This window comes from Pleurodeles waltl, chromosome 5 (assembly GCF_031143425.1).
Source record: "Pleurodeles waltl isolate 20211129_DDA chromosome 5, aPleWal1.hap1.20221129, whole genome shotgun sequence".
Taxonomy (NCBI): Eukaryota; Metazoa; Chordata; class Amphibia; order Caudata; family Salamandridae; genus Pleurodeles; species Pleurodeles waltl.
The window spans coordinates 916,108,137-916,252,315 of NC_090444.1; positions in this window are offsets into that span (position 1 = coordinate 916,108,137).

Here is a 144,179-nt window from a genome sequence, read left to right on the forward strand (position 1 = left end):
TGACTGTCAGACAAAAAGCCACACACTAGGATCCTAACATGAGAAAGGTGAATGATGGTGTTGTCGGCTAAAAACAACTCACTGAGTATTCTATATAAATATTGAATGGATATCCTTTGAAGTTGACATATGGCATGTATGGCTCTAAACCAAGTCAATGGTAATCTACCCAGATGGGAGTACCAGTACAACATTTTTGTGTGGTACAGGAGAAGCTAACCTTATCAGTGATGGGCACCTGTCAGGTCAGTGTAGTAAGATGCAGTTCCAAATTTGCCTGTTGCCAGATGTGCCACACTTGCCAACAAGGCAATTGCTGGACCCCACCAATGACTGGTGAAGTACCATACTTACCTGTCCAAGATAAAGTATTCATACACATTGTGAATGGCTGGAACACTGGATGGCAAATGTATGGAATAGTTGACAGTTTGTAGCAGCCAATCTGACAGCTCCTTGGTCATAGGGGATGCACATGGTAATCCTTGTAAATCAAGACAGTAAGCATACCCTAGGCAATTCCTCCAACTTGGCCAGTGCACTCATGAGAAACCCCAAACACTCAATCAACTTACAAAAAATGAGTCTAAGAAAAACAGGATTTATTGTAAAACCATATACCTACAACTAACCTAAAAACGACCCTATGCTAAACTAACCTATACTATTTTTAACTTAACCAGCAACTACACCTATGTAACCTATTCTAAAAGTATCTTACACACGTAACACCACACTCTAAGCATTGTCCCCCCCACTCCCCTTAAGAGACAAGATACAAATAGGACAACATAAACTATGACTACACATGTACTAACTTAACCTATGGCCCAAACAAATATATTTTTGGTAGTTTTTTTAACACACAAATATCCCAACATGGCCCACCACCCAACAAAAAAATAAAGAAAAACCCACCCCCCACTATATTTAAACTAACCTATTCCTACCCTGCACCAACCTAATACTACCCATCTAAAACCCGATCTTAAACTATGTACAACAGTAAAAGGGAGTGGAAGAAACTGGGAGGCTGTAGAACAAGATAAGTTATTTATTTCATTTTCTTGAGTTTCTTCTTCATGTGCAGCAACATCCTCCTGTTGTCTGCATTCTCCTCCAATTTGTCAAGACTGGCTACATTCTTGGCCATGTCCTGTCTCATGTCTTGTCCAAATTGGCTTAAACTACTGCAGCAGGTGGCTGAACAGGTGCATGGCTCCTGACAGGTGCAGCTGACGTGGAGGGGCTTGGACCTGCAAAGGCCCCCTGCACCCTTGATGTCTTCCCAACATTGTCCTTGTGTGGCTGTGACTGTTGTGGAGGTCCTCCTTGTGCAAACGCACACCATTCCCCAGTTGCCTTTTCCCTGTGGAACCTCCTTCCCATTCAGCGGTATCCTGCATCCACTTCCATCATGTGCCAGTAACGTTTGGCCCTCTTGTGAAATGCGTGCCTCTGGTCTGGTGTCAAATTGGCAGCTGAAATATGAGAAGAATCAAGCATCAGATCCAGCATTGGGTGGAGGTTGAACAGACATATTATGTATACTGCAACTGCATATAACACATACAGTCCACCACACATTCCTCTACAATGACTTACTCCTCTTCTATGACTATTTCCTACTAGCCATCGACGGAATCATGTACATGTCTGCATTCTCCTCCAATTTGTCAAGACTGGCTACATTCTTGGCCATGTCCTGTCTCATGTCTTGTTGGAATTGGCTTACAACTACTGCAGCAGGTGGCTGAACAGGTTCATGGCTCCTGACAGGTGCAGCTGACGTGGAGGGGCTTGGACCTGCAGAGGCCCCCTGCACCCCTGATGTCTTCCCAACATTGTCCTTGTGTGGCTGTGACTGTTGTGGAGGTCCTCCTTGTGCAAACACACACCATTCCCCAGTTGCCTTTTCCCTGCGGAACCTCCTTCCCATTCAGCGGTATCCTGCATCCACTTCCATCATGTGCCAGTAATGTTCGGCACTCTTGTGAAATGCGTGCCTCTGGTCTGGTGTCATATTGGCAGCTGAAATATGAGAAGAATCAAGCATCAGATCCAGCACTGGGTGGAGGTTGAACAGACATATTATGTATACTGCAACTGCATTTAACACATACAGTCCACCACACATTCCTCTACAATGACTTACTCCTCTTCTATGACTATTTCCTACTAGCCATCGACAGAATCATGTACATGTCAATGGGATGACAGCTATCCATTGTTAACCATCAGGACCCAAAGGTGCGTGGACTAAATTGTCCATGATCAACATTTGTGTTATCAAACTTGTGAGGATCACGTGTCCCAACAAGTCTGGATTTCCTGTGTCCCTGTGCATAAGGAGGGCCTTGCATGCAATCCACCACCTCAACACCCTGGCGAAACATCTAGACTTGCCCAGCCATCATGGATGCAAGGTGGGAGCCATATGATTGGGGCCTGGAAACTTCCCACCGGCTATTCTAAGGTCTGATAAATCATCATTCATGTGTCCTGGTGTGAGACCTGGCCTGAGCATATGTTACAAAGGGGCACACCATTGCCCATAATGTGCCCACATGTGCAACTGATGCAATGTCCTCAGAAAGTATGACCAAAGCCTGACCTGAACATCAAAGTTGTCCACACATTACAGAACTAAAGCCCCCTACACTGTGCTATGTTATGCTACATGTGTTAAAGGGCCCACCCATGGTGGCTGTATGGGTGCCCTTAGGCCCACAGTGAGTGTGACACTGCACTGGGTGATGCAACAGTATCCTGATACATTGTACATCATTTACACATGCATGTCAGATATCCTCAAAGTAACAGGTATGTGACCTACATCACTCACAAATATCATGGTGGCAGGACCATGTTGTGAAAACTGCTGAGATCTGGCATGGGAAACATCATAGACTATTCCTACAACCATCTAGAGTTGAGTTGTCTACTAATTGTGTACACTTCTGACTCTTGTCCAGGACAACATTGGTCCTTGTAGTACTACAGCCTCAATATATATATCTGTAGGGTAGTGAGGCACATGTGGTGCTTGTGTCTCCTACTGTAACACCACGCCTTGATGCGGCGTCTCTTTCTGCTTCCGCGATAGGAATGCGCTGCCGATATTCGGAGCGCCATTCCCCGCGGTTTTTGGTCTCCTTGACAACGCATCCTGAGAAGCGTGTATTGAGCTCCCGGTCGCGTTGCCCTTACCTGTAAGCATTTTTCATCTCCTCTGTCGGTGGTGGCCTTCTTCTGGTCTTTTTTCTTTCTTTTTCCTTGCCTTAGTCTTCTGCCTTTTTCATGTTCAGGTTGTATCCATCTTGTCTTCTTCCTGTTTGTATTTCCCAGCATGGTCTCTTCTCTTATATACTGCTTTCTTTTTCCTATTCTTGTCTATGGGCTTTTTCCCAAATCCAGATGGTGTTCTTTTCATTTCGTGTGATGTCCCTTCCCCTTTTTCACTATATAAGCCATTCAGTCTTGCTCTATCTTGTGTTGCAAACACTTCCCTTTGGTTGTGCTCTTCGCTCCTGTTCATCGTTCCTGCTTTTTGCCTTGATTTGTTCCTGTTGTCCAGTCCTGTTTTTCTTCATCTTTTTATAGGAGTTCCTATTTGAGGTTTTTCCCCAGTTCTTGGGGTTTTTTCCTCTGGGACTCCTTCTGGAGGGTACGGTCTGCTTTGCCGTTCCCTGTCAAGTGCACCGTGGCTACCAGAAAGGGTCGCCCCTATCTGGGATACTCCAGAACCTGTAGAAGACCGGGTGTGTTCTCCAATCCTGCACCCAGAGGTGAGAAGTCAAGTGCAGTTCGTGACACCTACATAAGCCCCCTAGAGACCTCTGAAGATATAACCCACATCTGTACCATCTTGTGAGTAAGTGTAAGCTATGTGTAGCACACAGTGCTGTCAATAGTGCTGTGACAAAGTGGTTGTCAACAGGCATGCTATGTACATACACAGCTGTCCTGACACCTATCATGGTAGACATCAATAAATATGTGGCCAGTCATTCCAATTCCTAAAACACACAATTCCATGCCAACACGTGTTGCCCCTTGTGCTACAAGCAAGCCATTCTCATTGCACAACATTCCAAAAGGCATGATGTCACAATCCATACTCCAATGATATCATATCATTGGTCAGGCAAACCATTATTCATAGCATTCCACACTTCAGACTGACTCACACCAACTATCGGACTGGCACATATGACGCAGAAGATAACACTTACTGGCTGCATCAGGGTCTTCAAACTGGGCTAACTCACCCTCACGGTGTAGGGCGGAGGTCCACCTGCAAGCCATGAATGGAAAGCATTGCTTAGTGTAATTTCTACATATCAGTTAATGGACAACATTGTTCACTATCAACTTGTTAGTCTAAGGTGGCGCAGGGGCTCATCATACAGGTAGCATACAACATGTCCAGATCCAAAACAATGAAATGCAGCACTCAATCGTATCTACAACTGTCATGCACATGCAAAAAATGGACTTTGTATAGAAATGGGATACTTACCAACTGCCCAGTGGTGCTTTAACTGGTGGTTGTTCCTTCCTGTCGCAAAAACTCTTGTCAGGTGGTGGAGCACCTTGACCCACAGAATCCTTCTGGCATCTGTGGGGTAGCTTTGTATGAGACGGACACCCAGTTCCAGCATCATGGGGAGGTAGTGCTGTAGCAACCATATGAAACCCCCAGGCTCATCTGCCGACATCCTGGCTATCCTCCCTTTCCCTGACATAATGGACTGCAAATGCCAAAAAGATTTCCCTATGACTACCCCAATTACCACAACTACCCCAACAACTACACTACCACAGAGAAACACCCCACAATACAGGCACAGAAACAGAAAAAGACAGGTTTAAAGACAAATAAAACACAACAGCTACAGGACACAGCACAATAAACACTCCAAACACTCTAAATCTCCAACAGCACCAGCTCCACACACCCTCTCGCAGTCACAGACAATAAGACTGTGAAGTGAAAGTGGACTCACTGCACCATGTTTGCAGGCAGGATGTCCTGTTTCGTCACTTCCTGGGCCTGTGCATCATGTTTCCAGTCATGCTTAATTTTTTTCGACACATGACGGTCATGCATCAATTTTTCCCCATTTTGCTTGAAAATGCCTGTGGACATGTGATAGACGTTCAGGGGCTAGTCATCTTTTAACTTAGGAGAATAGTATGGTATATGCGTATGCGCGTACATTTTTGACGCATGACGGTCATGCATTGTATTTTTCCACATTGTGCATGAAAAGGCCTGTGAACGTTCGATAGACGCTCAGGGTCCAGGCGTCTTTTACCTGTGGAGAAAAGTATGAGGTTTAGATGTTGTCCTTTTACTGACATTACAGAGTGTAGATTTGAGGCATTGCTGTAAAAAATGTTTACGCATTATGGGAATGCGTGAAATTTTGCAATGTATACATTGAGTGCCCCCACATTCATTTATCATGTTCCATGGGCTATGCAACAATGTTGTATATATGATATGGCTACATGTGTGTATCTATTCTGTCATGTCATAACGGTGACACTGGTATTTTGAATCCATAGGTTTGTGAATGAGTTTGCTGCATACAATTACTCATACCTTGTGTATATGTGCATGTGTAGCTACACTGTGTCCACATACATGTTGGCACATGTTGTACTATGAGTGTACATATGTGTTTGATTACTAATTTGTGGGAGTACTACATTGTTATGTCTGAGCTACAAATGAACACATACCAACAACACAATATGTAAAATGGCCTATGTCCAACACATGCTAAGGCATGTGACAACCATGACAATTTGTACTCAAAGTATGCAGTGGACTAGGACAGGGCTGGCATCACATTACCCCTGCCAATTTGCATGTGCATGTGTGTCTACTGTGTGGTGTGTTGTTGGTTTTTACTTCATGATGCTCTGCTACACGTTTGACATATGGTTCCCCGTGTATCTTAGTTGCAGGAGATGGTATGTACACATGTGTTACTGAAGGTTGCTATACGCCATGTGTGTAAGGACATGTGTAGTGTCATTTCTGTAACATATGACCACAGTGGTGTGTTCATGGGACATGAAACCTCACATTACTATCTTCCTGCATGGACATATGTTGGCATTTGACAAATGCATGTGTAGTCACATCAGTGCCACCTATGTTTCCGTTTGTCGGAACACATGTGAAGGTCAATTCTTACAGTAACTGATCTTGTGATACCTATGTTCTTACTTTTGTGATAGGTTGCCTTTTGTTCAGAATTCATACACATTACTATGCCTGAGGCCTTAAAGTGGTACATGTGTGCTGAGATATGTGACATATGTATGCATGCCACCAACTAGGCACTCACATTTGTCCACATCATTTTTGTTATGACTGTCACATACAATGGCATACCACTGTGTAGCAATGTTGCAGTCTGGCATAGATGGCAGCCTACTCATCATCACTACTGTGTGAGTTTGTATGGCAACACAAACCCATGGTTGCATGAGAAGGGGCAGGTTAATGGAGCTCCTGTTTACTCAGTCCACTGTGCACATGCATCCGGCCCCTGACAATGTCATACATTTATATAGCCAGAGCAGTGGTATTAGGGATTTGTTGAGCAGAGATCTAGCCTCCTCATGATTGCTACTCAGCAGAACAATGCACACGACCCTGCAATCAGACGCATGCACAATTGTGATCAAACAGACTGGGATATCAAAATATTCTCTGCGGTATTTGATGTCAGCCTTCCTCTTCCATGTACAGAGGACTGGGCACTTCCACATGTAGGACATGTCTCATCATTTGATGTCCTTGGATATTTCCATGGGCAGCTTGTTTAGGGGTTGTATGTCTGCTGTGACTCCTATTTTGGAACGTGCCAGGGTACAGATGGTGTTGTCTGTCTCTGCCTCTTGTCATGTTGGCATTCAATGGGAAATACCAGGTTATGGTAGTGGCAAACATGACTGGGTTATGTACTGACCTGGCTACCCTCTCTGTACATATGTTGAATGTTGACACATAGACATTGATGTGTTGCACAGTCAGTACTGGTCTATGTGTGTTCCTTCTCCATGTTTTCCCACATTATTGGTAGGGTATGTATTGTCTCCTACACTGCTCCCATTCTTTCAGCTGCTTACACTTTGTACACATCTTCTACAGCAACATTGTCTGGTCATACATGGACGGGATGCAACATATGACCTGTGTAATTTGTAGATGTACATATCTTCTACTACTGGCTAAATGATAGTTACCGTCCCATTGACGTGATTTGTGAGATGTAATGAGTGCCACGCACACATGACATTACACCTGCCACAGCACTTGTGTTGTCTCCAAGTGATCTTCCATGTTGTATTTGCAAGTATCTGTGGGTATCTCTCAGCTGTCCATCCACATCCTCTGTTGAACATGGGAATGCATTTCTTCCAACCTGCCACAACCTAGGTAACTCTAACCATGACTGAATGATGTTGAGGTCTGAAATCATCTCAGTGTTATTTTTTTCATCAGCCAAATGCAACATGTCTGGCTAGTCCTACTCCCATTCATTTTGTGATGGGTCTCTGACATTTTTTTAACATTGCTGGACATAGCTGCACATCTCACACCTGCTTGCGATGTTGGACCCCAAAACATGTATGATATAATTTGTTACTGTTGCTGCCTTGCACTTGTTTGTCATGTGAGTGACAATGAGTGGTTTGTATTGCTATGTGAAGTGTGATGTTGTTATATAGAACATACTAGGTAAACATGTTGGCACATGTCAAGCATTGTTGGTACTAGCAAACCTGTTGCTACCTAGGACATACACCTGTACGTCAGTCTTCACATGGTTATCGGGATTTACTGTAGGCATGTGTCAAGAGAGCAGATTTGTGTGATAAGTTGCCATCTTATGTACATAGGTGGTGTAACACACTCTGCCTACATTCTTCCCAGACAATTATTTGGTGGTGCATTGTCCCATTTTATTCTTACATCCTGACAATGGGTCATGTGTTTATGTGTTTAGATAGTGATTCTGCACCCATAGCTACTTAATTTGTCTGGCAACCTATTGCGCACTCCACAGCCAACGTGTGTGTGCCATGAGTGAGGTACAGTCCACAATGTGTCAGGGTTGGGCCCAATGGCAGTGCCAGGGCATAATCCCATGGATACACTGTGCAGGTTCTGCATCTAACATTGATTACAAACCTTGTACAACTGCTGATGGTCCATAGTTACCAATGATGGTCCCCTTTGTCACACATGCACCGTGCAGGCAAAGCAGCAATCATCCTGAGATGTGGCAGTGTTAGTTCTGACATTACTCAAACACCTTTTGATCACAGCCCCTACCTTATGTGTGACCCCCTTGCATATATCCTGATAGGCGTGGTGTTGTTGTACAGAATGGGCTAGAAATTTGCCCCTTGCCTACTTGATGGCACAATATATGTATTGGTGCATGGATCTAGGCATTCAGGAGCCACATGCCCAAGAATTGCGTGTCACTGATATGTGGGATGGAGGCAGTAGACCCTCTTACATCACAAACAATGTTGTTACCATACTTGTAACTATTGTGTTTCTTATCTGTTCCCTGACGTTTGAGTCACATTCCAATGGTATCTGTAGTGGAGAATGAGTAGAACAAGGAGAATCAGGTGCAAAGTAATTTATTTTTGTTATATACAATGTAATGTTGTTAGTCCAGTGTTGGAGGCTGGCCTGGTTTGTAGTGAGTACCTTGAGTACTCACACCTTATACCAGGTCCAGTTATCCCTTATTAGTGAAGTAGTAGTGTTCTTGCATCTTAGGCTGATAGAGGTAGCTATATCAGAGCAGCTTAGGCTGAACTAGGAGACATGCAAAGCTCGTGCAATACCACTTATTGTTACACAGTACTTATGCACAAGTAAAGACAATACTCAGTGTTACCAAAAATAAAGGTAGTTTATTTGGGTGACACAGTACCAAAAGTATCTTAGAAACAATACCCCTTCTGGAGGTAAGTACTATACACAATATATACTAGACACCAAAATAAGGCAAGTAATTAGACATAGGATAGGGCAAACAATAGGAAATGCTATAGAATGCAATTGGAGAAAATAGGTCTAGGGGCAACACAAACCATATACTAAGAAAGTGGAATGCGAATCACGAATTCCCCCCTAGACAAGTGTAGTGTGTGCAGAATCTCTGGGAGAGTAAGAATACAGTAAAGGTAAGTAAATTACCCCACCCCAGAGCCCAGAAAAGCAGGAGTAAAGTACTGCAAGTTTTCTTAGGACACACTACATCTCGTTATTGGGATTTTGCAAAGGGAGAGGGTGTACCACCCTTCTCTCAGAGGAAATGCTTTGTTCTGCCTTCCTTCCCTGAAAATGGCTGTGAAATAGTGTGTGCACTATTTCTCTCAGGCAGCAATGGCAGGCCTGTGAAAGGGTTTTTCTGAGCTCACTATGGGTGGCAAAAGAAATGCTGCAGCCCATATGGATCTCCTGGAACCCCAATGCCCTAGCTACCTAGGTACCATATACTAGGGACTTATAAGGGGGGTCCAGTGTGCCAATTGAAATTGGTAAATGAAGTCACTAGTGTACAGTGACAAATTTAAAAGCAGAGACAGTATAAGCACTTAGGGTCTGGTTAGCAGAGCCTCAGTGACACAGTCATGCACTACTGACAACACCTACATTAGGCCACAAACTATGAGCACTGGGGTCCTGGATAGCAGGATCCTAGTGAGACAGGCAAAACACAGTGACATACAGGTTTTTATCTATGAGCACTGGGGTCCTGGCTAGCAGGATCCCAGTGACACAGCAAAAACACACTGACACACACTCACAAACAGGCCAAAGGTGGGGGTAACCATGCTAGAAAGAGGCTACTTTCTCACATCCAGATACTTTGTTTAGACATTCCCTACTATGAGAAGTCTCCTGCGAACTCCTGCAGCCCTGTTCTGTTGTTCCCCCTCCAAATTAGCTGCTCCTTCATCATCCTCCTCCTTGTTGGGGACATCAACCTGTTCATCCTAGGGAGCATTAGTTCTGACACAGATGTTGTGGAGGATTGCACATGCCAGTATAATTTTGCATACAAGTGGTGGAACATTCAAGAGGCTTCCTCCTGTCAGGGCCAGGCACCTGAAACTGGACTTCAGAAGCCCAAATGCCCTCTCCACCACTTTGCGTGTTCTTCTGTGCCCTTCGTTGTATGCACTCTTCCACAGTTAAGGGATTGGCAAATTAAGTCATTACCCATGACGGTATGATGTAACCTTGATGATCTGCAAGGAATGAGATAAGATGTGTTGGTAAATTTTGATAGTGGTTTGGAATATACCATGGCAGTTGTTAGTTGTAGGTGGAGTGGTGACTCACACTTGGTTGTGGTACAGTGTATGTTCCTGTTCTTGTGAAATAGTTCCATTGGACTGTGTTGATGGACATGGCAACCTTGGGTAGTGGCTCAAGGACCTGGGAATATTCATATTGATTCCAAAATGATGGTCATACTTTTGCTAAAGTAGTCCATATTTGAGGCAGTGTCCTATTGATTGATGGAACCTACTACTTCCTTACACCATAGTAGTGTCAGATGTAGAGACACCATGGTAGCCCTACAAAGCCAATCTGTGCCGTCCATTTTACCATGGGGCACTACACATACAGTGCGACACTTAGTTACTCTTTGTGGCAGATGATGGCTGTGCCAGCCATCAAGTGTACGAGGGTGTGTATAACATTTGCAGGATGATATAATTTTGTGCAGTAGTATCTCCTAGCTTCCAATACATGATTTATCATGGGCACTTTCAACACATGCACAGTGCAGACTTCGGGAGGGGACACACCTATTTTTCACATGGGTCCCTTAGTACAGTGCTTGTAAGGTCTGATATGTCCTCTATACTCCTGCAAAGTCCTACTATGGCATTCATGATCTTTGCAGTTTTACACAAGCTCTGCACCATGGTGGACCTTTATAGTATATGGAACAGACATGGTGATGTTAGGGGGTGGTAAGGGGCGCATGTGAGGTGGCACTGGAGTAGGTGCTGCCCCCCTTCTCATGATTCTGCCTCATGGTCTTTCATGGCAGGTTAATTTGTATTTGTATGCATGCAACACAATGCAGCAGGCTGGTGTTAGTGCACACTACAGGTATGTGTAGATGATATGTTGTTGATAATGGTACTACTTTGGTGACATTTGATATGGGTGCTGCCAGAGGCTTGCACACCATGATTTACATGGGACTGTGCCTATGTGTGACTTTCTTTAAATGGTCATGGCCTATGCCATTGGCAAGGCTGAGCTATTCTTTGTTTGGTGTAGTGTGTGTGGGATCTGTATTTGGTTGTCAACCAGTGGACACTTGTAGCGGTTTTGAGAAGCTTCTATATGCAAAGGGGACATTGATCCACCTGGCAGTCAGGGTGTGGCTGTGTTATGTGCATGTGAGTGTATGTGTTTGTTATGTGCAATGATTGTGGTGTAGTGTGGCATGTTGCATATGTGTTGTTGCCTGTACATCTGTGTTCCCCTGCCCATGTGTATTTAATGTGGTGTTTGTCTTGTTTGTCCTACATGCTTGGTGTGTTGTGTGTGTGATGATTGGTATGGTGGCTTACCTATGAGTAGACCATTGCTATATTGCCCATCCTGGAACAGTTCGTTGATAATGGAATGGTGGAATATGTAGGCATCATGGATGCTGCCGGGATATTTGGCTAGGATGTTGGTGAAGAGTCCACTGTGGTCCACAATGGCCTGCATGTTGATTCAATGGATGTGCTTGCAGTTCCTATATAGGTGTTCCATTGCTGCAGGTGGTACCAGTTGCACATGGGTGCAGTCCAGTGCACCCAGCACAAATGGGAACCCATCAATTTGGTAGAAACCTTGCTTGGTCTCCTGCTGCAGATGCTGGTTGTTTTTGGAAGCAGGGGTGGTGGGGTGTGAAGTGTATGATAGCGTCCAGGACCTGACATTGGAAGACCAAGAAGGATGACTAGGAAATAGCAGCCACTTGTGCGCCAGTTATCTGAAAAGATACAGATGCCAGCATATGGAGGACAGTGAGGAGTTTTGTCATGGGTGGAATAGTAGTGGGAGTTTGCACCCTTGCTTTGATGTGTGGTGCAGCAGGCATACAATGGACTCCCGGTACAGTTGGTCTATCCTGATCACATCTTGTTCCCTGAGGCCAAGGATGGTTGTCTGCTTTCTGAAGATCCTCTCCCACCTTCTTCGCTGCCTTTGTGGCTGCTGTGGTGGTGTTTGGGGTTGCTGCGATGGTAGTGGAGGGATCTGCTGTCTTCGTTGACGTCTGTGGCGTGTGCCAACCTGGAGCAGTATCACTTCCATGTTGTCCTGGAGGTTGGAAATGCTCCTTTTGTGTGCTTTGCTGAGTGGTGGTGTGTGGGCCTCTTTTTAAAGCCTGGTCTGAACTGGCATTACATCTTGATGCTAATCAGACTTAGCACCATTATTGCGGTCCACTTCCTTGGTATGAGTTGTTTTTGCGTCAGGAAGTAACTATGGAGCTACAGGGCTAGCACCATTTTTAGGCAGGGAACCCCTACCTTGCATCTCATTGTCGCAATGAGATGCAAGGTGGGTTGGCGTAATTCTGTTATTTTGATGCTAGACAGGTCTAGCGTCAAAATGTAAATATAGAGTTAGGTTCGTGCCGCTTTAGCGTTAAAAAAAATGACACTAAGGCAGCACAAACATTTCATAAATACGAGCCATAGTTTTAGTATACCACTACTTGTCCTCAATCTGATCCCGGTTGCTCCAGTGTTGGAAAATAAGTTAACTGCCTGAAAAACAGCCCCACAAGGTGGGATCTAATGTAGAACTCGAGATTAGAACTTGTGTCTTGTGCTTCCAAAGCTGAACATTTCCATGTTCCTCCCTGGCAAAACAAGCCTCTAATCTGCAGAACTTCTGCTAGCTAGAGAGTAGAAATGTCCTGGAGGTATAGTTGAGAAGGTACTCTCTCTTCGTTCTGGTGAGTTATACCTGAACTGATTATATGTTGATTTGTCCAAAATGTTGACTGTACACAACCCTTACTGGAGTGTTACTCAGAATGAGGAGGTGCCTTACCCAACACAGAGGTGTCACCTTTTCCTATTTCTGGTCTGCGTTCCTTACGAAATCCTGTTTTTAAGGTCTAGCTTGTCTGTCATTAGTATCCTCCTCTCCCATGAAAGTATCTAAACTTGAACTTCACTTTACCCAGTACCCTTGTTCTCCTATCCTATTCTCACCCCTGAAATCTCCTGTACTGTCACAGACACATTAAAGCCATACTTATTGGCCTTGCCAATGCTTGTTAAGTTTGCCTTTATGGTGCAGCTGTCTGGAGGATCTATTGTTTCCAATTTATGGGCAATGGACTTTGGACAGCTCCCTTCAGATATTGGCCTGTTAGGATCAGCAGCAATGAGCCAGTGGCTTCAGACCCTGTCAATTACTTGTTTGGTCAGCCCAGAGGGTATTGGTTTATGTTAGAAATGGGGTTTCTGGTTGTCTAGGGTATGCACCTAAGCCAGGCAGAATCAAACCTAATTGTTTCCATAATGATAAGATTCTTATGGCCCGAAGAGTGAGGAGGGTAGGATATTCAAAGGTATTGGAGGAGGGAGACTATGTAGTTTTAAATTTTGCTAATCCTCGTTCAGTAGACCATTTTTTGACCAATTTGGACCACTGTAATATGTCAACTAACAAGATTCAAATACATCCCCTGTGTCATTTTTACGACCCTGTGCTCCTACTAAATCGTATTGTCATTAATTCAAGTATTCACAGACCAGACCCAGAAAGGCTTCATTTGCAGGTTAATGTACCCTCTAGCAACCGGTTCTCGACTCTTAGTCACCTTGATGAGAACGATTGACTATTGGTGATCCACCCCTGTTCTTCTAACATGGAGAGACCGAAGGCTGGGAACGTCCACGTTGAATGTACCTGGGACACAGGAAAGCCTGTAATGGATCTGAAAGTTCCTATAAATACCAAAGTTCTAATGTCATGTCCTATGTCTAGACCATTAACCCTGCTTAGCTGGAACATAGCAGGGCTGCGATCCAAAATTGACAATTCGGACTGGAAGAGCTTTATTTCCTCTTACGATATAATTTGCCTACAGGAGACTTGGTCCAAAGATACGTTCCTTCTGAACGGTTTCACCTCTCTGTGTCAGCCGGCATTAACCTCCCAAATGGGGAGAGCTAGCGTGGCCTTTTAGTTCTTGTTTCCGTACATCTTCCGCTTTTAAATGTGTCCTTAATCTGGTCTTCTCTTTATTTTATGGTTGTCTTGGTCTCTATTAGTGGTCAAAAGGATATCCTAATTTTACATTTTTACAATAAAATTCCTCGGGGCCTCCTTTGCAGAATAGTGATCTAATTATTCTATGGGTGGGCGATTTCAATACTCCTCTGTGTAGCAAAGAACACATGGACTTGTGTGCCTTTCCTGCAGAGGGCAGAGAGTCAGTAATTCATTTTAACCATACTTCTGAAGGAGATGCCTTAAACCTTTTTACTTGTAAATTTTATCTGGTTCATGTCACCGAGAAATTGGCCCCCGACGCCTGTAATACACCAACCTTTACAGGGAATTTGAGGGGGAGTATTATCGACTTCATACTTATCGGCTCCTCTGATTTTTATGTAATTCAAGAATTTAAGATTACGCCTCATTGTGCGAGCGATCATAACCCCCTTAGCATTATATTGGACCTAAAAATTATCCAGGCATCCAAGAATAAAAGCTTGAGCGCTGCTACTGTTTATAATCCAAATTGTGGAATACGTTTAAAATGGGACAAAATAGATCCAAAAAATTTTAACCAGGAAATTGTAAGAAGTAGGTCTGACTCGATTCATATGTGTTTGTCCCAGCAGTTAGATCCTGACCGCATAGTGCGTGAATTTGAATCTTTAAGCACTGACATTTCACGCGCCCTGGCAGTGGACAGGCCCGCGAAGGGGCCGGTGGCCCACAGATGGTTCGATTCTGCGTGCTCATCCGCCCATAAAAAACTCAAAGACGCACTTAAAGCAGTTCCTCTCTCCCGTCAATTAGTTAAAATAGCTAGAGCCGATTATAAGGCTACCCTTGACAAACGGAAATCAGAAATTAGGTCTAGGGCCTGGGATGAACTTTTGGCTGCATCTGAGCAGAAGGATACTTCTAAATTCTGGAAAGTGATAAATCACTCTTACTTTTCTGACAACAACTCTTTGGCCAATGACTGTCTTATTGCTGATGACGTCTGGTTAACTCATTTTAGGAAAGTCTTCTGTTCAGGAACTTATGAGAATTTGCATGTAAATCCTTCTGCACTTTTTATTTTAGACTCCACAACTAAGGCCCCAAATATTATTTTTGATCTCCATGAGGTCAAAAATGCTATTGATAGATCAAGACAGGGAAAGGCTCCTGGCCCCGATGGGGTTCCTGCTGAACTTTTTAAATCAGAAATTGATCTTTGGGGTCCGTTAGTTACAAATGTGTTGAATAGTGTGGTAAATAGTAACGTGCCCCTTTCATGGAAATCGGCTATTATTGTCCCCATCTTCAAAAAAGGAAATAGACAAGATCCTTCTTGTTACAGACCAATTTCTCTTATCGATTCGACAGCAAAGATTTTAGGTAGCGTGATCCTGTCCCGTTTAGAAGATTGGGTGTACGAGGCCCAGATTTTATCTCCTATTCAATTTGGTTTTAGACCCGGTGTAGGCACAGTTGAGCAAGTCTTAAACTTGCAGCTGATACTCAGTAAATATGTGATAGTCAAAAAAGAGTCTATTCATATGGCTTTCATTGATCTAACCAGTGCCTTTGATATGGTTAATAGGTCAAAGTTATGGCAAATTTTGGAAGTCTTAGGCTGCGATCCGGCTCTATTGGAGCTTATTAAACGCCTACACACAGACCTAACGATTTCTGTTCAGGCCGGCTCACATGGGCAGAGAACCTCCCCCATCCCGTCAACTAGGGGTGTAAGGCAGGGATGTATCTTAGCCCCTTTTCTTTTTCTGATATACATAAATGGGCTCTATGATTCACTGGTAAAACATGCAAAGGACGTACCGAAGATGGGCCAGAGACTACTTCCAGTTTTATTATATGCTGACGATGCAGTTTTAATCGCTCGTACTGCAAATGGTTTACAGGGACTACTGGATGCATTTTATAATTTTATGTTGAACCTTGATCTGAAAGTAAATTACCCCAAGACTTTCATTATGACTTGTGGCCCACGTAACACAAAGTCTAAACAATTTACTATGGGAGGGCACACTCTTAATAAGGCCAAAGAATTTTGTTATCTAGGTATGTACATGAGTTCTTCTTTGTCCTGGAAGACACACATTAATTTTAAGCTCCAACAGTTGATAAGGAATAATGAAGCAATCTTTCGCTTTTCAAATAAACTAGGTCATAGACCCCCTGCACAGATGAAAACTCTTTACAATTCTAAATGCACTGCATCAGTCCTTTATGGGGCAGGCGTCTGGGGCTATAATAAAATACCGTCTCTCCAGAGTGTTGAAAATAAATTCCTGCGCAGATTATTGTTGGTCCCAAAATGCATCGCAAACATAATCTGCCATGAAGAACTTGGTCAGTGCTTTTTGGAGGATAGGGTCTTTATGGCTCCCCTACTGCTCTGGATTAGATGTTCGTCAAACCCTATGGCAAGTTTGGTTCAAGACTGTATCTCTGATTGTCTACAATTGGAAAATTCAAATAGGATTCCCTGGCTTATATTTCTGCAAAACTCTTTTGAGAATCTAGGGCTTAGATACATGTTTGATGATCCCCATTTATTAACCACAAACTCTTGGTCTGTCTTGAAGTCTACTTACTCCGAGCATATATTAGAGCTGAGATTTTATAGTTCCCTGAAATTGAAATCTTTTGATTCCTACTCTCGGATTGTGACTGTTCCATGCCTTGAACCCTATTTGACTTGGTTTTCAAGTTTTAGAATAATTTCCTTTTTAACACTTTTTAGACTTAAACTAATTCATTTTAAGGTAGCTTTCACCGAACCATGTTTTTGGAAAAAGGACTTACCACTTTGTCTCTGTGACTCCAAATCAACTCAGAGCCCTTTGCACTTTTTTCTTTTTTGCCCTTTATATGCCGCTCCTAGAGGGGCTTTTATTTTACCCACGTTACGTCTTCTTAGACCCATTCACTATAAGGAAGCCCTACTATATCTTCAGAGATTGCCAGATATTCAAATTTGTCACCATGTATTAGACTTTGTTACAGCTTCTTTAAGTATTAGGAAAAGGCCTACTCCTTTTTTAATTTTTTTTTTTATGTACGTATAGTATATCATTTTAAGCTAATATTTGTACTTTTCTGATTTTGTGATTTTTAATCATGTCTAGTATATTTATCTGTTTATGTCAAGGGGTTTCAGATTGGATGCTCATGCGGTGTTTTTAGTAATGGTTTTAAGTTTTATTTTATTTTATATTATTTATAGATCGGTAAATGTGTCTTGATTTGCACTTTTATGGCAATTGCCGAATAAAGTTATTTGACTGACTGACCAGAGTCATAACGTCAGACAAAAAGGGTCAGAAAAATTAAGAGGAGAAGGCAAAAAGTTTGGGGAATGACCCTGTAGAAAGGGCCAGGTCCAACAGCTTGTCACTGCATTCCATTTGCTGTTTGGTATCTAATTCTGTTTACTAACGTGAGGCAATAGAATGAATGAGGGAATATTTTACATCTGAAATTTACAACGAATCATCAGACTTTTTGGCACAGTCAATCGTTTATCGCATTCATGCATTCTTTACACAATGTCATCTTTATTTTATATATATATATTTTTTTACTATGGCATGTGTCTTTTTTTAATGAATTTGACAGGACTCCTGTGTGAGCTCCCATAAAACATCCACTGTCTTCCCCCTCCCTTCCTACTGCCCCATCGCAAGCCACAGCCTTTATTCCCTCACTACAGGGTGGTTGTTTATAGCTCGGCCGGAGCTCTTTGTTGTTAATGGAAACCATGCTTCCTGATAAATGTTATGCATTTTTACATGCATTTTAGAAATATAGGGTCGACCATCTACAGGGGTGTGCTTATTCTCATACCCAATTCATTCCACAGTCACAACAATAATATTTTTTTTTATTAATCATTGCAATGCATATTTGTCACATGGTGGATTTGACACTCTCACACCAGGAAAAGGAAACCAAGACAATATGATTTTTCGCCTAGAAAGGCGTTGCTCTTGTTAGGTTCAGTGGTAAAGATCATCGGGAAAGCCTTTTGTTCCATCATTTTTTAATAAAATGCATGCACATTCTGAAAGTGCACCATATTTTTTACAAGTTTAACCAAGCAGTTGAGTGATTTGTGAAAGTAAGCATTAGAAATATAAAATTCACTAATGTTGGGGTTTGCGGCCCTAGCACACTTTTCATACATATTTTTAACAATTCGTATGCTATGGCAAGAGTAGGAAAATAATATGTACTTCTGGATCTCAGTTTCATGATCAGATGTACTGTAGAGTGAGGAAGAGGGACGGGAGATTTAGGCCCGTATTTATACTTTTTTTAGCGCCGTATTTGTGCCGCTTTTTGACGCAAAACGGCGCAAACCTACAAAATACAATGGTATTTTGCAAGTTTGCGCCGTTTTTGCGTCAAAAAACGATGCAAATGCGGCGCAAAAAAAGTATAAATACGGGCCTTAGTTTTTATGTGTGGTGATGTCAAGGCCTCATTCAGCGGCACCATGCTTTCATTTGACTCAGGGTATTCCATGTATGTTGTGTGATCCCTGGCTATCGAGATGACAGTTTCTACCACCTATCGCTTCATAACAGAGTCCAGCAGGACTTGGCTTGCTAATCTTGCTACTTAACTGGATTCTTCACCCTCTTCCACCTTCTCTTCATCCGATTGTATTCTTGTCTCCTGCAAGGTGAATTGTCTCCTCGGCCTGTGGTGTTGCCTGTTTCACAGTAACACTTGAATCTTAGGGGAAAATGAATACTGGCATGTTAGTGTTGTACTCGTGTTCTGGTATAGTCAATATTAAGAATGGCCATTCTCTGAACATACAAAAGTAAGTCATACTTGGAACGTTAGTAGCCTTTGTGAACCATCCTGCATTTATGTATACGTACTACCACCATCCAATACAGCACACACAATATTAACAAGAGTACTGTGCATTTAGTCATTTGATGGGGAATGCGCATGTTCTTGCGTGAGCATTATGCAATGTCAGACCCTTTTCAGGAGAGAGTTTCTTCTATTTTTGTAAATCACTACTACAGGGTTCCTTTTGCCAGGCACTGTACAAAGCCACCGTATGTACATAATCCATTCTGCAGTGCACAAGTAGGGATGGGTAAGATCCTGGGCCAATTAGGGCCACATGTGGAGTGGCACCGAGACCCACAGCCTTGTGGGCATTTTGAAACCCATATTTGTTGCATTTTACTACCCAAAGAGCAGTCAAAGGGGCCATCCTACTGCCGATGGCCTTTACCTTTTTAAAAAGTTTTGGTTCGGCACAGCCTTTGGACTTTGGCCACCTTGCACCCACCTTCCACATTGACATATCCCACTGTACACAACATACAGCCTTGTGCAGCCAAGATGAGGCTAAATGCATTGCTGCCCCCAACCTCTATGTGAGCATAGACCATTATTTTAGGCCATTAGAAGAGGGACTTGGTAAGAGGGCCAGGCATTCTGCCAAGCCCTGTGTAAAAACTGCATGTGGACATAAGCAACTGTACTCGGTCCCCGACCATCGCAGAAGGATAATATAGATAATAATGGATTTAAGGACTTAAAAAAATACCCCACAAGAAATAATGTTAAATTAAATAAAATTATTTAATACAGTTAAAAAATATAAATACATATAAATGACTGTAAAACAGTATGTATGTATTATTTCATTATAGAATGTTAATAACCTTTTTGACTTCAAAAATAAAGTAGCAATACATTTTATGAAACAAAACTGTTATACATTTTAGTTAATTGTATTAATTACATTTAATAATAACGCACAATAGAAATGTATTTGTTTTATATACATGCTTGGGAGAGTTTACTGTAGAAAATTAAGTGGTATGAAAACCCATAAGTCACAGGAAACTACGACAGATGAAAAATATTCCACAGAGTCCTATGAAATGTGGATTTCATTAGAATCAATAACAGCAACACTCTATAAAGCTTTACCATAGTCCAATCTTGCGGGATTATTTTGCATGATTATGTGGCAAGCCTATCTAGGTTATACAGAAAAAATGGCAAACAATTCGGGACGTTTTCTGGAATATTTTCATCCCTCAGAGCTAGAAATTATTTTTATGAAATCTGAAAATCATGCAAATTATGTGACAAATGATGTGGCAATTGTGGTAAATACTGCTGCCACAGAATAACTCAAATATATATTCATGAAAGATAAACAAAACCTAAACATTCTAGTTCCAATCAGTGCCAATCGCTAGTCATGCCTTGAAGATAACATCTATCTATCTATCTATCTATCTATCTATCTATCTATCTATCTATCTATCTATCTATCTATCTATCTATAAATATGTATATTTATATTTAGGGTTATGTTTTGGGATGCCTTTAGTATGACCATGTCTTTAGTTTTGAAAAACATATATACAATACCTTTCCAAAATATTCTTGTAAAGCAGATAGACATATTTTACTAACCCATCCTAGATACTTGGAAACAGTAGATAAATAATTTATGAACAGTTAGTTTAAATCATGCTAATAAACACAATACCAATCAACTACTGGAACATATATCAACAAGATAAAAGTAAGATCTACCATTTCACTTCAAAGATTTGCAAACATGTATCCTTGGTTTCACAACAACAAATACATTTTTTTTAAAATAGCAGTCATTAACTTGATGAACCGCCTTTTTTCTTATAACCTGGAAAGCAGAAAGCAGAAAATGAAAGATCACTGTTTTCATCTAAAGTAAAGTGCTTTTAATTTAGGTCAATTTAACCTGGTACTTTGAGTGTACTTGCGAACTTTAGTCATAATATTTACCAATTATGTTACCAGGCTTACCTTCTGTACATGGGCAAAGAGAGCTGAATTGTGTATTTCTAGATAACTGGAACATTTTAATCGACTATGACCTTTTTAGCTCCACATGTGCTATATCAGAACTTCATTCAGAAAGGAAAAATACTTTGAAATCATTTTAAGTGCGACCACACTGAAATTTAAATAAAACCATCTTAATGTTTTCTTGTTTGACCCTTTGCCTAAAAAACATAGGTGGTAAGGTTTATGATTTATTTCTAGTCTATGTGGAAGAAATCTGCCCAACATTTTCAGTAAGCATTAGTGTGGAATATCCCAAATGACACAGAGAGTGATGTTCTAATCACGGTTAAGCTGTATACTAATCCAATATATATCTTGGCAAGAGGGGGTGATATTGAATCAGAGATCAAGATGGCTATTTTGTAAACGTCTCCAATGGCCTGACATAATGTACCGAAACAGTTATCTGCCTGTGATAAATTAACTATGGGCTGGGCTAAACAAGAGCTAGCCATGCCGAAGTAGTCATTTCGATCTCCTGTGCTCCAAATAGTGATTATTTAACCGATTGGAGATGCCTGCAAAGTTTGTACCTGGCTCACAGACTGGCAGGCAGTTCCCTTCTGGTCCTTGCTGAGTGAAGTTGTAGTGTAGCCATTTTTAATGTAGCTTTCTGCGTGTTTGCTTAATGTATGAGGCCTCTGTGCACTTTGCCCTAGATGCATTTTATTTAGCCTCGCTCTGTTATTTTACAATAAACAGTTTCACTGTCTTGTTTTATTTTCTTCTATCACACTGTTTAGCTTACTTCAGCACTGAAGTTCTCAAACAATACATTCTTGCTCTCTCTGTGCTTCAGTCAAGGATACAGTCTGGTACATTGCCGATAGACGTGGTAGAACTTTAGTCTTTAGGGTTCGTAGAAAGTACTCATTCTTACGTAGGGACGTTTCTTAGAACACTGGCGTGTTAGTTATAAAAACACTTCCTAGTCCTGGTACACGTAAGAGGGAGATTCCGACCAGGAACCCACAACTAGATGCTGACTGCCCTGTTGCAGATGCTGATCCCGATCACAGGCCTTTGCTCAGGTATGAGGGTCGATGTCCTCCCGGGGGAACCTGAAAGGCAGGCTTAGAGCTTAACATGCTGTGCTCAAAATATAACTTAGAGAGAGAACGTAATCTACTTGCACTATGATAGCATTATTCTTATGTTTCATTCTCCTCGTTACTATTTCAATCCTACTGTGTTGTATGGTTCTGGTTATTGTGGATCACGCCTTGTTAGCTAAAATGCAGTCATTTATCAAACCAATCTTTAAAACTCAAACTGCCTTTGTCATTTATATATGAGACCACACTGTGTATGAGAGAACTGGTTGGGACATGAGTGACCACGACTTCCCTGGGAAGCACTAAGATGTCATGCGCTCGGCTGCCCAATTTGTCTCTTCCGTTTGGGAGAGATAAGGCACTGCTTGTTAACCGGAGCTCAACCCGGATTTGGGGTGACAAGGGTCCTTCGCCGTGGGTCAGACTTAGTCCCCCACACTGTGAACGATCTTGCTGCCCAAATCCAGTAGTCTCATTAGGATAATGAGAGCCTACGTGACAAAGTGAGTGCTGCTCAAAAGTCAGCTGAAAAAGGAAACAAGCTGGGACAAGGCGAATGGAACGTGCCCTCAACTGAAACGCTGTGCAGTGTTCTTGTAGGTTCACTGGTGTCATCAGGACTCTTGCAAAGGAACAGGACTGCTGGATTTGGGGTGGCAGCACCTTTGTGTTGTAGGCAACTGAGTCACTGCCACACCAGTTGATAGCTGTCGGCCCAAACCTCCTGGCTCACTAGCAGTAACTCACAAAAACCGAACCGGTAACAGTGATTTGTGGCAGCCTTGCATGGACTCTGAAAATCCCTCAGGGAAATTGTGGTGGAAACAAGTCCTACCTTTTTCCCTCCACATAAAAATTTCTTACACACATATAGGCAAGAAAAGAGATGCAGGACAGTTTTCAATACATTCATTGAAAATACTGCAATCTACGAAAAAATGCATGAGCTGCAGTGATTAGGATAATGAGGAGTAACAACATTAGGATTGTGAAAATCAGAGATGTGAATATAAACAAGCCCATCATGAAAACAGAAGTCCTACCTAAAAGCCTAATCTCTAGCCCCTAAGGGAGAGCATGGCGATGTAAGCCAAATCTGTCCATACAGTGTCTATGAGAAGCACACCCCACCCCTGTTACCTTGGTACAAGGTCAGGCCGCCAGTCTCCAGATGAGCATCCATGGAGACACAAAGGCTGAGGTTGGGTGGAAAACTGGCATGCAGCGTAGATGTCAATTCTGGCTGGATCCCCCTCTATGCCCTTTGTCCTACAAGGTGTTTTTATAGAGGACATGTTTATGTTCATGCACAGAAGTCTGATGTGGGTATGTACCTAAGCGCTAAACTGTTCACGCAGGCTTGGGGGCCAGCAATACAAAATATTATTCTGTGTGCCTTGCATTCACTTTTTGGGATTCCGAGGAAAAGAAAATTATGCAAAGCATGTCACCCATAGCACGGATAATGACACATTTGCGGAATAGCAGCTGACACTGGAATTAAAATAATATCACTAAAAGTTTTAAGAAAAATAAAATGAATAAAGCCAACAGAGCATAATAACTGAGTAAATGGGCACAGGCCACAAGCCGAGGCTAAGCTATCACTATGCCCAAGCAACTAACTAAAATGGACCCACGACACTGGTTAAAGCAAAAAGAAGCAGGAAGACATGACAGTGGAGGAGGGACACAAGGGGGAAAGCTCTGATGAATTGGAGGAGCATTTCAGCCTTGGAAGTGCTCTCAGTGTGAGAGGAATACAGACTGGGGCTCAAATTATGACAGGACATGGTCACAGGGAATCAGATGCACTGGTGGCATGAGCCCACAGAGAAAATGGCAATGTGAAAACTTCCAGCCATTGATAGGAGGTGGAGTGCAGATGCCAGAAAAAAGTGAACAGTCCATTGAGCAGAGTTGTTGAGACTTGGGGCCTGTGGCAAGACCTAGGGAAGGGCCGCCATTCATCACCAATCCGTAGAGGGCTGAATCATAGAGACACGAACATCACACAGAAGTGGACTAACAGAGGCATAATGTGGTTACCTTGCCTCCAAAAGTTTAAAGAGTTAAGGTGTGAACATGAATGACTTGTGCTTATTCTTAGCAAAACTGAATAAATAAAAGTAGGGTCTTGGACAGGGTCCTCTTTGCAGGGTCACCATTAAATTGTTTTGCGTTCACACCTCCTATTTTTGCTGAATTTGTATTTGTGGCCTTAGAACTCTATACACCTTACTGCTGCCAACCAGTGCTAAACTCCTTGTACTCACTCCCTAAAGCAGGGTAGAATTGGCTTACATTTGTATGGCATATTTAATTTACTTGTGAGTCTCTTGTAGAGTGTCATACCATATACCACAGCCTGTAAATTAAATGCCACTAGTAGACCTGCAGCACTCATTGTGACACACACTTAAGTAGCCCCTTAAAACTTGTCCCACTGCTGCCATTGCAGGCTGAATGCTGTTTAAAGTAGAGGTGCATGAAAAATTCCACTCCGCTGACAGAGTTTGCTGAGTTTGCTTGGAGTGTGGAGTTCTGGCAAAATGCTGCCAACCACTGCATGGTGAAGTTTTTTTTCTCATGTGCAGCTTACCAATGCTAAGTTGGCAAGCACGCTCAATAATCTTCAGGCGCTAGAACACCTCCTTGTGAGATTTTTCAATGCAGGTGGTCTCCACAGGTCTCAACTGTTCCCGTTGAGAAATCTGGTGTTTAAGTAGAAACTCTACTCAAGCTGAAGAAAGAAGCAGCACCCTCTGGTGAGCCACTTGGTGCAGTTTGCGCTGATTTTACAGCACCGAAGAAGCTCCCTTCGCAAAATAACAGCACAAGCAGCATGACATGCAGGATTCCGTCCATTTGTGTAACTCTGCAGAATCGGAGTTTTTTTGTAACTCCGCTGAATTTCGCAGAGTGAAATTCTGCGAGTTCCATTCAGGCCTAGTTGAAACCACCTGTGCAACTTAGCAATCTAACCCCCTTGCCAAAGCTTAAACTCCCTTTTTGTTGCATAATCATTACTCCTAAGGTAGACCCATATGTAGCAGAGAGGGCAGGGTTCATTGTAATTAAAAGTTTGAGCATGTACTTTTAGGTTTTACATGTCCTGGTAGTAAAAACCTCCTAAGATCATTTTTCTCTACTGTGATGCATGCCTATACCATGATTGGGAGCAGGTGATTATTTCATGTTTGGTATGTATGAACTTGTAATTAAACAAATCCCATTTAATGGTAATGTTGGATTTTGAATAGCAATTTTGAAAATGCTAAATTTAGATAGTTGGCATTTTCAGAGCGATTGTTATTTTTTGCCTGCAGCCTGTCCTAGGTCATATGACTTGATGTAGTTGGCAGCTGGACTTTGTTAATTCCTCGCAGACAGTCACAGACAGTCACACAGTAGAGGGATTTGGATTGGCTGAATTAGCCATCAACTGGCAGGATGGGGGAGCAGAGCTGGGCACAGCCCCACTTGCAACAGAATATGCTATGCTCTGCCTTTTCACAACAGACTTGTCACTGCTGCATTGTCCCTACTGCAAGCTTGGAGCCAGGGCAAGGCAGACAGCAAATTCCACGCAACTTGAAGGAAGAATTCTAGAAACTTCTCCTACTTCAAAGTGCACCAGGTATAAAAGGGGGACCCTCAGATCCACTTCAGCTCACTTTCTGGACCTGTGAAAGGACTATCAGAGGACTGTCTGCTGCTGTGGCCTAATCTGTACTTCACAATACTGCTTTGCTGCACCTGGAAGTATTGCTTTGCTGCCTGGAACATGCCATGAACAATTGGAGGCCTTCCTTGCTTCTTGAGCCCTTCTTCAGCACTTGAACCTAGGACTTCTAGAGTGACTCCAACAGCTAGTTTCCTGGCCCCCTGATTAAAGCCTCATGGACATAAAAGGCTCTCACCATCTTGAACCCATACCTGGACCCAGCCTGATTGAGTCCTGAACCCCTAAGTGGTGGCCCTCTAATCCTGGGCCCTTGGTTATGATGTTAAAGGTGCCCAAATAGCTAAAATCCAAACTTTGGGACTTTTACCTAAGAACTGCTCTGAGAACCGAGCAAAAATTGGGACCAGCCTGCTTGCTTATCTGCCCAACATGCATCACCAGTCAACCTGACTTTGCAGTAGCTACTGCAACTTTCTTCACCACAGGAGAAACCCTTTTCAGCTGTCCTTCACCAAAGGGGTATCAGGCCTCATGGAATTCTCATCAGCTACAGCCTCCTGCTTCGTCCTGATGAAGATTTGTAATTTCCAAAAAAGAAGACTAAGGGCCTGATTCTAACTTTGGAGGACGGTGTTAAACCGTCCCAAAAGTGGCGGATATACCACCTACCGTATTACGAGTCCATTATATCCTATGGAACTCGTAATACGGTAGGTGGTATATCCGCCACTTTTGGGACGGTTTAACACCGTCCTCCAAAGTTAGAATCAGGCCCTAAGTCCGAACTTAGAAACCTTCACTGCCACTTCATCCAGGGACTCTCCAAATGACGATCCTCCTCTTTGGACACCACCTCCAGTATTGCTTAACTGAATTTTACCTGCTCAGAATTTCTTTTAAGTCCAAAGGTAAGCACAGACCGGGTCAAGTCCACTTCTTGTATCAGAACAGCACTCCATCGTGGTCAGCCATATTTTTTGACTTTGACTCTGTCTCATGTAGCTAGATGCCCACGGATGGTGCTTAGATCTTTTAACGCTATTTTTACTTTAAACTTTAAAAATTCATAACTCTGGTTATACTAATTGGATTTTTGTCAGTTTGGTCAAAATTAAGTTATTAAAATGTACTCTATTTTTCCAAAATGGTGTGGGACTTCTCTTGTGACTTTTGTGGTTCACCCTGACTGGGACAGTAGCTGTTTCTTGACCATGGAAGACACCCCAGTCACCCAACAACCCACTTATTCATACAGGGCACGTTGTTTCAATGGACAAGCACAACCCAAGCCAGCAGCCATAAACTAGATCAACTGTCTTTTTTTAACCTTGAATGCAGCAGATAGCTCACTGTGTAAATTGAAAAGTGCATATGCTATGCTAAATATATCTTGAGTCAAGAGCGGGAACCAAGCAAAAGAGGTGATCTATATCAGCACACAGAGGGTGTTATATAAAATAAAAGCCTGTACAGACATGGGGAAAAATCATGAGTGACAACCAAGACCTCCTTTGAACCCAAGAAAGCACACAAAATGGAAGATAAAGGCTTGAAACAACACATCCCTGGATCAGCTGAGCACAACTCAGATGTTGAGGCTTTTCTTTTAGAGATGCAGGAACATCTGTGAACAGTTGAAAGGAAAAATGGCATCTTGATCACCCACTTGGATCCATGTAAGAATAAGCTGGACAAAGAACCAGCTTAAATTGATCCAGCCAAAAGAGGAACTCCAGTTTTTGACTTGGTCCACATGAGAAACATTAAATATTGGAGCATGTACCGGGGGTGATGTGAGCTGAAAATAAAGATTTTGACAAAAAATGGGACTCCAGTATTAACAAATATTGCCAAAATGGAGATGGTTGCAGAAAAGATGCTTCTAAAATGTTTAAGGAATCACAACTTCTGGAATATTTGTGGTACAGTAGTCATACCACTCCTTCGCCCTGCCACTACTTTCCATGGGATCAATTCTGGAGGTGCCTTCCAGACAAATCTTAGCTTGATTATTAAACTATAGGGACCGTGATTTTGTCTAGCAGGATACAGCAGGGAGATACAATATAGAGGTACATCGCTATCCATCTTTCTTGACTTCACTATTGCAGTCTAAGAGGCATGGAGGTTTTTATTCAGCTGAAGGATGCCATGTTATACCCAGTTAGATTGGGAAGTCTCTGAATGGTTAAGACAGAACTTTAAGACCTGATAAATAGATGATGCAAGCTCAGCAGGGGAGGGTGGTGCAGTTGTGGGATATGTAAACCATTGTCATCCTTGATGCTGACTGTATAAAGTGTGGGGGACACCACATATGTTATAGATTTGAAAGGTAGATAATAATGTGCTTGTAATGGGCAGGCACACTGCACTCCCCTACTGTTAAAGTGCTACGTGCAGGAAATGTATGGTCAATATCTGAGATATGCACCTTACTTCTAAATATGAGGTAGGAATGAAAGTTCTTTTTCTGAATAATAAGGGAGATTAGCTGATCCAAAACAGAGCCTACAATCAGACCAGCCTTTGATTAAATGAGAGATTGGCATTTCAGGAGAAAGCCGACAGCCAGGTCAAATACTTACACAAATACGTATGGTCTAGATGGTATACAGGAGAAAAGCCCTAACTGGGTTGTTGAAACTGCCTGGGGAGTCTAAACAAATATTTGAAATTTAGTCTGAAATCAGAATCATATATTGGAACATGCCGGATATATTATAAGCCATTGATAAATGCTGTGCTCAATTATATTAAACTTGTAATACCTCAGACATGGCCTTGCAAAATGGCCAAATGGCTGAAGACCTAGAGTGTTCCATTACTCTATTTTGAAATTCTTCATCTGACAAAAAGTATATGCACCAACACATTTTGATAAATCACCCTCCCCAATACACAAAAGGCCCCGAAGATCATGGATTACCAAGAGACACCAAGAAGTGCCAAGTCATAGGGGGCCGGCATCTGGCAGATCGTAAGCTGGCCCTGAGAAGGCCCTGAGACAAGTCGATAGCCCAAATTTCCACCAGAGATTGACCCTTGTGAAAGCAGAGTGATGGATGTGGGCACTGGAGAGTGGAGGTGGTGGCGGCCATCATGGATCAGGCATCCGCCTGAGGGCTGCAGGCCGATAGTGTAGGCCTGGCCTCACAGAAGACCAGGAGGCAGCATTTAGGGCAACACCACAGTACCAACAAGAGGTGTTCTTGGGGCTCCCCGCCCTCTGGGCCCAGGAGATCCCACAGTCAATGATGCAGCAACATCCTGCCTATGGAGTCAGAGTTGGGGGACAATGAGTAGGGGGGCTCCAGGTGGAAAATGGAGGAATGAGACCTTCAATTGGCGGGGAGCAATGCCCCTTGATGGAACTGGGCCCAAGATGTGGCATGGAAGGGGAAATCAACCTCTACTCAGGTGGCACCACAGCCCTGTGAGCAGCACTGTGAGAAGAAAGTGGCAAGGGGCTGGATCTGAATAGGGGGACCCTAAGTGTTATGGTGAGCCTTAGTGCTGTCGAAGTAAGCCTCAGCAAGGCCTACTAGTGCAAGGGGTTCGCCCTTCTCTGCACAAAGTCCTCAGACCATATAGGAAGAAGTTGGCACAGAAACTGAAATAAAAGACAAAGTATATTAAACCTCATGAGGTGGTACTACAGTTCAAACAGCACCCTTCGGTAACGTTTGAAGTAGCACACTGAACTAAGAGAGCATGGTCCTTTTATACCCACGTAGGGGCTAAAAAGAAGGTGGTAAAATTATAGAAGCAAGACTTCTATTCATATAAGGTCATATGGAAATGCACAATCGACAGGTAGGAGGGGTTAACAGTTTTCAAGGACTAGTAGACACATTACTGTTGGTTACTAATTACTAACAGCTGCAGACCTTACTGGGCATGTGCAAAGTAGGAGATGCTAAATATAACTTGTCACTAGACAGATTTTCAAGAGTAGTTAACAGGAAGGTAGGAGAGAGCACATGGTGAGCACATGGCAGCATGTGGCAGAGAAAATGGCTGCCATGAATACAAATGGATTCCGCGAAATGTTCACAATAGTTGCTAAATACAAGATGTCTTCTGCTAATGCTTAATCTAATCGCTACTAAATTACAAAAGACACGACCCGTTCAGCATTAGCTGAAGACATTCGTTTTTCTGGGATAATCTAAATATTCATCTTGTTTATTTATGCTCATCATTTCAGCTATTTCCTTATCTAACATGTGTTGTGCTTTCATTTCTGTAATATCTCTTTTGGTAGGCATACAAGCAGTAATACACATGGAGCAGAACATTGGACCACATTGAATACAGATACAGCATGTGAAAAATATTGCAATCATTACACACAGGATAGTCAGTAGTTTCCAGCCCCAAGCGGAAACAAGAGCCCAAAACCATCCAGAAAAAGTCCAAGTACCAGTCTCTGTGTGGATTTCTGCAGCAATTTTATGCAATTTAGATATTGCATCATATACTGAAGGTGAGTGATCTGGAATGAAAACGCAGCAACTACTACAGATGATGTGCCATACACCACCTCGATCAGCTAATATCACATCCAGTACCATACGATTTTGGAGCGCTAAAATCCTCGCAATTTGGAGCTCCTCAGTAATATTCCCAAGTGCCAGAGCTGCCTGATTGGTAACAGCTTCCACAACCCTAGTCAATCGTCTCACTTTCCTACTGTTTAACACAGCACCCACAAAGGAGAACAACCCTAAATTAAAATCAACATATTGTTGCAGGTTAGTGTCCATTTGGTCTACCTCATTTGTACTTATTGTCCTTTTATATCTATTTTTAATGATGTTATGGAACAGTTTAAAATCTCGGTGATATGATGCAGGTGCCAAAAACACAGGGGGTAGTAGAAAAGATACAAAACACACACCTGACCACCCAACAGGTAGTTGGTAATATCCATAGTTACCACAAACAAAAAATATGTATTATGTGAAGCTGTAAAACTACTGCTATTTACCTCCTCAATAGTTAAAATCAAGGTACAATCGCTTATCCCCACTGGAATTCGCCCAATGCTACGTATACGTAAATCTGCTTTAGTTTTTGTAACAGAAATCACAAAGGGGGTCATTCTGACCCCGGCGGTCTAAGACCGCCGGGGCCAGGGTCGGCGGGAGCACCGCCGACAGGCCGGCGGTGCCCCGCAGGGCATTCTGACCGCGGCGGTTCGGCCGCGGTCAGAAGAGGCAAACCGGCGGTCTCCCGCCGGTTTACCGCTGCCCTTAGAATCCCCCATGGCGGCGCAGCTTGCTGCGCCGCCATGGGGGATTCTGACACCCCCTACCGCCATCCTGTTCCTGGCGGTTCGCCCGCCAGGAACAGGATGGCGGTAGGGGGTGCCGCGGGGCCCCCGTAAGAGGGCCCCGAAAAGTATTTCAGTGTCTGCTAGGCAGACACTGAAATACGCGACGGGTGCAACTGCACCCGTCGCACCCCTGCAACTACGCCGGCTCAATTCTGAGCCGGCGTCCTCGTTGCAGGGGCATTTCCTCTGGGCCGGCGGGCGCTCTTTTGGAGAGCGCCCGCCGGCCCAGAGGAAATGTCTGAATGGCCGCCGCGGTCTTTTGACCGCGGTGCGGTCATTCAGCAGCGGTACCCTGGCGGACGGCCTCCGCCGTCCGCCAGGGTCAGAATGAGGCCCAAATTGTTCTTTCTTGTCAGAGTCTCTTATATTTGTGAAGACATATGGGGGGTCATTCTGACCCCCGCGGGCGGCGGTCGCCGCCCGCCTGGAGGGAGCCGCCATATGGCCGCTCCGCGGTCGAGAGACCGCGGAGGCCATTCTGGCTTTCCCGCTGGGCTGGCGGGCGACTGCCAGAAGGCCGCCCGCCAGCCCAGCAGGAAACCCCTCCCCACGAGGAAGCCGGCTCCGAATGGAGCCGGCGGAGTGGGTATGTGCGACGGGTGCAGTGGCACCCGTCGCGTATTTCAGTGTCTGCAGTGTCTTACGGGGGCCCCACAACACCCCATACCGCCATCCTGTTCCTGGCGGGCGACCCGCCAGGAACAGGATGGCGGTATGGGGTGTCAGAATCCCCATGGCGGCGCATGGAGGATTCTGCAGGACAGCGGAAAACCGGCGGGAGACCGCCGGTTTTCCTGTTCTGACCGCGGCTGAACCGCCGCGGTCAGAATGTCCTGAGGAGCACCGCCAGCCTGTTGGCGGTGCTCCCGCACCCCCGGCCCCGGCGGTCCTTGACCGCCGGGGTCGGAATGACCCCCATGGTATTGAAACATTGTCCGGTTGATACTCTTCCCATTCCCATTTAGTTCCTTTGGCTTGGGGATACCCATCTTTGCCTTGGTTGCATACTTTATTAAGGCGAAAAAGAAGTCCGCCCTCTGTACGTTTTCCAGATGCAAACAAAAGCGTATACCAAGCTTGACAAGAACCATTGTGTGAAAAAGGAAGAGGAATGAAAGGTGTTCCTCCTTTCTTTTGATGCACAGGTATCATTCCACATACCCAACAGTTAGTAGTATTTGTAGCATTATGAGTATGATGCAACATCTGAATGAAAGTAATATTGAAGTACGATTGACTGTGCTTCTGCTTATGATAGGGAAGCGTAAAGTAATAGTGATCCTCTGGTACTGCAGTAGTGGCAACAAACGAGCAGGAGCCATCTTTTCAACAAACCAGGTGATTATTGCCATAACCACCAAAACAACAACAAACCCCATAGTACTAATGATCACTTTGTTATTCATTTTAACAACAGTGATAATCGACCCTTCCAGAAATTAATTAAAAACAATAGTTGGAGCTCTTATCCCTGGGCAGCCGCTGATTTCTTCACCATGGGCCAAGACAGGTGTCTCTACTCTAATGCATGGCTGATCCCCCCCCCTTGCCACATTGGCTCTCCGTTTCACTAACTCAGGGCGGTAGCTCAACCAGTTTTCTCCAGCACTACAGATTCTTTCCTCAGTCTCAAATTATATTGCGATACTCCAGAAATCGTATGGTCCGGGAAGAACTCCGCAGATTCGTCAGGTGATATAGCACGGCCTTTCTCCGTAGTCAAGATCTCTCGATGATCGGTCAGCACAGCAGGTTCCACCAAGGTAGGTAGCACCGCATGGAACTTCTGTTTGATCCCTAATCCTTTCAGGACATACTTAATAACTTCCCCAACAAAATAAGGTCCGTTATCATTCCATAAAAGTCTGCAAACACCAAAACTAGGGAAAAATTCTTTCAAAAGCACCTTCGCTGTGGTAATGGCAGTATTATCCTTTGTGGGGTATGCCTCTATCCATTTACTGAAGGCACATACACCACCAAGACATGCTTTAAATTGTTGCAGCGTTCAAGCTGAATCTGATCCATTTGTAGAACTTCGAAAGGTGCGGTTGGTGTAGCAAACCCTCCCCCAGGAGTTTGTGTCCCTTTTCCAGGATTGTATTGTAAACAGATCAAACAAGACTGTACTACTCTCTTAGCAGTACTGGAAATTTCTGGATGCTCCCAAACTTGCGTAAGCAACTTCGTTATTGTTGAAGCTCCAACATGTGCCAGCCCATGTGCCATCTGAACCATAGGTTGTACAAAAGCTATAGGCAATTTCCATTTATCCATCTGCTTATTCCGCCAACAGCCCTCATCATCCAATTCTCCTTCTTCAGACCATTGCTCACGTTCTTTCACAGAAGCAGATTTCTGTATATCTAATACGTCTTGTCTAGCATTATGCCAACGTTCAGCTTGTGACTTCACTACATACATAGAAGTAGTGCTTCGCTGCATCGCAGTCTCACGTGCTACGCGGTCCGCAAGGGCATTACCTTGCCCTATCTTATTGGTCACTCTCTTGTGTGCACTACATTTCACAATAGCTATTTTCTTTGGATATGTCAATGCAGTCAAGAGGTTATGCACTAATTCTCCATGCATTATCTGTATCCTGTGGGATGTGAGAAAGCCTCTCTCCTTCCAAAGCAAACTAAAATCATGAGCCATTCCAAAATCATAGAGGCTGTCTGTATAAATGTTCACACATAAGTCAGTACTAAGCTCACATGCTCGTGTCAAAGCTATTAGTTCAGCTGCTTGAGCTGACTTCTGTGGTATACGAGCTGTCTCCACTACCGTGTGTATTGTGGTGATTGCATATGCAGCTGAGGTCGTACAGTCTGGCAACTTCAAACAAGACCCATCAACCCACAATTCCCCGTCTACATCTGCAAGGGGCGTATCTTGCAAATCAATACGACCCTTTGTTTGTTCTTCGGTAAGGAATATACAATCATGTGTTTCTTGTGACTAAGGCTGAGCCACCGGATATGGCAACAAAGTGGCTGGAATTAGTGATGCACATCTCTTCAGTGTAATGTGAGGAGCCAGCAATGTCAATTCATATCCTGTCAGGCGAGCGCTAGTTAAATGTTGCATCTTTGTTTGATTTAAAAGAGCATCAACCGCATGGGGTACTAACACCAGCAGCTTATGTGACAAAATTATCCCTTCACTCTGACGTATTGACACAGCTGTTGCCGCAACTGAACGAAAACACCCAGGCAACGCTCGAGCGACAGGATCAATTACTGCTGAAAAATATGCACAGGTGTCTGTACTAAAACTGACAATGCACATCCATCTTTCTCATGTACGTAAAGTGCAAAAGGCTTTGTGTAATCTGGAGTACCTAACACTGGTGCTGAACAAAGGGCTTGTCGTAGCTGCCGGAAAGCAGTCTCACATTCATCTGTCCATGGGAGGGGCATTGGAGTATCTTTAGTCAAATGTGCTAGCAAAGGTTTGACAATGTGTGAAAACCCTAATATCCATTGCCTACAAAAAGAAGTAAGACCAAGGAATGCACGAACATCTTTCTGAGTAGAGGGTACTGGTGTGTCAAAAATTGCTTGAATACGATGTGATGTAAGTGCACGGCCCTCCTTAGACAAAAGGTGACCTAAATAGGTTACCTTTGGTCTACAATATTGCAATTTCTTTCGTGACACTTTATGATGGTGTGAAGCAAGAAAAGAAAGTAAGGACAAAGTGCACTTTTCACATTGCTCAGGGGTATCAGCTGCCAACAAAATATCATTAACATATTGTATGAGAGCCACACCTTCAGGCAAAACAAAAGAATCAAGTTGTCGTTTTAACGCTTGACTATAAATACTAGGACTCTCAGTATAGCCTTGAGGAACTCTGCAAAATCTATATGATTGTTTATTCAAAGTAAAACCAAACAAATATCGGCTGTCAGGATGAATAGAGATCGAAAAGAAAGCATTCTTCAAGTCTATCACAGAGAACGTAATTGCTGTCGGGGGAACCAAAGTAAGAAGTGTCGTGATGTCAGATACCACAGGATATTGTGGTACTACAATCTTATTCACTTCTCGTAAATCAATAATGAATCGGTGAATCCTAGTATCAGTATCCTTTTTCAGAATAGGAAGAATCGGACTGTTACAAACAATATACGGAACTTCCTCAACAACTCCAACTGCAATAAGATCATGCACAATTCGTGTGAGTGCTTCTTCGCCCTCCTGTGAAATTTTGTATTGAGGCAAACGTGGCAATGCAGCTCCCTCCTTGACATTAATATGTACCAGTGGAATAATCATTTGTCCCACATCAGTATTTGAAGTAGCCCACAAGGTACTAGGGAGTAAAGCTAATGCAATATCCTCTTTAACAAGACAAACTCTTTATATCACAGGATGATTATCATTCAAAATAACACGCACCCCTTCAGGAGAGCATCGTATTGTAGCCCTGAAATATTTGAGCATATCAAGACCCACAATATTGTCTGGTGTATTTGGAGAAAGCAAAAATGCACATGGAACAGTGCATTTATCAATATGGAATGCAAGTGGTTGTGACAATGGGCTAGGGGAAGGTGTTCCATCGAAACCTATTGATGTAGTGGTTAAGCCAGACAGGGGAGCCCTTGGAATCAATTGTTTAGACAAGGCGCTACGAGTAGCTCCTGTATCAACCAGAAACTGATCAGTAGAACCCAAAACATGTGCTGTAACTGATTCCTTACCCCATCCTAGGCAATCCTATGCATAAGCAGAATCTTGGAAATCAGGCTGCACATAGTTAGACATCTGGTATTGGTTCCATCTATCAAAACTGTTAAACCCATCCTGCCCTCGTACATTAGCATCAACCCTAGCATGATCATTCGTGCTTCTTCTAGGCCCTGAATATCCTGAGCGATTTCTCATTTGTCCCCGACCACCTGAACACTGCTGAACACGTAGTGCTGGACAATCGGCAGCCCAATGCCCAAATTTCTTACAATACGCACACTGATCAACAGACAAATTCGAAAAAGTGTAAGAAGAACCAGAAGATCCACGTCCACCTCTATCACTACCTCTAAAATGCGGACCATAAGCTTGAGCCAACATAACCTTCGTCTTTAATTCTTTAATCTTTTTATCCTCGCTACCTTTTGCTTCTAATTCCTGACGTTCATAATACTGAGCCATAGTCAAAAGAGAAACCAGAGTAGAGGTAGTCCATGAACTTTCACTAGCTTTTAGGAGACTAGCTATTCCTGGTAACAGATTTGCGACATATTTATCGACGAACAAATGTCTGCCCGTATCATCTGACAATAACTGGCCGCTAAAATCATGAAATGCTTCTTCAAAGCGTATAAAGAAATCAGAGACCGATTCATCTGCCTTGTGCTTACAAGACGCTAAAACAGTCCATTCTATCTTTTTCGGGGGAATAATCGTTTTTAACTTAACTAATATGGCTGCAGGAAGATCTAGAATCAACTGATACGGCTTTTTCGCAGGTTCCCTATCCCTGTCCATCTGTTCTAATTCTTTCCATGATGCCCCAAAAACTACACGATCATCAACTTTACAAACAGTTCTCCACATATCTGGCAGTAATATCTATCCGAAAAATAAATCAATGTCAGCCAAAGTCATAGTACAAGAACTAATTGCTCCCCCAACTTCCTCATAAAAGGCGGCTGGATTTTTCCACGGGTCAGGTAATGCTGTTTTAAGTGCCATTACATCTGCCCTATTCCAAGGAGTATACACCCAATTATAAATAAAATAACCCTTAGCATCATAGATAGAAGTTTTATCATCACTTGTACCCGATCCTTTAGGAGGAACATACAAAGGCGCGGCCTCCCGCATTGGTTTCGCGTGAACTATCATAGTCTTATCTGTTCCGAAGATGGAAGCTTGCACCCGCCGGTCTGAGATGTCTGTGCAACTACGTCCACGGCCCTTTTCTCCTCTTGCAAACGGACTGCCGCAACACATAATTTCACCAAACGCCTGATTGCATCAGCTACCTGGGAAAAAACAAAAAGACCATCACGCATTTGCTTATGATCAGCTGCTACATCATCAGGCTCTAACTCATCAGAATATTTCCGAAATAGTACAATAACTTCTGTGCCAAATGCCTCAGTAAAATATAGCTGCTCCCTTTCCGTCCACCCTTTCATGTTGTCTAAAAGTTCAGAAGCAGAGACAATGCTACGAATTGCTTTATGAGCAATAGATCAAAGCTCAGACGCACGGTCAGCAGGCAACATAGAGCGACTGTCTCGTATCTTCTGTTGCTCCGAACCGGAGGCCTCAGGTAACTCATGAGGGTCAGAAAGAACGACATACGGAGGTGGAGGGCGATTTAGTAACAAAAAATCATCGTGCGGTTTATTAAGGATAGGATAGAGAGGTTGCCGAACAGTGTTTTGGCCAGTTACCTGCAATTTACGTTCTTTCTCTTCTATCTGTTTTAAGCCATTTCTTTCTTTCTTTCTCATTTCCAATGCTTTCACATATACATTCTTCCGCTGCTCTTTCTCAAGCAAGGCTTGCTCACACTTCACTCGTCCACACACTTCTTTATCCCACATTCGTACACAGTCAAACATATCTTCCCTAGACCTTCGCTTACACATACATTGTTCCACATACTCAATCTTTCGCAAATCAAATGACCCATGCATAGGCCAGCGTAACTTAGGATCCGCACAAGTGTATTTATTCCATAATGTGCTGTACATTATAGAAGAAAGACCATGTTTAACATACATATCTCTATTGGGCGTCCCCTCTGGGGGTGCCGGTTGCGATTCTTCCAGTCTCAAATTGGTACCATTACAAAAGCAACACATCCTACGAAGTGCGCGAAAAACAGGCATGCCAAAAATAGTGCAGAATATGCAGTATTATAATAAAAGTAGCACTTAAGGTACCTTTAGTACGATGTGCCGTTCAAATCAAAATTAAATTGGAGAAAATTCTCCTCATTACCTGCCTATATAAATTGCAATTTATATATCAATTCAAAGGACACAAATTGACTAGTCACACAAAACACGAGAGCCACAGTAAGTGGTGCTAAACTTCATTACCAAACAAAGGCATCAGAACCCACAGCAAGTGCCGTAAAACGGCTCTTACCAATCACAGGGCGTCCATGTTCCAACTGCCAAGTTCTAAAATCGACCAAATGGTCACTGCACGACGAATGAACAAAAAGGATCTCAGTCGAGGACCGGCGCCACCTGGATGGTCGAATCAGAAAGAAGGGAAAAACGGCGTGGTTTCCAAGACTCAGGTCTCCTCAGGCATTGATCGTTCGCAGCGAGATCCCAATCCTTCGTCGCGACCAATCCGTCGGGCGACCGAGTCGCCGATGTGTCCCTGTTCGGGCGCCAATTTGTCAAAGTAAGCCTCAGCAAGGCCTACTAGTGCAAGGGGTTCACCCTTCTCTGCACAAAGTCCTCAGACCATATAGGAAGAAGTTGGCACAGAAACTGAAATAAAAGACAAAGGGGGTCATTACGACCCTGGCGGAACAAGTCCGCCAGGGCCGTGGGATGCGGTGGCACTGCCGACAGGCCGGCGGTGCCCCGCGGGGCATTCTGACCGCGGCGGCTCAGCCGCGGTCAGAGAAGGGAAACCGGCGGTCTCCCGCCGGTTTCCCGCTGCCCCAAAGGAATCCTCCAAGCCGGCGCAGCATGCTGCGCCGGCATGGGGATTCCGACTCCCCCTCCCGCCATCCAGTTCCTGGCGGTTCTCCCGCCGGGAACCGGATGGCGGGAGGGGGAGTCGCGGGGCCCCTGGGGGCCCCTGCCGTGCCCATGCCTTTGGCATGGCACGGCAGGGGCCCCCGTAAGAGGGCCCCTAAAAGTATTTCAGTGTCTGCAAAGCAGACACTGAAATACGCGACGGGTGCAACTGCACCCGTCGCACCTTCCCACTCCGCCGGCTCTATTACGAGCCGGCGTCATCGTGGGAAGGGAGTTTTCCCCTGGGCTGGCGGGCGGTCTTGTGAAGACCGCCCGCCAGCCCAGGGGAAAACTCGGAATACCCTCCGCGGTCTTACGACCGCGGAGCGGTATTTCGGAGGGGGGAAGCCTGGCGGGCGGCCTCCGCCGCCCGCCAGGCTCGGAATGAGGGCCAAAGTATATTAAACCTCATGAGGTGGTACTACAGTTCAAACAGCACCCTTCGGTAATGTTTGAAGTAGCACACTGAACTAAGAGAGCATGGTCCTTTTATACCCACGCAGGGGCTAAAAAGAATGTGGTACAATTATAGAAGCAAGACTTACATGCATATAAGTTCATATGGAAATGCACAGTCGACAGGTAGGAGGGGCTAACAGTTTTCAAGGACTAGTAGACACATTACTGTCGGTTACTAATTACTAACAGCTGCAGACCTTACTGGGCATGTGCAAAGTAGGAGATGCTAAATATAACTTGTCACTAGACAGATTTTCAAGAGTAGTTAACAGGAAGGTAGGACAGAGCACATGGCGAGCACATGGCAGCATGTGGCAGAGAAAATGGCTGCCATGAATACAAATGGATTCCGCGAAATGTTCACAATAGTTGCTAAATACAAGATGTCTTCTGCTAATGCTTAATCTAATCGCTACTAAATTACAACAGTGCATCGACCAGGGAAGGAGCTGCTGGTGTGGCCCCCCCAGTGGTGACACAACAGACCCAGTAAAACTCCTGCTGCCCACTGAAGGAAAGACCTGATACAGTTTATCCCTCAGTACGCAGACCAGAATCAGCTAGTGAGGAGGATAGCAGGGGCTCTGAGGACAGCAACAAGACACTGCAGGGTTGGCAACCACCCTAGTAGTCGCGCCATGGGGAAGAACAAAATGACCCACACAACACAGAGAACCAGCATACATTACACACAGGACACTGCTCTTCGCAACATTCGTCAAGACAGTGCAAGACAGCCAGGGAGCTGGTGAGATCCAAAGGCGGAGCCCACAAGAGAGGAAGTAATGGCAGCCATTCAGGGATCCCAGACAATCTTAGAACGTAAGATAGATGCTGCCTCTATTGAAGTTAACCTGCTGTGCACCAACTTGCACAGAATAGTGGAAAACGTGAAAACTGCAGAGCACTCAATAGGAGGGTTACCGACAGAAGTAAAAGCTCTCAAAGACCATGGGGGTTATTCTAACTTTGGAGGAGTGTTAATCCGTCCCAAAAGTGACGGTAAAGTGACGGATATACCACCAGCCGTATTACGAGTTCCATAGGATATAATGGACTTGTAATACGGCTGGTGGTAAATCCATCACTTTTCCGTCACTTTTGGGACGGATTAACACCTCCTCCAAAGTTAGAATAACCCCCCATATGTCAAAGATATGGAGTCACTCTATTTCCGGGTTGGAGAGATTCAGATCCAGACCTGCGCACTATAAGGCAGGGATAGCAGCAGGCAGCAGGACAGCCAGCGCAGGAGAGCAGGTGTCCAGGAGAGTCCAGAAGAATGACATTAAGGGCCATATTTATACTTTTCGACGCACAACTGCGCCAACGCAGTTGTGCGCCAAAAAATCTAACGCCGGCTAACGCCATTCTGAAGCGCCATGCGGGCGCCGTATTTATTCAATGACGTTAGCCGGCGTTAGCCGGCGGAGCTGCCTGATGTGCGTGAAAAAAAATGACTCAACCCGATTTGCGCCATTTTATTTGACTCCCAACCCCCATTGAAATGACTCCTGTCTTAGCAAAGACAGGAGTCATGCCCCCTTGCCCAATGGCCATGCCCAGGGGACTTCTGTCCCCTGGGCATGGTCATTCGGCATAGTGGCATGTAGGGGGGCACAAATCAGGCCCCCCTATACCACAAAAAAAAAAAAATTACTTACCTGAACTTACCTTAAGTTCCCTGGGATGGGTCCCTCCATCCTTAGGCATCCTCCTGGGGTGGGCAAGGGTGACAGGGGGGGTCCCTGGGGGCATGGGAGGGCACCTCTGGGCTCCTTCCGAGCCCACAGGTCCCTTAACGCCTGCCCTGACCAGGCTCTAAAAAACGACGCTAAAACGGCTGGACGTAAATTTTTTTGACCCGCCCACTCCCGGGCGTCAGTTTTGCCCGGGAGTGTAAATACGGCGCACATGCCTCGGAGTCAATTTTTTAGACGGGAATGCCTACCTTGCATATCATTAACGCAAAGTAGGTGTCCACGCAAAAAAATGATGCAAACTCCATGGACTTTGGCGCTAGACGCGTCTAACGCCAGAGTATAAATATGGAGTTCGTTTTGCGTCGAATTTGCGTAAAAAAAACGACGCAAATCCGGCGCAAACGGAGTATAAATATGCCCCTAAATTCCTTTGAGCAGCACAGCAGTCATTCTTCCTGGGAGGATATCCACGAGTCCAGAAGTATACTGATTTGGTAGGGTCAGAAGTCCAGTTCTTATGCAAGTGGTGCCTATGTTGTGGAGGAAGCTTCAAAGAGAGGCTTTTGAAGTGCACAGAGTCCCTTCCCTTGCTCCATAATCACTACAGGGGATTATGCAGCCCTTTGTGTGGGATCAGGACACAGCCCATTTAGGTGTAAGTACCAGCTTCTCCCTCTCATCCTTGCCAATATTGACCATCAGGATGTTGATGGTCCATTAGTCACACCTAAGCTCCCTTTGTGTGTGGCTATCTGGAGGGAATGCAAAAGAGTCCAGCTGTCACCCACTCAAATGTATATTCAGAGATAGGCAGAAGGCACTAAGGCCCTCATTACAACCCTGGCAGTCGGTGACAAAAGCAGCGGTAATACCGCCAACAGGCTGGCGGTAACAAAAATGGAATCATGACCACGGCGGAAACCACTCAGACAGACAGCCACTTAAACACACCTACCGCCAGGGCGGAATTAACAAGCACCACAGCGGTAACCGCCAACAGCCAGACAGAAAACAATGTACTGCCCACTCTATAATGACCCGCCTATCTGCCACCTTTTCCGGGGCGGTACCAACAACATCAAAAGCCTGGTGGAAACAGAACTCAGAAGTCAAAGGACTCACCTGTGGAGACTCAAGGAACAACCACGGCACCATGGAGCCCGAGCTGCAAGTTTTCTCCATGCTCATCTACTTTCTGCTTCATTATGAACACCAACGCTGGCAAAGATGACCACGGTGAGTACTTCCGCCTAGCACACAAGGGAGGGGGAGGAAAAAGAGAGTGACTCACACGCAACACGCAACACCCCCAACACCATACACACAACCAGATGCAGCAACATAACATATTTACCCCACACCCCTCAGGAATAATGCAAGGACAAAATGATTTCAAGAAAGTGAATGTAATACGATAAAATACTATGAATAAGTGCACCAAAATCCAAACTTATATACATATTTACAAATGTAGGGACACTGCCCAGTCCTCAATGTCTGTGGGCCATAGGGCCACAACACATAGGCCAAAGCCCCACCTCACTCCTGCCACAACACAGAGAGAACACTGCAGGGGTATCAGGTCAAAAATAGACAAGCACCTCAGGGGGACGGGGAATGGGGGGACACCTCAACCGGAACATGGTACAACACCACTGTTCCTGGAGGGGTCAACATGCCCTGTGCGCTGTCTTAGGGAATGCAGGGCCACAGTCTCACTAGTGGGTGGTTTGCCCACTGCTTGGTCCTGGGGAGTGCAAGGCCACAGTCTCTCCAGTGGGTGGTTTGCCCACTGCTTGGTCCTGGGGAGTGCAAGGCCACAGTCTCTCTAATGGGTGGTTTGCCCACTGCTTGGTCCTGGGAAGTGCAAGGCCACAGGCTCTCCAGTGGGTGGTTTGCCTACTGCTTGGTCCTGGGGAGTGCAAGGCCACAGTCTCTCTAGTGGATGGCTTCTTCCACTGGTTCTGGAGGGGGCATTGTGCCCAGTGTGCTTCATCCTGGGAAGGATGGGGTGAATGGATGGCTTCTCCACTGGTTCTGGAGGGGGCATTGTGCCCAGTGTGCTTCATCCTGGGAAGGATGGGGTGAGTGGATGGCTTCTCCACTGGTTCTGGAGGGGGCATTGTGCACTGTGATGCAGATCTTGGGGAGTGCAAGGTCACAGTCTCTCACCTGGGTGTCAGATCCACTGGATTTGCAGGGCCCAGGCCGCACAACAGCCCATGGATACAGGACTACACACTGTCCGCCGGCGGTAATGGCTTCTCAGTGGTGACAGTGGCGGTGCTGGTGTTGGGGGGAGGCTCCAGCCCATCCCCTGCAGCCTCGGACGACTGCCCACTGGGGCTGCTGCTGCTGTCAGTGGTGCTGGTGTCGGTGCTGGCAGTGGTGGGGGGAGGCTCCAGCCCATCCCCTGCAGCCTCGAACGGCTGCCCACTGGGGCTGCTGCTGCTGGCAGTGGTGCTGGTGGCGGTGCTAGCAGTGGTGGGGGAGGCTCCAGTCCATCCCCTGCAGCCTCGGATGACTGAACCCCCATGGTTAGTGGTGGGGGCTCTGAATGAGTCCCAGCACCAGGCCTCCTGTCCTTCCTGCCTGCTGGTGCAGGCCCATTGCCCTTCCTGTCAGCAGCCGGGTATTGCCCCTTGCCCTTCCCTGTAGCAGCTGGGGGTGCCTGCTTGCCCTTCCTTGACGCAGCTGGTGGTGCCTCCTTGCCCTTCCTTGAAGCAGCTGGTGGTGCCTCCTTGCCCTTCCTTGCAGCACCTGGTGCAGGCACTGTTTCAGTGTGGCTGCCTGATGCCTGGGATCCTCTCCCACCTGGAGTGCCTGTCGACACTACTGTGGCAGTGAACTGAGTGGCTGAGGTGCTCGCCTTGGTTCTGACCACCCTGGCCTGATGTGAAGGACGAGGGGAGTGGTAGGGAAGAGGTCAACAGTGGAGAGGAAAAGCTTCTTAGGGATATTGGGGGGGGAAGAGGGTGAAGGTTTGGGAGCGGAGGAAGAGGAAGTGGTTGTAGGAGATGTCTGTCTGCTGATTTTGGGTGCAGGTGCATGGGCTGGATGCTGTTGTGAGGTGAATGGCTGTTGGGTGTCTGAGTGCTTGCATTTGTGTACTTTGGGAGGAGGGGGCACAGACACAGTGGGAGAGGACATAGGGGATGTGTGACTGGATGTGGGGGTGGTGACTGCCAGTGAGGGCTGTGTACTGATAGGTGTGCTGGTGATGGTAGTAATGGATGAGGATGTGGTGCATGCAGGTGTGAGTGTAGACACAACTGGGAGGGAGGTGGAGGATGAGGAGAAGGGGGACACAGTGGAGGCAGTGGATGTTGGTATGTCTACATCTGGATGGTGTTTGTGTGAGTGCCTGTGGGATAATGTGTGGTGCTTGTGTTTGCCTCAACCACTCCTGTGTGTTGTCTTGTATGCATGCTCATCTGCCTGTGTGCAGAGGAAGTTGGAGGGGGGAGTTTGAAACAGGGACAATGGCTGCCATCAGAGAGGAGGCCAGAGCATGGATAGATCTCTGTTGGACTGCCATGTCAGTGTGAATGCCCTCCAGGAATGCATTTGTCTGTTGCAATTGGGCTGCTAGCCCCTGGATGGCATTCACAATGGTTGACTGCCCAACAGAGATGGATCGCAGGAGGTCAATAGTCTCCTCACTCAGGGCAGCAGGGCTAACTGGGGCAGGGCCTGAGGTGCCTGGGGCAAAGGAGATGCCCACCTTTCTGGATGAGGGTGCACGGGAAATACTCTGAGGGCCTGCTGTGAGGGCAGTGCTGGTACGGGGGGTGTTGGCTATACCTGTAGTCGGGGTGGGCACAGAGGTGTCCGCCACCACCAGGCAGCTTCGATCGAAAGAGGTATCACGGTCCGAACTGTCCCCTCCCGTCTCTGCCGTGGTGCTCCCCTCCGTCCCACTGGTGCCCTCGCCGTCGCTGGATTTGGCCTCATGGGCCCTGTGAGATGCAGCTCTCTCCGTCGCCAGTGCCTCTGCTCCTCTGCCAGATTATGCTAATGTACATAAGGACAGGGTGACAAAACAAAAAGGGGGGAAGAGATAAAGGATACACTTGGTCAATGGTGGCAAGAACACCACCGTTGGCGTAAATCACACACACACACAGGGAACAGTCCTACGCACCTAGGCAATGCACTACCAGTCACAATGCTAGTCACCAGCCCATGGACAGGGATGCCTAATGCCAATTGCAGCATACCTGAGACCCACAGACCACTGCCCAGTAGTGGATGCCTACTAGCTTGGTTGGAGGAAGTTTACATCAGACCCTGCCCAACATGGGACCTAACCTGTAATGTCTGGTCTGGCCTAAGGGCACCCACAGGCTCACATCCCCCACCCGGATACCACCCCACCACATGCAAGTAGTATATTGGGGCACTGTACTCTGTGGCTGCTGTGAGGCCCCCAAGTGCCCATCCAGCTCCAGATAGGCCACCGCCAGTATGCGGGCCATCAGGGGGGTCAGGGTTCGATGAGCACCCCTTCCTCATTGGGAGGCCATCCCCAGCTGTGCTGAGGTCCTCTCACCGCTTCCGATAGTGGGTGCTCCGCCTGCCATAGACCCCCAGGGTCTGCATGTCCTAGGCGATGGCATGCCATACACCCTTATTCTGATGGGCGCTGACCTGCAGAGAAATACACATAGGAAAAGGTATCAGTCAGATCGTCCTGCTTGTTACACTCATGGCCCACCATAGCCCTTCACATCCCCTTACACACAGTAATGGTCCACCATACATGCAGCACGGTGCCCAGGGCCCTTCCACCAACCCCCCTACACGAGGTCTTCACACACACCACTCCATGCATTGATGCCCCATGCATCGTGCTTACAGTGTGCTCACCTGTTGGTCTAGAGGCCCATACAGCATTCGGCACTGGGATAGGACCCCATCCACCAGTCTCTCCAACACAGCAGCGGTGAAGGCAGGGGCCCTTTCCCCAGTGACATGAGCCATGGTTGGTTCCAGACACAGGTCACAGCAGCTCATGCAGTGTAGGTCCACTCCTGTTGAAGGTCAGGTAGCAAGTGAGTGAACAGATAGAAAATGGCGGTCACATCCTTGGCGGTGCGTACCGTCACCACCAGCGTACATCACCATTGGCCACTGTAAATTAATAGGGCGCAATGGTAACCAATGAGGAGTTGCACGGCGGTTAACTCATTTCCACATGTCCCTCCATACAGGACAGGAGGATGCCATTTCAGGGGGGGGCAGGCCATGGCACCTAACTGCATCACAGTACACATAAGCACCATTTGGACCTATCCAACAATATACTGTTACAATCACAACATGCAATGAAGTGTAGTGTTTGGAAATATGGGATACTGACCAGCTGCTCACCATTTTGCCCCATAGATTGCAACCGCTGCAGATAAATAGGAGATGGAGAAACCCCCCAGTGTACAGACCCCTGGTGAACTTGGCAACAATGGAGAACAGGCACATTATCCTCACCGATAGACTGTACAGGGCCACAATCATAGAGCTGTGTGCCCAATTGGATCCTGACCTGATATCTGCTATCCGTCACCCCACCGGGATCCCCCCTCTTGTGCAAGTCCTACCTGTGCTCCATTTCGTGGCAACTGGCTCCTTCCAAGTGACAGTGGGCTTGGCAGCAGGAATATCACAGCAAATGTTCTCTACAGTTCTCCCCCTAATTAAACACATGTGCAGCTACTTTGTTTTCCCCCAGGTGGATGACTTGGCCACCGTGAAAGCTGATTTCTATGCAATGGGACATATTCCCAACATAATTGGGGCAATTGCTGGTACACATTGCATTTGCCCTTCCCCCGGAGAAATGAACAGGTGTTCAGAAATCAAAAGAGCTTTCACTCAATGAATGTGAAGATAGTGTGCCTAGCGGACCAGTACATCTCCCACGTCAATGCAAAGTATCCCGGGTCTGTGCATGATGCCTTTATCCTGAGGAATAGCAGCATCCCATATGTGATGGCTCAACTCCAGAGGCACCGGGTGTGGCTAATAGGTGAGACCTGGTTCCCACACAGTGGATACTGGTGTATGGGTATGGTGTGGGCCCTAAGGGTTAGTGTGTGTCTAACAGGTGTCCCTTGATTTTTGCAGGTGACTGTGGTTACCCCAACCTCTCATGGCTACTGACACCTGTGAGGAATCCCAGGACAAGGGTAGAGGAACATTACAATGAGGCGCATGGGCGAACAAGAAGAATTGTAGAGAGGACATTCGGCCTACTGAAGGCTAGGTTTTGTTGGCTCCATATGACGGGTGGTTCCCTGTGCTACTCACCCAAGAAGGTCTGCCAGATCATTGTGGCATGCTGTATGTTGCACAACCTTGCCTTATGTTGCCAGGTGCCTTTTCTGCAGGAGGATGAGGCTGGAGATGGGAGTGTGGCAGCAGTGGACCCTGTGGACAGTGAAGATGAGGAGGCAGAGGATGAGGATGAGGACAACAGAAGTGCAATAATTTGTCGATACTTCCAATGACACACAGGTAAGACAGTGTAACTTCACTTTAAATTGACAGTTTTGTGTTTGACATTGTCACTGGCAGGCTGATTTTCCCACTTCTATGGTCACTCACTGTACCTTTAGGCACCTCTATTTGAGGATTTTTGTGCCCCACTATCACTCCTGGGGTGTTGACTGCAGCCAACAACAGGTCATTCCTATGTATACATTACTGTACAGTTGTATTGCAGTGTTCAAACCTTGTTCAATCATTTGACATCCTCCATACTTGTATTTTTTCAAAGGGTGTTTATTTAAGTACTAATAGGTAGAGGGGGATGTGGAATGGGCTGGGGTGGTGTTGGAGGAAAGTCCAGGATAGAGTCCAGTCTTTGTGGATCACAGGTGCATTGTCCAAGGGGGCATAGGAAGGGGAGCAATGGCAGTTCAAGGTGTACAGGGTGGGACACAAGGGTGACATTCAGGAGAGTCTTATTTCCGGGCGGGGGTCTTGGCAATAATCTCTGGCTTCTGCCTGGATCACAGGGAACGGTTGCGGGGTGGTTTCCCTTCTGCAGGGGGAGGGGTGCTGGTGGCCCGTTGATTCTGTGGCAGAGCCTCCTGTCCACTAGCGGCAGCAGAGGTGGAGGGCTGTTTATTGGTTTGGCTGGTAGTTGGGGCCCGGTGGTGTGCCACTGCCTCCCTCATAGTGTTGGCCATGTCTGCCAGCACCCTTGCAATGGTGACCAGGGTGGTGTTGATGTCCTTCAAGTCCTCCCTGATCCCCACGTACTGTCCCTCCTGCAGCCACAGGTTGTCCTGCATCTTGTCCAGTATCTGGCCCATCGTCTCCTGAGAATGGAGGTATGCTCCCAGGATCACAGTGTGTGCCTCCTGGAGAGTCGGTTTCCTGGGCCTGTCCTCCCCCTGTCGCACAGCAGTCCTCCCAGCTTCCCTGTTGTCCTGTGCCTCTGTACTCTGAACCGTGTGCCCACTGCCACTGACCCTAGGTCCCTGATCGTCCTGTGTTTGTGGTGTGCCCTAGGGTCCCTGTAGTGGTGGATACACTGCTGATTGACGTGTCCTGGGGACAGAGGTATGGGCCCGCTGGGTGGGTACTGTGCTGGTGTTTTCTGAGGGGGGAGGCTCTGTTGTGGTATGGGATTGTGCCTGGGTAACTGACTGTCCGGAGATCCCTGATGGGCCAGGTTGGTCATCCAGATCCAGGCGAGCAGAGCTGCTGTCATCACTGTGGGCCTCATCTGGCGGGGGACTGGATGTTTCTGGCACCTCTTCTCCAGTGACGATGTCTGGGGGACCTGTGGGGATATAAATGCAGTGTTATTGTGTCTGTGTGTGTGTCATCTTGTGCATGGGTGTATTGCCCTCTATGGTTGTTATTGCCCTGGCAGCTTTGCCTCGTGTGAGTTGTTATGTGGTGGGCTGGCTGTTTCCCTCTAGTGTGCATGCTTTAGTGATAGGTGTCCATGCAGGTCTGTGAGTGGTGTCCATGCATTCGTGTTGCATGCAGGGCTTGGTATTGGGAGGGGTGGGTTGTGATGGGGGAGTGTGGGAGGTGGTGGAGTGATGGGAGTGAGGGTGAGGTGGGGGTATGTGATAGTATGCAGGTAGGGTGGGTGAAAGTAGTAAAGAGTTGACTTACCAGAGTCCAGTCCTCCTCCTACTCCTGCTAGGCTCTCAGGATGCATGATTGTGAAGGCTTGCTACTCCCATGTTGTTAGTTGTGGGGGAGAAGGTGGGGGTCCACCGCCATTCCTCTGTACAGCTATTTGTTATCTTGCTGCTGTGGAAGGCACCTTTCCCGTAGGTCGTTCCACCTCTTCCTGATGTCATCCCTTGTACTTGGGTGCTGTCCCATGGCCTTGACCCTGTCCACGATTCTCCACCATAGCTCCATCTTCCTAGCAATGGATGTCTTCTGCACATATGATCCGAATAGCTGTGGCTCTACCCGGATGATTTCCTCCACCATGACCTTTAGCTCCTCCTCTGAGAACCTGGGGTGTCATTATGGTACCATGGGTGTTGTGTGAGTGGTGTGGGTGAGGGTGTGTAGGGTGATGTGTTGGGGTGCGTGATGTAAGGTGCATGGATGGTGTATAGGTGATGGTGGTGTGTGGCTGTGGTCTTGTCTGTGGTCTTGCTATCTCTCTTGTGGCACTTGTTTGTAGTCACAAAGGGTTGTGGGTATTGTGGGTGTGTGTTTTATAGTGGTGTGGGTGTGTGGGTGTGGTGTGTGAATGTGTGTTAGGTGTGTTTAGTTTGAATTGTCCAATGTAGTGTTGTTTTGTATGTGTGTGTGTATTTTGAGCGTGGCGGTATGTAGCGCCAATAGTTTACCAGCACTGAATGTCCGCTGTGGTGATTCGTGGGACATAATGTTGTAGATGTAGTTCTGTTGGCGTAACTGCGTGGGTTTGGATAACGCCAGTTTATCACCGACATTTGGGCTGGCAGACTTGTGTGTGTGGCTGTATATTGAAGGATTGCTTTGTGTGTGTCATAATATGGGTAGCGGTAATCCGCCACGGCGGCGGTATGTTGGCGGCAGTCAGCATGGCGGTAAGTGGTACTTACTGCCAATGTCACAATGAGGGCCAAAATGATTTAAAGTAAGAAAATAGTAACTTTCTAAAAGTGGCATTTTCAGAATTGCAATTTAAAATCCAACTTTATCATGAGTTGTGATTTTAAATTGCGATTCCAGAGACACCAAACTTGAGGGCCCAATCTCTTCCCATTTGGAAATTACACGTATAAAATGTAATAAGGCAATCCTCAAGTTAACCTATGGGAGAGCCAGTCCTTGCAGTAGTGAACACAAATTCAAATGTTTTTCGCTACCTAGACATGTAAAACTTAAAAGTACATGCCCAACGTTTTAAATACACTGCACCCTGACCTTGGGGCTGTCCAGGGCCTACCCTAGGGCTGTATTATGTATTAAAAAGGAAGGTTTAGGCCTTATGTTAGACCTTGTGTTACTGTACCATCAAGCCAGAAAGCAGTCCTTCTTGGAAAGCAGTCCAGCAGTGTGGCACTCCTTGTAGCACAGCGGTCCTTACTACTGGCAGACTTCTTCACAGGTCCAGTAATGTACTGGATTTGTGGATCAGAGGCATAGTTCTTCTCCCAAATGTGCCTTTGAAATGAGGGTGACTTCAAAGAAGCATCTTTGAAATGCACAGAGGTATTTCCTAGCCCTGGCTCCAGACTACCAGTAGGGGGTAATAAGCTCTTTGTGTGGGGACAGGGACTCCCTATTGAAGTGTGTCATTTGCCCTCCACCCTTTCTGTCCAGGAAGACCCATCATAATGCAGTTAAAAGCAAATGAGTACTCAGACACACCAAAACGTCCTGTATTTGTGGCTGTCTAGAGAGACTGCACAAAGTGGAGCTGTCACCCACCCAAGAAATGTATTGGCGACAGTCTGCAAGGTATACATAGCGGTAAGAGCAGAGAAATGTCCACTTTCTAAAAGTGGCATTTCTAACATAGTATGGTTAAATCCAACTTTACCAGGAAAGAGGATTTTTCATCACCATTCAAATGATATGAAACATGATATATCTACTCTTTTCTGGTGAGGAATTACAGCTTAAAAGTATAATAAGGAATTCCCAATGCTGGCCTCTGAGAGGAGTAGGCCTCATAGTAGTAAAAAACGACTTTAGTGCATTTCACTGCTAGGACAAGTAAAACTTAAAAAGTACATGTCCTGCCATTTGCTTACATAGCACCCTGACCTATGGCCTACCTTACGGGTGAAATATATGCAATAAAAGGGGAGTTTAAGGCTTGCGATAGGTTTTAAATGCCAAATCTAAGTGTCAGCAAAACTGCACACACAGGCTCTGCAGAGGCAAGCTTGAGGCATGTTTAAAGGGCTACTTAAGTGGGTGGCAAAACCAGTGCTGCAGGCCCACTAGTAGTGTTTAATTTACAGGCTTGGGATATATGATACACCACTTTACAAGGGACTTATGATTAAATGTAAAATGCCAGTTGTGGATGTACCAATGTTACCCTGTTTAAGTGAGAAGCAAATGCACTTTAGCACTGGTCAGCAGTCCTAAAGCCAACAGAAAAATGCAGCAAAAATGTGAAGCAAACAGGAAAAAAAGTTTGGGAGAAGACCACCATAAGGGTCTAAACCTGGCAAGTTAACCCTCTTGCCAGGTGTTAGACGTGTCAGCTTTAGGGTGGTTTTGACATGACAGGTTTAAACTGTACACACAGGCTCTGCAATAGCAGGCCTCAGTCATGTTTAAAGGGCTACTAAAGTGGGTGGTACAATCAATACTGCAGACCCACCAGTAGTATTTAATTTACAGGCCGTGGGCAACACATGTAGTAGCTGTACTGGGAACTTATAAGTAAATTAAATATGCCAATTGTGGATGAGCCAAATGTTACCATGTTTTAATCAGAGAATACATGCACTTTAGCATGCATTTCAGCATGGGTTAGCAGGTTTAAATTGCCAGAGTCCTAAACCCTGCAAAAATGAGGTCAGCAAACAGGCAGTCATAAGGCAAAAAGGTTAGGGATACCACAACAGCTCCTTACCTGAAATGCCTAAGGACCGGGTATATATGTGCAAAGTCACAGATCCGGACCTTTCTCTGTCAACACAAAACTCACATAGCCGGTCTCCAGGAGACACATCTATTTGACTCAGAGGCGAGGAAAAAGTGAAGAAAAAGTGGAGGGGGCAACTGTAATCATCCACATACTTGACATAAACTGGGAGTGTCTGTATGGGTGGCCCCTGGGGTACTCGACATACACACCTACCTGGAAGCCGATGTGGAATGGAGGTATATTCCATTGTAGGGGATATTAGATGGGAAAAAGATAGGCATTCTTACTCTGTACTCATCAAATACAGATGATGGAGAATTACATTTTTTTGTGAAACCTCTGGATATACTCATGGGAAGTGTAGACATCCCAATCCTGTGGGTGGGGGACATCAACTGTGTACTTGACGCGGTACTTCCTCCACAGCACAGAATGAAACCTCACATGGAGATAGCACTGTGCCAAGTAATGTCCAACACGGGCAGGGTGGATGTGTGGAGAGAGCTGTACCCAATGGTTAAAGAATATTCATGTCAGTCTCCAACCCATCAAACCTACAGCAGGTTCATTGCGCTCTCACCTCAGGAGGTTTCCAATGATATGGGAGGCTGACTAACAGGCGAGAAACTTGTCAGACCCCTCCCCTCAGAAGATAAGCATTGACTGGTGTGATACAAGGGTAAATTACTACTCTTGGAGAATGCCACCGGGGGCTGTGACAGACTGGGAATGCTGTGAAGGCCTGAATATAATATTAAGCTACTATTAGAGCGGTATTACCTCTACCTACATTTGGCAGCGTGGCTATTGTCAAACTGGTGTTTCTCCCCAGGTGTTTGTATGTGTTACAGAACTCTGCATCCCATCCTGAGGGCCACATTTGGGCACTGAACAATCTCTAGGTAACACATGTTTGGGCTAGATGGAGAAGCAGAGTAGCCCTTGAAACTTTTAAACTGGATCATGAGGAGTGACGCCAAGGATACCTGATATGGAGCTGTATTACTATCTGGTGCAAATTCTAAATGGATAGCAGAAACGGACAATAACGAGAAATACATGCTATGAGGGATGCATCATGGGACATCAATAATGAATGTTCTGATAAGGGGCTCAAGCCTGGGAGAGGAGCTTCAATACCTGGTTCGGCACACTGCCTGGATCTGGGAGCGGGTGGTGACAGCGTTACTCAGAAAGTCGCCCTTCTCCAGGGACCTGGAGGTATAGGATTTGAAGTCTTTTAAAGACATAAGCTCTTCCATGTCGGTTATACAATGGATGGAGGAAGGGTGCTTCAAGTTGAGAATCTGTACCTGGGTGATCATTTTATCACTTTTGAAAGGGCACAGGAGGCCTTCTTCCTGGGGCAAGGACAATATTTACAATATTGGAAAACCACACAAATAGCAAGAAAAATTTGGAGGGATTTCCCAGACATGCCCACCTGGTTGGACACCCTACAGACCATCCAGGACAAGGGGGATGGTGGGAATCTGGTGCCCTGTACTTACAAGGCCTTAAACTCTGAAGACCCAGAAAACCACTAAGGGCTAGAGTGGTCTGGAATGAAGACACAAGAGGAGCTTTCACAGTTAGTGATTGGAGATAGGCATGCTCTCTGATAAGGGGGATCCCAAGGGAAGCTGATACATTTTAACTAAGAAGACGGCACATATCTCATGCCCATTAAAGTGACCAGAATGTTTGTGGGCCTCTCTGATGCATGTTCCTGATGTGGAGGTCATCATTCATACTCCTGGCATAGTGCTGTGAGAAAGCCTAGACATACTCGGAGGGGGTAGTCAAAAGTATTCGCTGATACAAACTTGACCCTAGACCCCTCTCTCATACAGTGCTTGCTGGGGACAGGGGGTGGCCCAAACAATGAAAAATGTGCTACAAATTCCTATAGTTGACCCTCCTTTTGGCATAGAGATGGATTGTAAAGGGATAGCTGGGAAATAGAGGACCAGTAGCAGACAGGTAGGTGCAGGTTACAGTGGAGTGGACAGTGGCAAAGGAGACCCATATCAGATTTTCAAGCAGGGCGAGAAGGTGACCAAGGTCCTGGAAGCAAAGGAGAACATACAGGAACCCAGGGGCAGAACATGAGACTAACCCATGATTTGACTATGAGAGGCCTCAAAGATGACTGGGGAGTGGCACAGATGAAAGGGAACACATATAGATATAGATCCCAGGTATATACACTGACTAAGGGCAAAATGCAGATGGAACTTAGTTGCTTGGGGGTTGGCAACCAAGTGGAGCATTCCAGCATTATGGTGGTGCATATGAGAGAGTCAGGTATTACTTCAAGAATAATCTCTTACAATTGGTCACTAAACTGTTACAGTTGGGTTGATTTTTGTTTGTAATGCAATGCTGCTACTGGATAAAAGCAAAAATAAAGAATTAAAACTAACCATTGTACCTCTTCAGAGAGTGATAGACAGACATATATAGAAAGGTTGACATTCAACCATTTTCTGCAATCCTTAAAAGGCTGGAAGATATCGTAATTGGCTCTACTAAACTCCTATAATCTACACTCAAAGCCCAGGTGAAAGAGAATGGCCTTTGTCCTTGTACTTTGAGGTGATGAGGGTCACCTGTCAGGGTACTTATTATGGCTGTTATTGTTTGCAATTGTCCTGGAGCCCCTTGCCGGTGCCCACAGAGAGCACCGTAAAAATAGAGGCATAAAATTAAGAGACCACAGATATCTGGTATCCCTCTATGCCGACACCATTTTGTTATATACCACACATCCAAAGCAGAATATAGAACCAATCCTCAGAAACAATGTGGGATTTAGGGTGATATCTTGTTTGCATATCAATTTGAATAAGTTGGAGATGCTTACTGGTACATTATTAGGGCAGAGCCGGTCTTTGAATTCCCTTGCAGTGTAGGGAAGACTTAGGGCCTGATTTAGAACTCGGAGGATAGGTTACTCCATCACAATGGTGAAAGATATCCTCTCCACTTAAATCTAAATCCCATAGGACATAATGGAATTTAGATTTTGGTGGACACGATTTGCGTCACCTTTGTGATGGAGTAACCCATCTGCTGAAGTTTAAATCAGGCCCTTAGTAAGCTACCCAGTGAATGAAGGCCAGACACACTGTTTACAGTTTGCAAATTGTATTGTATTTTATTAGACATTTATAGAGCGCATAGCTCCCCTAGGGCATTCCAGCGCTATAGTGTACTACACATTACACAGTGGTAACGATGTTAAACATCTGCCATCAGAGCCAGGCGATCAACAAGATTGTGCAAACAGCCAAGTCTTTAGTTGTTTGCGTAATATCAATTCCAATTCAGCAGTATGCAAGGTAGTAAGCATAGAATTCCACAGCCTGGAAACATTGTACCGGAAATTTCAGGCACCTCTTCTTACTCTCTGGATCGGTGGAACCATAGCTAGGCAGGCATTGGAAGAACACAAGCTTCTTGTAGGGATATAAGGAGTGATCCATGCATTCCCAATCTTTGGACCCATCTCAGTGTGTTATCTGCAAGCAATGTACAGGGTTTTAAATGTAATTCTTTGAGCAATCGGCAGCCAGTGTAGTGACTTTCGAGCTTATCGGGCGGAGTGAAATTTAGAGATGTTACACTGAAGATGGGCAGCAGCATTCTGCACCACTTGTAATATGTCAACTCTTGATTTGGGATCGTCCAAATATAGCACATTTACATAGGCCAGTTATGCCAGAATGAGTACTTGGACTGCTAGTCTTTTGAACGGGGACAGGAGAAGGTATAACATTTTCCTAAGAGCTCTCAGCATCCCAAAGAAGGTAACAGCCACTTTTGTTGCTTGGGTGTTCACGGTCAAGTCTTTGTCCAGCCAAACGCCTAGACTTTTTACCTCCGTCTTTGGTGTTGGCATGGCACTTAAGTCATCAGGCCATCCCAGATTTATCATATTTAAGGAGGGGCTGCTTATAATCAAGAGCTCTGTTTTCTCCCCATTGAGTTTCAGTGCTGAACAGCTCATCCAACTACCTGCATCTGTAATGCAGGAGCAAAGAGAGGGAGGTCGATGCTCCTTTACATGGCTCACTGAAAAAATAACTTGGGTATTGTCAGCATACAATACTAATGAGATACTATGTGCAAGGACGACCTCAGCCAAAGGGAGCATATAAACATTAAAAAGGGTGGGGGCTCAGCGAGGATCCTTGAGGAACCCCACAGTTGAGCGGCATAGGATCTGATCTGTGTTCACCATGGAATACTTGGAATGCTCTCTGATTGAGGACTGATTTAAGCCAGAGTAGAGTCTGTCCAGTCACTCTGACATTTTGGAGCCTATCCAAGAGGATCACATGCTTTACTACTCACAATCAGATCAATAAATCATTTTAGGAACTGACCTATGAACTAATTGGTCATTTCTGAAAATTACGAATCGTGCTGGGCTGCAATTCGATCTACCTCATGACTATTAATGAAGTAGGTTGAAAATTGTGACTCACTGTGATTGGAGGGCATCACAGGGATGGGGCGCTGTTGTTGCCAGTAAACCACCATGTCTGTGATTGCCTTTCAAACTTTTTTTAAATGCATCCCCCTTTAAAGGAATTGGGTTGCATTTAAAAACAAAAGTTTACTTCTTTTTAGGCTTGTTTGAGAGTTCTTCTCCAAAACAAGCTGACTTAACATTCACACATGTGTATGTCTGTAGTTTTTTAATGGTTTACAACTGATATTTCAGGACAAAACCATTAATACATATGAATAGGGATTGTATTTTGGAAAGGGACACCTACAACATGCCCATTCCAAATAGCAATTCCTTATCCATTTCTAAACTTATTTTAGTAGTTGTTATAATGTCACTGACTCCTGCAATATTTTTAATATATTGCTAAAACAGTTTTTCAGTCACAACATATTTGAAAAAAGCAATTGGAAGAAGGAAGAAATGAATCCAAAAATAGTCTTAAAGCATGTCAATTAGTCAGATCAAATTGCCTTGAAAACATTGACTGTGCCCATTGTATTTGATGCATGGATGATTGTGTGCAATAGGTTAACTGAATGTGTGTGGACATTGCATTTGATAACAATGAATACATGAAGAAGGTGTTGCAAAAAGTAGGCCAGGTTTCAATGGGTTACCAGTTCTTCGTGCAATGATACAATTACAGAATAATGAATGTACTTTGGTGCATGCATGGTGCCCGTAGGATTGCATTTTGTCAAACAATGGAACTGAAAAGGGATATTCCAGGCATTACAAAGTAAGGCATTTTGAATTTTTTCATACCACCCTAAGCATGTGTGTCCTTGACAATCATAGAAATGAAAGGCTCCTTGTAAGAGCCATATAAGATGAGGGTCTTCTGCAATATGAAATAGTGCACTTTCTATCTCTTTTATCAATAAAGGAATGTAAAATGATTCTTTTTTCTGTCTTTATTTGACCATATTGGGGCAAAATTATGAAGATTTAACAAAACAGATTGGTTTATGAGCTGCAGGGCACTTTATTTGTTTTCAAAGTTTATAAAGCCCAATTTAAGTGTGCTATTACACACATTTGAACCATAATTGAGAAGATTCAAATAATATTTGAAAAGAATAAGGGCAGAAGAAATAATGGTGAAAAATATGTTTAGCCCTTTTGAGATTGAATGAAAACCATTGTCAATAACCTTAAAAGTAGTTTGTATTATTTTTCCATCAGTTAATTTCATTATTTCTGCAGCTTCTTTTCCAGAATATGCTTGTATATCTTTGATGATAGCATATATTAAGGTAGATATGGGTGTAGACCCACAAGGGAATTACTCAAACCCATGTCTTGTCTATACTTTGGCAGGAGTTCTTTCACAGCACTTACATTTGAATGAGTTAACCATCATTGTCATAGCTTACCAACACTTTGGGCCTTATTATGACCTTGGCAGATGAGATAGCATATAATGGAATTTGTAATATGGTGAAAGGGATATCCGTCACATTTGTGACAGAGTATCCCATCCGCCAAGTTCATAATCAGGCCCTATATGTGGTTACTCTCTTAGACGTATTATGTTGAGGGTCTGGTCTGTTTGCTAGTGGATCCACAATTTGGAAAGAAACCTGCTTGTGCATACAACAGTATTTACTGTCCATAGGGCTATTCCATGCAAGTTGACAAAGTTAAAATGTAGGTGCCACTCTGCACTGTTTTACTCAATTCACTATCCATTTCCAGCCTGAGAAGGTGAATTAATGTAACATTTGTAATAACTGCACATTTAATTCTCTAAAAGATGGAAAGCTCATACATTTTGTCTGCTAAATTGTTTTGTTTCAAAACATAATTATTATGGAAATAATGCATGCTGTAAACAGAGTGCTATGCCTTTAACCTACCAAAACCTAGCTACCCGTGTTGTTTTCATTTCTATTTTCTTTCCAATTTGGGTAACTTTGGATTGCAAGTGAATCAATAAATTGTGCAGAATAAATATGAGAATCTTTTTTTGAGGCTTCTAGGACTATTGATATGCGGGACCTGACAATGCTACCATTGTGTATAATTAAATATTTCTTGGGAGGTGTTGTATCTATCAATGTAATAGTTTGCATATTGATGCAAACAAATCAGCTCCTGATGAACTTCTGCATCTACATAAGGTTCTTTATTTTCTAGGGAGGCATATTAACTTAGATGTATCATTGCCTGTTTGACAGCATTTATGTCCGATTAATTTGTTATAGGGCCAGGAATTATAATGCCATATAGGACAGTGGTTCCTAACCTTTTGACTTCAATGGACCCCCACTTTATCATTACTCGAACCCTTGGGCCCCCACTGAATCAGTATTGGATTCTGGGGACCCCCCACTGAGTCATTTCTGAAAGCTGGGGACCTAATCTGTTAATTATTTTTAATTTTCTAAGAAGTCTGGCCCCCTGCGAAGGCTTCGCTGACCCCTAAGGGTCCCCAGACCAAAGGTTGGGAACCACTGACCTAGGATATTTGCATACTCTAGGAAATATGAATCATTTCATTTGCACCCATAATTAAACAAGTAACTTTTTCCACAACAACACCATCCAGCACAACTTACATAGTGATGGTCACTGCATAATAATCTTGTTGGGTTCTGTGCTAAGTAGTATGAGGATGTAATTTCTGAATAACAGGAAATTGCACTTTCTTGCTAGTACCAATCCCATGTAAACAATGCAAAATTATAATCAACATTGTATCCCATACTGAAAATTTTAAAACTCTAGTTGCAATTCAGATGTATGATCATGGTGCAAAAACATTATATTGCGGCAAGCAAGAATCCATCTACAGCATTGATTCACTGGAGGACGAATGATTATTTGTTTTCTTTCAAAATCTGTATCGGAGTCATTTTCACATAGCACAATTTCTTGTAGTGGTATCATTTCAATTTATGGGGGTTCTGTTGTTGGTTTGTAACAACCCACTGTTGTGTGGGCCACAACTGTTGACATTGCAGCATTAGGTTCACTGGTTGAAAACATCACCTAGTGTAAAGCTGGAGACACAGTAGGGTTGTCAGCCTCAGGAGTGGGGCTGAAAATGTCAGCATGGCAGTAGTCTTCTTGGCATAGTTCCTCCAGAGTAGGGACATGATGTATTAATCTATTCCAAAGGCACCTTTGGGCAGATGGGGCAGTCTGCTGAACAGAATCAGCCACATAACGCTTTGTAATGTGATCAATCAACACCTTCCTGTTCTCCTTTGCACTAGAAAGTGGTGGCAAAAGTACTGCCTTTGTGCCTTCTGTCACAAAAACTGGAACAGGTTTCAAAAAGGCAGTCAAAAGACTTCCTTGTCAGGGATTCTTTCCACCTTGTGGAGTCTCCCGTCATCAGCTTTAGCAATTCTATCTTCATTGGTGGCAGAGTCAGAGTCCTTTATTTTGGTCAGTTTAGTTCTATTTTTTCTAACAGTCTGTAACTGATTGAAGAGGGACACAGCATCACATGTTCTCAACTCTCCTAACTTTCCAGGGACATTATGATCAGGCAGATAGAATGGTACTCAGAAGAGTAGTTTGTATGGGTTGTGACTGCTTGATACTCGTCTAAACAAATTAGTTAGTGCTTTCTGAAACCCATGAAGTTTATGTAGCAAGGTCAATCCTGAATCCAATATCCTAGTATTGAAGGCTTGTTTAAGCAGCCTTGTAGCTTGTTCTACTCTGCCATTTCATTCCAGACAGAATGGGTGCAAATATAGCAGTCATAATCCCAGAGCAGACATTGCATCCATATACATTTGAGCCTTGAATGTAGGATCATTGTCTGAATGAAATGTTATTGCTGCTCCCATTGCTATTAGGCACTGCAAGTCTTTTATGACTGCTCCAGTAGTAGTAGTTTTTGTGGTCAAACCTAAAGGAATCTAGAGCACTAATTGACTGCAACAAATATGTATTATATTAAATAAAACTCAGGAGTAGCTCGACATGGTTGAGGGAAATTACTCTGAAGTGTTTATCGGAGATAGTAAGAGGGGGGGTGCTTGTCGTTGAACAGTTTAGTGTTTTCATTGCTGACAAATAAGAAATTGCTGCACATTTCTTGTAAACTGATAAATACAGCAACCAATAATGATGTTGTAGCATTGATACAGTAGTACTGGTGCCAGCAGGAGCTGAAATTATTCCCTTTCGAGCTGCCTTAATTAGATCTAGTCCTGCTCCTTCATTAGTAGTATATCTCTCTACTAACCCGGGTTTAACACATATAGGAGCATTATCTTTTGTGAGAGTGTAAGAGTAGGGGGGAAACTTACTTATAATCATGTATGGGTAAAACATATGAGTTTGTGGCATGAGTGTGAAATGTAGGGTTATTTTTAAATGTTGCATCAGAAGCATTTAAAGAAGTGACCCATTGCTCCAATCAAAGGTGTAGAGTGTGTGCAATTAGAAAACTAGTCTTTGTTGCTTTTTGCAGTGTAGGTATGGTGGAAACTATATTGATAGTCCCAGTGCTAGAAGACACTCCTTCAGTGTAGCTTTCTGTACTGAAGTGAGTATTTTCTCAGTAGGAGTGAAATGTTACTTAATAGAGGAATACAGATTGGTTCTGTGTGCCCCTGGATTTGTCAGTCCCTCATTTTATACTACATCTGTGTAACCTGAAGTGAAAGGAACAACCCTAATTACTAGGGTGATCTTGTTGTCCTATGTCTGTAAGCAATTGGGGTTCGATTTAAACGTTGATGGAGAGGGTACATCATTGCAATGGTAGCAGGGTACACTCTCTGCCAAAGCAAAGTTCCACGCACCTCATTTAGAGTCAGGCATACCTTGAGTATGTAGATAGTGGTGGTTGCCCTGTCTCCACAGCCTACATACAGCCTGGCAGAGTAAGGGCTGTTGGAGATTTGGGCACGTGTTTGGCAGCCTTGTTTAGAGTGGGCAAACACATGGCCTGATTTCACTGCCCATCATCATCATAAGTTGAATGCTTCACCTATGGCTCTGTCATGTTGACAAAGCCAATGTCCGGAATAAGTCTGTACGTGGTCCAGGTCCCGCCCGAAACTCCACTGCACAGATTTGCGGCGCTTTATGCGCACCACTTGTCATCCCCTCTTGTTCCAAAAGTGGCCATCAGCGTTGTCCGCCCTGTGGTAAAGCTCATGTAGCTGCAGGGTCAGGACATTGGTGGACAATATGCATTTATCAGTGCTATTCTATGAAGGGACTACAATTCCCATGTTTTTAGAGGCAGCAGCTATCTTGGGGTGTGGCAGGCCTATAAAGCTCAGCCACACCCAAGCATGTTGCTCACTCTTTTGAAGACTTCGATGCAGTCAGACCTCGTGGGGGTTCCTCTGAAGAAGAGCAGATTTCCTGCATGGCAGATTGACGGCAAATCAGAGTATCCTTATTTCCATGGTGAATTCAGATACGAGTATGTCGTACTCGTAGCGGTAAGGTCTTGTTGAGCCCAATCTTGAAGGAAGTTGTTACTTCCAAAAGGTAAAGCGCCCATTAGCACAACGAGCAAAGAGTTTTCAGTTTTCAGAGTAAAGCAATCAAAGTGCTTCGGAGCACAGAAGTAAAGCGCCCCTTAGCACAACGAGCAAAGCGCTTCAGGATACACTTGTAAAGCGCCTTTTGGCACGCTAATCAAAGAGCTTCAGTCGACATAAGTAAAGCATCCTTGGCACAGCAATCAAAGCGCTTCAGTCCACATAAGTAAAGCGCCCTTGGCACGACAATCAAAGCGCTTCAGTGCACATGAGGAAAGCACCCTTGGCAAGTCAATCGAAGCGCTTCAGTCCACATAAGTAAAGCGCCCTTGCCACAGCAATCAAAGCGCTTCAGTCCGCATGAGTAAAGCTCCCTTGGCACGGCAATCAAAGTGCTTCAGTCCGCATGAGTAAAGCGCCCTTGGCACGGCAATCAAAGCGCTTCAGTCCGCTGTGCCCTTGGCACAGCAATCAAAGCGCTTCAGTCCACATGAGTAAAGCCCCTTTGGTACGGCAATCAAAGCGCTTCAGTCCACATGAGGAAAGCGCCCTTGTCACAACAATCAAAGCGCTTCAGTCCACGTGCATAAAACGCCCTTTGCACAACAATCAAAGTGATCCAGGACACATGAGTAAAGCGCCCATTAGCATAATGAGCATAGCACTTCAAATAAGACAAGTGAAAGCGCTTTCTGGCATAAGGAACAAAGCCCTTCATGTATAATAATCAAAACGCTTCATGAACAATAAACAAGGCGCTTCTGCCCAACGAATAAAGTGCTTCAAGTTCAATGAGTAAAACTTTCAGGCCTATAGTTGTAAATGTGAAAGCATTTTTGGAGATAAGCAAATTATAGTTTCATTGTTTTCTGGAAAGCATAATATGTGAAAAGCATATTTAAGTATTTAAGAATTTCTAGGCTATGATCAAACGTTTATGTTATGAATGCATAGTTGTTACAGGATTGATATTCAGAGTATGACCATAGTTCAAAGGTCTTGCCATCTCTTGGTTCTGAGGTTGTAGTTTGTTCTTGTTCCATGATTCAAAGAGGGGGCTTTGCCCTCACTTCAAAAGAGGTCTCAATCTGATATCATGGAGACGCCTTTAGTCAAGAGTCTATTGATGAGTTATACTGCAATGAATGAGTATATGCATATTTGTTCTAACCTTTTCTTTTCAGATCTCTCTCCCTGCAGTTCCCTACCCTAATTCCCTTCCCCCCGCCTGGCTTCATCATAACTCTGTGCTATAATAGCTTTCTGAGTTGGTGACGCTGAGCGGTGGGCCTTTTGTTCAGGTACGTGCAGATCCTGAGGAAAGGACACTGTGGCAGCCGTCCATCAAACTTACAAACAATAATAGATACTGCAGCTATGGTGGATCGTGTAAATGCAAGAAATGTCCACTAGGCTAGAGTATATCTAACAATTTGATGGAGTGGTACTCCCACACAGCAATTGAGTATTTTACTTCACCACATGGACTGATTCAATTCCCATCTGACAAACCCCAACTCAGGTCCTTAGACTCTAAGATGTTTGTTTGCAGTCCACATAGATTAGCTGTGTGTGTTTTTGCTTATTTCTTTTCAGGTAAAATAGTAATAATTCATAATAATTCATGCAAGGGCTTAAACTATTCAGCATAATGTGGCAAGTAAGTTCTGCCAAAGGTAATAAACCTCATTAGGGCTGTAGGAAGTTTGGTGCCAATCTGTTACTGGATAATTCATATGAAAGAAAATCACATTAAGCTATGTAATGTTAAATTTCTTTTAAAAAATTATAATCAGTTTGGGCTAAAAGTGTAACTGTCGCATACACCCTAATGGACAGGATATAATGCTAATGAACCTAAGAATCAACAGATGCAGATATGTGGGCAAATATAAATGGCTTATGATGCACAGTGGAGGATGGCTGTATTGGTACTATTCAGATAGTTGCATTGTACATGTTGGTACCAAAAAAAGAAAAGAAAATTAATGTCTTTGAAAAAAAACTATCCCGTACAACCTACCCAGGTGTCCGTCAAGTCATCATCTATACTATGGTTGTCATCAGTGTATCATAGCACCTCATGAGCCTCATTCAAAGTCTCCCCCAGCCTTGCTGAAAATAGCTTAATAACATTCCTATACCCTGTGGCAATCTTGCATAAGCATAATAAAACATGAAGGCCTTATTTAACTAAAGAACCCATTAGAAATATCTAACTGTTTTATATTTTTTGCCTGGTTAGATTAGTTATTAATCCAGTATTGTGAGCATTTTGTACAGCATGTGTGTGAGCATGTGCATTTGATTTTCCATTATCTAGGGCTATTCTGTATGAGTTATCAGGTTTTACTTGGAAAAGAGTACTTATGTTGTAATGGCAAGGTACTATGAAAACCCATTTTGTAGCCAACCTAAATACCTTTTGTATTGCAATTAGCTTCTGGCTTCAAACAATAATGAGTAGCTTGGGCAAATTAATTTTGCTCTGCTGGTGGAGTCAATAAAGGTTTGGCCACTCCACATTATGTGTAACAAGGAATTCCAGACACATTCCACCAACTCCCACATGGTGGAGTTTTTTCTTGCGTGTGCCTCGCCAGCGTTAGGCTGGCGAGCAAGATTTGGCGTTTCCTAGTTTGATTGTCGGTCTCTAGGCACCTGGTGAGATTTCGCCAGTGCTGGCGGTCACGGACCGTTGACGTTTAGAAAGGTGCTGCTCGAGTGAAAAATCTACTCAGGTGCAGCGTAACTAACTCGAGAAGGAGCACACTCCGGGGCACTGCATGGTGCCAATAATACTAAATTTTTGTAACAAAACGAGCTCCCGGCAGTAAAAATCAGCATGATCAGAGCAACATGCCAAATTCCACCCATTTGCAGAACTCCACTGAATTTCGCTGAGTTTTCATGTAACTCCGTAGAAGTCCACAGAGTGAGTTCCATCCACACCCAATATTGAGCCTCAATTTCATTCTTGCTTCTTGAGGGCATCACATGTGGAATTAACTCTTTGTCCCACATGGCTTGGTTTCTATTCAATGTAGAACCTTGCTTCAAAGCCCATTGTTGCACATATTTTCCTTGAATTTTTCAGCTACAAGGGAGGAAAATGCATGCATCTTTACGTTCTCACCTTGAGGTGCATTACGTCCGAAAACCAGAGGCCAGTCATCCTCTGCAAGAATGATGTAATAAGCACCTAACAAATAAGACCAGAATATAGCTTTAATTTTGTGCAAGCAACAGTAGTTTATGCTTCTCCTTCATAAGTCCTATCTGAAGGGTTTGCATGTCCATCCAGTGTTCAACCTGTATATATTCTTTAGTTAGAGTTACCACCTGATGGTCTCTGAGAGTCTTTCAAACGATTGCCACTTCTGCTGCACTGTTCAGAAACACTACTGCCCCAGCCCTTTTCCACAGAAGTATCAGTAGCTTGTAGGGCATGCGTCTGTACCAAACCAGCTACTCTCTTTTTCTTAAAGGTAGCATTTGGGTGTAAATCTTTCTCTTCCCTTTTTATACTTACTTCCTGCGTCAGATCAGTTTTCTGTGTTCATCACTCATTTTTTCTGCAATACTCAGGCTATCCACTTCTTTCTGTCCTACTGTCTCCAGAGTGCTATAAAAATCGGTAGAACAGCTTTCATACCAATCTGGCTTCTACATATTCTGAAGGTATTTTATCAATGTCCCTCGAGTTATATCTACTCCTACTGGGCTTATGCATTAGAGGAGATCAATCTCTGTTTTTTTGTTTTGCCTTCTGCTTTTTCTATGGAGCAGCTTTTTCCTTACCGGACCCCTCATTCTCATTTTTACTTTTAGTTGCCATTTTATGGACTAAGAACCTAAGGTATTATGACCCAGAGATGTGCAAACTTCTAAAATAATCTTTGAAAGTTCTCATTCATGATCTAGAAGAGGACTTTCTGCCAACCTCTAGCACACTGCTAGACCAGTGGCATCTTCTCAAATGTTTCTTAGAAGAATTGAGAAAACTGTCTCCAAACTATCTATCAATTTAAATCCTAAATCTAGAGAGGTGCTGCTCCCTACCTGTTTTCTTTTTGTTTTAACACCTCCGGTAGCACCATTAATGTAATTATGAATTGGGGGAGACAAAGTTGGTTGGCCCACATTGAGCTCCTGTGAAACCCACCGGCATTGTTAACTATCCTGCATGCGTGCAAGCTTGCAAGGACTGTAATCTAACCCCTTTCACTCCCTGGCTGGCATTGACTCTGGGGTGTTATTGGATTGTCAAATTTGTGACCTTTGAGTTGTACTGGCATGAGCCTGCAGTGGGCCTAATCCGCAAAATGGTGGCTGCTAAGACACAACAGCTGATTGTCTGAGTGTGGTGAGAAGCTGGGAGGGTGGCAGAACTATGGGACTGGCATGGTCCCCTGGGGCATGGACATCTACAAAATCAACACAGCAGGAGCCCAGTGGTGGAGAAATCTGTAGGTTTGGACGGGAGTGGTGGACCTCTAGGGCGGCCTTAGCTTGATGAAGCAGCCAACAAGTTGAGCTGAGGAGGCATTGGAGTGCCTGAGGGTGCTAAAGCAATGAACCCACCACGTTAGAATGAAGGGCTTTGCCAGATGATGGGAGTGGCTGTACCCCATGACTGGTTGCCACAGTGGGTAACATTGAGATTTAAGGGTGTCTCCCAAGACTTTGGGGAGGCTCACACCCAGGGTAGGGACTAGTGGCACACACCATTGTGCCCTCTGTTGCTTGACTGTGGCCTGGGTGATGGGACTTTAGACCTATGGGATCAATGTGACTGTTGCTGGGACCACATCACCAAAGAACCTGACACTGTAGGACAATAGTGCTGGTGAGAGGGGAAGGGGTGTGGAGAACTTGTTGACGCAATGTGTGGGCCTTTCGGGACAAGCAACACCTGTTAAGCAGTAAGTGCAAAGGCACTTGTCTGAACTCTGTAAATTAGCCACTAACTAAGCTACTAATCCACTGGGAAAGCACAAAAGGGCTCTGCAAATATGATGTCATGGTGATTCATAGGGTGGTGTACTGAGTACAGATCGTGTTGGGTCCCAGGACTTTGCCCATGGTATAGGGTTGCAATGTGCAGAGGGCTGGATGAAGTATAAATGGACACATAACCATCAAAACATGCAATGTGATTAATGCTTGGGGGCACAAGCAGGTGAATGGCAGACATGAACAGTGGGATTCCTACTAGATCCTGGCAGTGCCTCCATCCCCCTGAAGGCTTTGAAGGATTCTGAAAATACCCACTGCCCTGAGGACTGAACATTAGGACTTAGTGGGAGCTCCCACTAATATGCTTACTTTATGGGGAGTACTTGATTACTGAACGACCTGGGTAAGGAGGTGCACTCTAGTGCAGACTGCAAACCTCTACACACTGTGGAATGGTATGAGCAGACAGGATTCAGCGAGCACAAAAAAACTCCCAAAGATGATATTAGACGGATAGTGGAGGCATTACCACTCCCATGAAAATACTTAAAACTAAAATAGATAAAGTAGTCATTGATCTGGGTATATTGCATGATTGCTATCAGTGGCTAGCTGACAAAGTCAAAATGAATGAGTAGGTCTTCAGTAAAGTACACCCAGCAGCAGATAAACTCCAAAAACAATTGACAGCTCTCTTAGCCCCCTTTGGATAAAAGGACTGAGGACACTGAAGGCTCTAATCATTGCAATACCATGAAAGTAACTTGACTGCCTAAAAGCAGTGAAGGTCAAGATATTGTAACGTGTATAGAAAAAATGAGAAGTGGTACTACAGGGCTTATCCTTGTTTTTCTCGCTAATGAGGGCACACTGAGAGCTGGCAATGCAACATTCTCCGGATGCACAGCCCTGAACAGTGGTTGCCGTCTACATCTGCAAGGGGCGTATCTTGCAAATCAATACGACCCTTTGTTTGTTCTTCGGTAAGGAATATACAATCATGTGTTTCTTGTGACTAAGGCTGAGCCACCGGATATGGCAACAAAGTGGCTGGAATTAGTGTTGCACATCTCTTCAGTGTAATGTGAGGAGCCAGCAATGTCAATTCATATCCTGTCAGGCGAGCGCTAGTTAAATGTTGCATCTTTGTTTGATTTAAAAGAGCATCAACCGCATGGGGTACTAACACCAGCAGCTTATGTGACAAAATTATCCCTTCACTCTGACGTATTGACACAGCTGTTGCCGCAACTGAACGAAAACACCCAGGCAACGCTCGAGCGACAGGATCAATTACTGCTGAAAAATATGCACAGGTGTCTGTACTAAAACTGACAATGCACATCCATCTTTCTCATGTACGTAAAGTGCAAAAGGCTTTGTGTAATCTGGAGTACCTAACACTGGTGCTGAACAAAGGGCTTGTCGTAGCTGCCGGAAAGCAGTCTCACATTCATCTGTCCATGGGAGGGGCATTGGAGTATCTTTAGTCAATGCCCCTTGATGGAACTGGGCCCAAGATGTGGCATGGAAGGGGAAATCAACCTCTACTCAGGTGGCACCACAGCCCTGTGAGCAGCACTGTGAGAAGAAAGTGGCAAGGGGCTGGATCTGAATAGGGGGACCCTAAGTGTTATGGTGAGCCTTAGTGCTGTCGAAGTAAGCCTCAGCAAGGCCTACTAGTGCAAGGGGTTCGCCCTTCTCTGCACAAAGTCCTCAGACCATATAGGAAGAAGTTGGCACAGAAACTGAAATAAAAGACAAAGTATATTAAACCTCATGAGGTGGTACTACAGTTCAAACAGCACCCTTCGGTAACGTTTGAAGTAGCACACTGAACTAAGAGAGCATGGTCCTTTTATACCCACGCAGGGGCTAAAAAGAATGTGGTACAATTATAGAAGCAAGACTTACATGCATATAAGTTCATATGGAAATGCACAGTAGACAGGTAGGAGGGGCTAACAGTTTTCAAGGACTAGTAGACACATTACTGTTGGTTACTAATTACTAACAGCTGCAGACCTTACTGGGCATGTGCAAAGTAGGAGATGCTAAATATAACTTGTCACTAGACAGATTTTCAAGAGTAGTTAACAGGAAGGTAGGACAGAGCACATGGCGAGCACATGGCAGCATGTGGCAGAGAAAATGGCTGCCATGAATACAAATTAATTCCGCGAAATGTTCACAATAGTTGCTAAATACAAGATGTCTTCTGCTAATGCTTAATCTAATCGCTACTAAATTACAACAGTGCATCGACCAGGGAAGGAGCTGCTGGTGTGGCCCCCCCAGTGGTGACACAACAGACCCAGTAAAACTCCTGCTGCCCACTGAAGGAAACACCTGATACAGTTTATCCCTCAGTACGCAGACCAGAATCAGCTAGTGAGGAGGATAGCAGGGGCTCTGAGGACAGCAACAAGACACTGCAGGGTTGGCAACCACCCTAGTAGTCGCGCCATGGGGAAGAACAAAATGACCCACACAACACAGAGAACCAGCATACATTACACACAGGACACTGCTCTTCGCAACATTCGTCAAGACAGTGCAAGACAGCCAGGGAGCTGGTGAGATCCAAAGGCGGAGCCCACAAGAGAGGAAGTAATGGCAGCCATTCAGCGATCCCAGACAATCTTAGAACGTAAGCTAGATGCTGCCTCTATTGAAGTTAACCTGCTGTGCACCAACTTGCACAGAATAGTGGAAAACGTGAAAACTGCAGAGCACTCAATAGGAGGGTTACCGACAGAAGTAAAAGCTCTCAAAGACCATGGGGGTTATTCTAACTTTGGAGGCGTGTTAATCCGTCCCAAAAGTGACGGTAAAGTGACGGATATACCACCAGCCGTTTTACGAGTTCCATAGGATATAATGGACTTGTAATACGGCTGGTGGTAAATCCATCACTTTTCCGTCACTTTTGGGACGGATTAACACCTCCTCCAAAGTTAGAATAACCCCCCATATGTCAAAGATATGGAGTCACTCTATTTCCGGGTTGGAGAGATTCAGATCCAGACCTGCGCACTATAAGGCAGGGATAGCAGCAGGCAGCAGGACAGCCAGCGCAGCAGAGCAGGTGTCCAGGAGAGTCCAGAAGAATGACATTAAGGGCCATATTTATACTTTTCGACGCACAACTGCGCCAACGCAGTTGTGCGTCAAAAAATCTAACACCGGCTAACGCCATTCTGAAGCGCCATGCGGGCGGCGTATTTATTCAATGACGTTAGCCGGCGTCAGCCGGCGGAGCTGCCTGATGTGCGTGAAAAAAAATGACTCAACCCGATTTGCGCCATTTTATTTGACTCCCAACCCCCATTGAAATGACTCCTGTCTTAGCAAAGACAGGAGTCATGCCCCCTTGCCCAATGGCCATGCCCAGGGGACTTCTGTCCCCTGGGCATGGTCATTCGGCATAGTGGCATGTAGGGGGGGCACAAATCAGGACCCCTATGCCACAAAAAAAAAAAAATTACTTACCTGAACTTACCTTAAGTTCCCTGGGATGGGTCCCTCCATCCTTAGGCGTCCTCCTGGGGTGGGCAAGGGTGACAGGGGGGGTCCCTGGGGGCATGGGAGGGCACCTCTGGGCTCCTTCCGAGCCCACAGGTCCCTTAACGCCTGCCCTGACCAGGCTCTAAAAAACGACGCTAAAACGGCTGGACGTCATTTTTTTTGACCCGCCCACTCCCGGGCGTCAGTTTTGCCCGGGAGTGTAAATACGGCGCACATGCCTCGGAGTCAATTTTTTAGACGGGAATGCCTACCTTGCATATCATTAACGCAAAGTAGGTGTCCACGCAAAAAAATGATGCAAACTCCATGGACTTTGGCGCTAGACGCGTCTAACGCCAGAGTATAAATATGGAGTTCGTTTTGCGTCGAATTTGCGTAAAAAAAACGACGCAAATCCGGCGCAAACGGAGTATAAATATGCCCCTAAATTCCTTTGAGCAGCACAGAAGTCATTCTTCCTGGGAGGATATCCACGAGTCCAGAAGTATACTGATTTGGTAGGGTCAGAAGTCCAGTTCTTATGCAAGTGGTGCCTATGTTGTGGAGGAAGCTTCAAAGAGAGGGTTTTGAAGTGCACAGAGTCCCTTCCCTTGCGCCATACTCACTACAGGGGATTATGCAGCCCTTTGTGTGGGATCAGGACACAGCCCATTTAGGTGTAAGTACCAGCTTCTCCCTCTCATCCTTGCCAATATTGACCATCAGGATGTTGATGGTCCATTAGTCACACCTAAGCTCCCTTTGTGTGTGGCTATCTGGAGGGAATGCAAAAGAGTCCAGCTGTCACCCACTCAAATGTATATTCAGAGAGAGGCAGAAGGCACTAAGGCCCTCATTACAACCCTGGCAGTCGGTGACAAAAGCAGCGGTAATACCGCCAACAGGCTGGCGGTAACAAAAATGGAATCATGACCACGGCGGAAACCACTCAGACAGACAGCCACTTAAACACACCTACCGCCAGGGCGGAATTAACAAGCACCACAGCGGTAACCACCAACAGCCAGACAGAAAACAATGTACTGCCCACTCTATAATGACCCGCCAATCTGCCACCTTTTCCGGGGCGGTACCAACAACATCAAAAGCCTGGCGGAAACAGAACTCAGAAGTCAAATGACTCCCCTGTGGAGACTCAAGGAACAACCACGGCACCATGGAGCAGGAGCTGCAAGTTTTCTCCATGCTCATCTACTTTCTGCTTCATTATGAACACCAACGCTGGCAAAGATGACCACGGTGAGTACTTCCGCCTAGCACACAAGGGAGGGGGAGGAAAAAGAGAGTGACTCACACGCAACACGCAACACCCCCAACACCATACACACAACCAGATGCAGCAACATAACATATTTACCCCACACCCCTCAGGAATAATGCAAGGACAAAATGATTTGAAGAAAGTGAATGTAATACAATAAAATACTATGAATAAGTGCACCAAAATCCAAACTTATATACATATTTACAAATGTAGGGACACTGCCCAGTCCTCAATGTCTGTGGGCCATAGGGCCACAACACATAGGCCAAAGCCCCACCTCACTCCTGCCACAACACAGAGAGAACACTGCAGGGGTATCAGGTCAAAAATAGACAAGCACCTCAGGGGGACGGGGAATGGGGGGACACCTCAACCGGAACATAGTACAACACCACTCTTCCTGGAGGGGTCAACATGCCCTGTGCGCTGTCTTAGGGAATGCAGGGCCACAGTCTCACTAGTGGGTGGTTTGCCCACTGCTTGGTCCTGGGGAGTGCAAGGCCACAGTCTCTCCAGTGGGTGGTTTGCCCACTTCTTGGTCCTGGGGAGTGCAAGGCCACAGTCTCTCTAATGGGTGGTTTGCCCACTGCTTGGTCCTGGGAAGTGCAAGGCCACAGGCTCTCCAGTGGGTGGTTTGCCTACTGCTTGGTCCTGGGGAGTGCAAGGCCACAGTCTCTCTAGTGGATGGCTTCTTCCACTGGTTCTGGAGGGGGCATTGTGCCCAGTGTGCTTCATCTTGGGAAGGATGGGGTGAATGGATGGCTTCTCCACTGGTTCTGGAGGGGGCATTGTGCCCAGTGTGCTTCATCCTGGGAAGGATGGGGTGAGTGGATGGCTTCTCCACTGGTTCTGGAGGGGGCATTGTGCACTGTGATGCAGATCTTGGGGAGTGCAAGGTCACAGTCTCTCACCTGGGTGTCAGGTCCACAGGATTTGCAGGGCCCAGGCCGCACAACAGCCCATGGATACAGGACTACACACTGTCCGCCGGCGGTAATGGCTTCTCAGTGGTGACAGTGGCGGTGCTGGTGTTGGGGGGAGGCTCCAGCCCATCCCCTGCAGCCTCGGACGACTGCCCACTGGGGCTGCTGCTGCTGTCAGTGGTGCTGGTGTCGGTGCTGGCAGTGGTGGGGGGAGGCTCCAGCCCATCCCCTGCAGCCTCGAACGGCTGCCCACTGGGGCTGCTGCTGCTGGCAGTGGTGCTGGTGGCGGTGCTGGCAGTGGTGGGGGAGGCTCCAGTCCATCCCCTGCAGCCTCGGATGACTGAACCCCCATGGTTAGTGGTGGGGGCTCTGAATGAGTCCCAGCACCAGGCCTCCTGTCCTTCCTGCCTGCTGGTGCAGGCCCATTGCCCTTCCTGTCAGCAGCCGGGTATTGCCCCTTGCCCTTCCCTGTAGCAGCTGGGGGTGCCTGCTTGCCCTTCCTTGACGCAGCTGGTGGTGCCTCCTTGCCCTTCCTTGAAGCAGCTGGTGGTGCCTCCTTGCCCTTCCTTGCAGCACCTGGTGCAGGCACTGTTTCAGTGTGGCTGCCTGATGCCTGGGATCCTCTCCCACCTGGAGTGCCTGTCGACACTACTGTGGCAGTGAACTGAGTGGCTGAGGTGCTCGCCTTGGTTCTGACCACCCTGGCCTGATGTGAAGGACGAGGGGAGTGGTAGGGAAGAGGTCAACAGTGGAGAGGAAAAGCTTCTTAGGGACATGGGGGGGGAAGAGGGTGAAGGTTTGGGAGCGGAGGAAGAGGAAGTGGTTGTAGGAGATGTCTGTCTGCTGATTTTGGGTGCAGGTGCATGGGCTGGATGCTGTTGTGAGGTGAATGGCTGTTGGGTGTCTGAGTGCTTGCATTTGTGTACTTTGGGAGGAGGGGGCACAGACACAGTGGGAGAGGACATAGGGGACGTGTGACTGGATGTGGGGGTGGTGACTGCCAGTGAGGGCTGTGTACTGATAGGTGTGCTGGTGATGGTAGTAATGGATGAGGATGTGGTGCATGCAGGTGTGAGTGTAGACACAACTGGGAGGGAGGTGGAGGATGAGGAGGAGGGGGACACAGTGGAGGCAGTGGATGTTGGTATGTCTACATCTGGATGGTGTTTGTGTGAGTGCCTGTGGGATAATGTGTGGTGCTTGTGTTTGCCTCAACCACTCCTGTGTGTTGTCTTGTGTGCATGCTCGTCTGCCTGTGTGCAGAGGAAGTGGAAGGGGGGAGTTTGAAACAGGGACAATGGCTGCCATCAGAGAGGAGGCCAGAGCATGGATTGATCTCTGTTGGACTGCCATGTCAGTGTGAATGCCCTCCAGGAATGCATTTGTCTGTTGCAATTGGGCTGCTAGCCCCTGGATGGCATTCACAATGGTTGACTGCCCAACAGAGATGGATCGCAGGAGGTCAATAGTCTCCTCACTCAGGGCAGCAGGGCTAACTGGGGCAGGGCCTGAGGTGCCTGGGGCAAAGGAGATGCCCACCTTTCTGGATGAGGGTGCACGGGAAATACTCTGAGGGCCTGCTGGGAGGGCGGTGCTGGTACGGGGGGTGTTGGCTATACCTGTAGTCGGGGTGGGCACAGAGGTGTCCGCCACCACCAGGCAGCTTCGATCGAAAGAGGTATCACGGTCCGAACTGTCCCCTCCCGTCTGCCGTGGTGCTCCCCTCCGTCCCACTGGTGCCCTCGCCGTCGCTGGATTTGGCCTCATGGGCCCTGTGAGATGCAGCTCTCTCCGTCGCCAGTGCCTCTGCTCCTCTGCCAGATTATGCTAATGTACATAAGGACAGGGTGACAAAACAAAAAGGGGGGAAGAGATAAAGGATACACTTGGTCAATGGTGGCAAGAACACCACCGTTGGCGTAAATCACACACACACACAGGGAACAGTCCTACGCACCTAGGCAATGCACTACCAGTCACAATGCTAGTCACCAGCCCATGGACAGGGATGCCTAATGCCAATTGCAGCATACCTGGGACCCACAGACCCCTGCCCAGTAGTGGATGCCTACTAGCTTGGTTGGAGGAAGTTTACATCAGACCCTGCCCAACATGGGACCTAACCTGTAATGTCTGGTCTGGCCTAAGGGCACCCACAGGCTCACATCCCCCACCCGGATACCACCCCACCACATGCAAGTAGTATATTGGGGCACTGTACTCTGTGGCTGCTGTGAGGCCCCCAAGTGCCCATCCAGCTCCAGATAGGCCACCGCGAGTATGCGGGCCATCAGGGGGGTCAGGGTTCGATGAGCACCCCTTCCTCATTGGGAGGCCATCCCCAGCTGTGCTGAGGTCCTCTCACCGCTTCTGATAGTGGGTGCTCCGCCTGCCATAGACCCCCAGGGTCTGCATGTCCTAGGCGATGGCACGCCATATACCCTTATTCTGATGGGCGCTGACCCGCAGAGAAATACACATAGGAAAAGGTATCAGTCAGATCGTCCTGCTTGTTACACTCATGGCCCACCATAGCCCTTCACATCCCCTTACACACAGTAATGGTCCACCATACATGCAGCACGGTGCCCAGGGCCCTTCCACCAACCCCCCTACACGAGGCCTTCACACACACCACTCCATGCATTGATGCCCCATGCATCGTGCTTACAGTGTGCTCACCTGTTGGTCTAGAGGCCCATACAGCATTCGGTACTGGGATAGGACCCCATCCACCAGTCTCTCCAACACTGCAGCGATGAAGGCAGGGGCCCTTTCCCCAGTGACATGAGCCATGGTTGGTTCCAGACACAGGTCACAGCAGCTCATGCAGTGTAGGTCCACTCCTGTTGAAGGTCAGGTAGCAAGTGAGTGAACAGATAGAAAATGGCGGTCACATCCTTGGCGGTGCGTACCGTCACCGCCAGCGTACATCACCATTGGCCACTGTAACTCATAGGGCGCAATGGTAACCAATGAGGAGTTGCACGGCGGTTAACTCATTTCCACATGTCCCTCCATACAGAACAGGAGGATGCCATTTCAGGGGGGGGGGCAGGCCATGGCACCTAACTGCATCACAGTACACATAAGCACCATTTGGACCTATCCAACAATATACTGTTACAATCACAACATGCAATGAAGTGTAGTGTTTGGAAATATGGGATACTGACCAGCTGCTCACCATTTTGCCCCATAGATTGCAACCGCTGCAGATAAATAGGAGATGGAGAAACCCCCCAGTGTACAGACCCCTGGTGAACTTGGCAACAATGGAGAACAGGCACATTATCCTCACTGATAGACTGTACAGGGCCACAATCATAGAGCTGTGTGCCCAATTGGATCCTGACCTGATATCTGCTATCCGTCACCCCACCGGGATCCCCCCTCTTGTGCAAGTCCTACCTGTGCTCCATTTCGTGGCAACTGGCTCCTTCCAAGTGACAGTGGGCTTGGCAGCAGGAATATCACAGCAAATGTTCTCTACAGTTCTCCCCCTAATTAAACACATGTGCAGCTACTTTGTTTTCCCCCAGGTGGATGACTTGGCCACCGTGAAAGCTGATTTCTATGCAATGGGACATATTCCCAACATAATTGGGGCAATTGCTGGTACACATTGCATTTGCCCTTCCCCCGGAGAAATGAACAGGTGTTCAGAAATCAAAAGAGCTTTCACTCAATGAATGTGAAGATAGTGTGCCTAGCGGACCAGTACATCTCCCACGTCAATGCAAAGTATCCCGGGTCTGTGCATGATGCCTTTATCCTGAGGAATAGCAGCATCCCATATGTGATGGCTCAACTCCAGAGGCACCGGGTGTGGCTAATAGGTGAGACCTGGTTCCCACACAGTGGATACTGGTGTATGGGTATGGTGTGGGCCCTAAGGGTTAGTGTGTGTCTAACAGGTGTCCCTTGATTTTTGCAGGTGACTGTGGTTACCCCAACATCTCATGGCTACTGACCCCTGTGAGGAATCCCAGGACAAGGGTAGAGGAACATTACAATGAGGCGCATGGGCGAACAAGAACAATTGTAGAGAGGACATTCGGCCTACTGAAGGCTAGGTTTTGTTGGCTCCATATGACGGGTGGTTCCCTGTGCTACTCGCCCAAGAAGGTCTGCCAGATCATTGTGGCATGCTGTATGTTGCACAACCTTGCCTTATGTTGCCAGGTGCCTTTTCTGCAGGAGGATGAGGCTGGAGATGGGAGTGTGGCAGCAGTGGACCCTGTGGACAGTGAAGATGAGGAGGCAGAGGATGAGGATGAGGACAACAGAAGTGCAATAATTTGTCGATACTTCCAATGACACACAGGTAAGACAGTGTAACTGCACTTTAAATTGACAGTTTTGTGTTTGACATTGTCACTGGCAGGCTGATTTTCCCACTTCTATGGTCACTCACTGTACCTTTAGGCACCTCTATTTGAGGATTTTTGTGCCCCACTATCACTCCTGGGGTGTTGACTGCAGCCAACAACAGGTCATTCCTATGTATACATTACTGTACAGTTGTATTGCAGTGTTCAAACCTTGTTCAATCATTTGACATCCTCCATACTTGTATTTTTTCAAAGGGTGTTTATTTAAGTACTAATAAGTAGAGGGGGATGTGGAATGGGCTGGGGTGGTGTTGGAGGAAAGTCCAGGATAGAGTCCAGTCTTTGTGGATCACAGGTGCATTGTCCAAGGGGGCATAGGAAGGGGAGCAATGGCAGTTCAAGGTGTACAGGGTGGGACACAAGGGTGACATTCAGGAGAGTCTTATTTCCGGGCGGGGGTCTTGGCAATAATCTCTGGCTTCTGCCTAGATCACAGGGAACGGTTGCGGGGTGGTTTCCCTTCTGCAGGGGGAGGGGTGCTGGTGGCCTGTTGATTCTGTGGCAGAGCCTCCTGTCCACTAGCGGCAGCAGAGGTGGAGGGCTGTTTATTGGTTTGGCTGGTAGTTGGGGCCCGGTGGTGTGCCACTGCCTCCCTCATAGTGTTGGCCATGTCTGCCAGCACCCTTGCAATGGTGACCAGGGTGGTGTTGATGTCCTTCAAGTCCTCCCTGATCCCCACGTACTGTCCCTCCTACAGCCACAGGTTGTCCTGCATCTTGTCCAGTATCTGGCCCATCGTCTCCTGAGAATGGAGGTATGCTCCCAGGATCGCAGTGTGTGCCTCCTGGAGAGTCGGTTTCCTGGGCCTGTCCTCCCCCTGTCGCACAGCAGTCCTCCCAGCTTCCCTGTTGTCCTGTGCCTCTGTACTCTGAACCGTGTGCCCACTGCCACTGACCCTAGGTCCCTGATCGTCCTGTGTTTGTGGTGTGCCCTAGGGTCCCTGTAGTGGTGGATACACTGCTGATTGACGTGTCCTGGGGACAGAGGTATGGGCCCGCTGGGTGGGTACTGTGCTGGTGTTTTCTGAGGGGGGAGGCTCTGTTGTGGTATGGGATTGTGCCTGGGTAACTGACTGTCCGGAGATCCCTGATGGGCCAGGTTGGTCATCCAGATCCAGGCGAGCAGAGCTGCTGTCATCACTGTGGGCCTCATCTGGCGGGGGACTGGATGTTTCTGGCACCTCTTCTCCAGTGACGATGTCTGGGGGACCTGTGGGGATATAAATGCAGTGTTATTGTGTCTGTGTGTGTGTCATCTTGTGTATGGGTGTATTGCCCTCTATGGTTGTTATTGCCCTGGCAGCTTTGCCTCGGGTGAGTTGTTATGTGGTGGGCTGGCTGTTTCCCTCTAGTGTGCATGCTTTAGAGATAGGTGTCCATGCAGGTCTGTGAGTGGTGTCCATGCATTCGTGTTGCATGCAGGGCTTGGTATTGGGAGGGGTGGGTTGTGATGGGGGAGTGTGGGAGGTGGTGGAGTGATGGGAGTGAGGGTGAGGTGGGGGTATGTGATAGTATGCAGGTAGGGTGGGTGAAAGTAGCAAAGAGTTGACTTACCAGAGTCCAGTCCTCCTCCTACTCCTGCTAGGCTCTCAGGATGCATGATTGTGAAGGCTTGCCACTCCCATGTTGTTAGTTGTGGGGGAGAAGGTGGGGGTCCACCGCCATTCCTCTGTACAGCTATTTGTTATCTTGCTGCTGTGGAAGGCACCTTTCCCGTAGGTCGTTCCACCATTTCCTGATGTCATCCCTTGTACTTGGGTGCTGTCCCATGGCCTTGACCCTGTCCACGATTCTCCACCATAGCTCCATCTTCCTAGCAATGGATGTCTGCTGCACATATGATCCGAATAGCTGTGGCTCTACCCGGATGATTTCCTCCACCATGACCTTTAGCTCCTCCTCTGAGAACCTGGGGTGTCATTGTGGTACCATGGGTGTTGTGTGAGTGGTGTGGGTGAGGGTGTGTAGGGTGATGTGTTGGGGTGCGTGATGTAAGGTGCATGGATGGTGTATAGGTGATGGTGGTGTGTGGCTGTGGTCTTGTCTGTGGTCTTGCTATCTCTCTTGTGGCACTTGTTTGTAGTCACAAAGGGTTGTGGGTATTGTGGGTGTGTGTTTTATAGTGGTGTGGGTGTGGTGTGTGAATGTGTGTTAGGTGTGTTTAGTTTGAATTGTCCAATGTAGTGTTGTTTTGTATGTGTGCGTGTATTTTGAGCGTGGCGGTATGTAGCGCCAATGGTTTACCAGCACTGAATGTCCGCTGTGGTGATTCGTGGGACATAATGTTGTAGATGTAGTTCTGTTGGCGTAACTGCGTGGGTTTGGATAACGCCAGTTTATCGCCGACATTTGGGCTGGCAGACTTGTGTGCGTGGCTGTATATTGAAGGATTGCTATGTGTGTGTCATAATATGGGTAGCGGTAATCCGCCACGGCGGCGGTATGTTGGCGGCAGTCAGCATGGCGGTAAGTGGTACTTACTGCCAATGTCACAATGAGGGCCAAAATGATTTAAAGTAAGAAAATAGTAACTTTCTAAAAGTGGCATTTTCAGAATTGCAATTTAAAATCCAACTTTATCATGAGTTGTGATTTTAAATTGCGATTCCAGAGACACCAAACTTGAGGGCCCAATCTCTTCCCATTTGGAAATTACACGTCTAAAATGTAATAAGGCAATCCTCAAGTTAACCTATGGGAGAGCCAGTCCTTGCAGTAGTGAACACAAATTCAAATGTTTTTTGCTACCTAGACATGTAAAACTTAAAAGTACATGCCCAACGTTTTAAATACACTGCACCCTGACCTTGGGGCTGTCCAGGGCCTACCCTAGGGCTGTATTATGTATTAAAAAGGAAGGTTTAGGCCTTATGTTAGACCTTGTGTTACTGTACCATCAAGCCAGAAAGCAGTCCTTCTTGGAAAGCAGTCCAGCAGTGTGGCACTCCTTGTAGCACAGCGGTCCTTACTACTGGAAGACTTCTTCACAGGTCCAGTAATGTACTGGATATGTGGATCAGAGGCATAGTTCTTCTCCCAAATGTGCCTTTGAAATGAGGGTGACTTCAAAGAAGCATCTTTGAAATGCACAGAGGTATTTCCTAGCCCTGGCTCCAGACTACCAGTAGGGGGTAATAAGCTCTTTGTGTGGGGACAGGGACTCCCTATTGAAGTGTGTCATTTGCCCTCCACCCTTTCTGTCCAGGAAGACCCATCATAATGCAGTTAAAAGCAAATGAGTACTCAGACACACCAAAACGTCCTGTATTTGTGGCTGTCTAGAGAGACTGCACAAAGTGGAGCTGTCACCCACCCAAGAAATGTATTGGCGACAGTCTGCAAGGTATACATAGCGGTAAGAGCAGAGAAATGTCCACTTTCTAAAAGTGGCATTTCTAACATAGTATGGTTAAATCCAACTTTACCAGGAAAGAGGATTTTTCATCACCATTCCAATGATATATCTACTCTTTTCTGGTGAGGAATTACAGCTTAAAAGTATAATAAGGAATTCCCAATGCTGGCCTCTGAGAGGAGTAGGCCTCATAGTAGTAAAAAACGACTTTAGTGCATTTCACTGCTAGGACAAGTAAAACTTAAAAAGTACATGTCCTGCCATTTGCTTACATAGCACCCTGACCTATGGCCTACCTTACGGGTGAAATATATGCAATAAAAGGGGAGTTTAAGGCTTGCGATAGGTTTTAAATGCCAAATCTAAGTGTCAGCAAAACTGCACACACAGGCTCTGCAGAGGCAAGCTTGAGGCATGTTTAAAGGGCTACTTAAGTGGGTGGCAAAACCAGTGCTGCAGGCCCACTAGTAGTGTTTAATTTACAGGCTTGGGATATATGATACACCACTTTACAAGGGACTTATGATTAAATGTAAAATGCCAGTTGTGGATGTACCAATGTTACCCTGTTTAAGTGAGAAGCAAATGCACTTTAGCACTGGTCAGCAGTCCTAAAGCCAACAGAAAAATGCAGCAAAAATGTGAAGCAAACAGGAAAAAAAGTTTGGGAGAAGACCACCATAAGGGTCTAAACCTGGCAAGTTAACCCTCTTGCCAGGTGTTAGACGTGTCAGCTTTAGGGTGGTTTTGACATGACAGGTTTAAACTGTACACACAGGCTCTGCAATAGCAGGCCTCAGTCATGTTTAAAGGGCTACTAAAGTGGGTGGTACAATCAATACTGCAGACCCACCAGTAGTATTTAATTTACAGGCCGTGGGCAACACATGTAGTAGCTGTACTGGGAACTTATAAGTAAATTAAATATGCCAATTGTGGATGAGCCAAATGTTACCATGTTTTAATCAGAGAATACATGCACTTTAGCATGCATTTCAGCATGGGTTAGCAGGTTTAAATTGCCAGAGTCCTAAACCCTGCAAAAATGAGGTCAGCAAACAGGCAGTCATAAGGCAAAAAGGTTAGGGATACCACAACAGCTCCTTACCTGAAATGCCTAAGGACCGGGTATATATGTGCAAAGTCACAGATCCGGACCTTTCTCTGTCAACACAAAACTCACATAGCCGGTCTCCAGGAGACACATCTATTTGACTCAGAGGCGAGGAAAAAGTGAAGAAAAAGTGGAGGGGGCAACTGTAATCATCCACATACTTGACATAAACTGGGAGTGTCTGTATGGGTGGCCCCTGGGGTACTCGACATACACACCTACCTGGAAGCCGATGTGGAATGGAGGTATATTCCATTGTAGGGGATATTAGATGGGAAAAAGATAGGCATTCTTACTCTGTACTCATCAAATACAGATGATGGAGAATTACATTTTTTTGTGAAACCTCTGGATATACTCATGGGAAGTGTAGACATCCCAATCCTGTGGGTGGGGGACATCAACTGTGTACTTGACGCGGTACTTCCTCCACAGCACAGAATGAAACCTCACATGGAGATAGCACTGTGCCAAGTAATGTCCAACACGGGCAGGGTGGATGTGTGGAGAGAGCTGTACCCAATGGTTAAAGAATATTCATGTCAGTCTCCAACCCATCAAACCTACAGCAGGTTCATTGCGCTCTCACCTCAGGAGGTTTCCAATGATATGGGAGGCTGACTAACAGGCGAGAAACTTGTCAGACCCCTCCCCTCAGAAGATAAGCATTGACTGGTGTGATACAAGGGTAAATTACTACTCTTGGAGAATGCCACCGGGGGCTGTGACAGACTGGGAATGCTGTGAAGGCCTGAATATAATATTAAGCTACTATTAGAGCGGTATTACCTCTACCTACATTTGGCAGCGTGGCTATTGTCAAACTGGTGTTTCTCCCCAGGTGTTTGTATGTGTTACAGAACTCTGCATCCCATCCTGAGGGCCACATTTGGGCACTGAACAATCTCTTGGTAACACATGTTTGGGCTAGATGGAGAAGCAGAGTAGCCCTTGAAACTTTTAAACTGGATCATGAGGAGTGACGCCAAGGATACCTGATATGGAGCTGTATTACTATCTGGTGCAAATTCTAAATGGATAGCAGAAACGGACAATAACGAGAAATACATGCTATGAGGGATGCATCATGGGACATCAATAATGAATGTTCTGATAAGGGGCTCAAGCCTGGGAGAGGAGCTTCAATACCTGGTTCGGCACACTGCCTGGATCTGGGAGCGGGTGGTGACAGCGTTACTCAGAAAGTCGCCCTTCTCCAGGGACCTGGAGGTATAGGATTTGAAGTCTTTTAAAGACATAAGCTCTTCCATGTCGGTTATACAATGGATGGAGGAAGGGTGCTTCAAGTTGAGAATCTGTACCTGGGTGATCATTTTATCACTTTTGAAAGGGCACAGGAGGCCTTCTTCCTGGGGCAAGGACAATATTTACAATATTGGAAAACCACACAAATAGCAAGAAAAATTTGGAGGGATTTCCCAGACATGCCCACCTGGTTGGACACCCTACAGACCATCCAGGACAAGGGGGATGGTGGGAATCTGGTGCCCTGTACTTACAAGGCCTTAAACTCTGAAGACCCAGAAAACCACTAAGGGCTAGAGTGGTCTGGAATGAAGACACAAGAGGAGCTTTCACAGTTAGTGATTGGAGATAGGCATGCTCTCTGATAAGGGGGATCCCAAGGGAAGCTGATACATTTTAACTAAGAAGACGGCACATATCTCATGCCCATTAAAGTGACCAGAATGTTTGTGGGCCTCTCTGATGCATGTTCCTGATGTGGAGGTCATCATTCATACTCCTGGCATAGTGCTGTGAGAAAGCCTAGACATACTCGGAGGGGGTAGTCAAAAGTATTCGCTGATACAAACTTGACCCTAGACCCCTCTCTCATACAGTGCTTGCTGGGGACAGGGGGTGGCCCAAACAATGAAAAATGTGCTACAAATTCCTATAGTTGACCCTCCTTTTGGCATAGAGATGGATTGTAAAGGGATAGCTGGGAAATAGAGGACCAGTAGCAGACAGGTAGGTGCAGGTTACAGTGGAGTGGACAGTGGCAAAGGAGACCCATATCAGATTTTCAAGCAGGGCGAGAAGGTGACCAAGGTCCTGGAAGCAAAGGAGAACATACAGGAACCCAGGGGCAGAACATGAGACTAACCCATGATTTGACTATGAGAGGCCTCAAAGATGACTGGGGAGTGGCACAGATGAAAGGGAACACATATAGATATAGATCCCAGGTATATACACTGACTAAGGGCAAAATGCAGATGGAACTTAGTTGCTTGGGGGTTGGCAACCAAGTGGAGCATTCCAGCATTATGGTGGTGAATATGAGAGAGTCAGGTATTACTTCAAGAATAATCTCTTACAATTGGTCACTAAACTGTTACAGTTGGGTTGATTTTTGTTTGTAATGCAATGCTGCTACTGGATAAAAGCAAAAATAAAGAATTCAAACTAACCATTGTACCTCTTCAGAGAGTGATAGACAGACATATATAGAAAGGTTGACATTAAACCATTTTCTGCAATCCTTAAAAGGCTGGAAGATATCGTAATTGGCTCTACTAAACTCCTATAATCTACACTCAAAGCCCAGGTGAAAGAGAATGGCCTTTGTCCTTGTACTTTGAGGTGATGAGGGTCACCTGTCAGGGTACTCATTGTGGCTGTTATTGTTTGCAATTGTCCTGGAGCCCCTTGCCGGTGCCCACAGAGAGCACCGTAAAAATAGAGGCATAAAATTAAGAGACCACAGATATCTGGTATCCCTCTATGCCGACACCATTTTGTTATATACCACACATCCAAAGCAGAATATAGAACCAATCCTCAGAAACAATGTGGGATTTAGGGTGATATCTTGTTTGCATATCAATTTGAATAAGTTGGAGATGCTTACTGGTACATTATTAGGGCAGAGCCGGTCTTTGAATTCCCTTGCAGTGTAGGGAAGACTTAGGGCCTGATTTAGAACTCGGAGGATAGGTTACTCCATCACAATGGTGAAAGATATCCTCTCCACTTAAATCTAAATCCCATAGGACATAATGGAATTTAGATTTTGGTGGACACGATTTGCGTCACCTTTGTGATGGAGTAACCCATCTGCTGATGTTTAAATCAGGCCCTTAGTAAGCTACCCAGTGAATGAAGGCCAGGCACACTGTTTACAGTTTGCAAATTGTATTGTATTTTATTAGACATTTATAGAGCGCATAGCTCCCCTAGGGCATTCCAGCGCTATAGTGTACTACACATTACACAGTGGTAACGATGTTAAACATCTGCCATCAGAGCCAGGCGATCAACAAGATTGTGCAAACAGCCAAGTCTTTAGTTGTTTGCGTAATATCAATTCCAATTCAGCAGTATGCAAGGTAGTAAGCATAGAATTCCACAGCCTGGAAACATTGTACCGGAAATTTCAGGCACCTCTTCTTACTCTCTGGATCGGTGGAACCATAGCTAGGCAGGCATTGGAAGAACACAAGCTTCTTGTAGGAATATAAGGAGTGATCCATGCATTCCCAATCTTTGGACCCATCTCAGTGTGTTATCTGCAAGCAATGTACAGGGTTTTAAATGTAATTCTTTGAGCAATCGGCAGCCAGTGTAGTGACTTTCGAGCTTATCGGGCGGAGTGAAATTTAGAGATGTTACACTGAAGATGGGCAGCAGCATTCTGCACCACTTGTAATATGTCAACTCTTGATTTGGGATCGTCCAAATATAGCACATTTACATAGTCCAGTTGTGCCAGAATGAGTACTTGGACTGCTAGTCTTTTGGACGGGGACAGGAGAAGGTATAACATTTTCCTAAGAGCTCTCAGCATCCCAAAGAAGGTAACAGCCACTTTTGTTGCTTGGGTGTTCACGGTCAAGTCTTTGTCCAGCCAAACGCCTAGACTTTTTACCTCCGTCTTTGGTGTTGGCATGGCACTTAAGTCATTAGGCCATCCCAGATTTATCATATTTAAGGAGGGGCTGCTTATAATCAAGAGCTCTGTTTTCTCCCCATTGAGTTTCAGTGCTGAACAGCTCATCCAACTACCTGCATCTGTAATGCAGGAGCAAAGAGAGGGAGGTCGATGCTCCTTTACATGGCTCACTGAAAAAATAACTTGGGTATTGTCAGCATACAATACTAATGAGATACTATGTGCAAGGACGACCTCAGCCAAAGGGAGCATATAAACATTAAAAAGGGTGGGGGCTCAGCGAGGATCCTTGAGGAACCCCACAGTTGAGCGGCATAGGATCTGATCTGTGTTCACCATGGAATACTTGGAATGCTCTCTGATTGAGGACTGATTTAAGCCAGAGTAGAGTCTGTCCAGTCACTCTGACATTTTGGCGCCTATCCAAGAGGATCACATGCTTTACTACTCACAATCAGATCAATAAATAATTTTAGGAACTGACCTATGAACTAATTGGTCATTTCTGAAAATTACGAATCGTGCTGGGCTGCAATTTGATCTACCTCATGACTATTAATGAAGTAGGTTGAAAATTGTGACTCACTGTGATTGGAGGGCATCACAGGGATGGGGCGCTGTTGTTGCCAGTAAACCACCATGTCTGTGATTGCCTTTCAAACTTTTTTTAAATGCATCCCCCTTTAAAGGAATTGGGTTGCATTTAAAAACAAAAGTTTACTTCTTTTTTGGCTTGTTTGAGAGTTCTTCTCCAAAACAAGCTGACTTAACATTCACACATGTGTATGTCTGTAGTTTTTTAATGGTTTACAACTGATATTTCAGGACAAAACCATTAATACATATGAATAGGGATTGTATTTTGGAAAGGGACACCTACAACATGCCCATTCCAAATAGCAATTCCTTATCCATTCCTAAACTCATTTTAGTAGTTGGTATAATGTCATTGACTCCTGCAATATTTTTAATATATTGCTAAAACAGTTTTTCAGTCACAACATATTTGAAAAAAGCAATTGGAAGAAGGAAGAAATGAATCCAAAAATAGTCTTAAAGCCTGTCAATTAGTCAGATCAAATTGCCTTGAAAACATTGACTGTGCCCATTGTATTTGATGCATGGATGATTGTGTGCAATAGGTTAACTGAATGTGTGTGGACATTGCATTTGATAACAATGAATACATGAAGAAGGTGTTGCAAAAAGTAGGCCAGGATTCAATGGGTTACCAGTTCTTCGTGCAATGATACAATTACAGAATAATGAATGTACTTTGGTGCATGCATGGTGCCCGTAGGATTGCATTTTGTCAAACAATGGAACTGAAAAGGGATATTCCAGGCATTACAAAGTAAGGCATTTTGAATTTTTTCATACCACCCTAAGCATGTGTGTCCTTGACAATCATAGAAATGAAAGGCTCCTTGTAAGAGCCATATAAGATGAGGGTCTTCTGCAATATGAAATAGTGCACTTTCTATCTCTTTTATCAATAAAGGAATGTAAAATGATTATTTTTTCTGTCTTTATTTGACCATATTGGGGCAAAATTATGAAGATTTAACAAAACAGATTGGTTTATGAGCTGCAGGGCACTTTGTTTGTTTTCAAAGTTTATAAAGCCCAATTTAAGTGTGCTATTACACACATTTGAACCATAATTGAGAAGATTCAAATAATATTTGAAAAGAATAAGGGCAGAAGAAATAATGGTGAAAAATATGTTTAGCCCTTTTGAGATTGAAAGAAAACCATTGTCAATAACCTTAAAAGTAGTTTGTATTATTTTTCCATCAGTTAATTTCATTATTTCTGCAGCTTCTTTTCCAGAATATGCTTGTATATCTTTGATGATAGCATATATTAAGGTAGATATGGGTGTAGACCCACAAGGGAATCACTCAAACCCATGTCTTGTCTATACTTTGGCAGGAGTTCTTTCACAGCACTTACATTTGAATGAGTTAACCATCATTGTCATAGCTTACCAACACTTTGGGCCTTATTATGACCTTGGCAGATGAGATAGCATATAATGGAATTTGTAATATGGCGAAAGGGATATCCGTCACATTTGTGACAGAGTATCCCATCCGCCAAGTTCATAATCAGGCCCTATATGTGGTTACTCTCTTAGACGTATTATGTTGAGGGTCTGGTCTGTTTGCTAGTGGATCCACAATTTGGAAAGAAACCTGCTTGTGCATACAACAGTATTTACTGTCCATAGGGCTATTCCATGCAAGTTGACAAATTTAAAATGTAGGTGCCACTCTGCACTGTTTCACTCAATTCACTATCCATTTCCAGCCTGAGAAGGTGAATTAATGTAATATTTGTAATAACTGCACATTTAATTCTCTAAAAGATGGAAAGCTCATACATTTTGTCTGCTAAATTGTTTTGTTTCAAAACATAATTATTATGGAAATAATGCATGCTGTAAACAGAGTGCTATGCCTTTAACCTACCAAAACCTAGCTACCCGTGTTGTTTTCATTTCTATTTTCTTTCCAATTTGGGTAACTTTGGATTGCAAGTGAATCAATAAATTGTGCAGAATAAATATGAGAATCTTTTTTTGAGGCTTCTAGGACTATTGATATGCGGGACCTGACAATGCTACCATTGTGTATAATTAAATATTTCTTGGGAGGTGTTGTATCTATCAATGTAATAGTTTGCATATTGATGCAAACAAATCAGCTCCTGATGAACTTCTGCATCTACATAAGGTTCTTTATTTTCTAGGGAGGCATATTAACTTAGATGTATCATTGCCTGTTTGACAGCATTTATGTCCGATTAATTTGTTATAGGGCCAAGAATTATAATGCCACATAGGACAGTGGTTCCTAACCTTTTGACTTCAATGGACCCCCACTTTATCATTACTCGAACCCTTGGGCCCCCACTGAATCAGTATTGGATTCTGGGGACCCCCCACTGAGTCATTTCTGAAAGCTGGGGACCTAATCTGTTAATTATTTTTAATTTTCTAAGAAGTCTGGCCCCCTGCGAAGGCTTCGCTGACCCCTAAGGGTCCCCAGACCAAAGGTTGGGAACCACTGACCTAGGATATTTGCATACTCTAGGAAATATGAATCATTTCATTTGCACCCATATTAAACAAGTAACTTTTTCCACAACAACACCATCCAGCACAACTTACATAGTGATGGTCACTGCATAATAATCTTGTTGGGTTCTGTGCGAAGTAGTATGAGGATGTAATTTCTGAATAACAGGAAATTGCACTTTCTTGCTAGTACCAATCCCATGTAAACAATGCAAAATTATAATCAACATTGTATCCCATATTGAAAATTTTAAAACTCTAGTTGCAATTCAGATGTATGATCATGGTGGAAAAACATTATATTGCGGCAAGCAAGAATCCATCTACAGCATTGATTCACTGGAGGACGAATGATTATTTGTTTTCTTTCAAAATCTGTATCGGAGTCATTTTCACATAGCACAATTTCTTGTAGTGGTATCATTTCAATTTATGGGGGTTCTGTTGTTGGTTTGTAATAACCCACTGTTGTGTGGGCCACAACTGTTGACATTGCAGCATTAGGTTCACTGGTTGAAAACATCACCTAGTGTAAAGCTGGAGACACAGTAGGGTTATCAGCCTCAGGAGTGGGGCTGAAAATGTCAGCATGGCAGTAGTCTTCTTGGCATAGTTCCTCCAGAGTAGGGATATGATGTATTAATCTATTCCAAAGGCACCTTTGGGCAGATGGGGCAGTCTGCTGAACAGAATCAGCCACATAACGCTTTGTAATGTGATCAATCAACACCTTCCTGTTCTTCTTTGCACTAGAAAGTGGTGGCAAAAGTACTGCCTTTGTGCCTTCTGTCACAAAAACTGGAACAGGTTTCAAAAAGGCAGTCAAAAGACTTCCTTGTCAGGGATTCTTTCCACCTTGTGGAGTCTCCCGTCATCAGCTTTAGCAATTCTATCTTCATTGGTGGCAGAGTCAGAGTCCTTTATTTTGGTCAGTTTAGTTCTATTTTTTCTAACAGTCTGTAACTGATTGAAGAGGGACACAGCATCACATGTTCTCAACTCTCCTAACTTTCCAGGGACATTATGATCAGGCAGATAGAATGGTACTCAGAAGAGTAGTTTGTATGGGTTGTGACTGCTTGATACTCGTCTAAACAAATTAGTTAGTGCTTTCTGAAACCCATGAAGTTTATGTAGCAAGGTCAATCCTGAATCCAATATCCTAGTATTGAAGGCTTGTTTAAGCAGCCTTGTAGCTTGTTCTACTCTGCCATTTCATTCCAGACAGAATGGGTGCAAATATAGCAGTCATAATCCCAGAGCAGACATTGCATCCATATACATTTGAGCCCTGAATGTAGGATCATTGTCTGAATGAAATGTTATTGCTGCTCCCATTGCTATTAGGCACTGCAAGTCTTTTATGACTGCTCCAGTAGTAGTAGTTTTTGTGGTCAAACCTAAAGGAATCTAGATCACTAATTGACTGCAACAAATATGTATTATATTAAATAAAACTCAGGAGTAGCTCGACATGGTTGAGGGAAATTACTCTGAAGTGTTTATCGGAGATAGTAAGAGGGGGGGTGCTTGTCGTTGAACAGTTTAGTGTTTTCATTGCTGACAAATAAGAAATTGCTGCACATTTCTTGTAAACTGATAAATACAGCAACCAATAATGATGTTGTAGCATTGATACAGTAGTACTGGTGCCAGCAGGAGCTGAAATTATTCCCTTTCGAGCTGCCTTAATTAGATCTAGTCCTGCTCCTTCATTAGTAGTATATCTCTCTACTAACCCGGGTTTAACACATATAGGAGCATTATCTTTTGTGAGAGTGTAAGAGTAGGGGGGAAACTTACTTATAATCATGTATGGGTAAAACATATGAGTTTGTGGCATGAGTGTGAAATGTAGGGTTATTTTTAAATTTTGCATCAGAAGCATTTAAAGAAGTGACCCATTGCTCCAATCAAAGGTGTAGAGTGTGTGCAATTAGAAAACTAGTCTTTGTTGCTTTTTGCAGTGTAGGTATGGTGGAAACTATATTGATAGTCCCAGTGCTAGAAGACACTCCTTCAGTGTAGCTTTCTGTACTGAAGTGAGTATTTTCTCAGTAGGAGTGAAATGTTACTTAATAGAGGAATACAGATTGGTTCTGTGTGCCCCTGGATTTGTCAGTCCCTCATTTTATACTACATCTGTGTAACCTGAAGTGAAAGGAACAACCCTAATTACTAGGGTGATCTTGTTGTCCTATGTCTGTAAGCAATTGGGGTTCGATTTAAACGTTGATGGAGAGGGTACATCATTGCAATGGAAGCAGGGTACACTCTCTGCCAAAGCAAAGTTACACGCACCTCATTTAGAGTCAGGCATACCTTGAGTATGTAGATAGTGGTGGTTGCCCTGTCTCCACAGCCTACATACAGCCTGGCAGAGTAAGGGCTGTTGGAGATTTGGGCACGTGTTTGGCAGCCTTGTTTAGAGTGGGCAAACACATGGCCTGATTTCACTGCCCATCATCATCAAAAGTTGAATGCTTCACCTATGGCTCTGTCATGTTGACAAAGCCAATGTCAGGAATAAGTCTGTACGTGGTCCAGGTCCCGCCCAAAACTCCACTGCACAGATTTGCGGCGCTTTATGCGCACCACTTGTCATCCCCTCTTGTTCCAAAAGTGGCCATCAGCGTTGTCCGCCCTGTGGTAAAGCTCATGTAGCTGCAGGGTCAGGACATTGGTGGACAAGATGCATTTATCAGTGCTATTCTATGAAGGGACTACAATTCCTATGTTTTTAGAGGCAGCAGCTATCTTGGGGTGTGGCAGGCCAATAAAGCTCAGCCACACCCAAGCATGTTGCTCACTCTTTTGAAGACTTCGATGCAGTCAGACCTCGTGGGGGTTCCTCTGAAGAAGAGCAGATTTCCTGCATGGCAGATTGACGGCAAATCAGAGTATCCTTATTTCCATGGTGAATTCAGATACGAGTAGGTCGTACTCGTAGCGGTAAGGTCTTGTTGAGCCCAATCTTGAAGGAAGTTGTTACTTCCAAAAGGTAAAGCGCCCATTAGCACAACGAGCAAAGAGTTTTCAGTTTTCAGAGTAAAGCAATCAAAGTGCTTCGGAGCACAGAAGTAAAGCGCCCCTTAGCACAACGAGCAAAGCGCTTCAGGATACACATGTAAAGCGCCTTTTGGCACGCTAATCAAAGCGCTTCAGTCGACATAAGTAAAGCATCCTTGGCACAGCAATCAAAGCGCTTCAGTCCACATAAGTAAAGCGCCCTTGGCACGACAATCAAAGCGCTTCAGTCCACATGAGGAAAGCACCCTTGGCAAGTCAATCGAAGCGCTTCAGTCCACATAAGTAAAGCGCCCTTGCCACAGCAATCAAAGCGCTTCAGTCCGCATGAGTAAAGCTCGCTTGGCACGGCAATCAAAGTGCTTCAGTCCGCATTAGTAAAGCGCCCTTGGCACGGCAATCAAAGCGCTTCAGTCCGCTGTGCCCTTGGCACAGCAATCAAAGCGCTTCAGTCCACATGAGTAAAGCCCCTTTGGTACGGCAATCAAAGCGCTTCAGTCCACATGAGGAAAGCGCCCTTGTCACAACAATCAAAGCACTTCAGTCCACGTGCATAAAACGCCCTTTGCACAACAATCAAAGTGATCCAGGACACATGAGTAAAGCGCCCATTAGCATAATGAGCATAGCACTTCAAATAAGACAAGTGAAAGCGCTTTCTGGCATAAGGAACAAAGCCCTTCATGTATAATAATCAAAACGCTTCATGAACAATAAACAAGGCGCTTCTGCCCAACGAATAAAGTGCTTCAAGTTCAATGAGTAAAACTTTCAGGCCTATAGTTGTAAATGTGAAAGCATTTTTGGAGATAAGCAAATTATAGTTTCATTGTTTTCTGGAAAGCATAATATGTGAAAAGCATATTTAAGTATTTGAGAATTTCTAGGCTATGATCAAACGTTTATGTTATGAATGCATAGTTGTTACAGGATTGATATTCAGAGTATGACCATAGTTCAAAGGTCTTGCCATCTCTTGGTTCTGAGGTTGTAGTTTGTTCTTGTTCCATGATTCAAAGAGGGGGCTTTGCCCTCACTTCAAAAGAGGTCTCAATCTGATATCATGGAGACGCCTTTAGTCAAGAGTCTATTGATGAGTTATACTGCAATGAATGAGTATATGCATATTTGTTCTAACCTTTTCTTTTCAGATCTCTCTCCCTGCAGTTCCCTACCCTAATTCCCTTCCCCCCGCCTGGCTTCATCATAACTCTGTGCTATAATAGCTTTCTGAGTTGGTGACAAACCTCATTAGGGCTGTAGGAAGTTTGGTGCCAATCTGTTACTGGATAATTCATATGAAAGAAAATCACATTAAGCTATGTAATGTTAAATTTCTTTAAAAAAATTATAATCAGTTTGGGCTAAAAGTGTAACTGTCGCATACACCCTAATGAACAGGATATAATGCTAATGAACCTAAGAATCAACAGATGCAGATATGTGGGCAAATATAAATGGCTTATGATGCACAGTGGAGGATGGCTGTATTGGTACTATTCAGATAGTTGCATTGTACATGTTGGTACCAAAAAAAGAAAAGAAAATTAATGTCTTTGAAAAAAAACTATCCCGTACAACCTACCCAAGTCATCATCTATACTATGGTTGTCATCAGTGTATCATAGCACCTCATGAGCCTCATTCAAAGTCTCCCCCAGCCTTGCTGAAAATAGCTTAATAACATTCCTATACCCTGTGGCAATCTTGCATAAGCATAATAAAACATGCAGGCCTTATTTAACTAAAGAACCCATTAGAAATATCTAACTGTTTTATATTTTTTGCCTGGTTAGATTAGTTATTAATCCAGTATTGTGAGCATTTTGTACAGCATGTGTGTGAGCATGTGCATTTGATTTTCCATTATCTAGGGCTATTCTGTATGAGTTATCAGGTTTTACTTGGAAAAGAGTACTTATGTTGTAATGGCAAGGTACTATGAAAACCCATTTTGTAGCCAACCTAAATACCTTTTGTATTGCAATTAGCTTCTGGCTTCAAACAATAATGAGTAGCTTGGGCAAATTAATTTTGCTCTGCTGGTGGAGTCAATAAAGGTTTGGCCACTCCACGTTATGTGTAACAAGGAATTCCAGACACATTCCACCAACTCCCACATGGTGGAGTTTTTTCTTGCGTGTGCCTCGCCAGCGTTAGGCTGGCGAGCAAGATTTGGCGTTTCCTAGTTTGATTGTCGGTCTCTAGGCACCTGGTGAGATTTCGCCAGTGCTGGCGGTCACGGACCGTTGACGTTTAGAAAGGTGCTGCTCGAGTGAAAAATCTACTCAGGTGCAGCGTAACTAACTCAAGAAGGAGCACACTCCGGGGCACTGCATGGTGCCAATCATACTAAATTTTTGTAACAAAACGAGCTCCCGGCAGTAAAAATCAGCATGATCAGAGCAACATGCCAAATTCCACCCATTTGCAGAACTCCACTGAATTTCGCTGAGTTTTCATGTAACTCCGTAAAAGTCCACAGAGTGAGTTCCATCCACACCCAATATTGAGCCTCAATTTCATTCTTGCTTCTTGAGGGCATCACATGTGGAATTAACTCTTTGTCCCACATGGCTTGGTTTCTATTCAATGTAGAACCTTGCTTCAAAGCCCATTGTTGCACATATTTTCCTTGAATTTTTCAGCTACAAGGGAGGAAAATGCATGCATCTTTACGTTCTCACCTTGAGGTGCATTACGTCCGAAAACCAGAGGCCAGTCATCCTCTGCAAGAATGATGTAATAAGCACCTAACAAATAAGACCAGAATATAGCTTTAATTTTGTGCAAGCAACAGTAGTTTATGCTTCTCCTTCATAAGTCCTATCTGAAGGGTTTGCATGTCCATCCAGTGTTCAACCTGTATATATTCTTTAGTTAGAGTTACCACCTGATGGTCTCTGAGAGTCTTTCAAACGATTGCTACTTCTGCTGCACTGTTCAGAAACACTACTGCCCCAGCCCTTTTCCACAGAAGTATCAGTAGCTTGTAGGGCATGCGTCTGTACCAAACCAGCTACTCTCTTTTTCTTAAAGGTAGCATTTGGGTGTAAATCTTTCTCTTCCCTTTTTATACTTACTTCCTGCGTCAGATCAGTTTTCTGTGTTCATCACTCATTTTTTCTGCAATACTCAGGCTATCCACTTCTTTCTGTCCTACGGTCTCCAGAGTGCTATAAAAATCGGTAGAACAGCTTTCATACCAATCTGGCTTCTACATATTCTGAAGGTATTTTATCAAGGTCCCTCGAGTTATATCTACTCCTACTGGGCTCATGCATTAGAGGAGATCAATCTCTGTTTTTTTGTTTTGCCTTCTGCTTTTTCTATGGAGCAGCTTTTTCCTTACCGGACCCCTCATTCTCATTTTTACTTTTAGTTGCCATTTTATGGACTAAGAACCTAAGGTATTATGACCCAGAGATGTGCAAACTTCTAAAATAATCTTTGAAAGTTCTCATTCATGATCTAGAAGAGGACTTTCTGCCAACCTCTAGCACACTGCTAGACCAGTGGCATCTTCTCAAATGTTTCTTAGAAGAATTGAGAAAACTGTCTCAAAACTATCTATCAATTTAAATCCTAAATCTAGAGAGGTGCTGCTCCCTACCTGTTTTCTTTTTGTTTTAACTGTAGGAAAGTACCATCTTGCCTGGCATGTTACCCCCATTTTTCACTGTATATATGTTGTTTTAGTTGTATGTGTCACTGGGACCCTGGTAACCCAGGGCCCCAGTGCTCATAGGTGGGCCTGAATGTGTTACCTGGGTAGTGACTAACTGTCTCACTGAGGCTCTGCTAATCAGAACCTCAGTGGTTATGCTCTCTCATTTCTTTCCAAATTGTCACTAACAGGCTAGTGACCATTTTTACCAATTTACATTGGCTTACTGGAACACCCTTATAATTCCCTAGTATATGGTACTGAGGTACCCAGGGTATTGGGGTTCCAGGAGATCCCTATGGGCTGCAGCATTTCTTTTGCCACCCATAGGGAGCTCTGACAATTCTTACACAGGCCTGCCACTGCAGCCTGAGTGAAATTAAGTCCACATTATTTCACAGCCATATTACACTGCACTTAAGTAACTTATAAGTCACCTATATGTCTAACCTTTACCTGGTAAAGGTTAGGTGCAAAGTTACTTAGTGTGAGGGAACCCTGGCACTAGCCAAGGTGCCCCCACATTGTTCAGAGCCAATTCACTGAACTTTGTGAGTGCGGGGACACCATTACACGCGTGCACTACATATAGGTCACTACCTATATGTAGCTTCACCATGGTAACTCCGAATATGGCCATGTAACATGTCTATGATCATGGAATTGCCCCCTCTATGCCATCCTGGCATTGTTGGTACAATTCCATGATCCCAGTGGTCTGTAGCACAGACCCTGGTACTGCCAGACTGCCCTTCCTGGGGTTTCACTGCAGCTGCTGCTGCTGCCAACCCCTCAGACAGGCAGCTGCCCTCCTGGGGTCCAGCCAGGCCTGGCCCAGGATGGCAGAACAAAGAACTTCCTCTGAGAGAGGGTGTGACACCCTCTCCCTTTGGAAAATGGTGTGAAGGCAGGGGAGGAGTAGCCTCCCCCAGCCTCTGGAAATGCTTTGTTGGGCACAGATGTGCCCAATTCTGCATAAGCCAGTCTACACCGGTTCAGGGACCCCTTAGCCCCTGCTCTGGCGCGAAACTGGACAAAAAAAAGGGGAGTGACCTGGGAGGTGTCCAGAGCTCCTCCAGTGTGCTCCAGACCTCTGCCATCTTGGAAACAGAGGTGCTGCTGGCACACTGGACTGCTCTGAGTGGCCAGTGCCACCAGGTGACGTCAGAGACTCCTGCTGATAGGCTCCTTCAGGTGTTAGTAGCCTTTCCTCTCTCCTAGGTAGCCAAACCCTCTTTTCTGGCTATTTAGGGTCTCTGTCTCTGGGGAAACTTTAGATAACGAATGCATGAGCTCAGCCGAGTTCCTCTGCATCTCCCTCTTCACCTTCTGATAAGGAATAGACCGCTGACCGCGCTGGAAGCCTGCAAACCTGCAACATAGTAGCAAAGACGACTACTGCAACTCTGTAACGCTGATCCTGCCGCCTTCTCGACTGTTTTCCTGCTTGTGCATGCTGTGGGGGTAGCCTGCCTCCTCTCTGCACCAGAAGCTCCGAAGAAATCTCCCGTGGGTCGACGGAATCTTCCCCCTGCAACCGCAGGCACCAAAAAGCTGCATTACCGGTCCCTTGGGTCTCCTCTCAGCACGACGAGCGAGGTCCCTCGAATCCAGCGACACTGTCCAAGTGACCCCCACAGTCCAGTGACTCTTCAGCCCAAGTTTGGTGGAGGTAAGTCCTTGCCTCACCTCGCTGGGCTGCACTGCTGGGAACCGCGACTTTGCAGCTACTCCGGCCCCTGTGCACTTCCGGCGGAAATCCTTTGTGCACAGCCAAGCCTGGGTCCACGGCACTCTAACCTGCATTGCACGACTTTCTAAGTTGGTCTCCGGCGACTCCTTTGTGCAACTTCGGCGAGCACCGTTTCACGCATCCTCGTAGTGCCTGTTTCTGGCACTTCTCCGGGTGCTACCTGCTTCAGTGAGGGCTCTTTGTCTTGCTCCACGTCCCCTCTCTCTGCAGGTGCAATTTGCGACATCCTGGTCCCTCCTGGGCCCCAGCAGCGTCCAAAAACGCCAAACGCACGATTTGCGTGTAGCAAGGCTTGTTGGCGTCCTTCCGGCGGGAAAACACTTCTGGACGACTCTCCAAGGCGAGAGGGATCCGTCCACCAAAGGGAAAGTCTCTAGCCTTTTCGTTCCTGCAGAAACCTCAGCTTCTTCTGTCCAGTCGAAGCTTCTTTGCACCCGCCGCTGGCATTTCCTGGGCATCTGCCCACCTCCGACTTGCTTGTGACTTTTGGACTTGGTCCCCTTGTTCCACAGGTACCCTAGATTGGAAATCCACAGTTGTTGCATTGCTGGTTTGTGTCTTTCCTGCATTATTCCTCTAACACGACTCCTTTGTCCTTAGGGGAACTTTAGTGCACTTTGCACTCACTTTTCAGGGTCTTGGGGAGGGTTATTTTGCTAACTCTCACTATTTTCTAATAGTCCCAGCAACCCTCTACAAGGTCACATAGGTTTGGGGTCCATTCGTGGTTCGCATTCCACTTTTGGAGTATATGGTTTGTGTTGCCCCTATCCCTATGTTTCCCCATTGCATCCTATTGTAACTATACATTGTTTGCACTGTTTTCTAAGACTATACTGCATATTTTTGCTATTGTGTATATATATCTTGTGTATATTTCCTATCCTCTCACTGAGGGTACACTCTAAGATACTTTGGCATATTGTCATAAAAATAAAGTACCTTTATTTTTAGTATAACTGTGTATTGTGTTTTCTTATGATATTGTGCATATGACACTAAGTGGTACTGTAGTAGCTTCACACGTCTCCTAGTTCAGCCTAAGCTGCTCTGCTAAGCTACCATTATCTATCAGCCTAAGCTGCTAGACACCCTATACACTAATAAGGGATAACTGGGCCTGGTGCAAGGTGCAAGTACACCTTGGTACTCACTACAAGCCAGTCCAGCCTCCTACATTAACACCTCCGGTAGCACCATTAATGTAATTATGAATTGGGGGAGACAAAGTTGGTTGGCCCACATTGAGCTCCTGTGAAACCCACCGGCATTGTTAACTATCCTGCATGCGTGCAAGCTTGCAAGGACTGTAATCTAACCCCTTTCACTCCCTGGCTGGCAGTGACTCTGGGGTGTTATTGGATTGTCAAATTTGTGACCTTTGAGTTGTACTGGCATGAGCCTGCAGTGGGCCTAATCCGCAAAATGGTGGCTGCTAAGACACAACAGCTGATTGTCTGAGTGTGGTGAGAAGCTGGGAGGGTGGCAGAACTATGGGACTGGCATGGTCCCCTGGGGCATGGACATCTACAAAATCAACACAGCAGGAGCCCAGTGGTGGAGAAATCTGTAGGTTTGGACGGGAGTGGTGGACCTCTAGGGTGGCCTTAGCTTGATGAAGCAGCCAACAAGTTGAGCTGAGGAGGCATTGGAGTGCCTGAGGGTGCTAAAGCAATGAACCCACCACGTTAGAATGAAGGGCTTTGCCAGATGATGGGAGTGGCTGTACCCCATGACTGGTTGCCACAGTGGGTAACATTGAGATTTAAGGGTGTCTCCCAAGACTTTGGGGAGGCTCACACCCAGGGTAGGGACTAGTGGCACACACCATTGTGCCCTCTGTTGCTTGACTGTGGCCTGGGTGTTGGGACTTTAGACCTATGGGATCAATGTGACTGTTGCTGGGACCACATCACCAAAGAACCTGACACTGTAGGACAATAGTGCTGGTGAGAGGGGAAGGGGTGTGGAGAACTTGTTGACGCAATGTGTGGGCCTTTCGGGACAAGCAACACCTGTTAAGCAGTAAGTGCAAAGGCACTTGTCTGAACTCTGTAAATTAGCCACTAACTAAGCTACTAATCCACTGGGAAAGCACAAAAGGGCTCTGCAAATATGCAGGATTATGATGTGCTGACTGATGTCATGGTGATTCATAGGGTGGTGTACTGAATACAGATCGTGTTGGGTCCCAGGAGTTTGCCCATGGTATAGGGTTGCAATGTGCAGAGGGCTGGATGAAGTATAAATGGACACATAACCATCAAAACATGCAATGTGATTAATGCTTGGGGGCACAAGCAGGTGAATGGCAGACATGAACAGTGGGATTCCTACTAGAACCTGGCAGTGCCTCCATCCCCCTGAAGGCTTTGAAGGATTCTGAAAATACCCACTGCCCTGAGGACTGAACATTAGGACTTAGTGGGAGCTCCCACTAATATGCTTACTTTATGGGGAGTACTTGATTACTGAACGACCTGGGTAAGGAGGTGCACTCTAGTGCAGACTGCAAACCTCTACACACTGTGGAATGGTATGAGCAGACAGGATTCAGCGAGCACAAAAAAACTCCCAAAGATGATATTAGACGGATAGTGGAGGCATTACCACTCCCATGAAAATACTTTAAACTAAAATAGATAAAGTAGTCATTGATCTGGGTATATTGCATGATTGCTATCAGTGGCTAGCTGACAAAGTCAAAATGAATGAGTAGGTCTTCAGTAAAGTACACCCAGCAGCAGATAAACTCCAAAAACAATTGACAGCTCTCTTAGCCCCCTTTGGATAAAAGGACTGAGGACACTGAAGGCTCTAATCATTGCAATACCATGAAAGTAACTTGACTGCCTAAAAGCAGTGAAGGACAAGATATTGTAACGTGTATAGAAAAAATGAGAAGTGGTACTACAGGGCTTATCCTTGTTTTTCTCGCTAATGAGGGCACACTGAGAGCTGGCAATGCAACATTCTCCGGATGCACAGCCCTGAACAGTGGTTGCCCGTATCCTCCATTATGAAGATAGAGACCTGATTTTGCAAAATGCCTGCAGCATTATCCATTTGCAAGTTAGAAACAGCACAGTGGCCATCTTATCAAACTACACGGTGGCAGTACAATGCCAGTGAGCAACCTTCCTGGAAGTCAAATAAGAATTGAGTGAAGCTGGCCTCACACAAATGTTGCTCTTCCTGGAGTGATTGAAGATCATGCTGGGCGGCACACTTTTTCTTTGATACACCTGCTGAAGCATGGTAATGGCTGGTGAAATATAAAGCTGGCATAAATAATGCAATCTGGTACTGGACTCCTCAAGTGCAAATGGAGACTCTGCAATAAAGAAACGTTACGATGACCCAATAGAGAAGAGTGGCATGGGTTCAAGAGGAAATAGTGATGACGTATTGCACACTATCATCACAAGAAAAAGTGATACAATGGCAGGTTCACCGCAGGAGATCTTGGACCCGGAGGTGACTAATAAAAAAGGACGAGATCGACCTTTGCTGATGCAGAGAATGGCAGATCATATTTTACTGCTGCTTTTGAGGGAGACACAGTAAATGACTGCCACAATTGATGTGCTGCAGTTAAGTGTGTGCATTCAATGCAGGACCTTGGTTGCACTCCCCAATAGCTACATTTTCAAAAGACACAATGGTAGGCGAAAGGCTATGTGAATTTTGTGTCGACAGATAAAGGTCCTAACCCTATGTCTTTTCACATATGTACCCACTTGTCAAACATTCCAAGTAAGGACCTATTAGACTTGGCACCCTTGGCATGGTTTCCCCCAACCTTTTTACTTTCTGACCTCCTGTTTTGCTGACCTAGTTTTTGCTAGCTTTAGGACTCTGGCACTTTGCCCCCTGCTAACCAGTCCTTAAGTGCATGTGGTTTCTGTTTAAAACGTTGTAACGTTGGGTTATCCACAATTGTCATATTTAATTTACTAATAAGTCCCTAGTAAAGTCAATACATGTGCCCAGGGTCTGTAAATTAAAGGCCTCAGTTACAAGGCCTTTGCGCCTCCATTGCGTCATTTTTTCTGCAAAGGTGTCATAAGCATGCTCTACACTGCTCCACTTTTACAAACTGATGCATTGGGCCCAATGTATTCGTTTGGAAAGCCCTGTAACACATTATACCTGTGCCAGGTATAATATATGCAAGGTAGGCGTTCCCATGGGAAAAGCCACATTTCACTGCATCATTCTGCGACTTCACTGTGTCCGAATTTTACTGCCTGCTCAGAGCAGGCATAAAACTGACACAGGGTATTTCTCAAAAGGGGCCTCCTGGCATTGCTAGAGCGTCATATTTTTGAGCTAGTCCGGCATTGCATGGGTTTAGTGCCACAGATTGGTCAGAATTTCTGACTATTGTCTATTCTGTATTGTTAATACACTGCATCCATGATGCTGTTAGGGGGTTGTATGGCAGCACAAGAAATCTGAAGCATCAGGACCTGATGCGTAAGGTTCTTGTAAATGAGGCCCTAAATGTGGAAGTGTAGATGGGAGCTCATACTTACACTTCAATAGGGAAGTGCCTGTCACCGCACAAACGGCTAATTACCCCCTACTGATATTTTGGAACCAGGGCTGGGATCAATGCGAGACCTCTGCACTTCAAGGAGCAGCTTTGAAGTCACCCCCACTCCAAAGGTATTGTTTGATATACGTACTGGGGCTCAGACCCTAGCAACTCAGATCACTACTGGACATGGGAAGAACTCTGCTGGAGTAAAGACTGCTGTGCTATAAGGATTGCCACTCTGCCTGAACTGACTGTTCAAAGGAACTACTTCTCTGCATTGCTTGGCTGCCCTGCTGTCTGCTGATCTCTTTCCTGTTCAGGACAAGGACTGGTCCCATTCTCCTGAACCAGGTTGTCTCCAAGGGCTTGCTGGATTGCCCCCCATTGTTCTGCAGTCTCACTGACATGAAAGACTGCTTGCAATTCTCCTAGTGCTGCTGGACTCTTCATCTGTGAGTCCTGCCCTTGCCTGAGGTGCCCCTCTCCAGTCCTGGGCCTTAGAAGTGGGTCCAGCAGCTGATCCCTGCCAAACCGACACATTGCCTTGGTGTGTGAAAAGGTTTGCAGCATTGCTCTTTCAATGCTGACGCAGAGACTGCTCAACGAGAACCGGATCCACAGCCTGCATGGCTCGATGATGACACATTGCATTTATCTCTAAGGAGCCCATCGATGTGACTTGACTGCATGGGAAATACAAACACATTGTGCCCTAGTTGTCAACGCTTTGCTCCATACAAGGTGCTTTCTCAGAGGATCCTGCATGGGTTCTGTAGCCGGCCTACCCTCCATCGCAGTTGGCCTGAAATTTTGATTTGCACTAGCCCCTTGCAACCTCAAGGAACCTTTTGACTGCTGGTGACTTCCCAGCACTATTTTAGATTCCATCTTGGCTTTTAACGATTGAATGCTTGTTGTTTTGGTCTTGTTTTACTCACATAATATTTTCTATTTTTCTGAACTGGTGTGGAGTTCTTTTGTGGTGTTTTCATCATGTTACTGTGTGTGTGTTGCACAAATACTTTACACATTGCCGCTTAAGTTAAGCCTGCCTGCTCTGTGCCAAGCTACCAGAGGATGAGCACAGGTTAATTTAGGGAATGTAAATAACTTACCCTAACTAGGAGTGTGGTTCCTACTTGGACAGGATGCAAACCCAATTCCTAACAATATGCTTTTTTATCTTAGAGATGTGAAAAACGGAGTGGCATGTAGTGTGCAGATATAGAAGGAGTTTAGCGCTGTCTCATGGCTATATGCTAATTGGGATAAAACATGTGTGTTCCTGATTAAACCAAATCTAAAGGAAAAACCGCAGGTGGTAAATAGCCGCTGGCTTAAATGGGAACCAGTGATGCTACTATACTTTAGCATCATTCTCTATCATTTAAGTAAAGACATTATGGAAAGAAATCTGGGGAATGCCCTGAAGTCCCTGTATTCTGGTATTCGCTGAGCCATATTATTATTGCGACAGTGTCACTGACAAAGATGGTGATGCTGCCTGTGTAATATATTTCCTGACAAATCTCCAGATCTGTATGCCCCAATCCTGCTTCAAAGCTATGAAAATGCATCTAAGGTATTTTTAAATGGGATGAAGGAAGGCAGAGAACCTTCCTTCACATGTTACAACCCTCCTCTAGAGTGTGTAGAATGGGAGTCCCGGAACAGTTCTGGCACAATTGCACCAGTTGTGCCAAATGGTTAGAGGGTATGAAAAGGAAAGAGCCGAGGTGGGGTATATTGGGGAAGCTATAAATGAAAGTGTGCTGGTAGCAATCCTGTTGAAGAATAAGTTAAAATCTAAAAGTACCCTAGACTCCTCATTATAACACCTTGCAAATGGGAAAGAATAAATAAGAAGACTCAACAGACACCACCCTATGCCCCTACTTCACCATTAGTTGGTTTGCCATCACCTAATGAAGGGTAGTTCATGACCCTGAGAATGGAGAAATGGCCAAATGCAAGACTACTCATAATAGGGCACTGTTTTACTAGCAAAGAGCTATGCAGCTTTGTCAATCTGATGGAGGAAGAGGATTTATCAGACTCAAAGTTCTTGACTTTGGGTGGGAATAAACTGCTTCTAGCTTGTTAGTTTTGAGAACAATCCAAAACAAAATCTTGTCTTATTCTGTGGGTGCCTTGCCCTTAATGGCATTAGTAGTCTGTGGACTAATTGCCTGCACTGTAAGATGTGTTTGCAGTGCAGGACTGGGAACAAATGCTTCTGCAGTAGTAAACTGTAGGACATACTGTCAAAGTTGCTTATAAATTACCACTAGTTGGTATGGTAAATGTCTTACTTCTACAATTGCCAGATTTGCTACATCAGGATACGGTGTATACCCAGCACAATACAGGCCATGAAGCCCCTTTGTTACTCAATGGACCCTTTCTAATATATTGAACTGTGGGGGGGAGCACACTGCCTGGCATAGCAGCACACAGTTCATATGCATTGTGGTAAATGCAGTGGATGATAATACTAACTTCAGTTGAAAGTTTTCATTACTCAGCAATGTTGGTGCAGACAGTGCTGTGTATCTCTAGACACATTTGAGGATGCTTTTCCTTCTTCAGTATAAAGGATCACTTCAAATTTGAGGGTGCTGTCAGTGCTGCTCGCAGTCTCAGTATCTGTACCACTCTATGAGTGCAGATACATCCCAATGGGCTCATCAGCCCAATAACTCAGCAAGGAGCCCAACAGAACAAAGGATAGGGGATGGGGAAGGAAGCACACTGCCTGCCATACCAGCACACAGTTTGTCCAGATGCACTGTGGTAAATGCAATACATGCAATTTAAATTTAATTGTAAATATTTTAAATATCAAAATACTTTCAAATTTAATAACATATACTTAAACAAATCTCCCACCCTTCCCCCATAAACCCAAAATCCTACTACTAAAAAACAAATAAATACATTTTAAATTACAAACATGTTTCTTTTTTATAAATCACATTTTTAAAAGATTTATAAATAAAACATTAAGGGGGTCATTCTGACCCCGGCGGTCTAAGACCGCCGGGGCCAGGGTCGGCGAGAGCACCGCCGACAGGCCGGCGGTGCCCCGCAGGGCATTCTGACCGCGGTGCTTCGGCCGCGGTCAGAAGAGGCAAACCGGCAGTCTTCCGCCGGTTTACCGCTGCCCTTTGAATCCCCCATGGCGGCGCAGCTTGCTGCGCCGCCATGGGGGATTCTGACACCCCCTACCGCCATCCTGTTCCTGGCGGTTCGCCCGCCAGGAACAGGATGGCGGTAGGGGGTGCCGCGGGGCCCCTGGGGGCCCCTGCCGTGCCCATGCCAATGGCATGGGCACGGCAGGGGCCCCCGTAAGAGGGCCCCGCAAAGTATTTCAGTGTCTGCTAAGCAGACACTGAAATACGCGACGGGTGCAAACTGCACCCGTCGCACCCCTGCAACTACGCCGGCTCAATTCTGAGCCGGCGTCCTCGTTGCAGGGGCATTTCCTCTGGGCCGGCGGGCGCTCTTTTGGAGAGCGCCCGCCGGCCCAGAGGAAATGTCTAAATGGCCGCCACGGTCTTTTGACCGCGGTGCGGTCATTCAGCGGCGGTAGCTTGGCGGGCGGCTCCCGCCGCCCGCCAACATTAGAATCAGGCCCTAACTCTTGTATACAGAAAATCATATCTATTGAATTAATACCAAACAGTACATATCCCAAAACAAAAACATTAAGCAATAAATAATACTTATATCTTCACAAAAATAATAAAAAATAATAATAACTACAATGATAATTTTTTAGCAACCTTATATATTTTACAATTATATTAAAAAGAACCCTTAAAATGATAATCCTGTCAATGATATTCTGTACAATACAATATGCTGATATTTGGGTATCACAATATTTAAAACTCAATATTTTGCTGAAGCACCTGGACTTTTATATCCATAGCGGGTCCTTAATGGGCCAGGATTGTGGCAATCCTGTATGTAGGGGGATTTACCATATTGGACTCTACAGCATCAGACTCCACCCAAGAGTAAAATGTTTTAAAATGGGTGGCGGCATTTGCATTTTCAAAAAACATTACTCCACCTCATGTGATGGGGAATCCTCCTAAGAAAGAAATGTTGTGAGACTTGTGCCCTTAAATTTACCTCTATCATAATAGGTTGCACTATTATAAAACAAATTAAAAATGTGTCTCATAATTGAAATATAATTTGGAGATATTAAAGTCAAGCGTCTAACAAATCTACACCAGGAAACAAGCACTAACACCTATCTTAACTGAAAGAGGTAACCTATTTTACAACAAACATCTCTGTTAATATCAATAAATTAGTATCTTGAGTATGCCATCCAGAACTACTCAAACTTCTAGGAGAATGTGGCCCACATTGGGCTCCAATTGATATGTTTTGTGTATTTTTTAAAAGCACGGTCCAGAAATAATTTTTCTAGACCCCCCCCCCTTGGTACTAGACATTGTCAATGTGTCAATTCAAGACAGAAATCCAGACTGACAACCAACATGAATCCTATGGAACAATACTTGAGTGAATGTGCTTAGGTAACAATCAATCCTATGAGATGCCACAGGGATAATTAGTGGAATTCAGATGTTTTTTCATTATAGAAAGACACACTTAAGAACACAAGGAAACAAGGGTTATATTTTAAAGATGTTTTTAAATCAAAATTCTACCCTAGTGCATACAATATGACTATTACCTATTATGAAAATCTACAAGATAGTGGAAGCAAAATTTCCCAAAAGTATAAGTAACAGATAACACTGTAATATCTTGGTAGAATAAAAAAGGTTTCTTTTGTATCAATATTTACAGTCCCAACCTCACCTCTTTTCTTTAGCTAATTAAAGTAATCTTACCACCAAAGAAGGGGACTAATTCATATTTCAAGGATGGTTCACACTTTCATGGTTCTTCTGAACCATCACACTAATGTTCAGTAAAACAGCAGCACTGGGTGTTCTCAGCAATTAATCCAATTTTCAATATGGTAATTTAGCCAAAACCATAGAACACCGAAGTAGTGATGTATGTCTTGCCTCTTGCAGGATCATAATGTATAACTTCATCAATTCAATAAAAAGAAAACAAAATTGTGTTATAAATATGTGACTTAAAAAAAGTAAATTGTATAGGAATGTATTAAAATATGGAGTTACAGTTTCATGAATAATACATGTAAAATGCTGTACTTTTTCAGTTGCAGCATTGAGGAAAAAGGTTGTGTTATGGTATCCACAGCAACCATAATGCAGTAGATTATGCTATTTCTAGAACACTGGACAGAGGATACAGTAAATCTAACCAATGTTTTTGTTTCCCTGGAAATGTTTTTTTTTTAATAAAAAGCTTTAATCTCATCAGATACTGAGTCTGAAGATAAATATGTCCCAAAAATAAGCCTTCCCCTGAGTATGATTGTGACAAAAGTGGAGGTGTACGAGTTTAGCTCCCTAACTGGTGCAGACCCTCAAAGCTGGCATTCCACTTTGACTCTGTTACGTATTACTTCAATAACCTTATTTCTACCTACAGTTTTACTACAGGTAAGAAACTCTATATTACAGTGTAGATATGTGTGGTGTGAAGTGATAAATAATACCGGCTTATTGTAAAGTATTCTATGGTATAACATTAAATATATTTCTCTAATGGGTTATCTTTAGGGCGCCATTCCAAGTCATTAGTTCAGATTTATCTATATTGACTAAATAACCTGAGATCCCTCCAAAGCTAGCAATAATTTCCCTGAGTGCCGGAAAAGCACATTCGGGGTTCTGTTTATATATCAGGAGGTCATCCGCGTAGAGGGCTTCCTTCAGGACCCAATCATGAAACTGAAAAGGTATAATTCTCTGATCTGCCCTGATTCACCTAGCCAGTGGTTCAATATAACAATTAAAGAGAAGAGGAGAGAGAGGACAGCCCTGCCGAGTGCCCCGTTCAATCTTAAAATGTGAGGATAGGATGCCGTTAACCAGAACCCGAGCGGAGGGAGCCTTATAGCTAGCTCTGATTGCGTTAAGGAAGTTATCTCACAAATTGTTGCGGTCCATTAATTACTGCAGAAAATGCCAACTCACTCTATCGAAGGCCTTGGCAGTGTCAATTGTTAATATGGTTAGAGGCAAATTCATAGTAGTTGCCAAATCGATTGCAGCAACTAAGTCATGAGTCAAGTCTCCTAAATGTCAATTTCTCATGAATCCTTTCTGATTAATGTGCACTAAGTCACCAATCACCTTATCCAACCTTCTAGCAAGTATTTGGGCAAAAATCTTATTATCATTATTGAGCAGTGAAATGGGTCTGTAAGACTTACAACTTCTGGCGTCTTTCAGAGGCTTTAGTATTAAGGTTATGATAGCTTCATTCCAAGAGAGCGGAACCGGAAGGGAATTTATGAGGGGCGGCGGTCAGGCTTTGCTTCCAGGGCAGCAGGAGCAGAGTCAGCACAGGTTTGTGCCTGGCTCTGCCTGGGCTGCATCAGGATCTCCAGGGGGAGAAGGTCTTGGAGCTCCCTCATATTCAGGACATCTGTCAACACCATTTTTCGCCCCAGGCCTTCCATCACCGGCCCTCCTGCATGACCCCTAGGTGCCCATCTCGGCCGGGGGCCAGAACTGGGTTACGGGGGCAGAAGTTGCCATCTTCAAAGCCTGGATTGGACCCTCCAGCTTCTCTTTCAGCTTCATCAGCGCTGTCTCTAAGGAGCAAGTGCACTAATAAAAGTAAAATCTCTTTATTATCTTTGCCCCCTCATCCAAGAACTGAGGGAGGAGTTTCTCCTCCAGAGTTTCAAGCCCCACCGGCTAAAATCACTGCAAGTTTTACCAGTGGGCAACTGAAAGTCACCCCATCCTTTAGGTCTTTCTTTTAAGTACTAGACCAGTCCACCACTCTACAAACTGCGCCCACTTCCTCCGTAACTACAGCTGTGAATCTGGCTAATATGGCGGGAGTTCCCCCCTCCTCGTCTGTATTATTACACAGCCCATATACCCAGGAGGTAGAACAGGACACAGTCGGGGGGCCGTCTGCGCTTCCACATGAGGTAGAGTCTGAACGAACCAGTGTATCCCACATGGATTCCCTTCTCCAGTCATTACTGCACAAGATGCGTGACAAATTTGCTGTCTCTGAATCCAATCAAGCTACAATCCAGGGGCTCTGTGATGATCTTGACACAAAAATCACTAATTTAACGGAGAGGCTAGGGGTTATGGAGTCCTCTATCTGCGCACTACAGGCAGATGTGGAGTCGAACACTCATGAGGTCCAAACTCTGAAGCAAAGTGAGAAGGAGCTGAGAGAGAAACTAGAATCTTTGGAAAACCACAGCAGGAGGAATAACCTCAGATTCTTGAATATTCCAGAAGGGGTGGAAGGAGACAGTACTAAAGACTTTATAATATCCTTGATTAAAAATCATATCCCGATGGCGACCTCCCTAGACCTGGCCTCCGAAATTCAGAGAGTTCATCAGGACCCTTTCAAGAGAAATCCTAACAAGGAGAAACCTAGAAAGGTTCTGGCTAATTTTGCCTCATATTGGGTAAAAGAACTGATTCTTGCAGAAGCTCTCGAAGTCCAGGGCTTTCGGCATGAGGGTTGGTCATTCCTAATAAGATCTCATATGTCCAGGGCAATGCTAGATCGACGTTGGGAGCTGGGGAAGGCTATGCAGGATTTTAAGTCTCTGGGTGCTACTCCACAATTGAGGTTCCCCGCCACCCTGCGGGTAATGTGGAAAAACAAAATGTATAATTTCCGTGATCCCCAAGAAGATAGGGTTTTGATTGATCAGATAAAAGGGGAGAGACAGCGGGCGGCGGAGGGCTGAGGCCCAAGGGTAGTATGAGCCTCCCTATATGGTTTCAGGGAGGGTACTGGGAAGGGTACTGTGTCACATCTTTTAATGATTCAACTAAGGTCACACTGGGTGGGGAGCAGATGGGGAAAAATTAAAACAATTGAGTTCTTGCACGGTTGTACAACTGTTGGGGTTAGACAAGAGCTCTTTATCTGGATAAGGACATGAGGATGGGACTCGGAAATACTTCAAAACTTAAAATCCTGAATGTAAATGGCCTTAGAATGAATAGCAGAAGGAGGAGAATTCTTGAGTTCCTAAGACTGTCTGATAGCCAGATCATTCTCCTGTAGGAGACCCATCTAAGATATGAGGAGTGGATGAGTATTCTTAAGTCACAAAAGTGGATCACCCAATTTGCTAGTACTAATCAATCCTGTAACATGAAAGGGGTGGCAATAATTGTAAAGAGTAAAGTTAAAAGCCAGCTGACAGACATCAGTGCTGATCCTAGGGGGAGATGGGTCTTGGCAAATATCAAGTTAGGAGGAGTCCAAAACACTCTGGTTTCCTATTACGGCCCCAACGTGGATGACTTGGGCCCACTCATGGATCTATATGAGCAACTGATTGGAAGAGCTCAGAACGTGATAATAGTCAGCAGAGACTTTAATGTTTTGCTTAACCCCACCTTAGATAGATTTACCCCCAGACTAACTGTCAGTACACCTAATATGAGAACCTGCTTGCATAACATAATGGAACATTTTGGTCTGAAAGACCCTTGGCGAAACAGAATGGGACAGACTAAGGAGTTCACTTTCTGGAATAAGAAACTTGGGCATGCTTCTGGAATAGATTTTTTTCTGATAGATGCAAAACTTCGAAATAGTTTAATGGGAATTTCCCACCAGCCTAGCCATCTCTCAGATCACTCAGCTGTTTAGCTGGTTATGAATTTTGCTGACTCTCGTGCAGGCATTAGATGGACACTGGATCGCTCCCTTGTGGTGAAGAAGAGATCATTTTAAAGTTGAAAAGGGACTCTAAGAATTATTTGAGATTAATATAGGCTGATGGTTTGGAAAGCATATAAGGCTTTTATTCGCAGAAAACTAATTAGCCATGCTGTTTTCAGAGCTAAGAGAACCAGAACCAGACCTGAGTCTCTAGGGTTTAAACTTCGTACTCTGCAAGCCCAAACTCGATCCTCCCAAGATGCAACAACACACACAGACTTACAGCACCAAATCCAGGAAGCACAAAATTCACTCAAGGTCTTTCTAGAATCAATTGTGAAGAGCAAATGGGAAACTAGTAAACTGGCGCATTTTGTGTTTGGCGAAGGCTGTGGCAAGTTATTAGCATGGAAAACGAGGTCCAACAAGGTTAGGAATAAGATTAAAGGAATAATACTAGGTGAAACGGGCAGAACCTCCTCAGAAGATCACAATATCGCCGGAGAATTTGTCAAGTTTTTTTCTACACTATACAGAGATGACATGGAGACCTCAGTGGAGGCGACTGAAAATTGGCTAAAGGGGGGCACACTCCCCAGATTAGAAGCAGATAAGAATTTGAGCATTAATCAATGCTTTCTCCTTAGTGAGGTAGATAGTGTTATTGCTGTCCTGAAAAATGGGAAGGCACCTGGTCCAGATAGGATACCGGCAGAAGTATATAAACTCCTGAGAGAAGAGCTTGCGCCAGTTCTGACGCAATTGGGTAGCACTATTACATTTACCTTATAGTAGTGGTGTTGTGATTATGCTTGGTGTGATAGACTAGTGCTTAGTTCAATTATTAATGCAAAATTGTTATTTATCATGGCATAATGAAGCTCAAGAAGTGAAAGTTACAGAGTTGTTTGTATTTTGTGTTATACCTGAAATGCATGGTGGTATTGAATACTAGTGCAGGAGACGGTAGAGAAAAAGTGATTTGCTCATGCTTTTTTAATAGCCTGAATCAAAGTTTTGACCCAAATTATTTTATAGTTCTGAGAGTCTAGGCACAATAAAAACGATATTACAATTTTGTAAATAGAATGCAATGGTAATGTGTATTGTTTATTTATAGTGTAACATATAATATAGAATTTTCCTCATTACCCTTAATGTGTCTTTTATAGATAAGAGGTCACAGATTATAAAGTTGCTAAAAGTATAGTTTGGTAGAAGGTGTCTATTGTAGGTCCTCATTTTTGCGCTATACTCTGCCTTGTGGCTTTCAGCTACCTAGTCCTTTCCATATCCGATCTATGACTTTCTTTGTGGTCTTTTCTATTGTGGTCTTTTCCTATTTTTCCCAATTTACTTTCATTTACTTTCTACTACTGTACCCAACCCTTTACTTCTCCTTCACTTTTGTGTGTTCTCCTCACCACGCCCATTTCTTTGCTCGCCTCATAAAAAGGCAAACATGAGGAAGATACTCCTCAGCACAGGTGCAGAACATGGATGGAAAAAAACTGTTTGCATTATTTGACATTCAATATTTAAATGACCTTGTCAGCCAGGCGCTATAGCTAACAGTATTTAGCATAAGGGCAGTTTAAATGCTGCAGAATTGCATTTACATTATTTAGCTACAGTATCATTTGTAATATGGAAGTTTCTTTATCAGCTCAATATGTGCTTTACAGTTAGGAAATCACTCAGTGTAATGGACTTAAAAATCTATGGATGTAAAAGACGTCCAATGTAGTTGCCCATTTTTGTTCTCTTTTCTGGTCTGTGCCTTACACCCTCCCTTTCCCTTCCACATCCTATCTCTGTATTCTTTTTTCCTCTCCTCTTCTTTCACAAATATCTTTCCCATACTTTCTACTAGCGTACTTATTTGTTTTCCTCTCCTTTGCTTTTCTGTGCTCTCCTCAAAGTACAGATTTCTTAGCTTGTCTCTTGGAAATCCAAATATGACGATTGAGTTGGTCAGTACTGGTACAGAACAAGGATGAGAAAAATCGGTTTCATTAGTTAACATTCAATGGTTGTAAGACATTCTCAGAGAGACCGATGAACATAAAGTACACTGTAGTGCAGAGACGCTAAGCACTATATGAAAAGGTTTTTAAACATTTGTGCTGCTTAAATACAGTAGAAGGGCATTGTATACAGCCTACAGATCCCTGTTCCTTGTCATTCACTCCTGTGACATCAGTAGCCCCTCCACATGGGCCAATTCAGCCCCCTATTTCAGTCTTGTACGTCTTAGTTTCAAAAATTCTCTACGGAGTAACCAGTTGGGAATTCTGGTCTGAGAAACTCAGTTGACCTGCACACTGCTACTTGCTGTTCCTTACCCTCTCTATCTACTGTCCTGTATATGCTTTATCCTAAGCTCTACTCAACAATCTACCTCATGATTCAAGTTTGCACATTGTACCTACTTTCTTTCCTATTTCCCTTCAAACAATACTTTTACTACTTGAAGCACCCCCTATGGTTTAATTTTGTTAATCTTCCATCACTTAAAGGTCGCACCACAAAAACGTACTCCCAATTAAAGAATAAGGTGATATATTGGACTAATCTTCAGATCGGTGGTGATGACCTTTTGTTTCAACACATTAATATGGTCAGATGAATTTCCTAGATCTGCATTGAGCCTAAATGTTTTGAGGGTGATTGTATGGTGATAAATTTCAGTCAACCTAAGTTATCTGGTCTGGTCACATTGTGTCTCACTTGTTTCATTGCGGTCTGTTTCAACCAGGAGTAGGGCCTTGCCACTAGGATATTTCTATAAACTAAGTTATCTGTTACATCTCAGGCCATCTCCTGTATCTCCACTTATGCATGCAACAGTACATTTTTCTAACTTTAGGGTCCGACTTTGCAATAAATTTGAAATTTTTGTACTCTAAAGAATATCAATTGACTTGATAGGTGGACCAATTGTGATAGATCATCAACTTGAGTCCTTTGACTCCAAGAACAGATTCTCCTAACTTGGGCATATTAAGGTTCTTAAGCTGGAACGTAGTAGGACTATACTCCAAAAGAGAGAGTGAAGAATGGATTTTATTTGTTACATTGGTATGAAGTATAGGTTTACAAGACACCTGGTCAGTATTGAACTAGTTTAAACATTTTTTGGATTTTTTTCAGTCTTTTTTACTCTGGCCCTTGTGTCATCTTCTGGAAGGGTGACAGGTGGTTTTCTCACATTGGTTACTTTGCCCCTAAACTGTCGAGCCACCGTGATCAATATTTGCTTGAACAAACGTTCTACATTTTCACATTGTTTTAGTCTGTTGGAAGTCACTTTTACATTACTCTAACAATAATAATTTTGATTCTAATGTTATTGATTTCCTGAAATTGTTTTGCACTCTTAAAAGCAACTTTCTAAAAAACATTCTTTATAATATTTTTGGAGGACTTTAATTTCCATCTTGATAAGAATAAATGTTTACAGTCTTGCAGATCTGTGGAGAATGTAACTGATTGCATATTACACTGTCATCATTCATTACTAAGGGAAGCTATGAATCTTTTCTTGTATGGTCACAATGTATCCTTTACTATGAATCTTTCTGACAATATAATAGCTTCTAATCCTCCCACGTTCACTGACAATACTATCAACTATTGATAATATTTGTATCTCTGTTCCTCTTTGTTCTTTAGTGTCTGCTTTCAAAGTTAGTCACAGTGATTTTAGGAACCATAACCCAATTTCTTGATGTGTTAAGCAGGGCACCCACCACCAACCTTGTAAACATACATTTCTGAGGTCTGGCACCATTTATGATAAGGTTTGTAGGCTTTGTTGGGAAAGCCTTATTCATAAGGATTTTTGAAAACCCTTAATTAAAATCAAATCTCTGATTGTTATAGCTATCTGGATTTGGCATCACCACTTCCCCTCATACTTTATTCTTGTGATTCTATTTTTCAGTATGCTAATAAACCTCTGACTATGACTAATAAAGATAACTTGAGCAAATCTCCCAAATAGTTGGACCACTTTTGTTCAATAGAAAATCACAAACTTACTCAGTAATCAAAAGAATTAACCAAGAGATAGCACCAAAATAATTTCTTAAAGTGCTAAGTAGAAGCAGGCTATTAATGATAGCACCTTGTTCATTAGAAGAGAGGCCCGGGATCAGTTGGAGTTAGCCATCCTCAACAGATAATAAAACTGTAGAAAGGATACTCTTGGTATAAACTGCAAAAGTGAAGAACCACTGGGGGTTTTAATCAACAGTTTGCCAACAAAAGATAGAATTTTTCAAGAATGTAATGGCTTAGAAAAGGTACAATGCTTGAAACCAGAAATCGTGAGTTACAAGGACATCCACTGGTCAACATTTGTCTTCACTTGGTGCACACCCTTTAAAGTCAAAAGATTATGGTCAGTTAGAAAATTTAGTTTCAGCTTTAGAGGAAGATATCTACTAGCAGTGCAGTATTCACCCTCTACACCTTTGAGATCTCATGAATGATGCTTCGAGTTTTATCAGATGAGGCAGGCAAAAGGTGAGCTAATTAGCGTGTGGGAAAACAGTTTACAACCCATTGTTTTCCACCTCTTTTTCTTAAAAGAGAAGGTGGTAGTTACATAGACTATAGAGTATAGATCCCTGCTACTGACTATAGGTCAACGCATTTATATTCTGAAAATCCATGATTTAAATAGAATATTGAATATCCCTTTCATCTTCTGTTTGAAAGTGAACTGGCTGCTGTGTGCCATAATATTGTCTGAAAACAGGAGCACTATCTCTTAATATGTGTGCAATAGTTTATAAAAAAGTTTTTGGTAAATATGAAATTCTATAGTGCTACTTGACGAATCTCAAGGCATGTCAATGTGGTGCAAATGGGCACTGGTTCAGTCAGATGCTGAGTTAAAGTGCATGTTTGTAATTTAAGCTCTCCTGCTTTGTTCTCACTCTCAGCTGTGCAGAGTATGCTTAGGAGGATCTCCAAATGCTTTTCAGGCAGGCAAACTTAAACATAGCAGGTATCAATTTTAGTCAATTGGAGAATTGTATTCAATGGATCCAGCAAGTGTCTGTGAGTACTTCACTCAGAGGTTTCAAGCCATAGTTCATTTCATCTGCAAAAAAAGAAAAACAAAATCCTTCACTTGGTGAGCTTGTTGACTACTTTTGGAGGAAGGGGTACCCATTTAGAGGTTCACATTATTATAGGTAAAAGGCATGCCAAATTTGGAAAGAGCAGAAACAAATGATTTGTGTCTTTTATTGAGCAGTATATTACATACGTTAATTTCAAAAGAATCTCAGAATAAAACCCTTAGACAGCAAGTGTTGTGGTTTCAGTCACACAAATGTGGAAGGCACTGTCATCACAGATATAGAGCAAAAGGGAAATATTACAATAAGCATTGCTTTGACTTCCCTAGGCCTGTCCTTTCTAAATCGAGAGTAAACAGTTTCATGTCTGTAGTCAGACATACTGTCATTGGCCAATCACCAAAAACCATGTAACATTAAGAGAAGTGAGGCTTCTAAACCTATCAATGACTACACCCCTGTAATTTTTTCTATGTGGAATACAAATAGGTACATTCAATGTGTGGCATACAATTCCATTGCTGTGGTATGCTACAAAACTTCCAAATCCCCAAAAGACAGAAATGAAAGAGGTATGGGAAGACATCGCAGAAGAGAAATGTTTATCTAAGAAATTGTATAGTCTCAGTTTGAAGACACTTCCACACAGATAGATTGGTTCCCATAAAATGTGTGATCAAACTAGTTCTTCCAGCTTGTACATTAAGAGTAAAAACAGTCTTTGGCTCAACTTAGGTCCTGCATCAACACAAAAAAGAGTAGTTAAGCCCTTTGCTGATCCAGTATCCTGCTCATACACAACCAGAAATACTGATATAGCTAAAACCAATGTGCTGGGCATTTATTATCCCAACCAAAGTGCTCATGTAGAAAACGTATATCCGTCTGAAGTAGTACCATTTGACACATATTGAAACAATTTTGAATAAAACGTGGAAGCAAGTCACTTTGGAGTTTCAGGCTGTAATGTTTTTTTTAGTGAGACACAGCATGTGACACAACAAAGCTCATCTCATTAATGATCATAAACTGAATCAGAAAGCTGCAGAAAGGAGTGTATGTACTTGGCTCTTCAACAACTATTTAAACCACAACACAGTGAGGATAATCTTATAGGTCAGTATGACTGTTATCAGGGTCATGTCAATGTAGTGAAAGACAACATTCAGTGTACAGCCTTTCCCATTTACATAAAAATGTGGAATGTTGGAATTCAATAGGAGAAAACAATTGCAGCTGAAGTTGTCAAAGAGAGTTCCCTAAGGTTTTGCTTTAGTGACAGGTAGTCATGATCCACTTGGTCAATCAATTGGAGAAAAGGAGGCAGAGATAGCCATGAATGAAGGAGAAAATGCTGATGAACAAGGCAGAATTTACCCCATTGAACTAGGTAGTCTAATAACACAACTTAATGAAGAGCAGCTTAAGCTTTTCAATGACATTACAGCATCAGTTGGCATTGGAATTGTGTATGAGAAATTTGAATGTAAATGCAACATATTCAAACCAACACCCCTATGAGAGTGGTCAGGTAGGAACTGAAAATGGTTCCTTGTACAAGTGCTTACAGTCTGCGTACAGAAAAAGACAGATTACAACCTTTTATACGTTGCAATAGCACCCACTGGTGTGGCTGCACGCCACATAAAATACATAACTTTGCATCATCTGCTAATGCTGCCAGTGTAACATGGCAACAAAAGGAGTACCTTACGTTATCTGGTGATGCTTGTCATGAAGTTACTGAGTTCTTTGAAAATGTACTTATTATTGATGAACTTAGTATAGTTTCAAATTTAAATCTAGCCTTCATTCACAGGAAAATACTGGAAGCTATCAGAACAAACAATGATATACCAATTTAGAGAAAACGTGTAATAGTGGTTGGTGACCTTCTTCAGATCACCACAGTGAAGGGGCAGCCAGGCTTCAACAAGTGCCTCTATGAGCAAAACATTGGAAATGTCAATATAGGCTACATTTCCGATGTGCTTAAATAACTAGTAACGCTTGAGAAAGGCTGCAGAAGAGATGTATGGTACTCTGCTGAATAGGCCTAGTAAGCAAAGAAGCTAAAGCATCACCTAACAGTTTCACATTAGCTCTTATGTTTCTAGAAATACACCTCCAACTTTAATGGAAAAGCTGCACAAAACTCACAAAACAATTGCATGTTACATGCCAGCTCTAGATAAGTGTACAGAGGTTAATGGAGGAATCTTACATTTGCAGAAGCAAGGGCCAGATGTATCAAAATCACATTATTCATTCCTTTAATAGTGGTTTTGCATTTCCTAATTGTGATTTCCTATTAGGAAATAGCAAATTAGGAAATGCAAAACCAAGGGCGCCAAGGGCCTAAGGCCCCCTTTGATGCACTCGCCCAAAAGAATTGTGCACATGTAAACCACACACATGCCCTAAAGGCATGTATGAGCTACATGGCACTTTAAAAAATGCATTTTTTTAAATTGCATGTGGTTACCATCAACTTGGATTTGATGGTAATACCATTTCCTAAATGCCCAGTTCGCATTTAGGAAATGCTTGTCACGTGTGCATAGGGAATCACAAATCCAAATTCCCTATTTGCGATTTCCTATGTAGGGAATCGCAATTTGCGATTCCCTATTTGGAGTCGCAATTTTAGGGAATCGCAAAACATTGTGATTCCCTAAAATGGGACTGCAGTGCCTTTCATACATTGTGAAAGGTTATTTTGTATTCCCAAACGGTGAATGCAAAATCTTTTGATTCATCTGGCCCCAAATTATTCAGCTTAGCTCAGTAGATATGATGGGACATCAGGGATTAAACTTACCATTATGCGAAAAGCGGTTTTGGAAACTTAATAAACTAGAAAAGTCATTCTTATGTTCAGTTGGTGTAGAAAATATCTTAAAGCCTGTGTAAAACTTCAAGGATAATTTGATGTCATAATTTGAACATAGAGCATGGTCCAGTGAATGGAGCAAAGGGAAATGTGTTAGACTTCATATGTCCCAGCAGAACTGACTGAGTCAGTTGTGGTCCTATTTGATCATACTGATTAACCCAGACAAATAGGTAAATGCAATGCCAATTCCTATTAGTAAAATACCACTATATGCATAGAGATCAATTTCCTTTGGGGTCAAAATACTCTGTCCTCTTGGTGAAGTACCCTTCTAGTCACTGGCAAGAGTCTCCATGTCACCATTCCTCGTCAATATGTCAAAAATTGAAGGACAGCTCTGTCAAACATGATAGCCATATGTCAAACTTTTAACAAATGTTTGCTTTTTTAAAAACAAAATCCTGAAGTGGGACTTTGCTTTTAAAAGTAAAACAACCTAATGACCCCTACATAACACGAGTTATCGCTTATATGTGTAGGAGTCCTTATTTTTTATCAAACAGCAAAATATATATATATAACACCATCCACTCTCAATTGGGCAGACAGTGTTAACTGTAAATCCTCTGATGGCATCTACTCTGTTGGGCTGTCGGGGAAGTATGTCAGTGAACGTCACTGATATTCTTAAGTTACACTCACCTGCAAATCAGGCATGCAGACCAAGGTTTTTTTTCTTATATTGAGCATCTGAGACTTATATTTCCTTTGTATGGAACAACTCTGTTAAGAGTCCAAATACAGGAATACTCTGTTTTCACAGCATTGGTAAACAGTTTAGAGACTCTTAAAGGTTTTGGAGGTTTTATTCCTCTTTCTTTGTCACAATTTCCTAATCATAACCCAGTCACCAACTTTCCCCAGTATTTTCTTTACAGACCTTCTCTATCAAAGTTTTTCTTATGATCTTTTTTTTTTTTTTTTCCAATCTCCAGTCATCACCTGTCTCAAACACATCTGACTTTCCTATCACGTCATTTACCCAGTTTGGAACCACCCAATCATTGGATCATCTACCACAGAATAATTCAAAGGGAGTTTTTCCAATGGTAGAGTGTGGCCTAAATCTGTACACCTCCACCATTTTATTGACTACATCCTTCCACTCCAGTCCATTGTCTTTGGCCATGAGTATACTCTCTTTCTGAATTCTGTTGAAGTGCTCCACCATTACATTCATGTGGGGATGGTAGAGTGCACACTTTTTATATTTTATGCCACATTCCTGCAGAAAACTCTCCATCTCATGAAACATGAGTTGCACTCCATTATCATTGAATAATATTAGTGGCAAACCTTTCCTTCCAAACATGAGCTTCAAAAATGTTATCACAGGTTTGGTCTCAATTCCCCATGTGAAACATATCTCAGGCCATCGGGAATACATGTCAGTTGCCACTACTACATAACTTGCATAACCATCATCATGTTTTCAACCTAATATGTTCAAAGCAATTTCCTGTCACTGACATATGGGAAATTTTCTGATGGTCACAGGTTGTACTCTAGACTTCACTGATCTCTCACCGACAGCACATTGTAAACATTCTCTCACTTTTTTTCCACCTGTATGCCTGGCCACCAATATGACATCCTGAGCCTCTCTTTAGTTTTGGACATACCCAGATGACCATCAAGAGCCAGGGTGATCAATTCAAGTCCGAGAGATTGAGGTGGGACTAAGCTAGTGCCACGAAACAGCAACCCTTGACTTTCTGCCAATTCATCTTTGACACTCCAGAAATCCATAGTTCCTTCACTTCCTTTGGTTTTTGCACCCCTGCCTTCTCTCATTAATAGGAGTACTTACTGCATGACAGTTTCAGACTGCAACTCAGTGCACCATTTCTCCTCTAATGTTGCTGCAGTATCAATATCACAAACTATTTCATCTTCCAGTTCCTCAAATCCTGTTCCTGGTTTGGTAAAACTAATCTAGACAACAAATATCTACCATGTTCTCTATGCCAGGTATGCACGTTATCACGAAATCATAATTATGAAGCACAACAACCCATTTCATGATCCTACTTGATACAGAATTGATACCTTTTTTCTTGAAAACTTCACACTAAGGTTTGTGATCTGAGCTGACCTCAAATATGCCTTAAAAAAAAAACCTTTTAAGTTTCCTTGTATCTCAATACAGCGGTGGCCAATGCCTCTCTCTCACTGAATATCTGGTATCTGTTTCTTTCAGGCTTTGTGATAAGAACAATACTGTTCTCTAGGCTTCACCTTGCTTTAACACAGCATCAAGACCTTTCAGGCTAGCATTTGTGATAAGGATCTATCTTTCCTTTGGATTAAAACATTAATTTAGGAGCACAACTACATTTCTCTCTCATCTCTTTAAATTCAGTTTCATACTGAGCATTCCACAAAAAATGTACACCCTTCCTGAGAAGTTTTCTCATGTTGACACCCATTTTTGCAAAGCCTTTAACAAATTTACTATAATATTCGGCAATGCTTAAGAACTTCATCAGTTCACCTTTGTTGCAGGTTGTGTATAGAATTTACCAACTCATGCCCTCCCAAGTAATGGTGTGTCGTAGATAATAAATAGAATCTCTTCTTAATTAAAATTTGTCCTTCTTTACTGCAAGATTATTTTCTTCTACACCTATCTCACCCTGGAAATAATGTGTTTCAATATCTCTTCCAAATATCAATACGTCATCCTGATAAACTTTAATTCCTTTTAAACCTATCAATACCTTTTCTAAGGCTCTCTGAAAAACAGATGTTGCAGAAACTAGGCCAAACATTAATCTAACATATTCAAAGGTACCAAAAGGTGTTATAAATTCCGTAATGTCTCTAGACTCCTTATCTAAGTCAATCTGGTGATACAACGAGGTTAAATTAATGGTTGAAAAAACTTTAGCCCCTTCAAGCAGCAAAAGCATGTCAGCAATATTTAGAAGAGGATATTTGTCAATCACCACCTTTTTATCCAATTCTCTGAGGTCTACACATAAGCAAAGACTTTCATTGGGTTTCTTGGCCTCCACAATTAGAGCCAACCATTCTGTATCTTAGACCACCTCAATAATTTCTTCGGACTTGAGCCTTTCCAACTCCACTTGCACATCTTCACTGGCAGCTATTGACATATTGCAAAGTTTCCCACTAACAGGCTTAGCTTGAGCCAACATACAGCTCTTATGAACATAGGGGCATATTTATGAGCCTCTAGCGCCACGAGCGCACCACTTTTCGTTACGCTCCAGTGGCGCTATGCCCTGTGCCGTATTTACAAGGTGGCATTAAGCCACCTTTTGTGGCTTAACACCACCTTGTAAATAAGACCCCTTCACATGCAGCCATTTGCATCGAAAGGGTGTGCAGTGAGTGTTGCTGTGGGCATGCCACAGCAACACCCATTGCATTTTGGTGCTGCCTCAGATTTACGAGTTTTCTCAAACCTGAGGCAGGGCCAAAATCTAACACCACCATAAGGGTGGGGTTAGTAAGGCGCAACAAGGAGGAATGCTTTTATTCCTCCTTGTTTTTTGCTTTTTCTATATGTGCTGTATTCTGCCGCACGCACAAAAAGAGCAAAATGACAGACATGATTGTTTATGTGTAGGAAGGTGTCCCTTCCTGCACATAAACAATAATTTGAAAATAATGCTTTGGCACTTCTGTGTGTGCTGCATTCTTACACACACATAGAAGTGCCAAATCACCATTAGTGATTGTTTATGTGCAGGAAGGCATAGCTTCCTGCACATAAACAATCACACCCCTCAACGCAGACATCCTTGCACAACAGTGCAAGGATGCCTGTGTTGGTGCTGGCAGCTAAATTTAGCGCCAGTGCAGGGGACAACACAGGGATGTGCTGTACTCAATTAAATATGGTGCAGACCTGAGTTCCGTAAATGATGGAGCGCAGCGGTACCAATTTTGGTGCAGCTTCGATCTCCGTCATTTTCCTATAAATATGGGCCAAAACCTTTCAAGCATCCCAACCTATTTTGAAATACTTTAGGAAATTTCAACTTTACTTTCTGAAGAAATGCATCATCTACAGTTTCAACCACCTGAATCATGTAATTGTCTTTGAATAGACTTGAAGGTACCCTATTCCGGTTGAGCATAGCTCCAAGATCTCGTTGGTGAAACCAACTCAATATGCTGTGTCCGTTCTTAGACACTTGCATTTTTGCTTTAACATTCCTTTGAACATATTTTATCATGCATTGAAAGTAACCATGCACATCAATAGGCTTATCACATGTCATCTAATATCTGGATTGTGAAAGCAAAACTTCCCCTTAAGTTTTGTTTCATAGAGATTCTGTGAAAGTATGGTAGTTTTTGCTACAGAATCAAATAACATTTTAGATCTTTCTCCATTCACTGTTATCTCATCTACAGGCATGTTGTTCTTTATCCCCCCCACCTGTAGTGAAATCTGTCTACACTCATAATCTATGTCTCTGTCACTTTCACTATTATAATCAGCAATTTCCAATACCTTTTTCCATGGAAAATACTTATTTTTATATACCACAGCATAGTGACCTTTCTTTTAGCAAAAAATGCTTGAGTCTTTACTGGCAGGACAATTTTTAGGTTGAGCACCCGAGACCTCTTGTATATACTTTAGTATATACGTCTTTGGGGGCTTCAATTCCGCCCACTGCTTCTCATTAGTTTATGTCAGTGTCCATTAAAAATCCTTGCTTCTAAGTGGTTAATCTTGCCTATTTGTCCCACCTTCTCCTCTTTTGTCTACTCCCATGGAGCACGCCCCCAGTACTTGCATCCTTCCACTTATTCCATTGTACAGTCTCTTTAGGGACTACTTTTCTCTTTCTCTAGGAGCATTTGACACAAGTGCTAGATGTTTTCAGTCACTCCAGATCAGTTTCTGTAAACAGGGCTATAAATCATGTTCTTATCTTGTTAAATTTGCTGTGCATTGAAAGATGGAAATGAAATGTTAGAAGCGATTTCCAAGGGCGCCTGTCTGCCACCTCCCACACACACACACTGCTGCTTTCAAGTACCAAGCCACCTCTGCTGCCCTGTTAAGTGCCGGGCCGTCTGTGTTTTCAATGCTCTTCTTTAGCGGTACCAGCTCTGCAGGGGCTACATGCCCCATCATGCTCAGCACTGACTCGCTTCCATGCTGATGTCACTGGCTGGTTGTGCTGGTGTTTGTTTAGCCCATGACACGCGGTGAGAACTGCAGAGAATGGTATGGCGTTACATGCGTGATTTTGTACCCCTATCATTCAAGGGCATGACTGACAAATTGCCTCTGTCCTGGTGTTAACATTTGCTCCAGAGAAAATGACATTTATTTTCCCGCTGGTGCAATAACAACGGAGAGATTTGAGCAAAGGGTTCGTAAATCAAGGTGGGGAGTTGTGTCAGGGAGGAAACATCTGTTTGCTGCCCACAGTACAGGCAGCCTAGGTGGCCGAACACAATGGGAGGCCTCTGCAAGTTGCGCACTTTATTTCCTCCTTGAGTGAAGGGAAGAGGTGCGCTGCCTCACTGACCTCTCCTGTCACCAGAGCAGCTAGCGCCCTGACGGGCCTCTGTGTCACCAGACATGCACGCTGTAGTATGTGTGCCCCATTCATTCCCACTTAACCCTTAAGTTCGTAAAAACAAACTCTATCTGAATGTTTGAGAAGTTGCTACCATGCTGCTGAACAAACAAGCATAGGAAACAGTGTGGAAAGTCCGAGAATTACCAGCATGGATGCTCTGCACTGCGAAGAAGAGAATCTGCCAGACTTCTTTTGTTGCTATTTGTCAGTACATGTTTTGTGTGGTCCGACAGGAGGACTTCAGTGAGTCTCAGTTAAAAGTTTCATGTCATGATGGCTACAAAACTGAAACTTCTTGCCTGGAAAGTGGATCCATGTCGTGTGATCCCACCTGTCACTCCAGACTTTTCAGCCCCACTGCTTTATTTGCAGAGTTTATGGACTCATGCCTTTAACAACAAAGTGAAACTACGAGGTCTGCAATGCAAAGCGCTTCACAGCGGAAATTCAGGAATGGATTAAGCTGTCATGCTTGGCATGATGGTCAGCCAGCAACTAAGCACAGTGCATTCACTTTTAAAGCAGTGCAACTGAAGATAACAGCAAATGATGCACGACAGACATTGCATTCTGCATTTAAGATTGAAATTCATCGTCCAACGTGAGCAAGTGCATCGATTACGTCATGCACTGCCATTTCTCACTAAGGCAGTCCTCAATCGCAATCATTAACACTTTACACAGATGAATTTAATAGCACACAAGAGGAAAGAACCACCTTTTATTTCAGCTTACACCCTCCGTTCGCTCTTACTGTTCATCCTATAACAGCAGCACGCGTTCTTAGGAGGAACTTCAAAGGAAGGGAAACATTAATCTACAAATTTGGGCATGTAGCTCTCCACATTGTGTGATCTTGGGAAAATGCTGTACCTGTGTCTGCTTCTGAAACTGTAGGGCGTAAACATATGAAGTGTATAAAATGTGCTGAAAACTGCAGTACACCCCACTGTACATATAACTGGGCATTGCTCTTCATTAAAAACAATGTAAGGGTCACCTCTGCCCGGTAAAGTGAGGCTGAGAAGGATTTTCCGGTCCCGCCAGGTTCGCGTTTGCTCAGCAATTTTTTTGCCCATTTTTTATTCTGGTTGCAGATTTATGATAGTGACATAAACCATAGTCTCGTAAATCAACTTTCCCTCATGCCATTTCTCACTCTCAAAGCTGCAGAACTACAGCACTAATGGTACCTCGCGAAAAAAGGGAACCCTGGCAGATTCTGATGTGAAAGAATACAGAATGTGCTTACTTAAAGATCCGACATAGCTGCACACATCCAACACGATCAACCTATATTTTTAGAAAATTTAGTGGGTGACTCTTTGAAATGCATCAAGGTCGGAAGGATACTTTAACATCACCCCAGCTTACAGTGTGCATTTTGATTAGAACACATATATATGTAGAGTGCCATTTGCGCAAGAGGAACGTCCACTACCGATTACTGATACTGTTTTTGATACCTGTTCTCTAAACTTCACAAAACAGAATCAAAAGTATCCCCAAAACATATTTGACTAAACTAGCATATCCCCTTGCTCGAACAAATTTCAAATACATTTCCAAAACGACCTAAACAAAGTTAAACTGTGCAATCCCCTAAGTCTGTCAAGCATAATGAAAGTTCACTGGCTTGTAGTGAGTCACGGAAGAAGGGCATCAAAAAAAAAAGGATTGTGGGAACCAAAAGTTTTACCAAAGCCTGTCATCTTAAAACGACGTAATTCGTGTATGCATCGTAAAACTTTGCCCTTTACATTCTGTTGTTTGGCCACTGAACACAGAGCTGCTGTCAAATGAAGCTGCTTTTCTTGTAATATGCTATTGTCAGTGTTTTTTTTTTTTCTCAAATTAACTTCCTTTTTCTGTGAGGTTGAAAGCAAAACTAATTCCCACCGGAAGTTCCAGAACATGTTTTCTGATGGCTATTAAGAACATGAAAATATGTCTTGATAGTTCTTTGTAACTCCTGGAAATTCGTTTTTGGCAGGATAAACTGTACTCAACACAGTGGAAACTCGAATACCGAGGCACTGCATCAATTTGAAAAACATAACAAGAAAGGAGTTAAAAAGAAAGAGGAACTCACTAAAGTATGTCTGAAAGTTTCATACAGAGCAAACTCGATCGGAAGTAGACTTTACATGAGTTCCACTTACATGCAAGTTTAGCAGTTGAAAAATATACAAACTGGCATATTTAAACAGACAAAAACACAGAAATCCTCAACGCAGATCTCCCAGCACAACAGGAGAGGATATTCTACAATATTCACTGCACTCCGGTAACTTGCCCCATAAGGCTTTGCAAGGCATTTCTTTTACAAAACATTTTGACCCATAACTCAGCCTGAGGTGGTCCTACGACAATGGGGACCACCATCAAACTGTTCAGCACAACGCTTCCCTTCTGTCTAGGTCATACTCTGGGCCCCTACACTATGTTAGAGGGAACCCCAAAATAGTAACCTCTCCCACCATTAAGCATCTTTTTAAACTCTCATATGGCTGAGAGTAGTTTGTGTGTTTAAGGGCCTTGTTTGTAATAGGCTTGCTGGACCTGAAAATGTGTGTGGCACTATGTCCTCTAGGGGCTAAATATAGGGTTATCTCTGCCTTGCTTTCTGCCATTTTCTTTTCAGGTGGGTATGCTCTCTAGGGGCTGGTTAGATGACCATGTTTCTTACAAATGCTATCTTTTTTTGTGGTCCATTCTAGAGGCTGTTCTTGGCATTACAGTCAAGATACTACAATATTTGCTGCACTCAGAAACTCTTGTCCCATAATTCTTTGTGGGGCATTACTTTTACAAAACATTTTTGCCCATAACTCACCGTGTGGTGGTCCTAGGACAATGGGACCACAATCAAAACGGCCAGCACAAGTGATCTTTCTGTCTAAGTCATCTCTGGGTCCCCACACCAGGTTGGGCAGGACCAAATATTAATATAAACAAATATAAAAAATAATAGCAATATTTTCATTTTTTGTTGCAGAGCGAGGAAGTGCTTTAGTTATATGCAGGGCAACTGGAATTATGTGGAGGGAGAACCAAATTATGTGGCAGAGTTGACCAATTTATGTGGCAAGAAAAGTCCAGTCATGCATTTACAACGCCAATAGCTCTAACTCAAGCAAATGTGAGACCTATTGCATTGCAAATGCTTGCTTCATTAGCTAAGTGTCCTGTTTTCTTACAACTATAGCATTTTCCTGAAAACTCATCTTTTTCAGGTTTAGTATATTTACTCATCTACTTTCTTCATCGATTTACTAACCACTGATGCTTCTTCGCCATTGTTTTTTTCATCTTTTCATGGTTTCTAAGCATTTTAGAGAATGCCCAATGGTGTTAGCCACTACTAAAGTTGGCTCATCCGTCTTCCAAAGTTGTTTATGCACCGTCTCGATATTACAACCTAACATAACCTAACCTACTAATTCTGAAAACGTAAAGGATGAAGCTAGTTTTCTTAAGTCTGTAACATAGTTTTCTATGGACTCCCCCGCTTTTTGATTACTTTTACCAAAGTGATAACTTTCTAATATGCTACTCACTTTAGGTAGATAATGTTAATCAAGCTTCATTATACATACATGCCACATATTCTTTAAGGTGTTTAGCATTTTCACCAGTAATTTCGGGGAAGTGGTCAAAGACGTCCTGACCCTCAGGGCCTAGACCATGTAACAACAATGCTATTTTTCTCTCCACACTCAAATTGACGCCACATACCTGGGCATACCTTTCGAAAAGCTTTTTTCCATTTTTGCCATCTTATTGGAGGTACCTCTGGGCTTGTTAAAATAAAACAGAGAAGTTATGTCCTGCATTATCACATATTTCTTAGTACAAACTGAACCCTAAAACACCGACCCTCGATAAACGTGCCAAAGAAGTACCTGTGAAAAACTATTTATTACTAAAAGCATAATAAAATAAAATACCATTGCAAATGTAACATTTACACTCGTAGAAGCGTACAACAAGAATAAACACTGCAATAAATATTTGAGAAAATGTACACCATGAAAGTATGCTTGAAGAAAATTGCTCCAGTTATATTATTGAGCAGACTCGAGAGAAGTAAGTCTACACAGTCAGCGGTCTAGCAGTTCAACACCAGATACTGGGAGTGAGATCGGACCATCCATCCAACTATTTCTGAAATAGAAGTTCTGGAAGCACGTGAGAAGCTCCTGAAAGGAAAACCCCCAACCCTGAGTAAAAGAATGGCGTTTTATGTCATTTAAGAGCGCCGAAACTAGCACAATATCGCCATTTTGTAGTTACCGCCCTTAGGCAGAAAAAATGATCTTGTCAATGCAAACACAATGCGAAGCCAATTCACCTATCACAATGTGAACACAGCACTGTCAATTTCTTTTTGATGTGTACACAGCATTGGGCCGATTCCTCGCAATGGGCGTACAGCATAGAGCCGATTCTCTGCCAAACACCACCATCTCCACTGAGAGATGCGCTGCGAATGGAGTTGGGCTGGTACTTCATTATCAGGCAACACTTTGCTGAGCATGGGGGGCCTGCAAGGCATGATCAGAACTGGGCCTATTAGCAGTTGTCAAGCAGCACTTAGCTCAGCACAGAAGCACAAGCAAAGTACCAGCAGAACCAGGCCAGTTCTTCATTACTAGCAACCCTACTGCAATGCAGAAGTTGTAGAGCATGAGGCAGGCAAGATGTTACAGGCCGTTAAATCTGACTAGATGAACACCATTAGATGTACAAGACTCATATCCAAAGCCGCATCCAGTATAACACAATACTGGTTCAAATACTTAAACACAGCAGACAAAACTGAAAATACCATCCATCAACACAGCACTGGCTGGTCTGAATTCAAACTCTGCCCCTGCTCAAGCATTAAAACTCCCAAGAAAACGCAGGCAGTAGTCTCACCTTTTTAGGTTCTTGCAAACTTTGCAGATTCGCAGGGTTGAAGAGGAAATGGCTCAGTTCCTGTTCCTGTTAAAGTAACTGAATTGCCAATAATGACCCATTGCTGCCCGGAGAGCTGGGGCAGTATCAGCAGGTACAGCGAGTTTAATAGAGCCTGTTGTTGAGGTCTCTTCTCATCTACTTGCTTTTGGTTCCTTAGCATCCCAGCTTCGTCGACATACTACGAAAGCAGCAGAGCCAACTAAGAGATTCAGAACTGCACTAACCCCTTGATCAAGTACCAAGGTAAGGTCATACAACACTGCAACAAGTGCTGACTCGGTGCTGTATGGAGGTCTGAACCCAAATTTAATTGGGTCTAACACCGAGTGGGTAGCCATATGGGATGTTAAATGTTGTTGACATGCTTTCCCGAGATCTTATCCGTGACAGGCAATAATGAAATTGGGCAGTAGTTACAAATATTGGCATTGTCGGTATATTTGTAAAGTTATGAACCATGACATACAACTTGGAACAAAGCATCTTACTCTGCTAAACAAGTACCCACCATCCTCCTGTGACTAATTTGCGCCCCTTTGACACAGAGCAAAGCAGAGAAAGACAGAAAAAAAGATGACGAAGGAGACAGTTAATAAAACAGTGATGAATGGAGAAAGCATAGGGGAAAAGAACCTACAAGAGTGATAGAAATCATCATAAATTGTAGGATAGTGGAAGAAAAATACATGAGGTGAAAGCATTAGAAAGGAGTCATGGTACTCGGCGACCCTGGCGTTTACTTAGATCTCAAAACACCTTAGGGTCCCTGCATTAGGTTGTCTTTTTTTTCAAATTAAGCACTAAGGGGCATATTTATACTCCGTTTGCGCCGAATTTGCGTCGTTTTTTTCGACGCAAATTCGACGCAAAACTAACTCCATATTTATACTTTGGCATTAGACGCGTCTAGCGCCAAAGTTCATGGAGTTAGCGTCATTTTTTAGCGTGAACACCTTCCTTGCGTTAATGATATGCAAGGTAGGCGTTCCCGTCTTAAAAAATGACTCCGATGCATATGCGTCGGATTTATACTCCCGGGCAAAAATGACGCCCAGGAGTGGGCGGGTCTTAAAAACCCGCATTAGCGCCGGATTTTAGCACCTGGGTCAGGGCAGGCGTTAAGGGACCTGTGGGCTCAGAATGAGCCCAGAGGTGCCCTCCCCTGCCCCCAGGGACACCCCCTGCCACCCTTGCCCACCCCAGGAGGACACCCAAGGATGGAGGGACCCACCCCAGGGACATTAAGGTAAGTCCAGGTAGGTATTTTTTTGTATTTTTTTTTGTGGCATAGGGGGGCCTGATTTGTGCCCCCCTACATGCCACTATGCCCAATGACCATGCCCAGGGGACAGAAGTCCCCTGGGCATGGCCATTGGGCAAGGGGGCATGACTCCTGTCTTTGCTAAGACAGGAGTCATTTCAATGGGGGATGTGCGTCGTAAAAAAATGGCGCAAATCGGGTTGTGGCGATTTTTTTGCCCCAGCCTAACTTGCACCATTTGTGGACGCCCAAACGCCATTTTCCCCCTACGCCGGCGCTGCCTGGTGTACGTCGTTTTTTTTAACGCACACCAGACAGCGCTGGCGGCTAACGCCGGCTAACGTCATTCAATAAATACGGCGCCCGCATGGCGCTTCAGAATGGCGTTAGCCGGCGCTAATTTTTTTGACGCAAAACTGCGTTGGCGCAGTTTTGCGTCAAAAAGTATAAATATGGGCCTAACATTCTCCAAAAACGCAGAAATGGTAATCTTTTTTGTCTTTTGGTCTCACCCTCACAGAATGGATGACCGGGTATTTTAAAATGAAAGGAAGGTCCTGTTAATATTGAAGCAATTCAGGAATCTTGAATATGTATATAGCAGGCGGATTGCTGGCTTCAACTATTTAACTGATTTGAGTACATATGTTCTAGCGTTTCCTCGTTTTCCTGGATAAAGATGTAGGCAGCAAATCAGGCCTAATCATTTTATTTAGTTGTTTCATAACATGAAAAGGGTGTTATTGTCATCAGAATTCCAATACTCGTAAACTGAAAAGCAATGTCTGGACTGTCTCCTTTAATTATTCACTTCACGGTGGAGCACACACAATCAATAAAGTTCTATGCATGAATGAAGAGTTAGTAGAAGAGAAAATAGAAAGTGTAACTCAGAAAATAAGGGGGTCATGGGACCGTGTCTTAATAACAGAATCACTGTCTGGAAGCCTCGTACGATACAAACGCATCCATCATTTGAAATGCATTTCATTTCCATTTTCTGCCAGGCACTAGTGGATCGGTTGCTTATATTGATGTGTTTTTGAATTGCAGTTAGTGCTGAAAAGTTTCCAAATTGACAGCACACCAAAGAATTCATTGGGGTGCACCTGCAGCACAATTACATCTGTCAGAACTCCGGCTTCATTCTTTGTCACAGTATGCTCACTGGAATTTGACTAAAGCCTCTACTTCATGTCGGCTGTAGAATTTGATATATTTAAGTCACTTGGTGTAATCATGTCTGAAAAGACGATATCCGTACAGACTTGCTTGGCTAAGTGCTCCCCTGAGACGTTATATGCGGTTTGCATGCTGTTGTATTTGGCACGTAAGTCATGCACCAAATCAAATAAGACAATACGGCTAGCTGCGCATCATGACGGACCCTACCCAAGTTACCAAAGGAAAGCCTTACTGATTTAATTTGCTGTTGTTTTTATTTTAATTTTGATATATTGCATTTAGCAACCAGCCTTTGCTTATACTTCCCGTGGTCTTTTTTAGTGTGTATTTTTTTAGAATTCCAGTGAATATTTTCCAGTGTTGTTCCAAATTCTGTACATCGGTGGTTATCACTGTCTATACATTTTGTTAATGTGCCACGATGGTGCTTTTTCCAGTCTTTACAAAACAATTAACAGGATGACATTTTTATTGTAACTGGGCTATCTCGAACAGCAGGTGAGGAATACCGGAGTTTTAACTTCTTCGTAAAATACTTGGAAGCTTACAGGCAATGAACAAGCATCTAAACTGTCATGAGAAGGCAGAGCAGGAAAAATATCAGTTCCTAGGTTTTTTGTTTTTGTTTTAAAAATGTTTTATTAAGTGGCAAGTGATAGTACATCATACCAGCAATCCAATATTTTTTACACAAAGATATAAACAGTATCATGGCACTATCCTTGTAAACATATCCCGAACGTCCCTCCACTCACCCTGCTGCTCCCATATCCAGGTTGCTTTTGTCCTGAATGCTTATTCCATATGGTAAACTGTGAGTAGCATGAAGTTAGGTGGTTTCTATTAATCATGCTGTGCATTCGACATGGGTGAAGTCTGGTCAGTTCCTCAGTCCACAAATGAGAGGGGTGACTGTCCACGGATTTCGAGGTCCCACTACGTTCTCTATGAGGGTTCCAAGGGTTGCCGATGCACACCTTGCACTTTTGCAAAATAGCGGTCAAGGTGCAAATCTTTGGTGGGGACTAGTGTCCCTCTTGGCTGTCACAACCAGCACTCACAGGTCCAGCAGACAGGGGTACACCTTTTGGATATCTCTGAATTGTCCGTTGGTGTGCCTGGCGTATGGTACCGGCAAAACTTATTCAGTGGCTACCAGAGATGCAATTTGGACTTTTTCAGTTTTACTGTCCCCAATGACATTTTGAGAGGTCAGCCAACTGACTCTTGGAGTCTCATCTTCGGATTGGAGCCAGGAATTAGCTTTTCCCTGAAACAGGCAAACAGAACAGGGTCCAGACTCCTATAGCTCGAAGTGCAGCACGTGCAGTCACTCAGGCCTTGAAGCCTCTCTTTGTGCACTTGCAATGGATGCAAAGTGGTCTCCTCTCGTCCTACTTGCAAATTCAGTTAGCACTGAGGGTCAACGTGGCAGAACTTCCATATTTACCCCAGGAAAATGCCATGAGGTGGACCACACGGTCATTGGCAAATTTGCTACATGGTCCCCTCCTGCCTAGTGACAAAGTTCCTGTGAATGTGGCATCTGGCAATCCCAGAATGCCACATTCTTGCACCCTTCAAGATGGTATCACCCTTCCTCAGGCGTCAGTAGCAAGGAAGACTACCCTAGAGATGTGGCTATCTGAGGGCAACACATCCATGGTAATAGTGGTTTGGGGGTAAGTTTGCCCTCTCTGGCCCTGTCTCCATGCTGTCTACAGGAACAAAAGGCATCCTGCTCAGGGGTGTTGGGCCTTGAGTCCCATCAAAGGCTGCTTCCCCTTTAAAGCTCGCCTCTGAGCTACCCCTGAGTGGCCATCCTGGCAGAGGATGTGATACCTCACTGCTGCAGCAGTGCCTTTGTTCCTGAGCCTGGGAGTCGTTCACATGTCTCCCAGGCGGTCAGAAATCTTTCTTTGTCTATGTGCCTTTTTGGGGCTACTGGATGAGCAGAGCACAGAGTGGGAACTTTCTAAAAGTTACCTTCCTTCAATAGTGACATTATTTTTGAACTGGCCATCAGGTCTCATTTAATGCCACAATTAATTAAATGACCCAGTTTTGTGGTCCCAATCAAAAGTTATCTGGGTTGGGCCAACTGGTAATTCAGTATTAGCAATGGGGCTACCAACTGTACCCACATCAAAACAACAATTTAAAAATCGTGTTGCTGATGTTGAAAAACATATGTATTACTTAACAAAATATGGCTCCCCACCTTAGGACTCTCTGAGTATTCCTTAAAGGAGACGTATGTATAATGTTAAGGGATTGGGTGGGTTTGCCATTGGTTGCATTGGCAAAGCCGAACTGGCAGTCAAAACACTGTCCTTCCAGTCTGCTGGGGCAGTCCGGGAGCCATTTGGTGAATCAGGAATGTATTGGGCATATCCGAACATGCTAATTATGCTTATCCCATTTTCTGCTTAAGTCAGAATGAGTGTGACATGTGGAATGATTGTCAATGTGTTTTCGTTGTGGGCAGTGAAGTTTTTAAGAAGGAAGACAGGACACTTTGATTCAGACAGGCTTTTATCCTTTTAATGCAATTAAAGCTCACTGTTATTTAGGTGTTAGATTATATGCGTTGGCCTAATGGTACTAATATGAGCATGTTTACTTACCACAACAGCCTTTCATTTTTGAGAATCCAAGAAATCACTTGGAAAAACATTGGATTCTTCTCCAGAAGATAACTGGGAGAATCAGTTGTATTCATAAGTTAGCATCTCCTTCTGAAATAAAAAAAGAAAACTGTTGTTCCAAGTGCAGATTGAATTAACTCTTGAGTTTCAGAAATTGTTAAAAAGATGAAAATGTAATTTTTTGTTGAATGTAATGAAATTCTCTGTTTTGATTTGTTTGTGTGTCAAACATCTTATCCCACAGCAAGCAAGAGGACATTTGATTATTTAGGGCTTTGGTTTTACATTTGTGCCATGAGAGCTTGGTAACTCTCAAAATCGTCCCACTTGGAATGGTGAGGGCTGCACTTTTTTGACTTTGGGACGCTGCCATGTAGAAAAATCCCCAAGACCTAGATACATTTGAAAACTAAAGATCTGGTTGATTCCAGGGTGGTGTTCTTCACATGCACCCTGCACCATTTTCTTACCCACAATGCCCTGCAAACTTCCAACTTTGCTGGAAATCACACATTTTTCCCATATTTTTATGATGCAACCTTCCGGAATCTGCAGGAATCCACAAAATTCCTACCACGAAACATTGTCTCATCTATACCGATAAAAATTCTGCTGCACTTGTCAGCCTAAAAATGTTTTTTTTCAAACTGCCCTTTTGGACCTGCTTTGGTTTCCCTCAATTTTGACCTGTTTTTGCTCTTCCTTGTCACAGGCACTTGGCCCACCTACACAAGTGAGGTATCATTTTTAAAAGGAGACTGAGGGGAACGTTGGGTGGTAGGAAATTTGTCCTGGTGCCGTGATCCCACACAGAAATGTGGGAAAAATTAGATTATTTAGCTAAATTTGAGGTTTGCTGAGGATTCTGGGTAAGAAAACATTGGGGGATCCACACCTGCTTGAACTCCCTCTGGTCTCTAGTTTTCAGAAATGTATGGGTTTGGTAGGTTTCCCTAGATGGCTGCTGAGCCCAGGACCAAAAAAGCAGGTGCCCCCCTCTGCAAAAACAGGTAGTTTTGTATTTGATAATGTTGATGTGTCCAGATAGTGTTTTGGGGCATTTCCTTTCAGGAGCACTAGGCCTACCCACACAAGTGAGGTACCATTTTTATCGAGATACTTGGAGGAACGCTGAGTTGAAGGAAATTTGTGGCTCCTCTCAGATTCTAGAACCTTCTGTCACCAAAATGAGAGACAAAAGTTTTTTTTGGCCAAATGTTGAGGTTTGCAAAGGATTCTGGGTAACAGAACCTTGTCAAAACCCCACAAAGCACCCCATCATGGATTCCTCTAGGTGTCTAGTTTTCAAAAATGTGCAGATTTTCTAGGTTTCCCTAGGTTACGGCTGAGCTAGAGGCCAAAATCCACAGCTAGGCACTTTGCAAAAAACAGCTCTGTTTTCTTTGGGAAAATGTGATGTGTCCACGTTGTGTTTTGGGGCATTTCCTGTTGTGGGCGCTAGGCCTACACACACAAGTGAGGTACCAGTTTTATCGGGAGACTTGGGGGAATACTGGGTGGAAGGAAATTTGTGGCTCCTCTCAGATTCCAGAACTTTCTGTCACTGAAATGAGAGGAAAAAGTGTTTTTTTGGCCAAATTTTGAAGTTTGAAAAGCATTCTGGGTAACAGAACCTGGTCAGAGCCCCACAAGTCACCACATCTTGGATTCCCCTAGGTGTCTTGGGGAAACACAGAATAGAAAAACAAGTGTTATTGCCCCTTGTCTTTCTCTACATTTTTTCTTACAAATGTAAGACATTGTATAAAAAAGACGTCTATTTGAGAAATGCCCTGTAATTCACATGCTAGTATGGGCACCCTGGAATTCAGAGATGTGCAAATACCTTATCTTGTGCCCATTTTGGAAATACAAAGGTTTTTTTAATACCTATTTTTTCACTCTTTATATTTCAGAAAATGAATTGCTGTATGCCCGGCATAGAATGAAAACCCATTGCAAGCTGAATCTACAAGCCCTATATATCCCCGCAACCAAAGGAGTCCAGCAGACGTAATGGTATATTTCTTTCAAAAATCTGACATCGCAGGAAAAAGTTACAGAGTAAAACGTGGAGAAAAATAGCTGTTTTTTACCTCAATTTCAATATTTTTTAATTTCAGCTGTTATTTTCTGTACGAAACACTCGTAGGATCTATACAAATTATCTCTTGCTGAATTCAGAATTTTGTCTACTTTTCAGAAATGTTTAGCTTTCTGGGCTCCAGCATTGGTTTCACACCTATTTCTGTCACTAACTGAAGGAGGCTGAAAGCACAAAAAATAGTAAAAATGGGGTATGGCCCAGAAAAATGCCAAAATTGTTTTGAAAAATTGGGTTTTCTGATTCAAGCCTGCCTGTTTCTGAAAGCTGGGAAGATGCTGATTTTAGCACCACAAACCCTTTGCTGATGCCATTTTCAGGGGAAAACTCACAAGCCTTCTTCTGCAGCCCTTTTGTCCCATTTTAAAAATAAAAATGAAATTTTCACTGTATTTTGGCTAATTTCTTGGTCTCCTTCAGGGGAACCCACAAAGTCTGGGTAACTCTATAATCCCTAGGATGTTGGAAAAAAGGACACAAATTTGGCATGGGTAGCTTATGTGGACAAAAAGGTTATGAGGGCTTAAGCGCAAACTACCTCAAATAGCAAAAAAAATGGCTCGGCGCAGGAGGGGAAAAGGGCTGGCAATGAAGGGGTTAATGAATTGACATGCGATTTCACCCTGGATGGGCTAACATAAACATGGGACACATACTTCTTGGGTCCATTGTAACTAAAGTAACCCTATGTGGTTGCCATGTTTGTAGTATCTGCACAAATCATTCATGTAATGCATCACCTATATGTTGTTACCCTCAGGCCTCCAGAAGAAGCCTATTGTTGGCAACAATTAATTATAATGTGATTTTGTGCTTTAGAAGGACCTCAGAAACAAGATGGATCCTTCTGTCCTAATATGCTATCACACCCTGAATTGGCTATTGCATCAATTATGAATGGATGCTTATGTGCGATATCTCATTGTGTTGAAACATAACAGACATTCATCCTGTTCATATCATACTTTGAAACACTCACTCATTGTATACAGATGCAATAATCAGATAAGTTAGGCACCAACATAAATCAGAGTCTCAAGAAAAAGAAAAATTTAAAAAATTTACTGATACAACTTTCTAAATCCATAAACCATCACCTCTGTATGGACTAACAAATCAAATATAATTAATCGTATTACGAAGCTCAGGCTTTTGCTAACAACGTCTAAGCTTAACATACCCTCAACCTATGCAAAAGGTGTTTTGAGCATGTCCTCACCAATGTAATGTACTCTCCTACCACAAGTGGATTAATTTGTCTCCAACATGTCATACTCATCACTACTGTACATATGAAGGCTCATATTTAGATGTTAATCACCTAAGTAACTAACTAATTCTTCGCCACTATTTAGGCATCCGAGTGCCTTTGTTTGTAAAGTGATGATATACTTTGATTCCAGTTGTTTCAGAGATGAAATTCTTTTATCTCCCCTTTCTCCAATGGGTAAACAGTCTAGGCAAACAAATTTTAATAGATCCCTTGTAAGAGGATGGTTCTGACCATCTGATCCACCCTGATTTTTCACGTTTTGACCACCTTGTTTTTTACCTTTTACTGTGAGGGAGCCTCCCAGTCGGGGACTCACCCACACTAAACTCATGATAAAATGGACTGCACATGTTTACTGCTGGTGCCGCCTTGCTAAGGAAAGGCTGCTGTGGCACAGCAAGACTAGGATGTTCTGGGCTGGTTACATGTGATCATGTATGCACACATGTGTGGGCTCCGTGGGGAGGATTCATGGCTTGCGCGGCCCAAGATCTGCGCTGAGGTAGCCTGGCGCAGAAGGAACTATGCAGATTGGGTGGGACCTGGAGTAGGCCTCATGAGATGGTTGTACACATGTGAGGGATAGTCAGGGTGCTTACTGTCTTTTTACTGTAGCGGCACTCCAGTAAATGTTAACATCAGTGTGCTTACTGTCTTTTCACTGTAGTGACATTCCCTTAAACGTAAATGGTAAAGAGTGGCCTGGGGCATAACTCAGGTTCTTGCTTCACTACTGTACCGAGACCAAGGCTTCGGCCTAACTGCATTTGAGATGCTATTAAATATTGGAAATTTGCATACAGGAGCAGTGGTATAGGCTACTGGGGCCCGACTGGGCACCACGAGCCTTGGGACCTTTTCTTATATATATATATATATATATATATATATTGAAAAAAACAAAGGTTACAGGGACGTTACTGTTAGGTTCTGAATTTACTCGTACAAAACCATATAAATGCAGCAGTTATAGTTACGAGTTCTTTTAAGAGCTCTAAGGTAACTATAATTTGCACCCTTGCCATGCACAGTTTTCTTACCAATAATTTTATTGCAAATGTTGCAGTGATAATATCAGAGATGCCATACAAGATATCATCAATGATAAAATATTGGGAGCAATTAACTGTGCATCACGAAGGGGCGAGCTATTGTTACCTTAGAGTGCGACTTGAACTTAAACTATAACTGCTGAATTTCTATGGCTTTGTACAAGTACATCCAGAACCTAACTATAACGTCCCTGTAATCTTTGTTTTTTTCAGTGAATTTTCTTTTTTTTAAATGTAAAGAAATTTTAATTACTATACATTATTCCGCCGCACAAGGCTTTTCGCTCTGTACAGAAGGGGAGTTGGTCGCAAGGCCTGGCCTGCAGCCAGGCCTTGCAGCCAAGCCCTTATAACCACCCAACCCTGCTCCACACATGCAGAGCAGGTTGGCCAAAGGGCCTGTCTCTTTCAATGGATCCGTGAGAGGGTGCGTGAGTGTTTGAGTGGGTCTGAAATTGGGTGTGCGAATCTGAGTGGGTGATAAGTGTCTGAGTGGGTGTGTGAGTGGGCTCATGAGTCTAAGTGCATGTATAAGTGAATGAATTAGTGTATGAATGAGCCTGTGATTTTTCTTTTAAATTTTTCCATATTTGCAAATAATTTGCAAATTTTTGCGAATATCACACACGGTGACGCAAATTATTTTAAACCCATGATTTGCCCCTAAAACATACTTATATCACACCCCTGGGGTCAGGGTTCCTTCACCCTGACCCTTTATTCCACTTTCAACTTGGATTTTCATCCCTGGGGACCGTGTCCTGTAAAATAAAATGGCGAACGCACCTTTCTAGTCAGATTGCAGTCAGCTGATTGAGTCACGCTTTTTTTGCATGCGTATTCATGAAAAATTCACAAATTTTGCAAATTATTTGTGAATTTTGCAAATTATTCTTGAAATATTTGGGAAGTCATCACGGCCAAAGATATACAAATGTATTTTTCCTTTAATATCTCAAATACTACTGAACGGATTTACACCAAATAAGTGAAAGCATGATGTGCATACCAAAAACTAGCTTTCTGACAAATTTGGTGTAATTCCGTCTAGCGGTTCGGGCTGTTGACGTGTCGAAAGGTCCAAAGGGAATTAACACCAAAGCACAACTTTTATTCTCCCTTTTTCTCTGCCCCCGCTTGACAGATCACCTCCAAACTTTCTGTGCGCAACAGGAATCACCGCAAAACTTTTTTTGGAATATTTAGTGAAGATTCGTCAAACGGTGCCAAAGATATAGGCAAGTAAAAAAACACTTTTTACTATGGAAACATGGAATATATATATATACATAATATATTCACTAAAAAACCAAAGGTTGTAGGGACATTATAGTTAAGTTCAGATTTTATGAACACAAAACCACAGAAATTCAGCTGTTATAGTTAGAGTTGTTTCAAGTAACTATGACTTGTGCCCTAATATAACTATAACTTGAGCCATCACCATGCACAAATTTCTCATCAATAATCTTACGGCAAATGTTACAGTGATATTATCAATGATGTCATTGAAGGTGTCATGCTTGATGTGATATCTAGAGTAATTAGCAGTGCATGGTGAGGACATGAGAAATAGTTACCTTAGGGCGCAAGTTAATATCACTCCCCTATCCCCACCCTTCTTTCCTCCATGGTCGATTTTGCTGACACACCCTGTTGCCCTCCATGCTGTGTTGTGCTGCAACTGCTCCTCCTGCCTACCATGTGTGGTCTGATGTGAAGCCCCTTCCCCTTCCCTCTCTTGCCTAGCCCCTACCCATCCGTTCTCTCCTCCATGGTCCTTTGACACTGCCCCCCTACTGTCCTTCATGGTCTGTTATGCTGCAACTGTCCCTCCTGTCTGTCCAGTGTGGTCATCTTGCTGCCCTTGCCTATTATCCTCTGCTCTCTGTTGTCCATGTGCATGGCCCTGCCCCCTCCCTATTGCTTTCCATGGTCTATTGTGCTGCACTGCTGTACCGCTTGCCCTGTGTGGTGTATTGTACTGCTGCAACCCCTGATGCCTGCCCTGTAAGGTAAGTTTGGTGCCCCTGCCCCTCTCCCTTCTGTCCTCTATTATCCGAATCCATGTCCTACCACAGTCCTCCTGCCTTCAGTGATGCAAAATACAATACTTGCCAACATTCTATACTAGGTAAGAGGGAGATTTTGAAACAAAAACCTGGGGAATTAATTTTCCTCATTGACTTACATTGAACAAGAGGAGGCAGGAGACAGATAAAATTAAGCTCTATTGGGCTTAAAGGCATCAGGAGTCTCCTACCTGAATCAGGTCTATTGGCATCTATGCTTGTACTGCCACTACCTCTTCCTTCTATCCTCAGCAATCTGTTATATTGCCACAGCCTTTCTTGCCTGTCCTTCATGGTTGGTTTGTTGCCCAATCCCCCCTTTTCCCTGCCCTGTATTGTCCTGCAGGCTGCCACATCCCCTCCTGCCTGCCAGGCATGGTCAACTTGTTGCCTCTGCACCTTCCTCCCTGCCCTCAATTATCCAAGTCTGTGCCACTGACACCTGCCTCCCCACAGTATTGAAATGAAGTACTAGATTGCTAACGTTCTATATTTATTACAAAAAATGTGGCACGCCTGACGTCTTCTTATTGTAATCAAAACAGTAATACCTAAAGCATTTCCTTTAGAAATTATAAAAATGAGAGGGTCTTATTCCCATAGAACTTATGTTTAGTGATCTAAAAAAGTAAAATGAATACATATTTTCTTAGTTCTCAAATAGCGACAAAGCACTTTTTATGTGATTTGTTATCTTGATTTTTTTTGTATCCAGTTGATCACTTGATTATTTGTTGCACTTAGGGAAAAGAATGTGGCATTACAGCCAGAGCTGCAGACTTTGCAATTGGGGAACCAGGTTCATGTTTCAGTGTCAGCTCCACATTCTGTGATTCTGGACAAATCACTAATCTCCCCATGCCTAAAGCCAAAAGGAATGTGTCCTTGTGTAATATAACTGATGCTCATGTAAAGCACCCCAATGCACCCCAATACCTTCGGGTCAAGTCTGTGCTATATTAGACTTCCAAAAAACAAAATAATTAAGGGACAGATCTAAGAAAAGTGGTGCTGCACCCAGTGCAGCACCACATTTCTTGCACCCCTTAGGGCCCGCCTACCACCACCATGTGTGTGCCATATTTGAAGTATGCCGCACCATGGCGCAGGATAGGGGGCACCAGCATCAACATTTTTTATGCTATTGATGTACTGTTGAGGGTTAGAGCCAACATTTTGGCGCTAAGCCTGGACAGTACATAGGGGCCCATTATAAATATTGGTATGCCCCCTTTTAATGTCTACTCTGAGCGGTGTTAAAAATGCTGCAAAATATGGCACAAAGAAATCTTTTAGATTTCTTTGTGCCATTTTTTCACCCCCCTAAAGGGGGAGCGCCCAACTTGTATACATCATGCCTGGCGCAGCCATAATGCGTCACAAGAGGCTACAAAGTGACGCAATGCATGCATTGCGCCACTTTGTAAATCTGGTGTGTCGATTTTGGCCTCGGTGGGCCACATTTGCATAAAAAAATGAATCTAATGTGGCGCAAGGAGGCTCTAGGCCCTCATAAATCTGGGCCTAAGTGTTTTGCACTCTTCTGTCATTGGACTATACTTGGGCTACATTTGGGCTCTTTTTCTCTGGTGGCCATCTTGTGAGATTTATTTGTTATGAAGCTCCCTTATCTCCTCATTTGCTGGAGTATCCTCAGAAGAAATGCTTTCAATCATCCACTTCGATTTCCTCAGGATGGTGGTCAGATGTGTTACACTGTTGGCATAAATGAAAACTTTCCTAGCTAACAAGAAGGAAGGTTTCAATTCTATTAAGGACAAGGAGACAAGGATTATGCATTTTTTTATTCACTTTAATAAAACAGCATTTTTAAAGTTATAAAAGAAAAAACACATAACGTCAGAACTACAAGTCCCATTAGTCTCAGGGTGAATGTGTCCATGATAACTATAATCCAATCACAACACAGTCTATTGTATTTAATCATGTGATGTCCCTTCCCATTCCTCTTCTTCACTTGCGGAAGTTTATCCTTTAGTGACTCTCCTGCTCGAACCTTTGATAATTTCCAATGCAATAAATAAATAACGTATGTTATAAGGATTTGGTGGGCTAACAATTATTGTGAAACCAAACAAAATATGTTACATTACAATATTTATGAATATAGTAAACTAATAAAGCAGTATATTTTACAAGAAATAAAACATTAATTAAAATCTTACTTACTGAATGCAAAGTTATCGGGAGGGTCAGGGAATCAAGTTTGATACCTAAGGGTGGGATGATCCTCGCCTCCTTGTCCTTAATATAATTGAAACTTTCCTTCTCGTTAGCTAGGAAATTTTGCATTCTATGTCAGGACCGGAGGCAAGGATTATGCATGTTCAAAGCTTACTCACCACTAGAGATGCATCCCCTGAGATAGGTTTAAAGTATATTTTTTTAATGTTGACTCTGATGCCCAATCAGCTGTATTCATTATATCTTCTAATCTGCTACCTACCTGTATGACCTTGGAAGCCATTGCCCCCCTAGTAGAGTGAGCACCAAACTTATGAATACCTCTACCAGCATCTGATGTAATCCAATGTACCCACCTGGCAATTGAAGGCAAAGAAACAGCCTTATATGGTTTCTGGAGGGCAATGAGCAATTGTTTTTCTCCTGGAGGTCTAACCTCCATCGTCGTGTCTTCTTATGCTTTAATACATCTTACCACACATAGTTTAGGTTGATCAGGAAAAACTGAATAAGATGCTGACCTCATATTCGTTATAGTCCTCTGGATCCAGTGAATGTGACCCCTTCAGGAGTGAAAATCCTGGCTGAAATGTCTAATGCCCGTATATCAGACACTCTTTTACATTAAATGAGACAAAGCAAGATGTCTAATTTAGCTGATAGTTCATTTTGAGATAAATATTGATTATCTTGCCAATTTAATCAAGAATGTAATATGATATTAACATCCCATAAATTGGAATACCTGGGTTCAGGAGGCATGGAGAGATGAATACCTCTCATTAATTTGCAAATCCAAGGGTACTCACCAATGGGTTTTGTGTCAACTGGAATGTGTCCTGAAGAAATAGCTGATCTGAAAGGGTTTATTGTATGATAGGCTAATCCAGTTTGTGCTAATTCCGCTAAGAAATTCATAATATGAGTAACTTTGGCCCTCAAGGGATCCAAATGTTTTTCCACACACCAACTATTCCATTGTCTTCAAGCTGATTGATACCTCTTGGAAGTACCCAAAGCCCATGCTTGTTGTATGAAGTTAGCAGCTTCTGTTGAAAGTTGTTTGTTTTATAAACTATCCCTGAAATCCTCCATGCCATGAAGCAAAGATGACCTTGAAGGACTATCGGGTGTAAGTAACCCAGGTGATTCTGAGGAATCAAAGGGAATTAGGAAAGTTTTATTGGGCGATGCCAAGAAAGTTCCATCAGGGTCGTGAACCAAGATTGCGATTTCCAGATCGGCGTTACTAGAACTAGATATGCTGCTTGACGTCTGACCTGAGCCGCCACCCTGGGGA